This window comes from Brassica napus, chromosome A1, assembly GCF_020379485.1.
Source record: "Brassica napus cultivar Da-Ae chromosome A1, Da-Ae, whole genome shotgun sequence".
NCBI classification, from domain to species: Eukaryota; Viridiplantae; Streptophyta; class Magnoliopsida; order Brassicales; family Brassicaceae; genus Brassica; species Brassica napus.
In genome coordinates this window covers 28,536,770-28,674,586 of record NC_063434.1, presented here as the reverse complement: position 1 = coordinate 28,674,586, position 137,817 = coordinate 28,536,770, and the positions used below count along the sequence as shown (strand labels likewise).

General features: G+C 36.5%; 21 protein-coding genes, 3 long non-coding RNA genes, 1 other non-coding gene and 1 pseudogene across 32 annotated transcripts; 14 read left to right on the top strand and 12 right to left on the bottom strand.

The window, feature by feature from the left end:
- The first annotated feature begins 1,682 nt into the window (after nt 1-1,682).
- Nucleotides 1,683-2,985, top strand: LOC106434575 (methylesterase 17). Its single transcript, XM_013875442.3, has 4 exons — nt 1,683-2,048; nt 2,133-2,273; nt 2,345-2,479; nt 2,566-2,985. The coding sequence occupies exons 1-4, from the start codon at nt 1,785-1,787 to the stop codon at nt 2,854-2,856; spliced, it is 831 nt and encodes a 276-aa protein (XP_013730896.2). The 5' UTR covers nt 1,683-1,784; the 3' UTR covers nt 2,857-2,985.
- Nucleotides 2,986-3,523: 538 nt separating this feature from the next.
- Nucleotides 3,524-4,222, bottom strand: LOC106434574 (cytochrome b-c1 complex subunit 8-1, mitochondrial). The gene is made up of 2 exons (XM_013875441.3): nt 3,936-4,222; nt 3,524-3,714 (listed from the first exon to the last, which is right to left on the bottom strand). The coding sequence occupies exons 1-2, from the start codon at nt 4,103-4,105 to the stop codon at nt 3,666-3,668; spliced, it is 219 nt and encodes a 72-aa protein (XP_013730895.1). The 5' UTR covers nt 4,106-4,222; the 3' UTR covers nt 3,524-3,665.
- Nucleotides 4,223-5,579: 1,357 nt separating this feature from the next.
- Nucleotides 5,580-8,301, top strand: LOC106434584 (protein transport protein SEC31). The gene is made up of 5 exons (XM_013875450.3): nt 5,580-6,044; nt 6,500-6,612; nt 6,689-7,057; nt 7,140-7,935; nt 8,020-8,301. Exons 1-5 carry the CDS (start codon nt 5,786-5,788, stop codon nt 8,088-8,090), a joined length of 1,608 nt encoding a protein of 535 aa, XP_013730904.2. The 5' UTR covers nt 5,580-5,785; the 3' UTR covers nt 8,091-8,301.
- Nucleotides 8,291-10,499, bottom strand: LOC106434583 (bZIP transcription factor 28). The gene is made up of 2 exons (XM_013875449.3): nt 8,992-10,499; nt 8,291-8,913 (listed from the first exon to the last, which is right to left on the bottom strand). The coding sequence occupies exons 1-2, from the start codon at nt 10,436-10,438 to the stop codon at nt 8,459-8,461; spliced, it is 1,902 nt and encodes a 633-aa protein (XP_013730903.2). The 5' UTR covers nt 10,439-10,499; the 3' UTR covers nt 8,291-8,458.
- Nucleotides 10,500-11,860: 1,361 nt separating this feature from the next.
- Nucleotides 11,861-12,917, bottom strand: LOC106434580 (transmembrane emp24 domain-containing protein p24delta6-like). The gene is made up of 4 exons (XM_013875447.3): nt 12,705-12,917; nt 12,277-12,501; nt 12,107-12,183; nt 11,861-12,005 (listed from the first exon to the last, which is right to left on the bottom strand). The coding sequence occupies exons 1-4, from the start codon at nt 12,915-12,917 to the stop codon at nt 11,861-11,863; spliced, it is 660 nt and encodes a 219-aa protein (XP_013730901.1).
- A 1,242-nt stretch (nt 12,918-14,159) lies between these two features.
- On the top strand, nt 14,160-15,949 carry LOC106434592. Its single transcript, XM_013875461.3, has 4 exons — nt 14,160-14,476; nt 14,772-15,399; nt 15,482-15,697; nt 15,784-15,949. Exons 1-4 carry the CDS (start codon nt 14,386-14,388, stop codon nt 15,806-15,808), a joined length of 960 nt encoding a protein of 319 aa, XP_013730915.2. The 5' UTR covers nt 14,160-14,385; the 3' UTR covers nt 15,809-15,949.
- A 1,171-nt stretch (nt 15,950-17,120) lies between these two features.
- Nucleotides 17,121-18,716, bottom strand: LOC106434567 (transcription factor MYBC1). The gene has a single exon (XM_048757373.1). It carries the CDS (start codon nt 18,362-18,364, stop codon nt 17,387-17,389), a length of 978 nt encoding a protein of 325 aa, XP_048613330.1. The 5' UTR covers nt 18,365-18,716; the 3' UTR covers nt 17,121-17,386.
- A 4,841-nt stretch (nt 18,717-23,557) lies between these two features.
- LOC106434587 (alpha-L-arabinofuranosidase 1) lies at nt 23,558-28,264 on the top strand. The gene is made up of 16 exons (XM_013875456.3): nt 23,558-23,814; nt 24,265-24,494; nt 24,591-24,645; nt 25,296-25,498; nt 25,572-25,693; nt 25,770-25,923; nt 25,995-26,064; nt 26,147-26,292; nt 26,374-26,419; nt 26,492-26,689; nt 26,773-26,891; nt 26,971-27,042; nt 27,239-27,342; nt 27,418-27,664; nt 27,732-27,878; nt 27,978-28,264. Exons 2-16 carry the CDS (start codon nt 24,297-24,299, stop codon nt 28,119-28,121), a joined length of 2,025 nt encoding a protein of 674 aa, XP_013730910.2. The 5' UTR covers nt 23,558-23,814; nt 24,265-24,296; the 3' UTR covers nt 28,122-28,264.
- Nucleotides 28,265-29,446: 1,182 nt separating this feature from the next.
- On the top strand, nt 29,447-33,239 carry LOC106434586 (probable pectinesterase/pectinesterase inhibitor 25). Its single transcript, XM_013875454.3, has 4 exons — nt 29,447-30,434; nt 31,710-32,067; nt 32,170-32,361; nt 32,594-33,239. The coding sequence occupies exons 1-4, from the start codon at nt 29,652-29,654 to the stop codon at nt 33,100-33,102; spliced, it is 1,842 nt and encodes a 613-aa protein (XP_013730908.1). The 5' UTR covers nt 29,447-29,651; the 3' UTR covers nt 33,103-33,239.
- Nucleotides 33,240-34,091: 852 nt separating this feature from the next.
- LOC106434577 (putative pectinesterase/pectinesterase inhibitor 24) lies at nt 34,092-37,046 on the bottom strand. Its single transcript, XM_013875444.3, has 2 exons — nt 35,813-37,046; nt 34,092-35,061 (listed from the first exon to the last, which is right to left on the bottom strand). The coding sequence occupies exons 1-2, from the start codon at nt 36,813-36,815 to the stop codon at nt 34,385-34,387; spliced, it is 1,680 nt and encodes a 559-aa protein (XP_013730898.2). The 5' UTR covers nt 36,816-37,046; the 3' UTR covers nt 34,092-34,384.
- Nucleotides 37,047-47,776: 10,730 nt separating this feature from the next.
- Nucleotides 47,777-58,446, bottom strand: LOC106434576 (inactive protein RESTRICTED TEV MOVEMENT 2). The gene is made up of 3 exons (XM_048757156.1): nt 57,127-58,446; nt 56,811-57,033; nt 47,777-49,629 (listed from the first exon to the last, which is right to left on the bottom strand). The coding sequence occupies exons 1-3, from the start codon at nt 57,254-57,256 to the stop codon at nt 48,645-48,647; spliced, it is 1,338 nt and encodes a 445-aa protein (XP_048613113.1). The 5' UTR covers nt 57,257-58,446; the 3' UTR covers nt 47,777-48,644.
- Nucleotides 54,501-54,607, top strand: LOC125579462. The gene has a single exon (XR_007317520.1). It is a non-coding gene; the product is annotated as a small nucleolar RNA R71 (small nucleolar RNA).
- An 836-nt stretch (nt 58,447-59,282) lies between the features above and the next one.
- Nucleotides 59,283-63,844, top strand: LOC106434568 (nuclear pore complex protein NUP1). 2 transcript variants are annotated; one of them, XM_048757084.1, is made up of 9 exons: nt 59,283-59,829; nt 60,008-60,054; nt 60,165-60,277; nt 60,532-60,715; nt 60,820-61,110; nt 61,203-61,280; nt 61,365-61,976; nt 62,239-62,702; nt 62,810-63,844. In XM_048757084.1, the coding sequence occupies exons 1-9, from the start codon at nt 59,298-59,300 to the stop codon at nt 63,606-63,608; spliced, it is 3,120 nt and encodes a 1,039-aa protein (XP_048613041.1). In that variant the 5' UTR covers nt 59,283-59,297; the 3' UTR covers nt 63,609-63,844. The 2 variants fall into 2 exon arrangements, with proteins under 2 accessions (XP_048613041.1, XP_048613072.1); XM_048757115.1 differs by having other exon boundaries at nt 59,405-59,829; nt 60,019-60,054.
- Nucleotides 63,845-65,803: 1,959 nt separating this feature from the next.
- Nucleotides 65,804-67,481, top strand: LOC106434591. The gene has a single exon (XM_013875460.3). It carries the CDS (start codon nt 65,871-65,873, stop codon nt 67,314-67,316), a length of 1,446 nt encoding a protein of 481 aa, XP_013730914.2. The 5' UTR covers nt 65,804-65,870; the 3' UTR covers nt 67,317-67,481.
- A 5,666-nt stretch (nt 67,482-73,147) lies between these two features.
- Nucleotides 73,148-74,116, bottom strand: LOC106434569 (probable aspartic proteinase GIP1). The gene has a single exon (XM_013875436.2). It carries the CDS (start codon nt 74,114-74,116, stop codon nt 73,148-73,150), a length of 969 nt encoding a protein of 322 aa, XP_013730890.2.
- Nucleotides 74,117-81,352: 7,236 nt separating this feature from the next.
- On the top strand, nt 81,353-82,783 carry LOC111199337. Its single transcript, XR_002653329.2, has 2 exons — nt 81,353-81,406; nt 82,400-82,783. It is a non-coding gene; the product is annotated as an uncharacterized LOC111199337 (long non-coding RNA).
- Nucleotides 82,784-84,099: 1,316 nt separating this feature from the next.
- LOC106434562 lies at nt 84,100-87,946 on the bottom strand (annotated as a pseudogene).
- Nucleotides 87,947-88,292: 346 nt separating this feature from the next.
- LOC106434571 (myb-like protein H) lies at nt 88,293-91,590 on the top strand. Its single transcript, XM_013875437.2, has 2 exons — nt 88,293-90,289; nt 90,676-91,590. The coding sequence occupies exons 1-2, from the start codon at nt 90,021-90,023 to the stop codon at nt 91,007-91,009; spliced, it is 603 nt and encodes a 200-aa protein (XP_013730891.2). The 5' UTR covers nt 88,293-90,020; the 3' UTR covers nt 91,010-91,590.
- Nucleotides 91,591-94,017: 2,427 nt separating this feature from the next.
- LOC106434572 (transcription factor DIVARICATA-like) lies at nt 94,018-94,977 on the top strand. Its single transcript, XM_013875438.2, has 2 exons — nt 94,018-94,280; nt 94,620-94,977. The coding sequence occupies exons 1-2, from the start codon at nt 94,018-94,020 to the stop codon at nt 94,975-94,977; spliced, it is 621 nt and encodes a 206-aa protein (XP_013730892.2).
- Nucleotides 94,978-95,195: 218 nt separating this feature from the next.
- On the top strand, nt 95,196-98,377 carry LOC106434573 (transcription factor DIVARICATA). Its single transcript, XM_048756960.1, has 2 exons — nt 95,196-95,668; nt 96,011-98,377. Exons 1-2 carry the CDS (start codon nt 95,388-95,390, stop codon nt 96,324-96,326), a joined length of 597 nt encoding a protein of 198 aa, XP_048612917.1. The 5' UTR covers nt 95,196-95,387; the 3' UTR covers nt 96,327-98,377.
- Nucleotides 98,378-100,931: 2,554 nt separating this feature from the next.
- LOC125586958 lies at nt 100,932-102,305 on the bottom strand. 2 transcript variants are annotated; one of them, XR_007323494.1, is made up of 3 exons: nt 101,821-102,305; nt 101,659-101,725; nt 100,932-101,290 (listed from the first exon to the last, which is right to left on the bottom strand). It is a non-coding gene; the product is annotated as an uncharacterized LOC125586958 (long non-coding RNA). The 2 variants fall into 2 exon arrangements; XR_007323500.1 differs by having other exon boundaries at nt 100,932-101,280; nt 101,821-102,298.
- Nucleotides 102,306-103,333: 1,028 nt separating this feature from the next.
- Nucleotides 103,334-105,329, top strand: LOC106434582 (probable F-box protein At5g47300). The gene has a single exon (XM_013875448.3). It carries the CDS (start codon nt 103,642-103,644, stop codon nt 104,809-104,811), a length of 1,170 nt encoding a protein of 389 aa, XP_013730902.2. The 5' UTR covers nt 103,334-103,641; the 3' UTR covers nt 104,812-105,329.
- A 3,185-nt stretch (nt 105,330-108,514) lies between these two features.
- On the bottom strand, nt 108,515-111,882 carry LOC106434585 (assimilatory sulfite reductase (ferredoxin), chloroplastic). The gene is made up of 7 exons (XM_013875452.2): nt 111,583-111,882; nt 110,707-111,486; nt 109,568-110,062; nt 109,351-109,485; nt 109,150-109,266; nt 108,892-109,050; nt 108,515-108,815 (listed from the first exon to the last, which is right to left on the bottom strand). The coding sequence occupies exons 1-7, from the start codon at nt 111,757-111,759 to the stop codon at nt 108,759-108,761; spliced, it is 1,920 nt and encodes a 639-aa protein (XP_013730906.2). The 5' UTR covers nt 111,760-111,882; the 3' UTR covers nt 108,515-108,758.
- A 1,937-nt stretch (nt 111,883-113,819) lies between these two features.
- On the bottom strand, nt 113,820-115,868 carry LOC106381410. Of its 3 annotated transcripts, XR_007323452.1 has the most exons (6): nt 115,385-115,868; nt 115,238-115,286; nt 114,889-115,068; nt 114,605-114,721; nt 114,180-114,524; nt 113,820-114,105 (listed from the first exon to the last, which is right to left on the bottom strand). It is a non-coding gene; the product is annotated as an uncharacterized LOC106381410 (long non-coding RNA). The 3 variants fall into 3 exon arrangements; XR_001276540.3 differs by having other exon boundaries at nt 115,238-115,867; XR_001276542.3 differs by having other exon boundaries at nt 114,180-114,520; nt 115,238-115,866.
- A 1,772-nt stretch (nt 115,869-117,640) lies between these two features.
- On the top strand, nt 117,641-122,784 carry LOC106434589 (phosphatidylinositol-3-phosphatase myotubularin-1). 4 transcript variants are annotated; one of them, XM_048756730.1, is made up of 19 exons: nt 117,641-117,918; nt 118,072-118,146; nt 118,211-118,285; nt 118,379-118,450; nt 118,551-118,620; nt 118,777-118,826; nt 118,911-119,200; nt 119,309-119,382; nt 119,473-119,536; nt 119,649-119,714; nt 119,794-119,893; nt 119,981-120,094; nt 120,316-120,485; nt 120,630-120,714; nt 120,967-121,185; nt 121,300-121,359; nt 121,443-121,507; nt 121,591-121,870; nt 121,949-122,784. In XM_048756730.1, the coding sequence occupies exons 1-19, from the start codon at nt 117,802-117,804 to the stop codon at nt 122,441-122,443; spliced, it is 2,541 nt and encodes an 846-aa protein (XP_048612687.1). In that variant the 5' UTR covers nt 117,641-117,801; the 3' UTR covers nt 122,444-122,784. The 4 variants fall into 4 exon arrangements, with proteins under 4 accessions (XP_048612687.1, XP_013730913.1, XP_048612629.1 ...); XM_013875459.3 differs by having other exon boundaries at nt 118,069-118,146; XM_013875458.3 differs by having other exon boundaries at nt 117,642-117,918; nt 118,063-118,146.
- A 393-nt stretch (nt 122,785-123,177) lies between these two features.
- Nucleotides 123,178-125,880, bottom strand: LOC106434593 (3-phosphoinositide-dependent protein kinase 2). Its single transcript, XM_013875462.3, has 11 exons — nt 125,560-125,880; nt 125,303-125,483; nt 125,013-125,065; nt 124,829-124,930; nt 124,642-124,750; nt 124,491-124,569; nt 124,224-124,389; nt 124,024-124,158; nt 123,789-123,952; nt 123,496-123,718; nt 123,178-123,418 (listed from the first exon to the last, which is right to left on the bottom strand). Exons 1-11 carry the CDS (start codon nt 125,722-125,724, stop codon nt 123,335-123,337), a joined length of 1,461 nt encoding a protein of 486 aa, XP_013730916.1. The 5' UTR covers nt 125,725-125,880; the 3' UTR covers nt 123,178-123,334.
- Nucleotides 125,881-137,817: the final 11,937 nt, after the last annotated feature.

Here is a 137,817-nt window from a genome sequence, read left to right as displayed (position 1 = left end):
ACAATTGCACAAACGTCACAATTCTAAAGCCTTTGTCAAAAAGTCACCATTCTTTTCATGTGTAGTTTGATGGTTCTACGCAGTACCAGCTCTAGGGGAGTGCACAAAGTGCAACAGCACAGAGCCCCACATTTGTAGTCAAATTTTTTTCACTTTTTAGGGTCCTAAATTTTTTGTTATTACAGTTTTAGTCAATATTTCTTTACTCAATAAGGCTCTAATTTTTTTAGTTTTTACATGGATTTAACTTTCAACTTCAAGTTCACTTAATTATAAAAAAAATAGCACAGAGCCCCACTATTTTTTGAGCCGGCCCTGCTTCTACGTAAATATCATGACCGGTACGTTTTCCAACTTTACTGATCTTAAACATACATTCATAGAAAAAATAAGAAACAAGTAGGTTCTTCATAACCTTTTTTTTTGTTAAAATTAAACCAAATTGTTCCGGGTAAGAAGCTTAGTAGTAACGAGCATTAACTGGTCAATGAATTTTTTTTTCGTTAGAAACTAGACCTAGAAAACTATTACTATTATCCGATAATCAATTGTAGATGTTGACAAAAGAATAACTGAAGAAATTGGATGATAACGTTTCTTCAAAATACAAATAAATCTAGAACGGGGTTGTTAAAAATATGTCACACACGTGACATACCTTAATATATGTAACATTTTATAATAACGATGACTATCGATCCAGCTATCAAATACTAGATTTTTTTTTGAGCAAATACTAGATTTCTTTATTATTCGAGATTGAGAATCACATTATATAGTTTTTATATAACATTCTCACCGTCTGGTTATCGTAAATCTTGAAATCAATCTGAACATTAAGCTGGAAACCTCTCTCAAGAATTATTTATGCCATGCCATAAATTATTATTTATAACTCGATTCATAAATTGTATAGAGTATAAAAACGTAAATAGTACCCAACTATATAATAATAGATGTAAGTCAGAACAGACAATTATTACTCATTGACTATCCCAACTATAAGAAGAAAATGCAATAAACCAAGTGACCATATACCAAAGTCCCATCCACAACCAAATCGACAAATGTATATGCATGTGTATATATATAATAATTAATATGTATATATGTTTTTACTACAAGTTAAACATTTTTCTTCTCAATTAATCATTTTCACAAACGCAAATTTGAGCTGAAATTGATCACTATAACACGTAAGTTACATTTGCGAAAAGAACAGTTATAGAGAAAAACAGAAAAACGTGAAATGTAAAAAGAACCAGGGTTTAATTCATAGTAAAAGATTATTCGCTTCGATAAAAAATCTTGAAACTTTTTGTGTGGAATATCTTTTTTAATAAATGACTTTTTAATTGCTTTATTCTATTAGATATTTTACCAAATCTGTTTAATAAGCCATAAATTGATTTCGTTGACCTCTAAAATGAGCTGCCAAAGGAAAATTAACCTTAAATTCTACCTAAATATATTCTTTCTTTTTGTTGATTAACTTCTATGGAAACCTTTATTTCCCCTCCAACTGATGATATATTACCATAACTGGATTAATTTTCTGTTAAAAAGTTAATATACTCTCATTTCATAAATACTAAAATAATTACTAATCATATTAAAAAGTTATAATAAGAATAAAATCTCATGACTGAGAAAAGAAGCAAAGAAATCTCTTCCACTATATATGCGCTTGACATATGTGACAAAGACCCCCAAAGAATAAAACACACAGAGCACTCAGCGGAAGAAAACCCCATTAAACCTCCGGCAAAACTCCGGCGTAATCTATGGCGGAGGAGAATCAAGATCACACCCTCGAATTGAAACCAAGAAGAAAACAACCACACTTTGTGCTAATACACGGCATGAGCTTAGGATCATGGTGCTGGTACAAAATCAAGTGTCTCTTGGAAGTCTCTGGCTACACAGTCACTTGCATCGACCTCAAATCCTCCGGCATAGATCCTTCCTCTGCCGATACTCTAACTTCCTTCGACCAATACAACCAACCACTCGTCGACTTCCTCTCCTCCTTACCCGAACAAGAACAGGTCAGAGACACACACACATACAACCCTAACTGTATTGTTTCTTGTATCTGAAGTAAACTTTCTCTGTTCTGTTTTTGTCATCAGGTGATACTTGTGGGCCACAGTGCAGGAGGGCTCAGTGTAACGAGCTCGATCCAGAGATTCCCTAAGAAGATCTGTCTGGCTGTTTATATCGCAGCCACAATGCTCAAATTCGGTTTTCAGACAGATGAAGATCTGAAAGATGTAATAAAAAGAAAAAAAAATTATTTCAAATGAAGGTAACTTGTGTATGACGTTATGTTGTTTTGTCACAGGGAGTGCCTGACCTATCAGAACATGGGGATGTCTATGAGCTCGGTTTTGGTTTAGGACCCGAGAATCCTCCTACTAGTGCCCTTATCAAACCTGAGTTCAGACGAAAGCTCCTTTACCACATGACTCCTCAACAGGTTTCTCTAAGTTTCATTTCCTATAAAAAGCTCAAGATCCAAAAGTGTTATCCTAATGATATGTGATTGTTCTTGTGATTGTCAAGGAGTGTGTATTGGCTGCGTTAATGATGAGACCAGCTCCGCTTCTGGCGCTCACAACTGCGAAAATGGAAGAGGCAAAAGGGCAAGAAGAGGAGGAGGAGCAGGTGCCGCGCGTGTACATCAAGACATTGCACGACCGGGTGATGAAACCGGAGCAGCAGGAGGCGATGATGAAACGGTGGCCACCGAGACAAGCTTATAAAGTGGATAGTGACCATTCACCTTTCTTTTCTAACCCTTTTGTTCTCTGCGGTTTACTCATTAAAGCTGCCGTTTCTGTGGGTTCTATCTAAAGCACAAAGGATTATGCGTGTGTATTGTTGTTGTTGTCTGGTTGATTAAAAACCCGGTTTAAGTGATCGGTTTACGGGCCTAGTGGAGATGGTATTTAATAAAAAAACAAAATTGTTAAATTTATTTTAGTTTATATAACTTTATTTATTATGACAAAACGCCTGTACACGCCCTCGATCCAAAAAAAACGCCTGAACGCCTCTGTATCCTCTACTATAGCTGGTGGAACCAATCGCGTAAGCTTTTGTACACGTACACGTTAACACAGAAAGCTCTTGTATTTCTTCTCAAATCACTGAAGCGGACGAGCTGGAATGTGGAGTCAACTGTTGAGATAAGAGCCATGCACATAATGTTCAATAAACTCAACAGTTGTACAGTGGTATTCTCCACATTGATATTGGCATAGTCACACCATAACAAATTAAACTCCACACTTGTACTGTTGGTATTCTACACGTTGTTTTCTTCTTCTACTTTGGTGTGGAGTTTATTTTGTTATGGTGTTGCTATCAATGTGGAGAATACCACAGTACAAGTGTAAAAGACATAAAAACGAAGTCTCGATGCGAAGTAAACATTGTCTCTTATATGTTTGACTAGCATATTCACGAGTTGGATTTTTAACTTTAAAGGGAGCATAGCTAGCGTTTTTTTTAAGGAACATTAGAGAATACGATTTAATTCAATTCAATTCAAGAAACATGCACAGCAACAGTGATTGTCATAAAATCTAGACATTTATTTTGGCAATAAAGAGGTTTCAGAAAATCACAGACGCAGAAGATTGGCTTCCACACATGATGGTTCAGAACCTGTGCTCGAGTTTCTCCTGTTCCTGGAAGTGCTGAGCATACCTACATTCATTCATGTATTTGAAGATTAAGCATATACTTTTCTAGCTCACCTCTGTACTAAACTTAATTATATTCAGTTTCAAAATCTAATAAATACCCTTCATCAGCTACCTACACGCACCAATAACACAAAAACGTAAAAACCAGATTCGAAGAACAATCAATCAATCAATCAATCACCAGAATCATTGATAACGATTTGAGAAGAGAGAGAGAGTTACCAGTAGGTTCCGAGGACAGGAGTGACGAGGAGAGTGGCGCTGATCCAATTCTCCGAGACCTTGTGGTGGATCTTCTCCGGGAGATCCTTCCAGAGTCCCGTCATTATCTTCTGCTGAAACGGCGATAGCGCGTACACCACCGCCTTCAGCTTCACCGGCTGCTTCCCCATCCTCTTCTCTTCCCCCCAACGAGACGACGACGACGAATCTCCTCCCAAACACCTGAATTGACCTACAAATAAACAAATCCTCTCAACGAAGCAGTTACGATTTGAACCGGATGACCTGGGTCAACATTTTTATCTTTGATTCGGTTTGTGTAAACCGAATTGGATAACCATAAACCTAGTGAGTTAGTCTGTTTAAGTTAACAACAGCAACAACTTGGGCCCAAACAATATGGCCCAAATTTGAGAGATTCACGCTTATTAATATTTACTGTATTTATGTTAATTTCAAAATTTGGATGGATTTAAGTTTTTAATAAACTTTTAGATCATTTAAGATGAATTACAAAAGTTATTATGATTTTATTATAAAATATATATGCCCTAAACTATAAGATTTGAATCTCTTTTTATTTCTAAATAAGAATTTATCAAAGCACTTTGAAATCACTAAAAACTACTAAAAAAAAGATTAATCATTGGTGAATTTGAATGGATCATTCTTGTAGAAATAGATAATGAACAATAGTCACTGCCAAATAGGGGTGGGCATTTTACCCGAAATCCGAAGTGGCACCCGAACCCGATCCGAAAAACCCGAACCGAAATCCGAACCGAAGTAGCAAAATATCCGAACGGGTATTGAATTAGGAGAGATTGGATATCCGAACCCGAACGGGTAATATCCGAACCCGAATGGATATCCGAAAATAACCGAACATATGATAATTAACCTTATATTTATAGTTTACATCTTTCATTTTATATAAAATATTTATATTGATACTACACATACTTTAAATTCATATGATATACATACAATTACGTAGAAGATGATTTGCTATTCGCTTAAAATGCATGTCAAACTTTTTATTTCAGCAATTAACAAAAAGTTACATCCAAAATTTAAAAACAATAACCAAATTAATGTCTTTTTAGTTTGAAAATGTTATGTCCAAATCTATTAACTATGCAATCTATTAAAAATAAAAAATAGTTAAGTGAAAAGTTATATATTTAAATACAAGAAATTTGAGAAATGAAAATTTTCATTTTTTTTTCTTCAAAATCTAAATATCCGAACCCGATCCGAAATAACCGAAACCGAACTTAAAATACCCGAACCCGACCCGAAGTACAGAAATACCCGAACGGGTTCTACACCTCTATACCGAAATACCCGAAAATCCGAAATACCCGATCCGAACCCGAACGGGTACCCGAACGCCCACCCCTACTGCCAAAAATGTAAGATGAATCTTATAGAATATTATCCATTGGGTGAGGGTAGTTGAAACTCTTCAACACACTAATCTGTCGGTGGTCTCACCCACACGACCAAACCCTTTAAACATTTCTCTCACTTTCCCCCCCCGATAGTATTTTTATCATTAATTAATACTATAAATCTAAATTAATTAAATTTAAGAAACTATAGGCGAAACAATACACACAAATAAAAACCCTCAGGTACTCTGATAAATAAATAAATAATCGGAAAAATCGACAAAATTCACTTCACTTCTTCTCGGCTGTGTGTGGAGGAATTAGAGAAGAAACAACCTATCCGATTCGATTCCACAACCTTCGAATTCGATCTTTGGTTAGCTCTCGTTCTCAATCTGGTGAATTAGGGTTCCTGAACGATGGGTGTACCACAACCTTAAGCTGGTGGTTTCGCCCATGGGTAAACCTGAGGATGACGGCAACAGCCTCCGCGCCGGAGGAGAAGCTCACGGCGATTCCGCGGAGAGGAGGAGGAGGAGGAATGCTCCTCCTCGTTGTTGTTGTGGGTGTTTCGAATGGATCTCGGGGCTTGTTGGGTGTAAATGCCTCTTCGTGCTGCTTCTCTCCGTCTCCTTGTTTCTCTCCGCTTTGTTTTTGTTGCTTCCTTTTGGCGCCGTGGATCGTGGGGGTTCGAGTCTCGATCCCAGATTTAAAGGTTATTCCTTTTTTTTTTTCCTTCTAGCTTTGTATTGATAAAAGTTTCCTGTTTTGGCATTGAATCTACTCTTTGATTGAGTCTTATGTTTACTCTCTGTGTAGTAATGAAATTGGTAATCTTTTATTACAAACGCTATTTTTGGAACGAGGTTTGACTGTGAATGATTCTTTGCTATTGTTAACTAGTGTCAGAGATGAGTCAAAGTTGCTTTTTTTTTTTTTTTTCAAACCTTTGAGATAAGGAGTATCATTAGCTGTTGCTAATCAGAGAAGAGTTACATGTTTGTGTGCATTGTAACTAGAAGCTGTTAGTTATTGACATAGTAGTGATGTGTGTCCTTTGATTCGGTCTTGATTTTCACTCTAGATACCTGTAGATTCTACGTTACTGATGGGCAAATGAGATAATAAACCAATGCTGATTATAGTCCTCCACTTTTACTGTGGATGCAGGTCATGCTGTAGTAGCGAGTTTTAGCCTCAATAGACCAAAATCTTTTCTTAATGAACATCTCACGCAGCTTCAACAAGACATCTTCCAAGAGATGAGCTACATTTCCATCAACGTACAGTATTTCATCTCTTTCTTATCATTTTTCTCCTTTGTCTTCTGATACAACTTGGTTCAAATGACTTAAACAGGTAACTATCCTAGCCCTCGAGTCACACGAACTGAACACAACAAAGGTTGTGTTTGGAATCGACCACGATACAGCATACCGAGAGATATTTCCTCTCTCCTTGAGTACTATCAAGGGGATGTTCGAGTCGGTGCTGATAAACCAATCCACTCTTCAGCTTACCAAACCCTTGTTTGGGGACACTTTCCTTTTCGAAGTTCTAAAGTTTCCAGGAGGAATCACTGTGATTCCACCTCAAAGTGCGTTCCCGCTGCAGAAGTTCAAGCTTTCTTTCAACTTTACGCTAAACTACTCCATTCATCGGATCCAGATAAACTTCAATACCCTTGCTATTCAACTCAAGAATGGCCTGAATCTCGCACCATACGAGGTTTGTCACAATATGCATATGCTTTAGTAAGTGTTAATGTGTTGAGTTAGATTGTTCTTACAAGGATTATGTTTGAATGCAGAATTTGTATGTAACCTTATCAAACGCAGAGGGTTCCACCGTGTATCCCCCTACGACTGTTCACTCATCTGTTTTGCTGAGAGTCGGGACTTCAAATCCAAGCCCGAGATTGAAGCAGCTGACTGATACCATCACGGGCTCGCGCTCGAAGAACCTTGGCCTGAACAATACCATATTTGGTAAGGTCAAGCAAGTTCGTCTCTCATCTTTGCCAAACAACAGTGATAGCAGCACCAACTCTCCATCACCTTCACCTTCCCCTCATTCCAACCACCACCATCACCACCATCACCATCATCATCACCACAACCATCATCACCACCACCACCACCACAACCATCATCACCAGCTTAGCCCAAGTATAGCTCCTGCTATTTCACCTGTGGCCTCTCCTGTCCCTCAGAAAAGTCCTAGAAGTAGAAGAGCTCCATCTGCACCTCCGCCCTGCAACTCAGGGAATAGAAGAGGACAAAGAGTACATTTCAAGGATAAACATTTGCATTTCTCATCTACACCTACTCCCACGCCTTCCCCTTCCCCTGCATCGCATCGTCCTCCTCGCTTTTCTGCTCAGCCACCACATGCATCACATCAGTCTCCTCGCTATTCTGCTCGACCACCACATCATCAGCTGCACTCACCGGCCCCTATTCCTGCAGCCAAGCCTCATATAGTTCCAGTCTCTGCCCCTCTACCTCATGTGGTGTTTGCCAATGCAGCTCCACCACCGAAAACCAAACCAAGTGAACCGCAGCACGCAAACGATGTTGCTCATCCTCAACCGCAGACATCTTCATGTAAGTTGCTTACTTAAACAATCATCCAATTTAGCAAGAGATATTAAATCATAAGAGCCCTTTTCTTTATGTCTATGGCTGCAGCTAATTTGAACTTACCAGCTACGCCATGGATTGTCCTACTCATGCTGATAGCGGCTTGGCTTCGTGAATAATGACATTAACATGTCTAGTACATTGTATCAGAACCTCCTCCTCTCTCTCAACCGGATACTCAAAACTTAAGTGTATAAAAAATGAATTCATATGGAGACTAGAGTTGTTGTTATAGAATGTTGCTGCACAAAAGTGTGCAGCCTTCTACTTAATGCTCTAAGAGCTTTTTGTATATTATGCTTCTGAAAGAAAAAGCAAGAATTTTCACTTTGTTCTTCTCTTCAAAATTAAATACCAAACCTTAAAAACACTGAGTTTTACAACACAGAGAAAAAAAGTCGCAAAGGTGGTTTTTGTATATATAACAAGTCAATGTTCCGTCTACTTTTGGGTCAAGATGAGTAAAAAAAAACGAGCTATGTCGGATTCAGGTAGCCACAAGATGGAGACCTGACCGGGGAAGAACGCATGAGTATGTAACGTACTTGACACTGTCTAGAAGCACCACCACGAAGACCCTGGAAAGTGATTTCGGGTTTGAGGGCATGACTCTATCGGTTTCAGAGTCAACGACCTCCCTTGGATCAAGCAACACTGAAACAACCATTGATGATGATGTGGGTTTGGTATTAGCTTTCCCATGAAAGGTCTTGTTTTGGGCGTCTTTGCTCGCCTGGGCTTCCGTGATGTTAAGCTCAGATGCCAAACGTGAAACCGGAAGCCCCTCGAGAATCCTCCTGTTCTTCATTCTCTTGTCTCGGGTGGTAGTGACATTTTGGAGATGCTCCCTTGTAATGTTGGAGACTGATGATGGGACTATAGCACCTGGAGAAATATCGAACTGAAAAACCTCGGTGCACATGCTATAATCCATTAGTGTCCCTACAATAGATGCAGTAAAGGGTTAATCTAAGTTTACTCCATTTAGTAGAACTACAAGACGAAGAGCAGCAAAGTTACCTGCGCCACCTTCATGAAACCACTGGTGAAGTCTTTTCCCATCAGGCGAACCAGAAGAAGAGAGAGCCTTTGAAGAATGTGGAAGCATTGCTCCATTTCCTCTCACATCAGGAACAGGGACACCAGGAACCGTCAACTCAGCTTCTTTGCTTTTTATCGTCTCAGAAATATTCTTCTTAGCTTTCTCGCTAGCCAAAACAGAATGAATGATCAAGTTCCCATCGATCTTCACAAGCCCATTGTTCCTTGGAACGTAGAGAGAAGCAAAGAGAGGCTCACTGGAATTGCCCACTCGTCCTTCTACTCCCCCACAACTATCTCTACCAGAACAGACACTTTCTCTTCTAACATCAGACCCATCACCAACCATAAGAACCTTCCCTCTATGCTCATCATAATACCGACGACCCTCATACTTAGCCAAACCACTATCTCCTCCATTATCAACATTCATAAACGGAACCAACGTACCAAACAAGAACATAAAGAACATAATCCCAATAAAACTGATACTAGCAGCCTTCTTGAGCTTGCTTTTCCCCTCTCCCTTCTTCGGCCTACTACAACTCGGGAGAGGCAATTTAGGAATGGGAATCTGTGATCCATAAGGATACGGCGGAGGAGGATACGGCATCCACTGATAAGGTAAAGGCGGTGCAGCCATGTAAGGATTCATAGGAGGAGGAGCACCACCAGCAGCTGCAGCCATCATCTGCTGCCTTAGCGCTGCATTCTCAGCCATCACATACGATATCTTCCCGTTTAATTCAGCAATGGTGGAGTTCATAGTCTTCACTTTCCCTTGAAGCTCCTCAACGTATTGCTTCTTCCTTAATCTCGAAAGCTGAGCGCTCTCACGGTTCCTAACCAGCCTCACCTTCTTCTTCTCATCGTCCTCCTCCACAGGAGAAGCTGATTTCTCATCAGACTTTTGGTACTTGAAGCTTCTGTAATCTCCTCCAGAGTCTCCCTTCTTCCTCTTGCTCGTGCTCTTGCTCACAGAAGAGTTCTCAGGGGAGGACAACGTGTCGCAACCGCCTGACGTCTTCGAGCCTTGCGACGAAACCTGAGAATGAACAGAGTCAGATCGATCTTCTAAACCTCTATCGACGTTCTTCGTCTCCGGTGAATCGAGATTCGCATGGTTTGCGATCGCTTCTGGACTCTGATCTCCCGAGCTTCCGAGCTCCTCTGAGATCGCCACCGGGGGCTCCGCGTCGAGGTCGAAATCGACGAAATCAACGGAATCGTCGAACGAGAAATCCAAATCCGCGAAGTCTCCGTTCTCGTCGTCGAAGAAGAAGCTTAGATCGGAAATCGGATCGGAAGCAGAGAGGAAGAGAGGATCTAGCGGCGGGACTGAGATCATCTCGGGATCTGGTAGCGTATTAGGGTTCAGATCAGGCATCTCCGGTGGGTTAGCGATAGAGAATGTGGACTCCGTCATCGCCGTTTGGTTGGTTGAATTTTTTTTTTTTTTTTTGCTTCTTTCTTTCTCTTCTGGATTATTCCACACGTTTTATTTTGGGAAGGAGAAGATGCGCGTGTGGATGCGCGTGTTACCTACACGCGGTTGGATGCGCGTGTCACCGAGGACGGAGTTCACGAGTTTGGTTTTACACGTGTGCGGGATTTTTTTGGTTGGATTTCTTTATTTGAGCATGGAAACAATTTAATATATTTAATTTTCCGAATAAAAAATAAATTATTTGTAAGGTTTATTTTATTTTTGTTCTGGATCTTAAAGGAATGAAATCCACTATTTTATTGAAAATCTAGTTATATTAATTAATCATCCCATTTTTTATTCCACAGATAGATATTTATTTTGGTATATTAATTCCTTGATGCCTTTGTTGGCTTGTAGCTAGAACGTTATATTCAGCTATCAAATATTTTTGATATATAAATATTGTTACACCATCGGTGGTGTTGTATTATTATGAATGAAATTCAAAAAGTAAAATTTAATATATTAAACAAACATATAACGGAAGTTTCAAAGAAAAAAACATACATATAACGGAGCTAATAGGTGGAGTATTTTACATTTTCAGAAACCAACTAATAGTCGTTTGAAAAGTGAAATCAAGTAGAGAAAAATTTCCGAAAAACAGATCCACTCCTGCCAAAAGACTTTTTTTATTCCTTTACTTATTGTTCGTATGAAGAATTCTTTGAGATGTCATACTTCTGAACTCCTTTTGAGTGTCATACATGCACCAAAGGATTCCAAGCACAAGATTCATATGGTATCTCAACTTTCTTCAACCGATCTATAACCAGGCGAGCCACGTGAATCACTTTCTCACAAGCGGTGGTAATCCAAATAACGACAAACGTCAGCAACGTGGTTAATCCAACTAGTTATCTGATCATTTCAAAAGCTAAATAAAGACGATGAACTCTTAATATCAGTAAGTAATGTTATAATACAAAGATTTGATGTTATTAATTTACTTTTAAGCTAGCGTCAGACAATATAACTAAGTAAAAAAATAAAATAGTAACGCACATCATGACTGTTTTCATTTGTCATCAATGCCTTCATTAATCTCTTGTTAGCTTAACGTGTCCACCAGTCAAATATTATTTGAAAGTCTACATTGTGATAAATGAATTAGATGTACGTATACATGTGATTATGATCTTGTCCTATGTGATTTTCTGAAATATATATAGATATATGATGTATGCTTCTTTTCTAATAGTTTGATTATGAAGGTTCTGTGAGCGATAAATTATGGACGAAACTAAACATGTGTTGTCTTTATGGAATTGGCATGGTACGTATGCGGTATGACTATATAACCCCCATGAAAGTCACAAGATTGCAATTTTTTCTCTAAAATAATATAGAACCATTAACTTAGATAAGCTTCTTCTTGAGGAAGAAGCCTTTGAGATGCCAAACTTGAAAAAGTGAAACAACAACGGAAAGCCCTAAAGACATAAAGCTAAGCTGCACAACCCTCTTGTTAGTCTTCTCGTTTATCTCCCTCATAGATGCTTCCCTGTAATTTTTATAATTAGTAAAACAAAACAAAAAATATCTTATATCAAAAAAGAAAAAAATCATTAAGACAGATAGAGAGATAGATGATAGTTAAATAACCTGAATCTTAGAAAGAGAATGTTTGCCCTAATTTCAAATACACGTTCAGCAGATTTTCGAAGTTCAAGCTCCACACCCTACAAACAATATATATTCATCCACATGTGTTTTTGCGGCAATAATATTACTCTAGTCTATATATGAACTGGAACTAATTACTTAAAACTTGCCTCGATCTTTTCTTTCTTAGCAATAGCATCCCAGTCTTTGGTTCCGATACCCATCTTCCAGTCAAGGCTGACGATGGCAGTGCTATTATCGACTGCGTAGTGTGTCTGATCTTTATGCATAGATAAACAAGCTAAGTATGTTCCGCTCTCACTCGTTGTAAACGCAAACCGACCTTGCGTCACGTTTGTTCTCTTGTACACTTCTTTCCCGTAAGCTGATGTTACCTATAACAAACACATGCATGAATTAATATATAACCGAGTCCTCATGCTACCAATTATAGAAGTTATATATATATCATCAATTCATCATTGTATCTCCATTGTTTTGCTAAGTTAACATTTTATGGACAATAAAATAAAATACGAAGAACAATGAAGTATATATGGTTGTGCATATATGATTTAGGTATATATAATATACATACCCGAATATTAACGGTAGGACCAAGTCCCACCTCGTTATTCTGATCAATGCAAAGGAAGTCGCCAACGACTACCACATTGGCTTGGATCTCTTCGTAGACGCATCTGTCGCCAGCCCTTGGAATCGTTAACCATATAGCTTCCACCGCCGGTAAATGAGAGCCACCGCCTGCGAGGCAAACCAAAGCAATGACTAATAACGGTGATATCACCATTGTTTGAGAGAAATAGCGAGAGAGGGAGATGATGACTTAAAAGGTTATACTATTTACGTTATTCATCAAAAAGAGTTATAAAGCTTTATGTTCCAAGTTGTAACCACTGGTAGATGTTTTTCTTGTATCCAATCAGAAGAAGCCTTTGTAGGATGTAATGAACATTTTGCTAAAGCGCAAGCCGTTTGTGCTGATTTTACTTAAATGGAACTGCGTTTAGTTTTGACTTCTGACTAGACAATTTCATCTCTGTAAGAAAGTGAAAATTCAACAAAGGTTACATTTTTCAATCCCATCATCAAAGGGTAGGCAAGAGAGGCGTAAGAATGGGTCCATTATCAGTTTGTATAATTTAGTTATAAAGGGCCCAAAGCTTTTTATTTTCTACATTTCTTTACTAAAAGGCCTAACTTCATATTTGCCTATGGTATTACATTTTTTTGAAAATAGTTTGCCTGAACTAATTAACAAATCACCTTGAGAAAATTTTATAAATTTTTTGAAACAGTTTGACAATTTTCTCCATAAAGATTCACCATGAAGAATAAAATGTCACACCAACTCAACGTCTAGAAGAAGATTAATTTTTATTAGTAATATATTATATGATGGGCTTATTTGCCAAATAACCAAAAAAAAAAGAGTAATTAGATTTTTACTGAGAGGTTAGAGAAAGATAAGAAGAGAAATAAGGAGAGAGAAAGTGTTTTTGGTTAGATAGTGGGTTTGTGTTTTTTTATGGTTATAGGGTGCAATTTCCCTTATATGATTCCACCAAATTTTTTTTTTTTTGTCAACAGATTCCACCAAATTAAACTTTACAAAACCCACTTCTTCAGAATTATAACATTTTAAAAACTAAACTATCAATAGCCCACATGAAAAAACAAATATAAATTTGAACAATTCTCTTAAATAGTCATTTTTAAGTTTTGTCTTCGATAAAAAAAATGACCAAAATAACTTTTTTTTTTTTATTTTGAAAATTTTAATATTTATTTTTTATTATTTAAATTTTGAAATCTCCTACTTAAAATCCATTCCTTAAATCTAAACTCTACGTCTAGATTAATTAACTTTATGGTATAAATATATTTTTAGTTTTTAATAAAATTTATTTTGGTTATTTTTTCTTATCGGAATTATTTTTAGGACAAAAAAAAGAGACTATTTTAGAGAATTTTTTAATAAATTTCAGTTGAAAAAAAAACAAATATAAATGAATAAAAAACTCCAAGGGAGCATTTTTGTTTCTTTTAATTGTTATTCCCACTTGATTGCGATAGAGAGAGCGATAAAGCAAAACTTTTCATCTCCTTCACCTTCACCCTCATCGTTTCCCTCAGCATGCTCATCATCAGAAACAATCTCCTCCTCTATCCTTGATGCGTCTTCTCCACTAATCTCCAGCGTGGGAGAGAGAAGCCAAAAACAAAGATCCAGAAGAAGGACAGAGAGAAAGCTATCTATGGCCGCCGCCGCCGCTGTGACAGAGAAGGAAGCTATGGTGGATCCTTTTCTAGTCGAGGCTCTCCAAAATCCTCGCCACCGTCTCACCAGTAAGTCAATTCTCTCCCAAACCCACGATCCAATTTCACTTTTTGCTCAATCATTAGCTTTCTAGGGTTTGATTGAATTAGGGGAATTGGGGATTAGGGTTTATCTTTCGCGCTTCACGATTAGATCATCCACTTGTTAGCTACACAATCATATTCATAATCATCATGAACATATTGAAGCTTGAATCATCAAATGTCAACACTTTTAATTTATTTCCACAAATGTTTTTACTTTCTATATATGGAAAGATTCTGTTTAAAGTTTGCTTCTTTTGCTTATGTGTGTGTTTTATAGTATTGAGGATGGAGCTAGATATTCAAAAGTTCTTTCAAAACCCTGACCAGCTCCAGTTCGAGTTCCCGCCTTTTCCAACGTCATACCTTCGCCTCGCTGCGCATCGAGTCGCTCAGCATTACGGACTAGTCACCACGGCTCTGGACAACGGTGCCGGTGCCTTAGATGGATCCGACAACAGAATCTTGGCGACGAGAACAGCTGAGAGCAGGTTTCCTCACGTCTGCTTATCCGAAATTCCGGTTAAGCAGGCGGAGAACGGTAGACCGGAGGGGTTCAAGATCGCGATCAAGGCTAGACCCACCAAGAGAGGATCCGGCTGCGGAGGTGGCGGGTCAGGGGTGCAGCAGAATCTTCAGAGAAGCGTTGAGGAGAGGAAAGAGGAGTATGATAAGGCGAGGGCGAGGATCTTTAATAGTCCGAGCAGTTCTGACTCTGAAGACTCTTCGTCTCTACGAGCTCCGAGTCTTGAAGGGAGTAACACTTGTGTAAACCGGAATGAACCTGAGGTTACGGCGGTTAATAATAGTACTTCCCGAGTTGCTATTATTAGAGATAGAGAGAAAGATCGGTATGATCCGGATTATGATAGGAGCTATGAGAGATATGTCGTGGATCCTGCGTACAGGTTAAAACACCTTTCCATCTCTTAAACAGCCACACTCAAGAGGTGTTCGCTTTTGCAATGTGTAATGTCTTTGTTCTTGTAGGTATGTAAGGGTTATGCCGAATCCGTTGGCAATGCACATGCCGTTTCATGATGGGGGTTTTATGCAGATGCCAAGAGGTCATCAAGCTAATCTACATTACGGTCATCCAGCTATGAGTCCCTTTATTAATAGCCCGGTTGGTTATACACCGTGGCCGAACTCACCAGCTATGAACTATGCGCAGTCATTGCACGGTCCAGATACACATCTTTTCAGGTTGCTTATTGTAGACTCTGTTGTTGTTGTTTTGGCTATTTTGATTATGTCTCGTTTCTGTGGCTTACGCTTCTTTAACCCTGCAGGCATCCTTCTGCAAGCAATCCCTGACGACAACTAGTGTTCTGAGTACAATGTCTGTATGGAAAAAAAAAAGAAACAGATTCTATAGATGTTAGCCTTTAGGAGCTCTCTCTGTTGTGTTCCAAACAATTGGCTGCTTCTTTCTTATATAACAAGACATCTACTCTCTTTTCTGTTTCTTTAATTATATCATAATCGAACTTTGAATGAACCTTCGACCATACTTGAACCAATCTATGATCATTGAATTTGGTTCTTAAATGGTGTTTTTATATAAAATGAATTCTCATGTGTTAATTCTCACATCTAGTTATTTTTTTTGGACACATAAATGTGAGGTGGTGAAGACTTGGAGGGTCATTTTCAAACTTGTAACGAGAACAACAAGTTTCACAAAGTTGCCAAACGAATAATCAATCACTCGTACTCTTTTGACATATGGTCTCATATCACACGATCCGGTTTTAGACCATCAGTGATATGATTTAGTTTTAGGCTTGGATTAGACTTGGATTTCAAGTCAACAATTATTCTGGATTAATGATTTAATTAATATTGAATTTAAGACTTATGGAAGAAGAAAAAACAATCAAGAAATATAAAACTAATTTCTAGTCAGAAAAATTGGGAAAGAACGAAACATAAATACACTCTTTTATGTGAATAAATTTGATATCAACGGTAAACAATACTAGTTATAATTGTATAATCTTTATTTAGTAGTTTAAGAGCAAAAATGCAAAGGATGGGGCCTGACTTGGTGAGACAAGATCAGAACACGCCAGCTATGATCCCACCACCATTGCTTTAAAATCATCCCCCTCCTAAATTATTGCACCTTCATTATAGAAGCAACAAAAATATAAAACTATAGAAATATTTCTATTGGTTTTGGTCCCTTCAATGATTCCATGGACATATGCATATATGAAACTTTTATAATTGGTGGTGTAGTAAATAAGTTTGGGATATGATTAAGGAGGAAGTGAGAGCATCAGATCCTGGATTCTGATTCTTCCTCCCATTGTCTCTTTTTGCTGATCGGTTGCTTCATGCCATTTGTACATTGTACTATTGCATCCATAACTCATTATTATTGCCTTATTGGTTAATCACACAAATAGAATTATCTTCTCCAATTAACACTATCAGTAACTAACTTACCATATTTAGATTACATCACAGGATTCTTGATTCTTGTAATCTAAAACTTATAGATGAGGCAAAGGGTATGTATAGTTTTTAGTAGCTGCATTATATAGAAACAAAGAACATTGTGATGTACATTTTCTAAACAAAGATAGATCCTTTTCCCCACCTTGAATGTATCCATAAAAAATGTACAAGAACTCATCTTTACAAGAATCATAAAGTAGAAGCTACAAGAGATTCAGACACATAACTGGATCACATTGCATCAATGTTAAACTGATAAAGACTGCATAAAACTTGTATCAACGTTCTTGAAAGACTACACTTTGAACATACAAAGGATTCAAATGAAAATGGTCAAGTCACAAAGTGTGTGATCAACAGCTAGTACTTGGCTTACATTGATCAAGTGTTTTCAAGCAAAGCTTATTACCGGAAGATTAGATTTTGATTCTAATCATCTCGAGTTGGGAACAAAGTCAAGACTGTTCTTCCTCCATTAGCGTTTGCAGATTCCAAATCCTCAATGTAATTACCAACGGGACTGTGTAAGGACGGTGTAGACATTCTCTGAAGCGTCTGCTGCTGCTGCGTTTGCCTCGCCAAGAACGACTGGTCGAACTTCCCATTCGCCGGCGGCGAACCGAACTGCCCGGTCGCTGGCGGCGAACCGAACTGCCCGTTCGCTGTCGGAGAGCCATAATGAGCGGCCGAGATTTGACGGTGGTGAAACTGAGGCGGTTGCAGATGAGCACTAGCCGCGGCCGCCGCAGCCGCAGCGACCGCAGCCATCTGCTGCTGCTGTTGAAGCGTAGCGATTGGGACAAAAGACGGCATGAAATGGTCCGAACTCGGAACACGGTTCGGGTGAAGAAAATGAGCCGGCACGGGAGAGCTAGCAAATAGCCGATCCGTCGCCGGATCCGACCCGCCTCCTCCTCCCGAAGACAGCCCCTGCATCCTCTTGAGGTAAAGCCTATACTTCTGCAAGTGGCTCGCGACGTTCTCTCTGGTCAGCCCGTCGACGCTCATGAGCTGCATAATCGTCTTCGGAACGGCGTTCTTGATCCCGAGGTGCGCCACCGCGTCGACGAAGCGTTTGTGCAGCTGCGGCGTCCACACGAGGCGGGGCCGCTTCAGGGTCCGCGCCGGCTCGTCTCCGGCGCCGGCGGTGGCGCCGGAGCCTAGATCTGCCGAATCCGCCGCGAATTCGGCGGAGGAGTTGGCTTGTGAGGACGGAAGCTGCGGCGGAGGAGTGGATTGGTGGTGGTGGTGGTGGTGGTGAGGCTGGCCGGAGTTGTTGGGGAGTCTGATGTCGAAGGCGAGAGCGAGATCGGGAGAGATGAGGGATTGTGATAAGGGGATGAGCTCCTCTGGTGATGGAAGCTCTTCTTCCCATCTTGTGAACCAGTCTGTATCGTCTTCTCTCATTATCTCCGACAAGAAAGAACCAAACTTTTCCCGGAAAATTTACAGACTTTTCCCGGAAAATTACAAACTGGAAAAAAAATCAGACTTTTTCACCGTCCAGCTTGAAGAAAGTGTTTTCAATGAAGTTGAGATAATCAAAATCGGATCTTGAGAGAAAAAAAAAGAGGAAACTTTTTTCCCGGAAAATTACAGACCGAGAAAATGAGTAAAGGTCACAGAAGAAGAGAGAGTGGGAATCTGAGAATGAGATGATGATTGAGAGAGATGGAGAGAAGTTCGAGGTGGATCTTCTTTTTCTTTCTTTCTCAGCTTTTCATCTTTGAAGTTTTTCTTTTTTTTTATATGATGAGTACTTAACCAAATCTACATGTCTTTTTATTACATAGTTTTCTGGAGATTCTCAAACATGTTACAAAACTCAACCCGACGCTGACCTCGGCGCGTGGTGTGCAATTGCTTGTTGATTCCTGCTTTAAATAGCTTTCTACAAGTTAATTTCTTTTGAATTATCCATCCAATTATATAGTTTAGATATTTGAACTATAAATCTCAAACATGGAAAGTTTATGAATAAACTACAAAACATTTACTTTAATCCCGTCAATGAGATGATGAAAAAATAATTATGTTTGTGAGCAAGATGAAGAAATATAGACTTAGCAAATAGAAAACGTGCTAATTTGTTTGCATGTAAATTAATGGTTAACTAAAGTAATACAGTTAGCATGTCACTGTCAAAAAAATAATTATGTTTATTGAGAAATTCCAAAACTCTCAAATAAAATGCGTTCACTAATCACTTGCAAGCAAAGATAATAATCTTTTGGGTTTATTGTTTAGTGACACTAGACCTTCCGGTCATTGGATTTATGTTTTCAAAACTTTCTGATCATTGCTCGAGGATTTTGAGTATGCTTAATCTTTGGATACTTAAGGCTTGTGCCTTGTATATCACGTCTCTCTTGATAATATATCGGTTGAAACCAGACTAAAAGTGTAACTGCAAGAATCAATTAATAAAAACAACGAACCAAAACTAAATTCACAAGGACTTGTCTTATCAATCAAAGTAAACGAATGTAACCATATAACTAAGACAAATCAAAAAGACGATATTGTGCCAGTGATCTCCATTTAATTTTAGCAGGAAACAAAAGCTCAGAAGATGCTGAAACCCTATACATGGATCTTAGATCCTTCCTCAACTTCCTTTTCATTTTATCATTGCAGTCCTTGCTATATCTCATGGAGATTCCTGCTCTCTTCAAACACTTGGAGTTTGCAAGGATGTATTCCAAGAGCTTCTTCTCATCTCTTGTCCTTCCACATTTTACCCATTCAAGAATCTCGAGTTGAGACGAAGCACGCTGGAACATAACTCCAAGGAGGGAGATCCTCTGATTCACCTATCTTCCTCTGAGAAGTAACAAAAAGTATATGAATAAAAGCAGAAAAACACCAAAACCTGATTGAGGGAGTTACGAAGGTACTTGCAGTGTCAAGCATAAGAACTTAAAGTTTAGGAGCGTTGTTAGAAACAGCATAATTGATTCTACCCAATATTCTGCGCGACTTGGACATAGTATACACTCTTTCAGTTGAGAGTAGTTGACGCCACTACAAAATAATTCCTGATTTTTTCTTTTAAGATTAACCATAAGTAAATGCATTAATGTGACCACAAAACTGAGAGATGGATACCAATGTAACTTACCGTTTCATCCACCCAATGCAAATGGAGAAACATGACAGAAGAAAGATATTTCAAGAAATTTTCATTAGGGGGAGTACCAACGTCTACTTTGGCCATGGTAAGGTTAGGTATCATAGTCTCTATTAAGCAATCATCTTCAGAAAAATCAGCTACGTGGAGATATTTCAATTAAGCATGTTTAATATCTTTTCTCACGAGACAAAATCAATAAACACTCTAATTGCTAACTCTCTTGGTCTCTCTATTTCTTTTTGCTCTAAATCTCCTCTGGCTCTCTTGTTCGATGATCGGTGATTGTCAAATACGTTTTTGTAAGCCGACTTGAAGTTCCTAAATGCTTCAGTCAAAAAAAAAAGTTCATAAATCCTTTATATATATAATTAAGAATCATTTAAAAAGTTGTAACTTATATTTTGTACTAATTACAAAAGAGATTTATTGAGTATTACTTAATTAAAATGTCAATTTGGCTTACATGACATCATACAAATCAATTGAATAATTTGTAGGTCCAAAATCTAATTTCCAGGGAACGTTATATTAATCCAAAATATAGAAGCGTGTATTCTTTTCTTAAAATAAAAGTTACAGTATTACATAATATGATTAATACATATATGACAATTAATGATTATGAATAATAAATATTTGATAACATTTTTTGTATCTTTCTTTTTTTGTTTAATTTTATATTCTTAAAAGATATTAAACAATCACATTAACCATATAATAATAAAAAATTAGATTTTTCTTATATGTTATATTTGAATTTTTAAAACGACTATAAATTACAAAAAATGTTAAAAATCCCACTTTGAATTTTTTTCTCTCAATGGCTTAACTGTTTCTGTTATAATATATATATATATATATATATATATATATATATATATCTATTTTTATATCGTTTAATTAAACTATGTACCATTTAAAAATACATAAACTTGCATTGAAAAATTATTGAGATCTTATATTTTAATTTTGAAAATTGCATAGAAAAAAATATCACATCGAAAATTTTGGGATTAATGGTTTAAAATTTTTGTTACATCAAATATACAAATTTTAATAAAACCATATAAGTAGGAAGTCTCAATAATTAATATGTATATTACAATATACTATATATTTATGGCAATATCATTGAAATATAATTATATACCATATAAAATAAATAAAATGATTATTTTTATTTATTTACCATAAAAAATATTGTAAATAAACAAGAAGTATTATTTTTATTTATGTGATTACTCTAATATCCTATATATTAATTGAGAAACAATTGATTACTTTAGAAAGTGTAAGATTTTATTAATTAATATTTTTCAAATTTTTTTACAAGAGATTGATACAATGAAGATTTATTTAGAAGCTATGGAAATCACTTAGCGAGAACGCGGATTGCACAACAAATTTGTTTTCCTAACATTAGCCCCCTTTCTAGTCACAACACCGACATGGATTATATGGAAGTGTCAATTGACAATTTGAAAATGTAACTTTTTAAAAGTTCAACCCATTGTTTTTCTTAAATGGGTGTAGAACAGTTTTTAATGATTAATTAAATAGGCCATGTATATCGTAAAATGTGTGTTGGTTTAAAAATTGTTGCATATCCAAAATCAATATGAACATCAACATTTTTGTTTAAATTTTTTTACAATAAAAATATAGGGTTTGGCAAAACTTCCAAATCCAAAAAACCGAACAAAACCCGATCTAAAAAAATAGTACTGAACTTTAACCAAAATTGGTTAGATATCCGAATAGGTTCAAAGTTCTGGTATCTAGAGAACTGGAACCGAACCTGATCCGAATCAAAACATTTTGGTTATCCGAATATATTCAAACCATATTTATATACTTAAATTTATTAATTATTTTTAAATTTAATATCTAAAAGAATATACAAAATATATAAGATGTGTTTAAGTTGTCCAAAATAATCAAAAATATATACAAATAGTTGTAAGGACATGTTTAAAATAGCTAAACAATACTTAAAATACCTAAACTACCTAAACATCTATTGATTTCCTATCCAGATATTTAAGCTAAACCAATTTTTATGTTAAGTTTAAGTATTTTGGCATACATTATTCAAATTTCTATGTTATATATTATTTTATTTTTATATTTTGAAAAATTTAAAGTATATATGAACTTTTCATTTTTGAAAAAAAAATAAATAGGTTATCCCAACCAAAACTCGAACCAAACCCGCAAAAATCCGAACCGAACCAAATGGTACTCGAATGCTGACCTTTAATCAAATGTAAAAAAGGTTATTGAACAAAATGCATGATGTTTATAATATTTAAATACAACATATTTAAAAAAAAAATCACTCTACTTATGGCACGGGTTATCAACTTATCATCTAGTGCTATAGTATTATGACAAAATTTGCTATAGTATTATGACAAAATTCCTAATCGTATTTGTCTATGTATAAAATTGATCGACAGTAACTAAATCTTCTTGTGCGCAGGAGTTTGATGTGGGCCAAAGCTGGAGTCAATTGAGGCCCATAATTCTATCTTGTTTAAATATCTTCTAATCTTTTGATCATACATGAATTTATGTCTATTATAGTTTTTGGTGCTTTCATTGAGATTAGTGAATAATCTTCAATTGTGCCAAAAAAAAAAAAAGTGAATAATCTTCAAAGCTTTGAGGTGATTAGTGATTGATCTATGATGTTATATGCTTAATATATATGATCTTTAATTGATTAGTGTATTTAATACTTTTAAACAAATATAATTATCTCTACAGTGATTCACATTAACAAAGCGTTCATACTAAAATATCCATGGAACAAGAAGAATATCATTTGTTTAAGTTGTTGCCCTTCCAGGCCGAAGGCAACTTGTTATTATTATTATCTTCTTGCTAGTTCATCCTTAGTTTATATCCCATTGCTAGTTGAGAAGAAGACAAAAGCTGGGATGATGCAACGATGAGGAAGACTAATAAACAAATTTTCTTGTCAAATTATTTGAGGGACAGGTAAGAAGTTACATAGTTGATTATAACAACTTATGGTATTGGAGAATTATGAAAAGAAAAAGCACAATAGCTTCCAAAGAACACTCTTGAGTAATATGAACAATAAAGATGCAGCTTAAACATTATGAGTCGTGTGGCGCTACAACATGCAACTTGCAATTGAACACAAGCAAGCATGTGCTTTGTGGAGCCTGCAAAGACTTGGAAAAAGGTTTTGAGTTACATTGCATTTTTTATATTCCAAGGTACTTGCATATTAGAAAATTTACAAACTACAATGTTGTATCATTTTTAATAATGTGTGGGAAAAAAGTAACCTTTTTTTGTTAGTTGACATGAATATATTTATAAATTATAATCGTATGAATTAATGTACTAAAGAAACGGATCATCCCACTGAAAGCCATTTGATCTAGGGGACAGTTTAATAGGAGATCTAATCATTATCCAAAAATAAAATAAAAAAATACATCTTTATCCATAAGAATAAAAGCGATGAGAGCAGGTGGAGTTGTTTCAGTAGTCGTCGCTTCTAACCAACATCCACCTTCTTCCATGAAAACAAGCAATTCAATCAAACGTGAAAGCAAGTTTTCCTTAACTCACTCTTAAGCAATATCTATCTCTCGACCAGACATTCTTATACTTCCACTCCTCTTCTGTCTCTTCCTTCACTCATCTCTTGTCTCGACCCAACCCCCTTGTCTTTCTTGATACTCAGGTTCTGTTTCCATCTCTTGTTGATTCTCTGTTTTCTTTTTTTGTAATATCGTTCTAATTAGTTACTGCTTATCAAACCGGACAAAGGCTCTTAACTTTATGACTAATGATCTCAAATTGAGTTTTTTTTTTTTAATCTGTCTCTGAACCCAATTTGATTCATTTTCTGTAAAGCTTGAGTCTTTAAGCTGAGAGACAAAACTTTGATTTGCAAACTAGCTTTAATCAAATCTTTTAATATAAAAACTTAACCTTTATTATCAGATTCCTCTTTGTTTTTGCGATTAGCTTATGATATATCTTTATATTTGATCTTCCTTTTTGTTGAAGAGAAACTGATAAGTATAAGCAAAAGAGCCTTTTTTTTTACTTTGTTTTATTATGTCATTGTCAATCTAACAGCTTGAGCTGAATAATTTTTCTAACCTTTCTATAAATGTTCTCTTTACAGGATACACTTGATTTCATTTGCATGTGGTGATCATGGATACGGAGTCTTGGAAGTTTCTCAGAAGTGTTTGCTTACTTTCTTTCCTCATTGGCTCTTGCTTTGTCTATCAAAGCCTTCGTGTTGTTGTAGCTCAAGATGAAGGTACAGAACCAGCCGTGACTTTGCAAGTCAATGCTTCTAATGGAGCTGGAAGACTCATCCCTGAAACTCTTTTCGGAATTTTCTTCGAGGTTTGCTAACATTTACTAATGCCTCCAACAGTTCTCTGCTATACAATATTGGTTAGACTTTTTTTTTAATGCTATATGGTTCGAATCATAATGCAGGAGATAAACCATGCTGGTGCTGGTGGATTATGGGCTGAGCTTGTTAGCAACCGAGGTTAGAATCGTGAAATGTCCTGGAAACTAATCATTTGTTAAGCTTCTGTTAGGCATGCCGGTTCCCTTAGTTCGGGTTATTTGGTTCGATAGTTCTGTTTACGGTTAGTTCAACATAAATCTTACCGAATTAACCCAAAATAACGTTTGGTTAGGTATTCGGTTAGTTTGGCTTTTAAAAATCCTACCAAAAAACTTTGGTTAGAGTTTGGTTTAATTCTGTTAAAGTTTCGAATAAATTCGGTTAATTTTGGTTAAATTTGGTAGTTCGGTTTGGAATTTGGTTAGTTCGGTTCGTGGTTTTGGTATGGTTTGGGTATAAGATTTTATTTTAATTTTTAAACAAGAAAACCAAAGTAACCGAAAACCTACCGAAGTTTTTGATTTTGGTTTAATCCTGTTAAAATTTTGGATAAATTCGGTTAGTTTTGGTTAAATTTGGTTAGAAAATTTCTATAGTTCAATAAGTTCGGTTTGAGTTTTTGGTATTGTATGGGAGTAAACTTTTTTAAAGAAGATCAAAGTAACCGATTGCCGAACCAAACCGAAAACCTAAAGAACCGAACTTCTAACTGAACGGGTTGGGTTCGGTTCAAAATCCCAGGCCTAGCTTCAGTAATTTACTCTAAGCAAAAACTTTTGGTTTCTCAGGGTTTGAAGCTGGTGGGCAGAACACACCGTCTAATATTTGGCCTTGGTCCATTGTTGGTGATCAGTCATCTGTCTATGTAGCTACAGACCGTTCATCTTGCTTTGAACGTAATAAAATCGCATTGAGAATGGATGTGCTCTGTGGTAACAAAGGCTGTCCACCAGGAGGTGTTGGAGTTTATAACCCTGGTTACTGGGGCATGGTGAGTCTCTCTATTGTGATCAAGAGTATGAGTTTAAGTTGTTCACTTCATTTTTTCTTTTCATTTTCTTTAGAATATTGAAGAAGGAAAGAAGTATAAAGTGGCTCTTTATGTTCGTTCCACTGGTGATATCGATCTGTCTGTGTCCTTGGCTAGCTCTAATGGATCTCTGACTCTTGCTTCTGAGAAGATCATGTAAGAAACACTTTCAGTTTTAAGTCTGAATACGTATCTGTTATTGTTGTTTCATTGTCCATTTGTTTCAATGTAGAGCTTCTGCTTCTGATGTTTCAAACTGGACTAAGAAGGAGGTTGTATTGGAGGCAAAGGGGACAGATCATGGTGCAAGACTTCAGTTAACAACAACCAAGAAAGGGTCCATATGGATTGATCAAGTCTCAGCCATGCCAGTGGATACTTACAAGGTTTCTTTCTAATGAGATTGCTAATAGAGAAAAGAATACAAAATGTTCAATCTCTTTTGGTTTGGTTACAGGGACATGGCTTTAGAAACGATCTATACCAGATGATGTCCGATATAAAACCCCGTTTCATCCGTTTCCCAGGTAAATATATATATATAAAGACTAGTAGACACACATAAATTTTTGTTTATTCATTCAACTCTGGATCTTTGTGTACTTTTAGGTGGTTGTTTTGTGGAGGGTGAATGGTTAAGCAATGCGTTCCGCTGGAAAGAAACCGTTGGACCTTGGGAAGAGAGACCTGGACATTTTGGTGATGTTTGGAAGTATTGGACTGATGATGGCCTTGGCCACTTCGAGTTCTTTCAAGTGAGACTTCCTTTTCTTTTTTATGGATCTGTAATGATCCCTTAATCTCTAATCAAATGTTAAAATGAAACATTCTTGTAGTTGGCAGAAGACATTGGCGCAGCTCCAATATGGGTGTTTAACAACGGTATATACAAAGATTAATCTCTCTCTTTTGCATTCCTAGTTTATTGACAAGTGCTTCACCACCTTTATGCAGGGATTAGTCACAACGATGAAGTTGAAACTGCTACTATCATGCCCTTTGTTCAGGAGGCACTTGATGGTATTGAGTTTGCTAGGGGAGATGCTAACTCTACATGGGGATCAGTTCGAGCTGCAATGGGACGCAAAGAGCCTTTTGAATTGAAATATGTTGCTATTGGGAATGAGGATTGTGGAAAGACTTACTACAGAGGTTTCTTTTGTATTTTCTCTCTATGCTCTCACAATTTGATTGTTGAGTGTCTTTGATACTAACTGAGATTTATAAATGTACAGGAAACTATATTGTGTTCTATGATGCTATCAAGAAGGCTTATCCTGATATCAAAATCATCTCTAACTGTGATGGATCATCTCGTCCGCTCGACCATCCTGCTGAGTACTATGATTTTCACGTAAATTCTTGACATAAACTTTGAATATTTCTTTATGTGTGTTCCTGTCTGAAAGAAAGTGTTTTCCTTTTTTTCACAGATTTACACTTCTGCTAGCAAATTGTTTTCCATGTATCATCAGTTTGACCGCACTTCTCGCAAAGGTCCAAAGGTGCGGTAATAGATTATTCTAATGTTCAAAACAATCGCTAGACACTAATTAGGCGCTTAGACTGATTTTTTTTAACGCGTAGAGGCCGATTTTGCCAACTAGGCGCCGTCTAGACCGATTTTTAGAACACTCATTATTCAAAACGAAGACAAATTGAAGCTTCTCAGTGTCTCACTCTGTGAGACTTTTTTTGCAGGCGTTTGTGAGTGAATATGCTGTGACAGGTAAAGATGCTGGTAAAGGAAGCCTTCTGGCCGCTCTTGCAGAAGCTGCATTTCTCATTGGTCTTGAAAAGAACAGGTTTTTGATCATAACTAAAAACACCAAACGAGTTTTTAAAATAAAAAACATCTTTGATGATTTTCTTTATTGCAGTGACATTGTGGAAATGGCGAGCTATGCACCACTCTTTGTGAACACAAACGACAGAAGGTGGAACCCTGATGCAATAGTCTTTAACTCCTCTCATCTATACGGAACTCCTAGCTACTGGGTCCAACGGTTCTTCGCTGAGTCAAGCGGATCAACTCTTCTAACGTCAACACTCAAGGGAAACTCTTCTTCTCTCGTCGCATCTGCAATCACCTGGAAGAACAATGAACAAGATTACATACGCATAAAGGTTAGAGCCTTAGTTTTCTAAGATTCTTTTTAAAAAATCTGTGTTCAACTTCTCAATTTATATGCAGGCTGTGAACTTTGGAGCTACCTCAGTGAATATGAAGGTGTTGGTTACTGGATTGGACCCGAACGTGATGAAAGTTTCGGGATCAAAGAAGACAGTACTTACATCTACCAATGTGATGGATGAGAACTCCTTCACACAGCCAGAGAAGGTAAAACCAAGAACATGGAGGAATGAATCATCATCACAGATTTGAGTGTCTTTTTTTTTCATGTTCTTGACTGCTTAGAGCTAAATATGATCTTTGCAGGTTGCACCACACGAAAGTTTGCTAGAGATGGCTGAGGAGGATCTTACCGTTATTCTCCCGCCACACTCGTTCTCTTCGTTTGATTTGTTGAAGGAGTCTGCGAAGATAAGAATGACAGTTTCTGATTCTTCTTCCACTTTATGAAGAGAGAAAAACGATGACAAGGAGTGTTATAACTTCATATGTCAAAAAAAGTCTCTTGTAGTTAACATTGTAATTACATAATGCGTACTCGTGTGTAAATGATAGTAGTTTGGTGAATAAAATTAATTTTGTTTAAAGAAAAATGACTGTTGTCTACATGAAGTATTAACCATAACATAACATGGCTAACTATGCAAACTAAACAAATGCATATTTAATTACACGAAATATATATTATATATGACAACATCCCTTAATTTTTATGATGTTATGTAGTTAACATCACGAGTTTAATTTTATATCCAAAAAATTATGTGTATGTTAGAGACCGTTTAAATCTCTCGTTACATCAATTAAAATGTGACGTACCTGACGGTAATTTACCTAAATTAGATTTGATCCGTGTTCTAAAAACATAAAAATATTTTTAACAAAATCTAATTTACAAAATAAATATGTTTTATAAATTTTGATAAGTAGTGTTTTAACAATTTTATTTTAGTGTATTTGAAAACAATATAATTATATTATTTTTATTTATGTTAAATATAAAAGTTATATAAGATATTATTTAATTTAGTTTTTTAATTCTTTTAATCTATTTTGGTATGAATTTTTAATAAAATTTCTGTAATTCATTTGATTAATTGTGTGATATATACTTATTTGATAAAATTACTGTAATTTTATCAAATAAATACTTATTTAATTGTGTAAAAATATACTTATTTGATAAATACTTATTTGATAATATAGACATGTGGTACTGTTATGATATGCCATGAAGACTTGAAGAGCCAACGAGGAGGTATGTGAGTGTATTCAAATGGACCATAACTTGTAAGTGTGAATTGTGGAATAGACAAGAGTGACGACTTCTAATAGTCTTCACCGTCTTGCCTTCACGCGTTACCTTGTCCAAAAGCTCCCCAACACATCACATGCATGCATTTCTCGGTCAAAATCAAATCATATGAAACGTAACTTTTCTAACAAAAGTCAACCCACCTTGTTAATTTCTAATTGCAAATTAAACTCGAGAGATGTATAAACATGCCTGATTGCCTTTTTCTATTACCGACGACTTACAGTTTATAGCATAACAATTTGGAGAAATGTATAAACATGCCTGATTGCCTTTTTCTATTACAGACAATTACAGTTTCTAGCATAACAATTTGTACTAAACAAAAATTTTAAACACTAGAAAATACCCAATTTTACGGTTAGATCACATGAAAATTTTAAAACTCTCTCTAATCAAGTCAACCAAAGTTGGTTATCGTGACGGTGGACCACCGGCTGCATAAAACAATTAGATAACATAACACATGAAACTCTTTATTTGACCAAAACGAAATTATATACATGTATTATACAATATTAATTATTAGACCAACATGCATTACATAATATAGTTTCCCTCCAACCCATGCATTCATTAAATACCTCCTCGTATGTCCCTATATATACACACAATATAAAGCCAATTCACTAAACAAACACCATAACATAAACAGATACAACAAAATGAAAACACTCCACTTCTCTTCTTCTCTCCTGTTCCTGTCAGTTCTTTTCCTCTCATGTGCGTTTCTAATCTCACCACAGTCTCCCTCACCGTCCCCTTCTGAGCTTCCGTCACAGCCACCTTCCTTGCCTCCATCACAGTCACCTTCTTTGCCTCCGTCTCAGCCACCTTCCTTGCCTCCCTCTAAGCCACCTTCTCTGCCTCCCTCACAGTCAACTTCTGACGCTTGTAAGTCAACTCCATACCCAAAGCTCTGCCGTACGATCCTCTCCGCCGTCAAATCCTCACCGTCCGACCCCTACAGCTACGGCAAGTTCACGATCAAGCAATGTCTCAAACAAGCGAGCCGCCTCTCCAAAGTCATCAACGGTTACGTACGCCGCGTGAGAAACAAGCCAGGCTCCATGACGGCCGAGGAAATAGGCGCGGTGGCGGACTGCGGCGAGTTAGCTGAGCTGAGTGTGAGCTATCTTGAAACCGTCGCGGCTGAGCTCAAAATGGCTGATATGATGACGGCGGCGCTCGTGGAGCATGTGAACAGTCTTTTAAGTGGTGTGGTGACGAACCAGCAGACGTGTCTTGACGGACTAGTGGAGGCCAAGAGTGGTTTCGCCGCCGCGATTGGATCGCCGATGGGGAATCTCACTCGCCTTTACAGTGTGTCGTTGGGGCTTGTGAGCCACGCGCTTAACCGTAACTTGAAGAGGTTTAAAGCTTCTAAAGGGAAGATTCTTGGTGGTCGTAACTCAACCTATCGTGAGCCGCTCGAGACTTTGATTAAGGTAATCAAACTTTTATTATTATCTATCTATTCTATTAAATTAGAGTCTTACTTTTTATCTACTTAAAAATGTTGTCATTCAAGTTTTGAACCTATTCACATTTCATTAGACATAAATATAACATTCTTTAAAATTCAGTTATACAATATACAACATGTTTGTTTTCGTGTGAATATTTTGTTGCAAGGATTTAGGAAGTTAGGTTTGTTATTTTTAATAAGAGAATACTAATGGAGACATTTTTTATACTTATATACATTTTAAGGAAAGCTAATATAAATAAAAGGTTTGATATGCATGTATTAATGTAGTATATTCAGATGTATGATATCGAAATTTTCCATAACTACATATTATGCTCCTATTATTTATTTTGGTCTGTTTGTAACATTTGTGTATGGTTTTCCAAATCATATATGATGCAACTATACCAGTGCTAAATATGATATATGAAATTCATTCAATCTTTCATATAGAAAAAAATGGAATCCTTAATATATATTTTTAGAAACTCATTCGGTTCAAATTATCAATATTTAGATATATATATATTATGTATTCATGAAAAGTTTTTGAGCATTTCTAATTTATTTAAAACTAAACAAAATTTTAGTATGTTGTTACATTTTTAAATAAAAATACAAAAACAAGTGGTTAATGATTACTAAAATTTCATCAAAACAAATTTTACAAAATATAAATATAAAATAATAGTAACTGGTATAAAAATATATTTTATAATTTAAATAAAGATATATCCGCGCGGACGCGCGGGTTTAAATTCTAGTTATTATTAAATCATGGTTTATAATAATTAAACAATGTAGGAGGACAGATACGGATTAAGTTTTAATATATGGTTTGCATTTACTTGTTTAGGACGTAGGGATTTATAAAAATATTCGAACATATCTTAATGTCTAGATCGAGTCAGAATGAAATGGACGTGCTCTTGTTGTGTGTGTGTGTGATCCAGAAGCATAAGATAGTAAATGTCACATGGCCTACGCTCATTTTTAGGCCACATTTTATTGCAAGTAAACGATGATCAACTGGGTCGCTCGTCGCTCATCTTTGACTTTTAAGAAAATCAATTGGGTCCACACTCGAATCCAACTGTGTTCACGTGGATTCCCTCATCATAGGATGGTCCACCGTCATTTCGTGCGGCCACAATAAACACTGATTTAGCAAGACATGAAATCATAAACTAATTATGTAATAATTAAGAGCATATTAACATGTTTGATATACTTTTTTATTTTTTTTATACAGGTTTTACGTAAAACATGCGACAATGACAAAGATTGTCGGAAAGCTGCCCGGAAGCTGGGTGAGCTTGGGGTGACTAGCGGCGGTTCCATCCTTGTCAGTCAAGCGGTTATCGTCGGTCCATACAAATCCGACAACTTCACAACCATTACTGATGCAATAGCAGCAGCACCTAATAACGCTAGACCGGAGGATGGTTACTTTGTCATATACGCAAGGGAAGGTGTCTACGAAGAATATATCGTTGTTCCAATCAACAAAAAGAATTTATTGCTTATGGGAGATGGAATCAATAAGACGATTATTACCGGGAACCATAATGTTGTTGATGGTTGGACTACGTATAATTGCTCGAGCTTTGGTTAGTTTTTCTTTAATCTTCTTCTAATTTGTTCACTTTTCCCTTTTGGAATTGCGCCTAGCAAATTGCTCAGTGTATGATAGTGTTAATTTGATTTTGTAGCGGTGACTGGAGAACGGTTCATGGCAGTTGATGTTACATTCAGAAACACAGCTGGACCTGAGAAGCATCAGGCCGTGGCCTTGAGGAACAATGCTGAAGGATCCACTTTTTACCGATGTAGTTTTGAAGGCTATCAAGATACTCTCTACGTCCATTCTCTTAGACAGTTCTATCGCGAATGCGATATATATGGTATGATTGGTTTTGCTACTGACTTTTCATTTTTGTATACTTTTGTATTGTGTTATTGGAATATGATTTGCATAAACCAGGTTCAATCTTATAACTCAAAATTTTCATTGTGGTACTTGATTTAAAAGTAAAAACTCATTAATTAATTATACATATATATGAATTTACATGAATGGCGTTTCACTGATACATTTTTAATATGTCCCTTTTTCTTCCTTTGCTTTTGTTATAGGTACCATTGATTTTATATTCGGAAATGCAGCTGCAATCTTTCAAAACTGCAATATATATGCTAGAAAACCAATGGCGAAGCAGAAGAATGCAATTACAGCCCATGGAAGAACCGAACCAAACCAAAACACTGGAATCTCTATTATCAACTGTACCATCAAAGCCGCACCAGATCTAGCAGCTGATCCTACCTCGACCATGACGTTCCTAGGGCGTCCATGGAAGCCTTACTCAAGAACGGTTTTCATGCAATCATATATTAGTGACATTGTTCAACCAGTGGGATGGCTCGAATGGAATGGTACTACTGGATTAGACACGATTTACTATGGCGAGTATGATAACTTCGGACCGGGGGCAAAGACAGACCGGAGAGTGCAGTGGTTAGGGTACAATTTATTGGACATGGCACAAGCGATGAACTTCACGGTTTACAACTTTACATTGGGAGATACTTGGTTGCCTCAAACCGATATTCCATTCTACGGTGGTTTGGTTCGCAAAGATTGATAATCACATCATATAAGATAATATTTATATATGTACTTCCTCCATTTAATTATAAAGCAATAAATATTCATTTCTTCTAAGTATTGGAGTCTTGATTTTTGGTGTTTAGTTATACAATTAATAAAATCATTTTATCAGTCGAACCATAATTGGTTTTGCATAATATATATGAAAACATTACCTCTTTTGAGTGTAACCAACTAACCATATTAAAGTATTTAACCAGTTTATTTTTTCATTTTATATAATTATGTATCTAAGATAACACATGCATAAAGAATTCGAACTATTAAATTTTGAATCATCAACCATATATGCTATATATGCAAAAGGCATACACAGGAGAAATAACGAACAATATCTAATGACTACGAAAAAATACAACTTATTACATTGTGTGTATTGAGTGTCAAGGATAAGTCTCGTTGAGTGGAGTTATGACACTGAACATCTTCACGAGACTGTTGCCGACTAATAAAGCGTTTCCTAGTATTTCAAGTTTCTTTTCTAATACGAAACCCTGGATTATTTCTCTCCTTCAGTTATTCCCTGATTTGGAAACGTTGCAAACTATATCGTTTGATGGCTACATTGGCTAGTTGTTGTGTTGCATTACTTCTTCATAGGTTGGTGCGGAAGGATAAAGTGATACTGCTCCAAAATACATTTTCCTTTTTTTTATAAATACATTATTTTTTGCATATATACATATGAATATATGATATTTTGTATATTATCTTATTTCGTTTTCTATGCACATAAATATCATCGGTTCAAATGACGTCTCCAACGCGGTGCATGCGTGCTATCCACTCCTTAAGATGGACTTTTATTGAAAGGAGCCAATAGGAATGCAGCGAATGTTTCTCATGATTCATGATTATTTATAAGTGCTTATAATAAGTGTTTTATTCTTCAGAACAATTAAATTTTTGAACGAAATTAATCTAGAACAACTAATCTCTAGTACTTTTCAAAGAAATATAGAGTGCTTTTGAAGTTTTGACATTTAGAACATGTATAATGGCCAACATATACATATGCAATTGATGAGATATTTGATCTATATAAGATATATCTTCAAAATGAAATAAAGAAAAAACAAACAAATTCTCAACTAATATAACAACACAAATTCACAATATGCTCACCTTTGTTTATTTTTAGATAGTGTGATTTGAAATTAATCAATCGAATGATGCAATAGAATAACAATAAACACTTTATTCACATCCAAAAATAAAAGAGATTAAATTGGAAATCTCGTTATAGGAAAACAAACTCAGAGACCGGACCTGAACGGCACTTTAGTCGTCGGAAGCCATCTTTCTCCGTCGATGAAAGGCTTAACCGTAAACCTATTAGCTTCCTTCGTACTTAAAAACCTTAACCCCTTCCACTTAACTCTATTCTTCGTCGACGCACCAGCACCGGTATTCTTATACTCACCGTAGAATATAGTATCCGGTGCAGAGTCTCCGACCCACGGTAGCCAACCTTTCGGATCGATAAACCCATTCAACGAAGATTCCATTATGACCGTCGTTGAGAAATCCTTCCATGGCCGACCTAAAAACGTCTGAACACCAGTTAGGTTACCAAGTGGAGATATGTTGCAACGGTGAATCGAGATTCCTGTGTTCTGGTTTGGATCTTTCCGTCCTTGAGCTGTGATTGTGTTCTGCTGTCCCTTCATTGGTCGGCGAGGGAGAATCTTGCAGTTTTGTAGAACGGAGGCTGCGTTACCGAAGATGAAATCGACTGTTCCTATTATGGTGCACTCACGGTAAAACTGACGTTGTGCATGCACGTAAAGCGTGTCTTGGTATGCGTTCATTGTGCATCGGTAGAAGGCGGCGAGATCCGCGCTGACCATTAGAGCTACGGCTTGGTGTTTCGATGGACCGGCTGTGTTGATGAAACCCATGTCTCTTGCCATAAACCCTTTCCCGAACACAGCTGTGGAGAACAAATGTAGCAAAGTCAAAACTTGTTTCTTGAAACATATCAAAGTATAAAAACTAGTTTTTTGAAACATATAGCAAAGCATAAAAACTAGTTTCTTGAAACATAGCAAATCAATCATATAACTGGTTTCTTGGGTGACAAACAAGGATTATATCTCTCTCCTGTAGAGATTATTTCACATGAGAGTTATTTCGGTTGTTTTATTAGGTAGCCACATGACAAGCATTCAAGTTAGCGTTTATTTCAGTTCCCCTGTAGCATGCACATATATAGTTGAAACCTAGTATGTTCTAAAAATCGGATAAATCAGTCATAACTCATAAGTCACAACTTTTATAAAATTGGCCTATACGGTTAGACACCTAATCTTCTACATATCGCCTAATTGACATTCAGCAATTTTAAAGAAATTGGCTTAAACAAAGCATTCAAATCCTTTCTTGGATGACAATATAATTTTCTAGTGGATAATATTTTTTATATAAATGTAAATATCAATAGAATCTAATGAGGAAGAGGTACAATCAAACATTGAGATGATGAACAAAGAACCTGAACAATCTTGGCAAAAGATTCTAAACTACCCAAAAATTTAGAGAGGAATATTAGATTAGTTGATAATATATTAACAAAACAAATCTTAATTCTCAATATTCATCCTCGAGGTTATTAGATTAGTTAGTGCATCATACGTTATGTTTTTTGAGCATTATATAAACGGTAGAAATTTAGAGAGATTTACCGAACGTGGCGCTCTGGAAAGTGGGAGTTCCATCGATGACATTGAGTTTACCAGAGACAATACTCTTGTCCCCTCCATCTCCAACCACAACAACATTCCACATGGTCTTCTCCACTTTCACATTCTCAAAATAAACTCCTTTCTTCACATATATAACCGTCCTCTTGTCACTCTTCTCAGGCACATCCTTTAAAGCCCTACTTATCGTCTTATACTTCCCCGAACCATCCTTCGCCACCACAATATTCGCCACTCTCCTCAAATCAGTGCTCTGCAACAACCTCCTACCCACGTTGAAGTTCACCGCCACGTCAGCACTAAGCAAACGCCTCCTGAGTTTGAAGGAGTCAGCTATCTTACCGAGCCATGTGATGATAGCCAAGGCGTTACTCGTTAGCTCCGTTGCGTTCTTGAGCTGACCTTCTCCGAACGTCTTAGAATCTGGATGGTTAGACTCAGCCAACGTCTCTATACAAGTATCTTGGTACGTCTCTGCTGAGCTCAGCCATGTACGTAGGTCACTGACTAGCTCAGGTAACGTGACGTCACCGTTTTGTGATGATGTCAACGTGTTTTCGAGGTTATCTATCGTTAGGTCAAGAAGCTCGACGCAAGCATGCATGGTGGTGTTGTCTCCGGAAGAGGAGAAAGCGTTGAGAGCTTTCGTGGCTTCTGCGATTGTGATCTTGACGGCGTATATAAAGAGCTGTTCTGGATTGAGGCTGCTTGCGTTTGGAGCTGATCCGACCGTTTCGAAACACTTGTCTTTATGTAGTGTAACGTCGCAAACGGCTTTAACGGAAACGGAGATTGAGTCTCCGTTATCGCTGGTTTCCACCGTCGTTGACTTCTTGTTAGCCATGGTTCCGAAGACGGCTCCGATCACGATACCGACGAGAACGAGTAGCGATACGACGATGATTGCGATTCTCTTCCTCGTGTTGCGACGAGCTTCGAGCGTTACATGTTCACGCTCGTCGACTTTGCCGTAGGAGGAAGACATTTTCTTAGCTTCCTCCTCTGCCCTTTTGATGTTTTCTTCGTTTGAAGTTTCTCTTTAGTTATGTTTGGTTTGGAGATAGTACTAGCTATATATAAATACAAAAGAAGAAAAAAAACTATAGTTAATACTTTGAATAAAATTAACAACTTACGTGCGATGCACAAAGCAGGCTAGAAAATTTTGTTTAGGTTATTAACAATGTAAATTCATAAGTGCTTCTCATGTTTTTGTTCTTCTTTTATGTAAAACAACGATAAGCATGCATCTCGGTGGTATGTGTTTTTTTTTTTCATAAGTCGCAACTAATGTTGATTAATTATAAGATTAGCTTTCCTATGAACACATATAACTTTAATTTACAAAAAATAAGTTTGTGTAATTCTTTACATTCCTGGTTCAGTTCATTTGCTGATTACTCTTTTTATCATCAATAGTGTGCTTTTTTTTCTTTTTCTTATTCGCCAATTTTGATTTCAAATGTTGTAAGTTCACATAGTCAAATTTAAATTACTAGGCTTCACCATCACAAGTAGTTGACAAATTATTATTATTTTATTTATTAATAAATTCTACCAAATCCTACAATACACATTACAATATTTACTGGGATTATATGGTCAAATTTGGATATTTAAATATGCTTGATCGAAAGCTGTCAAGGAATAATTTATGATAAAAAGAACTTACTCGATTAATATGTTTTTCATTGACATTGTCCGCAGATGTATCTCAAGCGCCTTTATAATAGACTAGTTAAACCCTTTTTTCTTAGGAAAGACATATTACAAATATAACCAAAATAAACTGTTGTTATATAATGAAAAACTATAACCAATATAATGACATATAAACTAGACTAATATATTGATAGATAGTAACCTCTCTCCTCTCTCTGTTCTCTCTCTAAATCTTTCACAGAGAGAGAGTGAGACGGTGATTCTTAATCGCCGGTTGTTTCTGGCGAGCAAGAGTCTGTTCCAGCAGTCGATGGTTTCTTCAATATCGATTGGCTGGCTTATGTCTCTGACGGCGGACTCTTGTTTTGGTGACGCCGTTGGCTTTTGGCTCTGACGACACACCAGCGGCTCCGATGTACTCGTTGGCTTTTGGCTTCCCCTCTAGCATTCTCTTATGGCGTAGATGGCGTTTATCTCCAGGGTTTTCCTGGGTTTGGTGATCTCTACTTCTTCGCGTCTTTCCTGTTTTAATCAGTTTCATCTCGGCTGATTTGAGATTGATCGTTTTGATTGGAACTCTATTACTGAAGCAAGATCGTTTGGCTTTGGATTTTCGTTGCTCAAGTGGTTTTCGGGGGAGGATTGATGGTTGATTTGTTCAATCTAAAAACTTCAGTTTTCTAAATTCTCTGGTTTAAGTCTAAAGCAGTGTAAATGGTGGCGCTTTCATCTCCTTCTATCGTTTCCGCTGAGTCTCTTCGAATGGGATCCTGTTCCGGTTTGTTTCTGGTGGATTGCTGATTAGAGCTTCGTTGGAGTCGATCTTGTTGCTGAAGTCGGTGGTGACTCGCATGGTAGGCACGTGTCCCTGCCATGCTATCAGTTAACGCGTGGAGTCGGCCGAGTCGCTTATTTTCTTTCTAGGACTTCTTTTTGATTTGGGTTTGTGGGCCTTGCGTGGCTTTTTCCTTTTGCCTTTGAGCTTGTTGTCTTTGACTTTAGCCTTTGTAATTTTGGTTTTTAATATTAATACAGATGAGAAAAAAAAAGTTTCGTGACAAAAAAAATTAGACTAATATACATGGTCAACTGTTGACCTTACTATTTTAATCTTTATTGGAAGCCAAAATAAATATAATCAAATCCTCTTTCATGACGTCCAGTGATTCAAGGTGTGAAAAGACTCAAATAAATCATGTTTCATGTTATCATCTTTCATTCATTCCTCACAAACTCATTCACAAAAAAGAAAATCAAGAATCTGTTGGAGAGCAATTATAGGCGACAAGAGCAAATATTCATTGATCAAGTCAAGAGAGTACGGCGGTTTTTAAAGACGAATAAGGCTGCGAACACAAAATCAAAAGAATTGTCAGCAGAATTAAGGGGTTAACTCAGTCGTCATTTGATAGCGCCAGCGCCAAGAACTTGGTGATAGTGAAAGAGATCATTGACGTAAAACAACTCATTTCTTATCTCAAGCTTAAACGCACCGTCGAAGTTGTTCCGGCCAAAACAGAGGAGGCAGTGGCCGAGGTACAAAATCCTTTCTTAACTAGTCTACTTGTAGTAACAACAAACTCAACTTTTAAAAGGAAGACACGTTCTCTCAGACACGAGTCCCAATGCCTGTCCACCTAACCCCGGAACAGTGACTCCTCACCGCATTCTCCCTCTTCTTCCGACGCAAAAACAACAGATTCCCACCGTAAAGATAACTCCGATGACCTAAAATCATCAGTTTAAAAAATCCTTCGGTCAATCTGTAGATCCCGACATGGCTTGTCTTCCCCTGTGGCCAAATACAGAGGCAACCCCTCCCGCCTCCACACAAGGAAATCTCCCTCTCCAAACAAGCTGTGGTTCGTGGTCCGCAACGAAGTAAGAGAGTAAAGAAAGCAACGAGTCACACTTACTGCAGCAGTGCAGAGTTACTTACTTACCTCAGAGTGAGGATAGATCTACGCTCCAGGAAAGATCCAAGTGAAGCTACAAAGGTTTACTCCAAACACAAGACCTCCAGAGATTATCATGACTCACCGATACTCTAGAGCGGAGAAAGGCAAATGGACATCAAACGAGACGCGACCAGAAAGAAGGAGGCCTGTACAAATCCCTAACAGAGATAACTCGGCACTCATAGAAGAAAACAAGCTCACCCTGATAGGAAGAGTCACCAACCCAGCAGTGCAGAAGACTCAATGGGTAGTAGAATGGTTTCTACAATTCTGGAACGTGGAAGGACTAACCGGAAGGGAGCTGGGACCTGACCTCTTTCAAATCAGATTTCCCTCCGAAGAAACGCTCCAATCAGTGCTCAAGAAGGGGCCTTACCACTACAAACGCTGGATGGTCCTGCTCCAAAGATGGGATCCTGTGGTCTCAAACTCATTCCCAAGTAAGATATCCTTTTGGATCAGAATCCATGGTATTCCCCTCCACTACTGGCATGAGGATACAGTTATGGCCATTGGTAAAGAGTTAGGTCCGATCTTGGATAAAGATGTCGACCGTGGAAGAATCAGAGTGCTCATAGATGGCCTTGAGAAACTGGAAATGAGACTACCTATTGAATTGCCCTCGGGGGATATTATAAAGGTTAATCTGGAATATGAAAAGCTTGAGAAGCACTGCTTCCTCTGCTACTCTCTCAGGCACGAAAAGGATTCATGCCCTCTAAACAGGGATAATACCTCCATCGATCTGAGGAACCAGGGCATCAGCCAACAGAACACTCTGAGAAAGTTGGATGAAAGTAGGCGCAGACACGATTCTCGAAGATCAGGTACCAGGAGTTCAAAAGACAGAGAGGCTGACTCCAGAGACCAACAGAGGTTTAGCCAAAGATCGATACAATCTCGCCTGCAGGAACCTGAGAGAAGACACTATGCTTCTCAGGATAAATCAAGATCCTTCTACTCTAGAGAAGAAGAACGTCGGTACAGTGGAGAACATCGCAATGGGAGAGAAGGAGTCCAAGTACGTGATCACTCTTCCCATCACAGCTTCCCAGCGCAACGAAACCACTCCCCGGTTAGAAGAGTATCTCCAAGTCATAGAAGCCAAGGGGAGAGGAGAGCCCAAAACTCAATTCAGAGGACTCAGAGCTCAAGAACCCCACCACCGAGACCTGCTAGAGAAGCGATGGACGTACCGGCAATTCCGGATCATAATGAAGTTAATAGCAGAACAAGAGAACGAATTCCTGCGTTGGCAAGAATTGAAGAAGACATTAACCAAGAGGAAGCGAGAATCCCAGCTCTTGAGAGGATTGAGATTCCAGAAGAAATACCCCCAAGAGCTACAGGCCTCTCTAGCTCACTCCTAGCAAGACTCCAAGATGTTGAGGTCCACTATGCAGAGAATGAACATCTCAGTCCTTTGATGGAGGCGGAGGCTGGTCGAGGCACTCTGATCTCCCCAGGATCAGGAACCTTGCAAAATTCTCGAGTCCCGGCCACGCTACGACTGGGATCGGGTTCGGGAACTAAGAGGAAACTCAATCCCTCGAACCCAGGCCCCAAGAAGACCTCACAGACAAAGCCACCAAAAAGGAAAGCCCCAGCTAGTGTTAAAGGGACTACAAGAACTCGTGGAAACAGAAGCCCCCTTCAAGGTACCAAGTTCACCAGACAGATGGCGACGAGAGCGAGAACCTCGACCCGCAAAAGATTATGTGTTGATCGTAGTGAACCTATCCAAGAATTACCTTTTAATAAGGATGATGCAGGACCGTCAAGAGTGAATACAAAGAGATCGACTAGAGGTAAGGTGGATTTTCAAAATCCACCAAACCCGATTCCTTAGCTTTCTTAAGCTGGAACTGTCAAGGTTTGGGAGGTGACTTGACAGTTCCAAGAATCCGGGAGCTGAAACGTGTTCATGCCCCGGACATTTTGTACTTTATGGAGACAAAAAACCAAGATGATTTTGTAATACAGAATCTAAAATCTTCTGAGTACTCCCAGCATTTCACTATACCACCCACGGGCCTTAGCGGAGGCCTCGCTCTAGTGTGGAAGGCTGATGTGAATCTAACAGTCCTTAAGGCATCACCTAACTACATCGATACACAGATCGACCATAAAGGAAACTCCTTCTACATAACATTCATCTATGGAGCGCCACAACAAGAGAATAGAGAAAACGTTTGGGAAGAGATCTCGGCACTAGGTCTGAACAGAGTCTCAGCCTGGGCCATCTCAGGAGATTTCAACGATATTCTTGATAATTCAGAAAAGGTGGGCGGACCACTTAGATGCGAGGGATCTTTCATCCCATTTCGAAGCTTTGTTTCAGTGCACGGGTTATGGGACATCAAGCATACGGGAGATCACCTTTCCTGGAGAGGCACAAGACACACGCACTACATCAGGTCTAGGCTTGACCGTACTCTAGCTAATGTTGCGTGGGGAGACTTGTTCCCGGCTAGCAGTTGCAATTACCTCCGCTTTGAGGGATCTGACCATAGACCACTCCTAACTTACTTGGATACCACAAAGACTAAGGAAAGAAGACCTTTTAGATATGACAGAAGACTGAATGACAACATAGAAGCAAGACAGGTCATAGAAGAAGCATGGGCAAAGGAATCCTTAGAAGAGATTGAAATCAAAATCAGTCGCTGTAGGCATGAGATTATCAAGTGGTCCAAGGAGAAAAAGGAAGCCTGCGCCCGAGAGATTATCGGGAATCAAGAAGAGTTAGAGAAAGAACTCTCCTCTTCAGTCCCCAATTTAGAGAAGATCGAGTTGTTGAAGGAAGCCCTCACTAAAGCCTATAAGGAGGAAGAATTATTTTGGAGGCAGAGGAGTAGGGTCTTGTGGCTTCATGGAGGAGATAGGAACAGCGCTTTCTTCCACGCAGTAACAAAGGGAAGGAGAGCAGTCAACCGGATCACAACAATTGAAGATGAAGATGGAATCCCAGTGCATGAAGAGGAGGAGATAGGAGCTGTGTTTGCAAAGTTTTATCAGAATCTATTCTCTTCATCTGGAAGCGACGACTACAAAACGGTGGAGGAGACAATCGCAGCTTGCGTTTCAACTGAGATGAATGAAGAATTATGCTGCATTCCGAATGAAGAGGAAGTAAGAAAAGCAATATTTGCAGTTCATGCTGACAAAGCACCAGGTGTGGATGGCTTCTCAGCAGGATTTTACCAGTCATTCTGGAGTACACTTGGTCCTGATGTTTACCGTGAAATACGGAATTTCTTCACTTCAGGACAGATGAGCCCACGGCTTAATGAGACACACGTCTGTCTGATCCCGAAGACAACAGCTCCAAAGTCTGCAGCGGAGTATAGACCGATAGCCCTTTGCAACGTTCGCTACAAAATTATTGCAAAGATACTGACGTCCAGGCTCCAAGGGCTTCTGCCGGACCTGATCACGCAGCACCAAACTGCCTTTGTCCCGGGTCGAGCTATAGGAGACAATGTGATGTTAACCCATGAAACCCTACACTATCTCAAGAAATCAGAGGCGAAGAAGAGATGTTCCATGGTTATCAAAACTGACATGAGCAAGGCCTACGACCGTATTGAGTGGGGGTTTTTGAAGGAGGTGATGAAGAGAATGGGGTTTGGGCACATTTGGATAAACTGGGTCATGGAGTGTGTCACAACTGTCTCCTACTCTTTTCTGATCAACGGCGCTCCTCAGGGAAGAGTTATACCAGCGAGAGGTCTACGGCAAGGCGATCCACTCTCTCCCTTTCTCTTTATTCTTTGCACGGAAGTGCTGTCAGGTCTGTGCAAAAATAGCCAGGAGAGTGGTAGGCTCCAAGGTCTTCAAGTGTCAAAGAAAAGCCCTTTCATCAACCACCTTCTCTTCGCTGATGACACCATGTTCTTCTGCAAGACTAACGCGCGAAACTGCGAGACACTGACTGGAATTCTCCGCAGATACGAGAAGAGCTCAGGGCAGTGCATCAACTTGAGCAAATCGACAGTAACTTTCTCCTCTAGAACCCCGGGGGACATCAAGGACAGAGTCAAGCGAGCTCTAGGTATAGAGCAGGAAGGTGGAATGGGCAAGTATCTAGGCTTACCAGAAACCTTTGGTAGAAGAAAGCGTGATGTGTTTACAGGCCTAGTGGATAAAATCAGACAGAGGTCTCAGTCCTGGACTACACGCTTCCTCTCTGGAGCAGGGAAGCACGTTATGCTGCAGTCGGTTCTCACCTCCCTACCTACTCACTCCATGTCTAGCTTCAAGATCCCGATCTCCCTCTGTAATAGGATCCAGTCTATCCTCACTCGCTTTTGGTGGGATAGTGCGCCTGATAAGAGAAAAATAGCGTGGGTTGCGTGGAGCACAATGGCGCGACCAAAGTTCTTGGGGGGTTTGGGGTTTAAAAACCTTGAGGACTACAATGATTCTCTACTGGCAAAACTCAGTTGGAGAATTCACTCCAAGCCAAATTCTTTATTGGCTCAGGTGTTGAAAGGCAAGTACTTCCCTGATTGTTCTTTTCTTGAGAGTAAAGAAATCTCTGGGTCTTCCCATGGCTGGACAAGCATATTGGCCGGGCTGAAAGTTTTACATAAGGGAGTAGGTTTTGTAGTAGGGAATGGGCACGATATCAGCGTCTGGTCAGACAACTGGCTCTCAACCTCCAAACCAATGGCGCCAATAGGTCCTCCAACCTTTTCCAACCAGCATCTGATGGTCCAAGACCTTCTGGAGCCAGGCACCAACGAATGGGACCTTCAGAAAATCCGTCAACACTTACCTCATTATGAGGAGAGCATCAGACTACTCATCACAAGCGTTTCAGCCCCAAGCGATCGAGTAGTCTGGTTACCTGAGTCCTCAGGAGAATATACCACAAAGTCAGGGTACAAGAGAATCTTTGAGGAAAATAACGATCTAAACCCTGATTTTGATTGGATGAAACTTGTTTGGAAGCTCCACATACCACCAAAAATCCAACACTTCCTTTGGAGATTACTTAACGATGCGTTACCAGTGGGAGAGTTACTAGCGATCAGGGGCATTAATACAGATCTTCATTGCAAGCGTTGTGGAGAGGCTGAATCCCTTCACCACCTCTTCTTGCAATGCCCTTTTGCAGTGGAACTCTGGCACCAAGCCCCTGTTTCACCGCAAATTCCAGATAGCTTGAGTATAGAGAATCTAAAGGTTTGGTTGAAAAGAACTGTGTTTTCTCAGGTGTTACCTCCTGTAGGTTTAAGCTCTTCACCTGTGATACCATGGTTACTTTGGAATGTGTGGACTGCAAGAAATAAAGTGGTGTTTGAAGGCAAAGTTTTTCAGGTTACTGAGGTCATCTCCAAGTCCATCGCAGATGCAAGAGAATGGGAAGCGGCTAATCTCCACCAAGAACTGAAGCAAACGAAGAAATCTGGCCCGCTGCTGCGGCTCCACTCTGTTCCAATGTGCTGGACTGATGGGGCTTGGCAGGAAATCTCAAAATCAGGTGGAATGGGATGGATTATCAAGAATGCGGAGGGTGAAGTACTCATGAGAGGATCAAGCAATCGGGAGTTTGTTTGCTCAGCCCTTATGGCGGAAGCTCTGGCAATTCGAGACGCCCTCATCAAAGCTAAAGAACTCAACCTTCATAGTATCCAACTTTTCTCGGACTCTCAGGTCCTAGTGTCGGCCCTGCGTTCAGGGTTGGACGTGATTGAGATTGCAGGTGTCCTTCTTGACATCAGGAACCTTGCCACTCTCTTCTGTCCTCTTTCTTTTATTTTTATTCCACGCCTAGAGAATCGTCAAGCTGACTCTTTAGCTCGTGCAGCTCTTGAACGTTTAATTGCTGTGTAAACTCTTTTATTTAGTAAGGAAGTAATTGGTTGACAAAAAAAAAAAAAAAAAAAAAAATCATGTTTCATGTTTTCATGGTGAAGCGGTCAAGGTGTGATGATTTTAATGAAGTAGCGTTCCAAAAAAAAAAAAAAATCATGTTTCATGACGTTTAGTGATCTAGGCCATAGTGTGAGTAGTTGCGATGTGTGCAAAGTGAACCAAACAGAAAAAAACAGACCAATTGGTTGAAGCAATTTGAATCAATAAGTAAAATGTTTTAAATAATTACATAAAATTGATGAATAACGTTAACTTCTAATGCAATGAACATATCATTTACTCTTACGTATTTGTTCCTTGCTCTTAGTTGAAGGGTATGAATGGTGACCAGGGAACAGCGAGAAATAATGCATTTCCTAATGTTCCTGAAAAAAATCACCATTCACAAGGAATAATAATTCTCTCTCATTCCCTTTCATTCTTTTTTTTTGTAGAGAATTAAAGAACAAAAGTATTCCTTGTTAAAAGTGATAAGGAACGACCATTCCTTTTCATTTCTGCTATTTTATTTCCGAACATTCCTTTTTAATCTGTTCCTCTTATTTTCCGAATGGTCACCAGTCAGACCCGAAGTATTTCGAGCTCCGTGATGTAGATATGCAACATCATTATGTAGAGTACATTTCATGCTTAATACAAATAAACTAGAGAATATCATTTCTAATTGTTTATTTTTCTTCATTTTTTGTAGCCCAATTTCACTCGACATTGTGCTGCGAAGTTGGGCTGTACATTGCGCGCTGCTGGAGCGGTTAGTCTTCAATTTGAACGATACTCGGTAAATTCTTTTTTGCTGAAGACACCTTGTTGCATTTTGTGAACAAGTGCATGTTATAATAGATATATGTATAGCAAATATAAATCGATTTAGAAGACTAACAAGCCTAGATCTGAGTTGAGTGGATTTATGTGAAACTATTAAGTGTTAGTTTTTGTGATATTTATAAAGTCAAATTTAGACTTTGAGAAGAAAATTATTTTTGTTTTTATGTTGTTGTTGTTTATATCTATATCTAAGTGGCTAAAAAAGATGAGATATGACTTGAAGATTTTGAAACATGCTAACAAATCACATAGTTAAATAACTTTAGTTTCTTATATAACAAATTTATGAAAATTTCAATCTTTTATCTGAATTTTTTTTGCATGAGCAAGTTCAACTTTTCTTTCATGCAGCTAAGTGAAAGACTTTATCTCCACATGGATAAGCTAGCAAGTTATTCTCACTGTGAGTTATATTGCAATTGCAATAAAATGATTGGAGATTTTTTTTTGTGCACAATGCATAGGTGTTGGAGCTTAATTAAAAGACATTTAATCACTTGTTCAATTCAGCCCAAATTTTTGAGGAAGAAGAAGGTGATGTTGATGATGTTGATTAAGAAGAAGAGCCACCCAACCATGTATACATGGAAGATATTCATTCATTAGCTAGTGACTTTATTTCTTTATTATTTTTATAATAATTGTTAGTTTATGTTATTTTTTGATGCATCTCCACATTATTTTAAATTGAACGCACTCAATGTAATTTGTCATACCTATGTAAATTTTTTGATAGTTTGGAAATTGAAGTTTATTAAATTATCCAAAAACAAAGTTTTTGAGTAAGGATATGTATGCCAGTTAAACTGGAGTCAATATTTATAAAAAACGATATAGTTTGTAAAAACAAAGAACTCACTGAATTGTCAATTCATATCATTCTGACAACTTTACATATATTATTGCAGATAATGTCAATGACATGTAGCAATTTCGACGTTGCCCGAGCAGAGTTAATCTACAGATTGTTCTACATGGCTAGTCACTATCATACTGCGTAGATGAACATGAACCTCAAAAACCATGTGACATCACAAGAACTCATGGCGCTTATATGAGGTTTGCTGCTAGTCAAACAATAGTAAAAGTTCAGCGACCAATAAGTTGTTCTTATGTTGATTTCTTATTAATAATAGGCGTTGTGCCGGAAATAGAAAGATAATGAATGAGCTTTATAGTAACTCATCACTGTGGACTACATGATGTGTTGTGACACAAAAGAAAAGAAGGTAAAATAAAACTTTGAGGCCTCAAGATCAAACTCAACTAGATTATCTTTCATTTGATACCCTCCAATCTCGATTGGAAATAAACTTGAATACTCGTCAACTTCCTGAAATGATACAATCTCCACATTCACATGCATAAACTAGTAAGTTATTCTCACTAAGAGTTATACTGTAATTACAATAAACTAATTGGACATTGTTTGTGCACAATGCAATCGTATTGAGACTTAATTAAGAGTCACTGAATCATACTTTCAGTTCAGCCCAAATTATTGAGGATGAAAAATATGATATTCATGATGAAGGGCCACCAAACTATGTATACGTGGAAGATATTCAATCATTGGTGAGTTTACTTCTTTATTATTTTGGGAAAAAAAGTTGGTAACCCATATTATTTTATGATGCATCTCCACATTTCTAAAAATTGAATGCACTCAATGTATTTTTCATACCTATGTAGTTCTTTTGGCAGTTTGAAAATGAAAGTTGATTATCATAATCCATAACTAAATTATCCAAAATAAATTTCAAGTAAAGTATAAATATGACAATTAAACTAAAGTCAGTGTTTACAATGAAGATAGAGTTTGTAATCAATGAAGATAAAAATGAAATAATGGTCAAAACACTTTCAATTACAGATTTCGAAGCAATAAAAGCTTTTAAGTACTCATTGAAAACTATATAAAAAGATGTACAAATATCCAGAGTTATTTCTGATAATTGATGATATTAAAGTTGATTTATATGATATGTTTACTTGGGTGTGATTACACAAAAAGGGTGATATTCATCTTGAATGAGACTTGAAAATTATGGAAATGCAATTGCAAACAAGAAAACATGACTTAGAAATTAAGGCCATGCCACAAACATTCTAGGTAGAGTATATCATCTATATCAGTAAGATTCAAGTTCTGTCACATGAAAAGTCGTGCGACATAAATGAAGTTTTTTGTTTGTATGAAAATAATTGAATATTACTAGCATATTTATAGAGATCTAAGTAACATAGTGTTACTCATTACATAACACTCTTTATGATGGCGTTACATATACTTGTATGAATGTTTGTGATACTTTAAAAAAAATCAGGATTAGAAGCTTGGGCTTCATGCAATCTTGAAGAGTTTGCAAAGCTAATTTCAGCGTCCGGCTTGAGTTCCATAGAGAATTATGAATGTGGTACACTAATGACTAATGTCCTGGTATATTTTCCTTAAGTGGCATCTGCTTTTGTTTTTTTTAACAGAATCAGTAGAACATTTTTACAAGTGGTACGAAGACGTATGCACCAAACCCCATAATGACAAGAGAAGCTACTCCAACATTGACCAAAGATGTGTCATATTTATGACTCCCTTTTTCCTCTTGTATTCTTCCTTCTGTTGCAGGAGTATCCATGCTGGCCTTCCTCTGTTCTTCAACTAGTAATGTATCCTTTTCTGATTCTGAACTCTTTTCAAGCATCTTTTCTCTGTCTTCACCTCCTTTGGTTAAGTCTTCCTTCACATCTGAATCTACCCTTCTTGGTTCCATGACTTCAGGTTTACCTTTCAGATCTCTTGTTTCTTTGACTAGACCAGCGTCTTCTACCTTCTTTTCTTCCACTCTCTCTTGAATCCCTCCTTCACTAACCTTGTATCCAACCATCTTATCATGTTTCTGCTCTTTCTTCTCTCCCAAGCCAATCTTTCCTTCCCCATTCAGCTTCTGACCTATTTCACCATCTCCCTTTCTCTCAACTACCTTTTCTGCTTTAGCATGTACCTTAGGTTCCAAGCTACCATCAATGGTTGGCCTTCTAGTACTTCCTTCCTCCTTCACCTCTTGTACAGTCTTTTTCTGACCAATATCACCAACTTTCTTCCTCTCAATCTCTTCTTTTGCAAATACCTTGGCTTCCAAGCTACCACCAATGATCGGTGTACTTCTAGCCTCTTCCTCCTTTACCTTATGTAAAGCCTTTTGTTGGCCTATTTGAGAAGAGCTGGCTTCTCCTTCTTTCACTTTCTCTTCCTTCTTCACTTTAGCCGCTGGCACTGCTCTCTTACCCTCAACCACTGATTTAGACGTAATGGGTTCTTCTTTATTCGCCATTGTTACAGCTTTCTCTTGACTTGTTCCCACTTGTTTCTCCTTATCCGAAGGTTTCTTCCGTCCCAAGCTACTCCCACTGAGACCAGCCCCTCTATTCTCCTCATTATCAAGACTCTCTACAGTCTTCCCCTGATCATTCCTGATGTTAGGAGTTTTCAAGGCTCCTAAGACAAATGTTGTAGTATAAAAGATTGTCGAACCAGTTCTGAGGGATATCAAACCACTGAGAATGCAAGTACTCACTTAATCTAAGTGCAACCAATGATTTAGATGGGTTTTAAACTACTACTAAACTAGAAAGCAATAACAGAATGATACTTTCTTGACTAAGGGAAAAGAGAATTCATGGGTATAGGGATTAGACCTTGGGTGATCAAGTATCGAACTAAGGATGGCAGATGATCAATCAAACTATCAACCTTAAGCCTAGACACAATTCTAAGCAAGCTCTATGTCTAGATGAATGCTCATTTGCTAACATATCTCAAACATCAAATGTCTTTGGTTGAATAATATGAAAGCAATCATTACTAACAAGTCTATTAGCTATCTTAGTACCTTTAACAACAAATGTCTTTGGCAAAGTATACTAAAAGCCTAGGAGAGTTGTCTCGGGCATTTCATCGAACACCTTTCGGGTGAGAAATGCCTAAGGATCAACAACTGAGTGGCCAACTCAGAAGATGCATTATGATTACTCTACTAGCAAGGAAATATGAATGATCTACACTAAAACATCCTAGCTCTAACCTAATCACCCTTAATCTCCCTAACCCATGAATTCAAAAGGTGATTACTCACTAATCTCCATGATTCCTCTTAAACCCATATTGGATTTCAGATTAATCATGTAGAGAAATAGATAAGAAATCAACAAGAACACAAGAACATAACAATCAAAATCCAAGAGATGAACTTCTCAAGAGAGTTCTTGTGTCTTTCTCAATAGATCAAAAGATAAAAGATAATCTGCCACTGGTGGCTACAAAAGATGTTTAAAACATAGGTTTTTCCAAGTGCAAAACGTCCAAAATAAATTGCAAAAAGGTCCTTAAGAAATCATGATTTTCGGCAGCAAAATAACGCGGAGCGACTTGCAGGTGTCGCTCCGGGAAGTCGCTCCAGGGCCGATTTTTGGTGTGTCCGGGCGAGAGGTCGCGAGCGACTTTGGTGTGTCGCTCCAACGGGTCGCTCTGGATCGGGAGCGACCTTGGTAGGTCGCTCTGAGAGGTCGCTCCAGGCTTCGCTTCGTGTCGTCTCGCCATAGAGACGCGAGCGACCTCGGGGTGTCGCTTTGGGAGGTCGCTCCGAGAAGGGTGTGAGATGCGAGCGACCTCGGTGCGTCGCTCTGGGCAAGTCGCTCTAGCTTCCTACGGGATGAATATGGCGAGCGACTTCACGGGGTCGCTCTAGCTAGGTCGCTCTGAGAGGTGCTTTGGAGCGACCTCATGACGTCGCTGCGGAACCTCGCTCCCATGCTCTGCTCGTCCAATGATCACCTGTTTCACGTCCTTTAAGCTCCAAATGCATCCAAATGTCCCCAAGAACTCCATGTGGCACTCCAACACCTAATGAGGACAATGAATGCAAAATGCAACCTAGACATGGCTAAATCCTAATCTATATGATGAAAATGCTAATGGATGAATGGATAAAACAATGCAAATATGCAAGATATCAACTCCCCCAAACTTGTTCTTTTACTTGTCCACAAGTGAACTTTCTAGAACTCATAGGGAGAGAGGTTGAAGGTGGGAGCACATAGCCAAAAGAAACACAACTAGCACACTCTCTTATTACACTCTAGCTTCTCTAGGCCTATCTTAACTCTTTTTGTTCTTACACTCATCATCAAGCATCCACACATTCAAATCAACCAACTCTCACATTCATTAAGCACAAAACATCAGGTGAATTCTTGCAAATGGTCAGTTGGTCCAAGTCATTTGGTTGGGTAAGGGAAGGCTTTTATTCAAGTGATTCAAGAGGTTCAAAACATATGATCTTTAAGGTGGTTTACTCTCAAAACAAGTAGCCTTGACATTGCACATAATATATCTAAGAAAGGGACCAACTCATGCATACAATGCTCAATCTCCATTGTTCTACCCTTTTCCCAAACATACAAATCACACAATCATTTCCCAATGTCAAACCCTACTCACATCTCTCACCAAAAGATCCTAAGAACTTTAACTCCTTCTCTTTGAAATCTACAAGGGATTTTTCACAACCTCAAAACATTTCTTAGCTCCTAACAACTTTGCTAGCCCCCTTTTTCTTTTCTTTTTCTTTTTTTTTTTTTTTTTTTTTTCGATTTCTTTTTTTTTTTTTTTTTTTTTTTTTTTTTTTTTTTTAGGTTGGGGGCCAAGACTTTTCAAAACTAGAGCTAGAGGTTCTCTACTTATCCCAGAAAATCGATTCACTTAAGCACAAAGAGTCTATCCTTTTTATTTTTCATTTCTCCCAAATCATGATCACAACACTCACCCTCCCACCTATAGCTAGACAAAAGAGTGTCCAATCTAGCAAAAATGAAGATCAAGCATTGTCGTTCCCGATACTCTCAACATTATGCGCATGTAAGACTTTCCGAAGAAGGCCTCACTCATCAAACAATGAAAGCTTAAAAGGAAGGAAAGGTTTTGGGAGTGGTCTACCACTAGAGTTTGTCAAAAAGATTGGCATAAAAGATGTGACAACTCCAGTGTGTATAGCCATGACTCAGTACACAAGGGACCCTAAGCAAGAAGCATTAAGTTCATTCATTTCTAATAAGGTTGTAGTTGGCTTCAAAGACTGAGTTTCAGCAATCAACAAGTTTCAGGAAGAGTTTTCAAGGCTCGAAACATACAAGTCTTTTTGAGAGGTGCAAAAGCTAGTCAAGTGCAACGTAGTGTTCTTTACAAGGCATTCAAATCATTGCTCCCAATGCAAGTGAATGCAACCTATATGCTCTAGACTCTCCTAAAAATGCAAATGATGCAAACTAAATGATTGATTTTTTTTTTTTTATCTATGCAAATAGGTATGCCATGCATGACTCAATGAAACAACATCAAAGCAAACATGATCAAATACTTGGTACCTCCCCCAAACTTGAGTGACACAGTCTCTGTGTCGTCAAGTAGAGAGAGAGATACCGAAAAGAAGACTAATATGCAAAAATGAAATGGTATATACAAGGGAGTGTGGTGGGTTACCTTCTATAGGGAATGAGTAGAGGGAGATGCTCCCTCCTCGTCGTCCTCAGGTGGTAACTCTTCAAGGTGCTCATCAGCAGGGGTGTCCATCTCTTCAATGTAGAAGGCTTGCCCGAACACAGTTGGTTTCCTCATTTTCCTCTTGATGTCAAAGTGGAGGATGTTCTCTTTACCCAAATGGAGATCAATCGTGCCTTCCTTCACATTAACAATAGCTCCTGCTGTAGCTAAGAATGGCCTTCCTAGAATCAATGGATCTTGAGCCTCCTCACCCATCTCAAGCACCACAAAATCTGTAGGTATCTCATACCTTCCAATCTTCACAGGGAGGTCCTCTAAGATGCCCACAGGGTACTTCACTGAACGATCAGCTAACACCAGAGAGAGTCTACACTTCTTGTACTGAGTGAATCCAAGCTTCTTTGCAACAGACAAAGGCATCAAGCTGACACTAGCTCCCAAATCGCAGAGACTTTTCTCAAATACCATAGGTCCAAGAGCACAAGGTAGTGTGAAGCTTCCTGGATCCTCTAATTTCTCTGGAACATCAAGCCTCTGGATGATGGCATTGCACTCATGGGTAAGATTCATCATGCTTTCCATCTCCTTCTTCTTTGCAGCTACAACATCTTTCAGGAAATTGTTGTATTGAGGAATCAACATGAAAGCATCGATGATGGGCATTGCAACCTGAGCTTCACTCATTTGCTTCTCAAACAGAGCTTTGTATTTCTCTAGCAGCTGCTTCTTGAATCTACCAGGGAATGGAAGTTTGGGTTCATAGGGAGGAGGAACAAAAGAACTTTCACTTGCTGGAGTAACAACTTCACCATCCTTTACTGTCTTCTTCTCCTCTCCAACCTTTCCTTTACCTTTGGCTTCCACTATCTTCTCCAAGATCTCGTCATTGATCTTCTCATCAACAATCACCACTTCATCATCTATGTTGATGGCAACCCCCTCACCTAATTTCTCAGCATCCTTGGTGAGGGTTCTAGGAGGTAACTGCTTACCACTCCTAAGGGTGATAGCTTTGGCCTCCTTGGGATTTTGGTCAGACTTTCCAGGTAGAGATCCTTGCTGGCGATTCTGGTGAGTGTTCATGGAAGCAAATTGATTCTCTAAATTCCTGACTGTAGAAGCAAGGTGTGAGAATTTGTTGTTGAGCTCATTGTAGCTCCCATCAATCTTGGAATGAAGGTTCTTCAACTCATAACCAACTTGCTTCTCACTTCTAGTCTGAGACTCCAAGATTTGCTTCAGTAAGGTATCAGTGCTGCTCTCTTGAGGAGCAGAGGAACCAGACGAGGGGTTTTGCTGAGGCTGATAGCTGCCTTGCTGGTTGTTTCTTGGCGGATAGCCACTCTGCTGGTTGTTGGAATAGGACTTCTGTTGGTAGTTGTTGTACTGAAAGTTGGGTTCTTTCTTGTACCAGCTACCATTGTTGTTGATGAAACACAGCTCTTCCTGACCTTCCAAACCCTCAACTTCATGGACAATAGCTGGTGTCTCTTGGCTTGGGTTGCCGACAAAGTGCAGCTGCTCTTGGGTAGCTTTATCAGCAAGGAGGATGTCTATCTTATCCTGTAGAGCTTTCAACTCCTTCCTCGTTTGCTTATCCTCAGTTCTACTGCTTCTGTCGTGGTCTCCACTGTAGACTGCATCACTCTTTACCATGTTGTCAACCAGTTCTTCTGCATCCTCCTCAGTTCTCCCCAAGAAGAACCCATTGCTAGCTGTATCCAGTCTGGCTCTGTACTTAGGAAGAGCACCACGGTAGAATGTGCTCAGCAAGCTCTCCTTAGAAAAGCCATGGTGTGGGCATTGAGCTTGGTAGCCCTTGAATCTCTCCCAGGCTTCACTGAAGCCTTCCAAGTTCTTCTGTTGAAAGCTGGAAATCTCGTTTCTCAGCTTAGCAGTTCTTGAAGTAGAGAAGAACTTCTCCAAGAATGCTTTCTTGCAGTCATCCCAAGTAGTGATGGAGTCACTGGGTAGAGACTTCTCCCACTGACGTGCCTTATCCCCCAAAGAGAAAGGGAATAGCTTGAGCTTTAAGGCATCTTCGGACACACCATTGGTTTTTGACAACCCACAGTAGCTGTCGAACCTGTCCAAGTGATCAAATGGATCCTCTAGAGCCAAGCCATGATACTTGTTGTTCTCGATCACGTTGAGGAGTCCTGATTTGATCTCAAAGTTGTTGGCTGCCACAGCGGGTGCTCGGATTCCCAATCTATGACCATGAATGTTGGGGCGGTCGTAAGTGCCAATGGGTCGAGCTGCTCGCTGTTGGTTTTGAGGTATGTCTCCCATATCAGTACTCAATCTCTGCAAGTGAGCCTGTTGCTCTTCTTCTCTTCTATTTCTAGCACACTCTCTCTCTAAAGCTCTGATGTCTGCAGCTATTGGAACTAGGTTTGATGGACCCCTGCTCCTCAAGTTCATACACCTGTAGATTAAAGGGAGGTGAAGAAAGAGAATCAGTAACAAAAGAAAATAAAAATGACTTAGTCTCAAGCAAGTGACTAAATCTCAATGTTCAAATCTACTCAGAATTTGGCAACGGCGCCAATTTGATGTTAGGAGTTTTCAAGGCTCCTAAGACAAATGTTGTAGTATAAAAGATTGTCGAACCAGTTCTGAGGGATATCAAAGCACTGAGAATGCAAGTACTCACTTAATCTAAGTGCAACCAATGATTTAGATGGGTTTTAAACTATACTAAACTAGAAAGCAATAACAGAATGATACTTTCTTGACTAAGGGAAAAGAGAACTCATGGGTATAGGGATTAGACCTTGGGTGATCAAGTATCGAACTAAGGATGGCAAATGATCAATCAAACTATCAACCTTAAGCCTAGACACAATTCTAAGCAAGCTCTATGTCTAGATGAATGCTCATTTGCTAACATATCTCAAACATCAAATGTCTTTGGTTGAATAATATGAAAGCAATCATTACTAACAAGTCTATTAGCTATCTTAGCACCTTTAACAACAAATGTCTTTGGCAAAGTATACTAAAAGCCTAGGAGAGTTGTCTCGGGCATTTCATCGAACACCTTTCGGGTGAGAAATGCCTAAGGATCAACAACTGAGTGGCCAACTCAGAAGATGCATTATGATTACTCTACTAGCAAGGAAATATGAATGATCTACACTAAAACATCCTAGCTCTAACCTAATCACCCTTAATCTCCCTAACCCATGAATTCAAAAGGTGATTACTCACTAATCTCCATGATTCCTCTTAAACCCATATTGGATTTCAGATTAATCATGTAAAGAAATAGATAAGAAATCAACAAGAACACAAGAACATAACAATCAAAATCCAAGAGATGAACTTCTCAAGAGAGTTCTTGTGTCTTTCTCAATAGATCAAAAGATAAAAGATAATCTGCCACTGGTGGCTACAAAAGATGTTTAAAACATAGGTTTTTCCAAGTGCAAAACGTCCAAAATAAATTGCAAAAAGGTCCTTAAGAAATCATGATTTTCGGCAGCAAAATAACGCGGAGCGACTTGCAGGTGTCGCTCCGGGAAGTCGCTCCAGGGCCGATTTTTGGTGTGTCCGGGCGAGAGGTCGCGAGCGACTTTGGTGTGTCGCTCCAACGGGTCGCTCTGGATCGGGAGCGACCTTGGTAGGTCGCTCTGAGAGGTCGCTCCAGGCTTCGCTTCGTGTCGTCTCGCCATAGAGACGCGAGCGACCTCGGGGTGTCGCTTTGGGAGGTCGCTCCGAGAAGGGTGTGAGATGCGAGCGACCTCGGTGCGTCGCTCTGGGCAAGTCGCTCTAGCTTCCTACGGGATGAATATGGCGAGCGACTTCACGGGGTCGCTCTAGCTAGGTCGCTCTGAGAGGTGCTTTGGAGCGACCTCATGACGTCGCTGCGGAACCTTGCTCCCATGCTCTGCTCGTCCAATGATCACCTGTTTCACGTCCTTTAAGCTCCAAATGCATCCAAATGTCCCCAAGAACTCCATGTGGCACTCCAACACCTAATGAGGACAATGAATGCAAAATGCAACCTAGACATGGCTAAATCCTAATCTATATGATGAAAATGCTAATGGATGAATGGATAAAACAATGCAAATATGCAAGATATCAATTCCCTGCCTTTTCCGTTTTCTCACCTTCCACAACCGCCGGGAACTCGATCGTCAATAGTCCATGTGAGAAGGAAGTGTTCAGTTTCGTCATATCGCACGACTCGGGAACACGGTAAACTTCATTGAAACGAGCCTTAGTATGAGTAGAGAGTGGTCGCTGGCCTTGAATGTAGATAGCTCGCGTCTTATCATCCTTCTTGATTTCTACTTGGTCTCTATAAAACCCTGTCGGTTACAAGAAACTTACATAATTATTATCAACTAAATATTTTGGTCTTATCAAGAACAAATAAAAAAAGAGAGAAGAGATCAATGGACCAGGAAGATTGACATAGAGGATTATGGATGATCCGGAGTTGTTCCATTGAGCTCTTGGCTTGAAGTTGCTCACCGTTGGAGTCAATGGTGGCGGGTGACGGCCACCGCCAGGCCTTTGCCTCCTCAACATTGACAAGTCTTTATATGTATCGGAGCAAATTTCTTTTGGAATAATAAATCAAACTGTGTAACAGAAAATTTCTAATGTGTTTGAATGATATAAGATATGTGTATATATGAGATACTTATGTGTAATAGGAGGTTTTAAGGTTTGGGTTTAGGATTGCTTTAGGGTATTGACTTTGTCTCTTTCTTGGTCCAAAGGTCTCATATCATTTTTATACGGTTTCTTGTACTACAAGGAAAGCATAGAAGCGTTAGGTTATCTCTTCAAGAGTGTGACGAAGAAGACGCGCATCAACATGAAGTGACGTCATTTTAGACCTTTTTTCTTGTAAAATTTAATCTCCTACGTGGTGGCATTGAACAAGTGTGTAAAAAGACGCACATCAACATGCATAAAGAAAGTATCATGGGAGGGACCTATGAAGATGGGTTTAGAGAAGATCATTAGCATATCTTTGTAGTATTCAGACACAAACCCAAAGATCACGAATTATATTAATGATGTTGATGATTGTGTTATTTTTTTCTCAATATTGTTGCGATGAGATTTTGTTAATTATTGTTAGATTGGTTTAGGCAAATCTTTATTTGTACTTCTGTACACATAGTTGTTTTTGTCCGTAACTTGTGGCTACTGTGAGAAGAGGGGAGATCGCTATAAATATAATAATCAATGTGCAAGACCCCTCTTAAATTCAGCCACATGGTGTTGATCGTCGCTAGTCTCCGAGTTCTTGGATGAGTTTCTCTGGCTCCAACCAACATTTGGAGCTCTGGTTCATATTTGGAAGTCGCAAGGTTAAATCATTTCTCTCCTCGTCTTCCTGGGTTAATTTTCAAGTTTTTGATCTCTTTGGCTTCTTAATTCTTTGAAGCAATATAAAGAGTCAAACTTGTATTTCTAATCCTAGCACAATTCAGTTCTGAATGGGAATAGCTGCAATGCTAACATCTTCGTAATTCTCAATTCAGTTGTGTTTCACCTCACGAAGAACTCCTACATTAGGAAAGATTGAGGTCTATTTGAATGGTACCTACTGGTATCCATTGTTAATGTTTTTCTCTCTTTTGTGCTGGTGTATTTCTGCAGTACTTGTTTTCTACAACTATGTATAACCTGTTTGGTCTTGTATCTTATATAATGATTCAGTGTTAAAAAAAAAATTCAGCCACATTGTCTATTATACACTCAAGACAAAAAAAAAATTCATGATACAGTAACTGACCTGGTGACCAGGTTTTTGATAAAAAATGATGAAATGAAAGTTTTCAGGTTTTACAAAAAAAAAAATGATGTTAAACAACATTTCCAGTTGTTAAAATGAAAGTTTCTAAAATTCATAAAACACCTTATTTATTCATAACATCAGTCTAGACAATCAGCCACTAAGATGAGGCTGTGATCATCAAACCTAGCAACTGCTTGAAGAGCACATCTGTTAAGTCATCTCTCTAGAACCATCAGTTCAGGAGCTTCCTAAACCGAGTCTAGCATTATCTCAAACCCAAGCTTCTCCTTTCTCTGATATGCCTACCAAGCTGGTGACTCCAATTCTAAACCTATGATGAGACAATCCTCCTTGCGTTGGAATCTGACTAGATGTTGCAGATACCTAGAGGATGACTTAAGACCAGCTGCTATAAAAATGTTATATGAACAGGTGTGACATTCCTACCCAACTGACCCATACACATTGTTCCATAGCTCAAAAAGGGTGCCATCATGGCAAGATATGTTTACAAATTGTTTTTTTTTTTGTGTTTGTAAAAAGATCATGTAATGAATGTGCGAGTTTATTCGCTAGAAAATCTATAAAATCTCCTAACCATGCACCATTGTAGTCCTTTCCTCAAGGCATTAGCCGTTAAAAACAACATTATCAACTTCGCAGTTGTAGGGCCCATTACGTGCTCTAAAAGCCCAGCCCGCTAAGTATTACTGTGACGGTGGTATTACCCAAAGCTGAATCATAAACCGTTGGGAGGGATTTTCATCTTACGGCTGTAAATAATCTGTCTTGGTATTTTACCGTGACGACGGACTCATGTTTACCAGAAAAGACGATTATACCCTCACTAATCTGCGTCGCTTTTACGCTCCTCTCCTTTTATTTTGGTCTCGGTACGCTCCTCCCTCTCGATATCGGGCGCCACAAATTAAAAAAAAAATAAAAAACCCTAATCCCCAAATTTTTCGATTTTTCCTTTCGCGGAAAAAGTTCGTTGAAAACCCTAGATTGAATCTCACGTTTTCGTTTCCGCTGATGGCGAGCGCGGCACGGGGAGAGAGCAGCAACCACCCCTACTACGGCGGCGGGTTAGGAGCCGGCGGAAAGTTCCGGAAACCGCCGGCGAGAAGGTCTCAGAAAACTCCGTATGATCGACCATCGACCTCTGTGAAGAACCCTAGAAATGGGATCGGAGAAGACAGAGGCTGGTTGTCGAAATTGGTGGATCCGGCTCAGAGGGTTATTACGTATAGCGCTCATAGGCTCTTCGCGTCTGTGTTTCGGAAACGCCTCGTCTCAGGTGAGACGCCTTTACAGTCTCCGGAGCAGAAGCAGTTTCCAGAAAGAGGTAAAGGGCTTGTTTATTTCTTTTGTCTCATCAGGAAGTTCAGATTTTTAGCTTTTACTTAGATGTTAATGGAATCTTCTTCAAGTATCTAGCTTGTTTGCATATAAATTGAATTAACCTGCTAGGATCATTATTTCTTGTTATTAATATATGTATTGTTTCTATTTTTATTAATCAGATGTGATGCAGGAGGCTAAGGTTGGACACAGGGAGAATACTTCTGCTGTAAGTACATGAGCTTTAATAAAAATTTATCTTCTTTGTCATGTGGATTACCTCGTTCTTTCATCCTTTGTATTGTTACTCATTGTTTATGTATTGATGTGGTCGTGAAGTTGTCCATGAAAAATGATGTGATTCGGGTACACGAAGCCAATGGATTAGGCAATCCAAGCAAGGATGGATTTACAGATCTTGAGAAAGTTTTGAAGGACAAAACTTTTACAAGGTACATTGTTTTACAAGCTTTACCTTGTACATTTAACCCAGTAAAGTAACTTCTCAGGTTATCGAACTTTCTTTTTATTTTCATTCAGTTAACATTCATGATATAGAAGAGTGGAATATCTAGTCTCTTTTATTTTTTTCCCTCTTCTTCTCTTTTGTGCGTTTCATTTCAATATGTGTAAACATCTCTGATTTCCTGAATAACTGAAACGTCTTGTTTTGAAATTTCGTTGATCACGTTCGATGGTTTTACAGATCTGAAGTTGACCGATTAACTACCCTGATACGTTCGAAAGCTGCTGATTCATCCATTGTATACGGGGATCACAGAAATGAAGCGAGTGTTGCGAGATATCCACCACCACATGGGAGGGATATGGTGCATCCAGATAGTGGATTTATGAACACCCTTGTTTCAACACCTCTTGGAAGTTCGAGGGTAAGAAAGTTGTTAGACGTGTGAGATATACTAGTCTGTTTTATGTCGACCTTCATGCAAGATGACATTCTTAATCCTTTGATTGTTTATTTTATCCTTACCAGGCTCTCGATGAGTGCATTGCTTCGCCGGCGCAGCTTGCAAAAGCTTACATGTGTAGCAGACCTTCAGAAGTTACTCCTATGCTGGGGCCACGTGGTCAAACGGGTAGGGAAGATTCTGTTTACCTGAACAGAACCCCATTTCCGTCAAAGTCACGTACAATGTCACTGGTACCAAAGCTTTCTGGACCAAGACCTCTGGAAAATGGTTTCCTCACCCCTAGATCTCTGGGAAGATCTGCTGTTTATAGCATGGCCAGAACACCATACTCTAGGCATCAGTCCACTGTTAAGGTTTCAATGTTGAACCATTACCTTTTTATTGTAGAGTTCGCAACCGGTTCCCAATCTTATTGTGTTTACTTTTCTCTTTTTTTTCTTTTCAGAATGGTTCTCTTTTCCAGGCATCTCCAACCACATGGGAAGAAAGCTTAGCTTCTGGTTCTAGAAAAGGATTTCAATCGGTGAATTTTTTGACTATGCACCAAACAATTTACAGATTGGTCTCTTAAACAAAGTATTGACATGGCTTTTACATGATTTTGTAGGGTCTCAAACGGAGGAGCTCAGTGTTGGATACTGATATAGGATCTGCTGGCGCTGTTAGGAGGATTCGCCAGAAATCCAACCTTTCATTTAGAAGCTTGGCTCTGCCTGTCTCGGAAAGCCCACTTTCCGTTCGTGCCAGTGGTGGACAAAACATGACGCAAACATCGAAAGATGTAGGGGATATTCCTGGTTCAAATTTTAACCTTGTCCCTTCCACGTCGAGGGAGCTGGCTTCAAAAATATTGCAGCAAGTTAATAAAATGGTTTCACCGAAGAAGAAATCACCAAGTAGGTTATCACCATCTATGCTACGAGGCCCCGCTCTCAAGAGTCTTCAGAATCCGGAGGCGCCAAAGTTCTTGGATAATCTTCCTGAGAAGAAGGCAAATTTGCCAGGTTCTAGTCATCAAAAGCAGGAAAAAATTAGAGAGACTGGTGCCAGAGGGTTTTCGGGTCTGAAAGAGAAGACTGGTGATGCTGCTGGGGACACAAGCAAAGCAGGTTCCAGTAAAGATCACGAGACTTGTGTTAATGGTGCTTATTTGCCTCTCACAAGTTCTGTGGAAGAGCATCCTCCAAAAAAACGAGCATTTCGGATGGTAGCGGATGAGGTAAATTGTTTCTTTCTCATATTTATATTTCCAGAGTATGCATTATGCAAATAAGAGTGTCAAAGCGGGCAAGTGTAGAAACCCCAATCTTAAGACCTCTAGCTGCAATTATGATTTTACCTATTTATATTTCCAATTAGTCTTAGTTGCTTTTTCTGTAAAAAAGTTCTGCTGTTTTTCATAGTTGATCATCATGTATGTATAACCTTTGACCATATTCTCACTGCACATCTTTGACCATCTACTGTGATCTACAATGCAGGATTTTGATGGTCATGGGGAGCCATCTACTCCATTTCAAGAGGCAGAAAAACAGAATACCTTGAAAGTGGAGAAAGATGTTGATATCAGCATGCGTAGAGGGAAGAAACCACTTATTTCGTCTGAGGTCATGGCCTCTACTTCATATATTCCTAATGGTGACGCCTCTCAGAGTACTTGTAATGGATCTCTGGAAACTGGAAGAAGCCAATTTTCTGCTTTACCCATTGAAGCTGTTCAGCAAAGTAATATGCCCTCTGAGCCAACTTCTAAGTTCATCCAAGGGACTGAGAAGTCGAGTATTTCTCCCGCCAAGCTAGCCTCAGAAGTGGAAGATATCTCTTGGGAAGAGCATACAAAAGCTGCTGCTGTGTTTCCCAGCACCTCCTCGTCACCGGCGGCTACTGACTTACTAAATCAAAACACGGGTCAATCTGCAGATATCAAGTTAGAAAAGCCGAGCAGGTTGGTGGCACAATGATTTTCCCTCTCAATTTATAGACATTAATTTCATTACTCGAGTCAATCCATTATGGGGCCTCCTCATCTGACCCTCTTTTTTGCTGTTGCAGCTTTGCTTTTGGAAAGCCAACTGAATTAGAGAAAACTGTTAGCAACAGTGCTTCGAGAATCGAGTCAACTACCTCAGCTGAATCAACCCTCAATGGTAGTATGTTCTCAGGCGGAGCAAACGCTATCAGTGAACTGAGTTCGACAAACTCCTTTGCAAGCTCTAGTGGTACATCAAGCACTTCCCCATTTGGTACAAACTGGCAAGGTCCCAACTCTTCTCCAGCCTTTGGTTCCTCATTCACCACTTCCTCATCTCAAACCTTTTCATTTGGAGGATCTTCTGCTGCTACCGGTTCAAGCACTTCTACTCCCATCTTTCTCAGCTCAACCGCTCCTGCCATTCCTCAACAGTCAGTGTTTGGTAACCCTGCTCCCTCAACGACTCCGTCACAGTCTCCGTTTGGAAACTCAACACCCGGGTTTTTCCCACCACCAAATACAAATGGTTTCAAAAATAACCAACACATGATCATGGAAAACAGTATGGCAGAAGACACAGAGCAAGCTAATAAATCATCCATGATACAACAGCCAGTGTTTGGACAACAACCTGTGTCAATGCCTCAGCTAAACTTTTCCTTTGGCGGAGCGTCAGCAACGCCGCCTCCATCAATGCCTAACCCGTTTCAGTTTGGAGTCCAACCTGTTGCAAGCACACAACAGAACTCATCACTTTTCCAGGCATCCCCCGGTCTAGACTTCCAAGGAGGTCGGAGCTTCTCACTGGGAAGCACTGGTGGCGGTGACAAGTCAGGCCGCAGAATCTTCAAAGCGAAGAAAACCAACAGGAAGAGATAAACACTGTGGATCATCGTTATACAACATATTGCTCAGCCTTTTGGTCTTTTTTTTACTACCCCGTCAAATTGGGTTCAAAGGAATATCGTGTCTGTCATTTTCGTGTCAAGAGTCAGGATTTGCCGATTTGGGGTTATAATGTTCAGATTTATAAAGTTGTAGGAAAGTTTTGTAATTTTCAGAAAATACTCGAGTCTGTAGCTATGTTGTCTATAAATAACGGTTTTGAGTTCTAATGGGCCAAAAATTCTTAATGGGCCTCTCACTGCTTTGTATCTCCGTCTCTGTTTCTTTCGTCTCTCTCTTTGACTAAAATAGTGTAATAAGAAGCTGATGTCTTTAGATCATTTCCAATGCTTAGTTTCATTTTTTTTCAAAATATGAAGTTCTTCAAAAAATATATTCTATCATCACTCTATAATTAATTATTAATAACACCTTATACTTTTAAAATTTACTAATATAACCCAATTATTTTGTTTTAATAATAATAATTATTTTATAAGTTAAACATTATTATATGATACAATTATTACAAATAACATAAAATATTAGATTTATAAAGAAACGTTAAATACATACATCTCTTAAGCGATTAACCCAAACATTTCAAAACAAAAAAATGAGCTTATTTTATTTCAAATTCTTCCAAATCAAATACAGAATACTCGAAAATTAATATTTTAATGCTTTCCATTATTAGCATCAAATTAGACAAAAAATAATAATATAAAATTTAACTAATTAGGTGACATCGACACTTATAGTTTATTTAAATATAAATTAACAATAAGTTAAAGTTAAGGATTAATTCATAAATAAAAAAAGTTCATATTCAAAAAATGAAGAACTGAACAGAATTTCTTCAAATTTGAAGAAATACCGTTTAATTCTTCAAAATTTGAATAAATGAAAAAATGAAGTGCCTTTGAAGCTAAAATTAAACAAAAATTGGGCAAAAAGTGAAAATTGAAGAACCATTGGAGATGGTCTGATGACCATATCTATATCTATTGAACCGTATAGTAGAATATGCGCTATGCCCTAAAGTGAACTTTTCATTAAATATCATTGGAAGAAGGAAGTCAAGCTGCGGCCGAGTCAGAGTGTTCAAGTGGCCAATAAGAAACTCTATCCGGGTGTTGTTGATTCCTAAGTACACTTCACACTCTGGAGCTTGAAGATCATCATATAGCAGATCGTTATCTTGACGGTGCTCGTCGTTGGTGATGTAGAGTATGTTCTTTTCACCGGGATCTACATTACACTGATGCGTCGACCAGCATGGACCAAGTTATAAGAATTTGTATTGGTTGACAATGATTGATTTTTTTTTTCTTTACCACTTGTATTGGTTGCCAATAATTGATTTGTTCTTCATTGCTTCTTTCTCGTTTTGCTTATCTCCACGATATTTTTTCCTTATTACTTGTACTGTCCTTCTTTCCTACACTCTTATCTACACATTTTTTCATCTCTCCACTACCTAAACCACTATCCTTCTCACTTTGTTCCATGTCTCCACCATTAGAGGTTAGATAGTTTCAGTTTTGTTCTTAGGAAGCATCACTTCATACAAAAACGTAACTATCAAATTAAGTCATCATCACAAAATTCACAAAGTATTACTAAGTTATACAATCTAAACTATTTAAAATTTTACTAAGTTGTACAAAGTTTTATAGTTATATCAAGTTTTACTAAGTTATACTATTTTGGGTTCGATTTTTCTTCTCTTTCGATGAATAATTCGTGATTTGTTATTTCGTTAATTTTTTTTTATAGAAAAGTTTGATTCGTCTTTTATTTGAAGATTATCCTTTCCCATATGATAAAAAGATGAAAAAATAAGATTGATTTGTTTCAGTGAAGAAATAGAAAGAATGAGTAAAACTTAAAAATACTTAGTTGATATGTAGATTTTTATGTCTGGATCTGAGTTTAATGGATGGGTATAGTTTGAGTTTGGATAGTCCGCTGGTAAATTTGTAAATAACTAGATTTTGTCAGGTTCGTAGATTTTTAATATTTTTTTTATGATTTAAATAAATATTAAATAAAAAAGGAAGAAGGAGGAGGAGCATTGGAGAAATTTTTTTTTCACCCGAGAGTATTAGAGCAATTGATTCGTCTGTAAGAGCAGTAGTAGCTATGTTGTCTATAAATAACGGCCTAAAATTCTTAATGGGCCTAAAATTATTAATGGGCCTCTCACTGCGTTGAATCTCCGTCTCTGTTTCTTTCGTCTCTCTCTCTGCATCGATGGAGCAACCACCAGATCGAACGAAGCGACCATGGAGATTCACCACGTTCGTCTACACTTCTTCGATCTTATTCCTTCTCCTTTCTATACTCATACTCTCCTTCACCACGACCGATCTCTACAAATCCCAAACTCTTAGACTCATCTTCACCACGAATCGCATCTCCACCTATCTTCAATCTCTCTCCTCCAATTCCAAATCCGATACTCTTAAAACTCCGTCTCATTGCGTGTTATGGATGGCTCCTTTCCTCTCGAGCGGCGGCTACAGCTCAGAAGCATGGTCCTACATCCTATCACTCCACCACAATCTCAAACCCCCTAAGTTCCGAATCACAATCGAGCACCACGGCGATCTCCAATCAATCGAGTTCTGGAACGGTTTAGCCACAGAGACGAAAGAGCTCGCCATCGAAATGCACAGAACAGAGTGTAGACCCAACGAGACGATCGTCGTTTGCCACAGCGAGCCTGGCGCGTGGTATCCGCCATTGTTCGAGACTCTTCCTTGTCCTCCTTACGGTTACTACGGAGACTTTGCGGCTGTGATTGGTAGAACAATGTTTGAGACTGATAGAGTCAATGACGAGCACGTGGAGCGGTGTAACGGAATGGATCGTGTTTGGGTTCCTACTGAGTTTCATGTAGAGTCGTTTGTGCAAAGTGGTGTTGATTCGTCTAAGGTTGTTAAGATTGTGCAGCCTGTTGATGTTGAGGTGTTTGATCCTTTAAAGTATGAGCCTTTGGATTTGGTGGAGATTGGGGATTTGGTTTTAGGTGGCTCTGGAACGAGGAGTTTAGGGTTTGTGTTCTTGAGTGTGTTTAAGTGGGAGAAGAGGAAAGGTTGGGATGTGTTGTTAAAAGCTTACTTGAGAGAGTTCTCTGGTGAAGACAATGTTGCTCTGTTTCTGTTGACAAACGCTTATCATTCAGATAGAGATTTTGGGAACAAGATTGTTGATTTTGTGAAAGAGTTGAGTCTTGAAGAGGGGAAAGATGGTTTCCCTTTTGTTTATGTGATTGATAAACACATAGCTCAGGTTGATTTGCCTCGGTTGTACAAAGCGGCTGATGCGTTTGTGTTGCCTACGAGAGGGGAAGGATGGGGACGGCCGATAGTGGAAGCTATGGCGATGTCTTTGCCTGTGATTGCTACGAACTGGTCTGGGCCCACGGAGTATCTGACTGAAGAGAATGGTTATCCGTTGGTGGTTGAGGAGATGAGTGAAGTGAAGGAAGGTCCTTTTGAAGGGCATCAATGGGCAGAGCCTTCTGTTGATAAGCTTAGGGTGCTGATGAGGCGTGTGATGAGTGAACCTGATGAAGCGAAGGTTAAAGGGAAGCGTGGAAGAGAGGATATGGTCAAGAAGTTTGCTCCTGAGGTGGTGGCTAAGGTTGTTGCGGATCAAATCGAGAGAATCTTTGATGAGAAAATAAGAAGATGACAGGATCTCACACTTTGGTTTAGATCAAATAAGGAAAGTGAACAGTGATTGTATTTTCTCATTCAAGGATTATTCACCAAACATAGTGTATATCAAGGACAGCTTATTCTCTGAGTTTGTGTTTCTTTTTCACTGGAGATGAGAGCGAAACAGGACTTGTTTGTATACTGGCTTCTTGAAGTTCACTGCCTGAAATAACTAGAATAGAAGATGAATGAGGTAGAATCTACTAAACTAAAGGCAAACTGTTTTGAGTTTAATTTGGAGCAATGCAACAACCACTTTATTCAAGAAATATAGACATAAGTGGTGAGTCTTTGCCACACTATTTTGAGACATTAGTTTGTCTAAAACTTGACAGCAGTATATGTTAGTTTAAGATTGTCTTTTGTGAAGAGAGAAGTGATTTATCAACAAGCACCAGTGGTCTAGTGGTAGATTAGTACCCTGCCACGGTACAGACCCGGGTTCGATTCCCGGCTGGTGCATTTTTGTTTTGTGATTTTTAAGTTAAATTGTTTTAATTTTAACTTCACACAAATAGTTGAGTCAGCTTCCAAGCATTAAACGGCTCTAGATCATGTCTTGAGAGATGTGAAACAGAGATTTTCCTCCAAAATTTTTAAGCTAAAACAGTCAGTGAATGGATACATGGCTTTTTGCTTTTGAGCTTTTCCAACGAAGGCTTTAACAAGAGCTTTGTAGATGGAAGTCTCCAAGAGAGTGTAAGGGATCTTTGTACCGCCCCAATGACTCGTCTTGTTAAAAGTCAATAAATCATATGATTAAAAGAGAGTTTTTTTCCGTTGACTTGGATAGATTTCACATCTATGTAATATATTATCCTCCCCTCGTTCTCTTTTCTCCGGGATTGAGCAAGAGAAGTGGAAACCAATAACCTTCTGACATCTTTACGGTTCGGCGGGCCGATGTAAACAGGCCCGAAATCATTTCCGGGCTTAGAAGGCAAACAAAGAGCTACTTTAAAGGGAATCTTGTAAGAAGAGACCATGACCTATTTTACCAAAAAAAAGAGACCATGACCTTAACGGAAGACGTTGAGCTATTACCGAGTCCGAGAATGCCCTGAGTACCATACGGAAGCCCGGCCACGACCTCTGAGGCAGACATGCAAGCGAGAGGCAGCCTCGCCGCGAGTTTAGTTGACGGTGACGTGTAGCTTAGGACAACATCGTCTTTAACTAGAGAAGCGAGGACAGTGTTGTAGGTCATTTGGGTTTGGAGGTAAGCGTGACAAGTGTCATTTCTGCAAGGTGGTCCGTAGGTGCCCATGCAATGAAGTGAGGCACTGATTTTTAGTTTGTTTGCAGCAGTTGGACCCACAGAGAATAGGGGTGTAGTTGGTTGAGTTATAGCCAAGCTTGTCGCACTGGAACCATAAGGCTGAGCCTCTAACGTCCACAGCTAGGTTAACCACAAGCGATGGTTTGCCGACGGTCACGTTGGTGTAGTAGATACCGGTTTTGGTGTCTTTAAAGACCGGAAGTACAAAAGCATGAGAGTTTTGCTTTGGTCTTGGCTTAGGCTTTTCGGGTTGTGTTCAGTCAGAGATGTGGTGGTTGCTACTAAAACGAAGAAGACGTTTAGAATGAAGAGACGAGCCATAACTGCTGATAAAAGAAAGGTTGTGATGTTTATCTTTAGAACTCATTAGACATTTATATTAGAGTACATGTTGTAGTATTATTGACCTATTGTATTAGTATTAAACTATTTATAAATTAGGGTTAATCTCACTGGTGATGGATTTGTGAAGAAAGGGGAAGAGATAAATTCATCCGTTTTGTAAAAAGTTAAAAGTTATCGATTTTGTAAAAAGATAAAAATAAAATTTCGGTTTTGGTTAGTTGGGTTGGGTAACAAACCAATAATATAAATGGTTAAGGGCAATAATATAACCCCCAGAAAGTTAGATATATACAGAAGTTCAACTTCTGTTTCTTTTTTAGTTTAGAAAATTGTTTCTATGAGCTTTAGTTAGAGTCTGTGATCGTCTTTGTATTTACGGAGTTGAACTGGAGGCGCTGTTGGACAGGCCAAATTCTTTTTTAAGAAATTATATTTACTGTATTTAACTAAAATAGTGTAATAATAAGCTGTTTCAAAAAAAAGAAAAAGTGTAATAAGAAGCAGATGTCTTTAGATCATCTCCAATGCTTAGTAGTTTCATTTAACTAAAATAGTGTAATAAGAAGCAGATGTCTTTAGATCATCTCCAATGCTTAATTTCATTTTTTTTCCAAAGTATGAAGTTCTTCAAAAATTACATTCTAAGTATATTCTACCATCACTCTATAATTAATTATTAATAACACCTTATACTTTTTAAATTTACTAATTTAACCCAATTATTTTATTTTAATAATAATAATTAAATTATAATTTAAACATTATTATATGATACAATTACTACAAATAACATAAATAATAAACATAAAATATTAGATTTATAAAGAAACATTAAATACATAAATCTCTTAAGTGATTAATTCTTCAAAATTTGAAGAAATGAAAAAAAATAAAGTGTCTTTAAAACAAATATTGTGCAGAAAGTGGAAATTGAAGAACCATTGGAGATGGTCTGATGACCATATCTATATCCAGTGAACCAGATAGTAGAATATGTGCTATGCTTTAAAGTGAATTTTTCACTAAATATCATTCGAAGAAGGAAGTCGAGCTGCGGCCAAGTCAGAGTGTTCAAGTAGCCAATAAGAAACTCTCTCCGGATGCTGTTGATTCCTAAGTACACCGGCATTTTTTGCTTCTTCGACTTCTCAGCATCGGCATTTTTTATCATGAATATTGGTCGCCATGCCAAAATTAACTATAAATATTAATCCATATTGAGGTTTAAGCTTCCACATATGATTTTTACAAAACACAATAGTATTTAAATGAGAAATATTGCCTAAGTATTTTTCTTTTAATCTCTTAATACAACTCAAATTCTTATTATCGTTATTACATCTTATGATGCTAACATAACTTTTAATTTTAATGTTGTTGTCGTACATGAGTATGTATGAATATGATGGATATGTGTTTGTATGTATAAGACAAAATAAATAAATAATTAAACAGAATTTTTTTCTATTAAAAATAAAATAATTGTATAAAACGAAAAGAAAATTAATTATAAAATATTTAATTTCCTTTTTAAAAGTATAAATAAAATAAAAATATAAAAGTAATCTTATTTTTTCTTATAATTAACTAACTTACTTTTTAATAATTTTGTGTAAGAAAATATAAACCAAAATTAACTTCAAACAATTCACATCATATGATTGTGACATCTGTCAATTAAAAAAATTAGATCGTGAATGTGTCAATAAAAACTGTCATTATCTGAAAATAACTTCTTCTTTTCCTAAAATCCTAAATAAAAGAGATTTCTAAAAAAAAAAGTATTTTCTAATCGTAACCAAGTAAGATTTTTTTTTCTTTTTTTTCTAAATCCTGACGAGAGAGAATGTAAATTTTTATTTAATAATATTTTTTACTTAAAAAATTAATGATAAACCTGATAGTACAATTATTTAATTAACAAGAAAAATTGTAAAAATATTAGTGATATTGAAAACAACAAATTTTGAAAATGCAACTTTTAAAAATAGTTAATATTAAGTGGTAATAATTATTTGATAAAACTTTTATTTTTCTAAAACCTAGAAAAAAAAATTGTAAAAGATTATGTAGTATTTACTTCCTTTTCTAAAATCCTAAAAACTGTAAAAGAATATTTGATAGTTTTTTTCCTTAAAAAAAAAACCAAAACAATAGAAATTTGTATCATATTTTTTTGGTCTTAACCAGAAGAGAGTTGTAAAAATTTATTTGATAATATTTTTTAAGAGAGTATTTGATGATGAACATGATACTAAAAGTTATTTAATTAACAATAGAAGTGTAAAATTTGTATTCATACGAATTGTAGAAATAATACTTTTAAAATTATTAATTAATAACTAAAAATAATTATTTGATAGCGATTTTTTTTTCTAAAATTCTAAAGAGAATATAATTGTAATAGGTTATATGAGAGTAATTTTCCTTTTCTAAAATCCTAAACAAAATTGTAAAAGAGTATTTAATATTATCTTTTTTAATTGTAAATAAAAATGATATTTATAAAATAGAGTGTTTTCATTTTTTTTTTAAATCCTAGCAAAATAAATTTTAAAGGCTTATATAATAAAACATTAAATTAGTACATAAGAAGATGTATAATGTTGTCATTGACTCGATTGGTGTATTTGACTTTCATTTCTTTTCTTTTTTCATTCAATTTCTTATTTCGGGTTGTGTTCAGTTTAAACGTTTATGTATAATATTTTCTTTAATTTTAAGTACAAAGTTTATAACAATTAATCTATACACCATGATTATAAAATACAAATATTAACTTAAATTTATGTGTGAAAAAGGTGATTGTCTTGTTACTTGCTCCTTCTCCAAGAACAAATAATACATGTAAATAATAATAATACTAATGATTACTTCTTCTTCTTTTTTAAGAAAGTAAAATATTCCATCCCTCCGTTTCATATTTAGTGTCATTGTAGAGAAAATATTTCGTTACAAAATAAGTGTGTTGTCAATGTAAACTTTATTAATTTTATTCGGCAATTTATTTTTCTTTTTTTTTTCATTCAATTTCTTATTTCGGGTTGTGTTCAGTTTAAACGTTTATGTATAATATTTTCTTTAATTCCAAGTACAAAGTTTATAACAATTCATCTATGCACCATAATTATAAAATACAAATATTAACTTAAATTTATGTGTGAAAAAAGGTGATTGTCTTGTTACTTGCTCCTTCTCCAAGAACAAATAATACATGTAAATAATAATAATACTAATGATTACTTCTTCTTCTTTTTTAAGAAAGTTAAATATTCTATCCCTCCGTTTCATATTTAATGTCATTGTAGTGAAAATGTTTCGTTACAAAATAAGTGTGCTGTCAATGTAAAGTTTATTAATTTTATTCGGCAAATTATTTTTCTATTAGTTGAAATATAGTTAGGTGTATAGGTAATTGTGTTTTTACGTAAAAAATATACAAAATTAATTGTTTTCTTAATCTGTATGCACAGACCCAAAACTATACTTAAAATGAAATTAGTTTTCTACGCTGCATTTGTTCTAACTCTAGATCGCATCCACACTTTTACTTGATCAAAATCCGATTTTACAGAGCCACGCACAGAGGGTGTGAGAGATATAAAAAGGACAGAGAGACACATCACACTACACTCATATTTTAAAATAGAAACAATTAAACAAATCTAATTTGCATTGGTAAGAAAAAAGGAAATCTAATTTGTTGTTTTTTTTTACTGAGGAAAGCCAAAGCATAATAGCCTTGACTTAGGCAAATGTACGTAACTGTTTTAAAAAAAAAAACATGTTTTTTTTGTTTTCTTAGGCAATGTACGTGACTTTTTATTGAAAAAGAGATTGCTGATAAAATTGCAAGTTAAAAAAAAAAGCCAGAGTACCTGCCGGAAGCATTTTGTTAAAGCTTTTTTTGACTGTAGCCAATAAATTTTCAATACCTCCAAATTGCTTTTGTAAACCAATATTACGCAATAGTAAGTTATTATTATAGCGTCTTGTTTGTGATTTTGCAACGTCAAACATTTTCTGAAAATGTGAGGTTATAAGAAAATCACATTATGAAACTAAAATGAACAAACAAAAGTAAAAGTTCAGCGACCAATAGGCTCCCTTAGATGAGAGTCTTTTGTCGATTTATTAATAATATGGCGTTTGAAAGATATTGAGCTTTATAGTAGAACTCATTATTGTGGACTACATGATGTGTTGTGACGCAAAAGAGAAGAAGTGAAAGAAAACTTTGAAGCCTCAAGATCAAACTCAACTAGATTATCTTCCATTTGATACCCTCCGATCTCGATTGGAAACAGTGACTCAAACTCGTCAGCTTCCTGAAACGCTAGACACACAACATTTTTGTTTACCTTTACAAGCGAGTTTGGTCCGTATATATCCCACTTTGCTCCTTCTCCCAACACCAAACTAATCACCGGAGTTTCCTTGCCCAACAGAGACTTTTCTCCAAAACTTTTATAGCTAAAGCAGTCAGTGAAAGGATACACAGCTTTTCGCTTCTTGGTTTTCTCCGAGAAGGCTCTGACAAGAGCTTTGTAAATGTACGCCTCCAAGAGAGTGTAAGGAATCACGTTCTTGATCTTCGTGCGTCCCCAATGACCCCTCTTGTTTTTCAACAAATCATGGTCGAAAGAGAGCCTCTTACCGTTGACTTCGATAGATTTGACATCTATGAAATAGTTGTAGTCCTCCCCGTGCTCTTTTGTTTCCCGGTTCGAGATAAGAGGAGTGGAAACCAATAACCCCGTTAGGTCTTTACGTTTCGGGCTGCCGCCGATGTAAACGGACCCGGGGTTGTTTCCAGGTTTGGAAGGCAAACAAAGAGAGACTTTAAAGGGAATCTTGTAAGAAGAGACGAGGCTACTAACGAAAGATGTGGAGCTATTACCGAGACCGAGAATGCCCAGAGTACCAGCCGGAAGCATATTCATCATGCCCTCGAAGTAACCTCTACAAGCTATACGCGCCCTCACTGGAAGTTTGGGTGCAACGTAAGCTGATGATGGAGACATGTACCTTAGCATGACATCGTCGTTAATAAGTGGAGCGATCTGGGTGTTAAAGGTTAACTCGGATTTGAGGTAAGTAAAGGGATAACTACGAAGAAGTTTCCTATTCCTATTATAACTTAGATTCATCCTTATCAGGATCTTGTACTAGTTAACTTAGGATATTGTACTTTGTATATATACTCATCATATGGAATGAATAAACTCAAGCTTTCACATAATATTTCATGGTATCAGAGCTATAAGATTCTTTGACCTAAATTTCTCAAACACATATACGTTCTACTTCTACAATGGCTGATGATAATTCATCTTCATCGATCAATACTGATACAACTTCGGTGACTCCACAAGCTATCAATGCTTCGTCACCTTACTATCTTCACCCCTCGGATAATCCAGGGGCTCTTATTACTTCTGTTACGCTTAATAGCGAGAATTATTCGGAGTGGTCAACAGAACTTCGTAACTCGCTTCAAGCCAAACGAAAAACTGGTTTCATTGACGGAACTATACCAAAACCCGACTCTGAACCAGATCTCTCTCGCTGGCTGACTACTAATGCTATGATTGTTGGATGGATTCGAACGTCAATTGATGCGAAAGTTCGTTCAACTGTTACCTTTGTCCCGGATGCTCACAAGCTTTGGGAAACACTGTGTTTACGTTTTTCAGTCAAGAACGGAACCCGGGTTCATCAACTTCAAGATGCAATCACAAACTGCAAGCAAGATGGACAACCTGTTCTTGAGTACTATGGTCGACTAACGAAGCTATGGGAGGAGTTACAAAATCTTAAAACAACTCGCCCGTGTACCTGCGATGCAGCATCTGAGATAGAAAAGGAACGAGAAGATTCACGTGTCCATAAATTTCTCTTTGGCTTGGATGATGCACGTTTTGCTTCAATTCGTTCTCGCATTACTGATGAAGAACCTTTGCCAGATATCAACACTGTCTATTCTCGTGTGATACGAGAAGAACAGAATATGATCTCCACCAAAGCAAAGGAACAACGATCTGATGTTCTAGGATTTTCTGCAAAAACAGAACCAACAAAAGATTCTTCTTCTTCTACTACTGATACTTCATCTTATCGTTCTCGTGATCCTAACCGCTCGTGCACTCATTGTGGACGTACAGGACACGAAAAATCAGAGTGTTTTCTACTACACGGCTTTCCGGATTGGTATCAAGAACAATATCACCGCTCAAACAGCAACTTGTCTGGTCAATCTTCGCAAAACTCCCGCGGAGGAAGAGGAGGTCGTTCTGGTGGGAACAGGGGACGTGGTCGTGGTCGAGCTTCACATGCCACGACTTCCATCAACAATGAACAGATCGCCTCATTAATCACACTTCTTCAGAACCAGCAATCCAATCTTTCTTCGGAACGTCTGTCGGGTAAAACATATATTACTGATGCTATTATTGATACAGGAGCGTCTCACCATATGACGGGAGACATATCACTTCTTCATGACGTATCTGATATACACCCCTCATCAGTAACATTCCCGAACGGAAAAGCTTCGCAAGCAACAAAACAGGGTACCTTGCGGTTAAGCAAGGACTACTCTTTACACAACGTTCTATACGTGCCAGAATTCTACTGCACTTTGATATCAGTTTCTAAATTATTAAAGCAAACTGGATGCATAGCAATCTTTACTGATACATTGTGTGTTTTACAGGACCGTTTTTCGAGGACTCTGATTGGAGCAGGTGAAGAACGTGAGGGGGTTTACTACTTTACGGGGGTCAAAGTCGCACGGGTTCAAGCAGCATCAACGTCGAAATCATCTTCAACGGTTCTGTGGCATCGTCGTCTTGGACACCCTTCCTACAAAGTTCTATCTACTCTACCGGTTTTTGATAGTTTTAAAATAGATCCTAGTGATTTTAGTCAGTGTGACATTTGTTTTCGTGCTAAACAAACACGAAAGGTTTTTCCTGATAGTTCTAATAAAGCAGAGGCACCGTTTTCTCTTATACATTGTGATGTCTGGGGTCCCTATCGAACACCCTCTTCTTCTAGTGCAAATTATTTTCTAACCATTGTTGATGATCACTCGAGAGCAGTTTGGACTTATTTAATGTTGGAAAAGTCGGAGGTTTCTAATCTACTTCAGAACTTCTGTGCTATGGCCGCAAAACAATTTGGTCATGATGTCAAGATAGTACGCACGGACAACGGTTCTGAGTTTATGGTTCTTAAGTCATTCTTCCAGAAGAATGGGATTCAGCATCAGACGTCTTGCGTTGATACGCCACAGCAGAATGGCCGTGTTGAACGTAAGCATCGACATATTCTTAATATTGCACGTGCTTGTCTCTTTCAAGGTCGTCTTCCCGTTGAGTTTTGGGGTGAAAGTATTATGACTGCGGCTCACATTATTAATCGAACACCATCACCTCTCTTGGATGGCAAGACACCGTATGAAGTACTCCATGGCAAGCCGCCGGCGTATGATCTACTACGAGTCTTTGGATGTCTTTGTTTTGCTCACCGTCGCGGTCGAGATAAAGATAAGTTTGGTGATCGCAGTCGCAAGTGTCTCTTTGTGGGCTACCCTTTTGGCACTAAGGGATGGAGACTGTTTGATATAGATCGGAATGAATTCTTTGTTAGCAGAGATGTGATCTTCTTTGAAGATAAATTCCCTGGTATTGACGATACACCTCATGTTTCTCCACCAGTTTTGCAAGTGAATGAACCTGGAGATGAGTGGCTCGACCCGATTCTTGACTCCAGGGGGAGTACTCAGTCTCCACCTTCGGATCCTGTCCCACATACCGATTCTGTTCCGCCTACTGCAAATACTGAAACTTCTACAAATCCACTGCCACCTCCAGATATGGTTTCTCCGGCTGAAACATCACTACCGTCGGTATCTCTGCCTCCGACTCCAATAAATGTTTCACCAGTGGCCCCTACTTCTTCAGATACTGAACAACAAGATGTTCCTTCTCCAGGGTTACTGGAAGTTCTTGGTCGAGGACAGAGAACTAAGAAGCCTTCTATTCTACTCAAGAATTATATTACTCATGCAGCTACGACTACGACCCCCCCTCACGATCTCTCACTCTCTGATTCTAGTTCTCCGATAGCGGTTCCAGGTAAGACACTGTATCCTATTGCTAACTACTTATCTGTCTCTGCATTTACTAAACAGCACCAGGCTTTTCTGGTTACTATCACAACCGAGGCTGTTCCTCGTAATTACTCTGAGGCAGTAAGAGACCCACGGTTTAATGGAGCGATGAAGTCTGAGATTGCGGCTTTGGAATCACAACATACGTGGGATGTCACTACACTTCCGCCAGGCAAGAAAACAATCGGGTGTCAATGGATATACTCCAACAAATACAACTCTGATGGCACAGTCGAACGTCCTAAGGCACGCCTTGTGGCCCGAGGAAATCGACAAAAGGCTGGTATTGATTACAAAGATACATTCGCACCGGTTGCAAAGATGAATACAGTTCGTTTTCTACTTGCTGTCTCGGCAGCTCAACGCTGGGAAATCCATCAGATGGATGTTCACAACGCTTTCTTACATGGAGACCTTGAAGAGGAAATATATATGCAGCTACCTCAAGGTTTTAAAACCGACAAGCCTAATCAGGTGTGCCGCCTCAGGAAATCTCTCTATGGTTTAAAACAAGCTCCTCGGTGTTGGTTTGCAAAATTGAGTAAATCTCTACTTCACTTTGGATTCACACAAAGTCGTGAAGACTACTCTCTGTTCTCCTATGTCAATCACGACAGGAATGTGTGTCTCCATATCTTGGTGTATGTTGACGACTTTATTATAGCTGGGAATGATATCTCCGTCATACAGAGGTTTAAGAATTATCTACATAAGTGCTTCAAGATGAAGGACTTAGGAAAACTTAAATACTTTATTGGCTTGGAAGTCGCACGAGGGCCAGAGGGGATCTTTGTTTCTCAACGGAAGTACACTCTGGATATAGTCACAGAATGTGGTCTTCTTGGCGCCAAGCCTTCTCCTACACCTACAGAACTTAATACTAAACTGGTCCCGGCCGATAAAACCAACTCACACACGCTTCTGACGGACCCAAAGCCCTATCGTCGCTTGGTTGGACGTCTCATATATCTTACTTTTACTCGCCCAGATTTGAGCTACATTATACATATCTTATCTCAGTTTATGCAGAAGCCCTTAGAGGCACATTGGTCTGCAGCACTTCGGGTAGTACGCTATCTTAAAGGAACTCCAGATCAAGGGATTATGCTCAAAGCTACGTGCAATATGCATATCTCGGCCTACTGTGATGCGGACTGGTCTTCTTGTCCAACTACTCGCCGCTCCTTGAGCGCTTACGTCGTTTTTCTCGGTGATTCCCTTATCTCGTGGCGTACTAAGAAGCAGCCCACGGTCTCGCGTTCCTCGGCGGAGTCAGAATACCGAGCTATGGCAGATACTACTTGTGAGTTAAAATGGTTGAAGAAACTAACTCTTATGCTCGGCTTCACTCATGATCAACCGATTACTCTTCACTGTGACAGTAAATCCGCTATACATATTGCTACTAATCCAGTGTTTCATGAGCGCACCAAGCATGTAGAAAATGATTGTCACACAACCCGGGATGCTGTCAAAGCCAAGTTTCTGCGTCTTGAGCATATTTCTACTAAAGAACAGCCAGCTGATCTTCTCACTAAAGCTCTCCCTACACCTACATTTCAATATCTGTTGTTCAAGTTAGGCATTCGTGATACCTCATTGCCAACTTGAGGGGGAGTAAAGGGATAACTACGAAGAAGTTTCCTATTCCTATTATAACTTAGATTCATCCTTATCAGGATCTTGTACTAGTTAACTTAGGATATTGTACTTTGTATATATACTCATCATATGGAATGAATAAACTCAAGCTTTCACATAATATTTCAGTAAGCTTGACAAGTGGTGCATTTATCTTTAGTTTGTTCGCAGCCGGGGGACCCGCAGGGGACAGGGGTTGACGTGGTTGAGTTATAGCCCACCGTATCGCATTCAAACCATAAGGCTGAGCCTCTAACGTCTACGACTAGGTTAGCAACAACTGGTGGCTTGCCAACCGTCACGTTGGTATAGTAGAGACCACTTCTGGTGTCCTTGAAGACAGGAATTACAAAAGTATTAGGCTTTGGCTTTGGCTTTAGGTTGTGTTCGGTTAAAGAAGTCGTGTTTGCGATTAAAACGAAGATAATGTTTAAGAAAATGAAAAGACGAGACATTTTTTGATGGTGGGGAAATGGTAGAGATGTGCGAGTTATGTTGTTGCTCTGATATCACTAGACACTAGGTATTTGCATATATAAAGTTTCAATGTTGTATGGGATATTTTGATATGGTATATAAGAGATAAATAAATGAAATTATAAACGTGACAAAAAGTTTTTTAACTGAATTAAAGTAAACTAAGCAAACGAGGAAGACTGAAGCTAAAGATTCGTCGGTCTGCTTTGGATCCATAAAAATTGGAAAACAAGATTTTCTAACGTTTTATACATATTATATGTTTTTAGTAATTTCTTTAGAATTTTGTTTTAACTTTTGATTGCCAAGAAATAATCTTCAACACCTGCCGTACAATAAGTATATATAAACTATTAAAAACCTTCTTCATGAAAAACACTTATAAAATCATTTTAATCAAAGGAAAACTATTTTTTAGGCTAATAGTATAGTGTTATTATAATAGCAACGTCAAGAGGCCAAACAAACTCATGTATATGTGCAGATCACTAAAGAGTAACGGACACCGTACATAAAGTGCATAATTGATATGGTCGGTGATGTAGGAGACGTAACAAAAATAGAGTCGATGATTTAATTTTTTTTATTTAAGGCAGCAAGTGATTAAGCTTGAAATCAAAGACTCGTTGGCATATGCGATGGATCCATAGCGCACCTCAACCCTTCTGCCAAGTGTCAGTTGCAACAAAATATGTAGTTAATTTTCCTTGCGTTTCATACTAAGTATTTTTAAATACATTTACGCATATTAAAAATATTAGTATATGTATAGTAATTTAAGCTATTTCTGATTTTCGTCTGTAAAGTAATTTTCAATGAATCGAATATATATATATATATATATATATATTAAAGCAGAATAAAATTAGTATTTATGTGTAGAATATATTAATCACAATTATTTTTAAAACAAAAATGAACTCCATTTTCATGAAAAGGATGAAATATTAGTTTTAGTATCAGTAATTATATAACAATGAAGAGTTTATTATAATGAAAATGCTAGGAGGCCCAAAAAATTCTTGAACTACCAGAAATTTATGAAATCTTTGATATAAATACATAATTCATTTTCATCACAAAATAAGAGCAAACACATTCTAATTGCACCAGCAGGTTAGATATATACAGTAGTTCTACTTCTGTTCGTTTGTATAGGTCAGTTTTATTTTATGAGCTTTGGTTTGGGTCAGTGATCGACTTTGTATCCACGGAGTTGAATTGGATGCGCTGTTCGACAGGTCAAATTCTGTTTTAAGAAATTGTATTTACTGTATTAACCTGAAATAGTGTAATAAGAAGCACCGATGGTCTAGTGGCAGTAAATACGGACCGCCACCAATGTAAGCATTCCCGGAATAGTCCTTTCCGGACTTGGAAGGTAAACAAAGAGCGACTTTGTAAGGGATCTTGTAAGAAGAGACGAGGTCACTAACGAAAGACGTGGAGCTATTAGCGAGTCCGAGAACGCCGTTAGCACCATCAGGAAGCTCTGTCAAGGCATCAAAGAAAGATATGCAAACGAGACGAGTGAGACATCAGCAGATGTACACGTCTCGTTTCTGCATGTAGGTCTGAAGGGGCCGTAGCAAGTGTTATGGAAGCATTCGTCTTTAGGTGTTGGGCAGCAACGGGACCCACAGAGGATAGGGTCATAGGAGGTTGACTTATAGCCGGGTTTGCCGCATTGGAAGAATAAGGCTGAGCCACTAACGTCTAGGACTAGGTTAACGGAAAGTGGTGGCTGCCCGACGGTCATGTTGGTGTAGTAGAGACCGGTTTTGGTGTCTTTGAAGATTGGAATCGCAAAAGTAGGAGGCCTTTGCTTTGGTATTGGATTTGGCTTTTGCTTTGATATTGGATCTGGCTTTGCGTAGTGTTCAGTCAAACCTGTGGTGTTTGCGATTAATATGAATATGATGTTTAGAAAAATGAAAAGACGAGACATTTTTGCTGGTGGGAATAGTAGAGATGTTTATAATTAAGGTGTGTGTTATGTGCACCTTTGGTACTCATTAGGCATTCATATAGACTTACAAAGTTGAATGGGATGTATATTATTTATCTGATTAAGAGATAAATAAATGAAATTATAAACGTGACAGAACGTAAAATATGCAAAGCATGTGAGGAAGACTTAATTGAGGTATGCATCCAGGTACAGAATTATTAGATCGCATATGCAGATAACTAACGTGTAGCACTAGCATCCACCATATATAAAATGCATAAAATATATGGATATCTCTCGATTTGGACAGTGTGTTTGAATAAATAATTGATTATATATGGCATTGTAAGAGATTAATAAATGAAATTATAAGATTTTCTTAACGTTTTTATACATATTATGTTTTTAATAATTTCTTTAGAATTTTATTTTAAATTTTGATTGCCAGGAAAAAACTTCAACATCTGCCCTAAAATGAGTATATATATATAAAATTATATACCATATGTTTCATATTAATTGTTATTTTGACTTTGTGCACACAGATTAAGGAAACAATTAATTTTGTATATTTCATATATAAAAACACGATTACCTATACACCTAATCATATTTCAACCAATAAAAAAATAAATAACTGAATAAAATTAATAAATTTTGCATTGAAAATCGAAAACCACATTTATTTTGTAACGAAAAAATTTATACAACGACACTTAATATAAAACGGAAGGAGTATAAAATTTCAAACTTATTTTTGCATTATCATATGCCCTGATAATTTTCTGAGACCGTTAATCCCTAAAGTGTTATATTTTCAATACTCTCAGTTGACTTTAAAATTGAAAAATTGGCTTCAGTCGAGAATCTGCGGAGAATTTCGACGAAAGTCAATTCTTCTATCAGGAATCCGTCGAAATAAGTCATTTTTTAGTTTCCGTCGGGAATTTTGGAAGCCAAACTTTTTTTTTTCCGATGGAAATCCATGAAAAAATAATTATCTACGAATTTGTTTTCCGTCTGCCGTAGCGAATCAACTTGTTTGTTTTCTTGTAGTGAATATTTGAAATTTTCTTTTGTTGTCAGTGCACTCCATAACATAGGTAATAAAAACAAAACTTTTTTGTCTCCTAACTACTCCTTGTGATTCAGAATGATAAACTCAAAAGCCTTAGAATCTTCTTCCAGGGCGGCCAAACACATTGCCTGGTGCCAAAGCTTGTGGCTCCACTTGAGAAAACCCGGGGATATCAGACATTCCAAAAGAAGCAAGCATCTATGGAGTCTCTTTGTCGACATTAACCTCAGTAGGTTCTAATGGCTGATTCGTCGCGTCGGGACAAAGTCCATTCGCCATTCACGCTCTTTCTCTTGTAGCTATACGGAGATTCCACGCACTGGACTTTTTTGGATATGTTTGTTCAAGTGGGTGGAGAATCAGCAATCTTGTTGCGTCGTGAAGATTTCTTCACAGTTTTGGTACGAACAACCCATCTTTCACCACTTTTTTACTTAACTACCCAATATTAAGATAACAACACGAACAGCAATAAAAGGGTCAACTATCTACAAGTTCCTTAGCAATGACGTACATTACAACTTAAGCAGAACGTACCTGCACGGCCTGGGCGGAAACTTTATGTATTAAATATACGAATCTTATTAGGGTTTCTTGCAAGGTTATTAACACGTCAAAACGCATTTAGCAAACCCATTTAACCAACAAGATTTAATAAATAGGCCTTAATGTTAGGCCCATTATTTCTGCTTTAGTTCTATAAGACAATTGTATATTTGGAGTTTTATCCTTAACTAAGCCCACAATAGTTAGACATTGTACGTATATAGGTTTTCATGTGATGTGACTAACAAGTTGATTACATTGGGGCCATGGGGAGTAATTCTCTAATGCAAGTTGATGACTCTTGGAAGAGGCCAAGTTCTACTTCGAGAGGTATACATAACAAAACTAACAACACTGAATTTACAGTATTTGTAATGATGTTTCTTTCTTTTAAGTCCCAATTGAGTTATTAAAAGCCTGTATTAAGAGGCTTTTCGTGGATGTTAAAACACATTATACCATATGATATATATAGTTGCACGACTTGACTTATAACTAGGACAGCTGCTTTTCGACGTAACGAATGGAATAACTTTCTTTTACTTTTATTGGTGGAGTATAATTTCATATCAGATCTTGCAAGTGCCAACACTTGTTGCTATTTTAAGCATTTAATCAAAGAATCCTGAATTCTTAAAAATATTGTGGAGGAAAACAAAATTCATTTTTGTACAAATTCTATTGCGATCTTTTCTGCAATTTTACATAGAAGAAAACTTACGCATGTACATAAAAATATAGGAGTACTGATTGAGATTTTTTTTTTATTATTATACTTGGGATTGTTATACTAGTCCCTTTCGAATAATTTTTGTTTTAGTAGGAAACAGAATATTCTACTTCTGTAAAGCGAATGTCAAAAATACAATCTCTGAGAAAGTAAAAAAGGAGGTCAATGGAAATCAAGAGACACACACTGTCAAAGTGTCGACATCTTGAAAGTCATGACAAGTGGAGGCAAGCCTGTGAGTCTGTGACTATGACTCTGACAATTGACATTCACTAGTTTCTTTTTGCACAGCTTGCCTTGATTGCTACAAAAGTCGTTGATCTTTATTTTTGTCAGCGGCTTTGACTTCAATTTATATTTTACATAGTATTATTTTTTCTTTTTCTTTTCTTTGGCTAAAAGCCTAAAACACATACTTCATGGGGATACAGTTGTGAGATTATCACTGATCACATATTTTCTTGCGTTCTCTTGAGATAACATCAGATTCACCTACATACGAGTTACTGTACATATTTAAATTTAACATGATGCCAAGTAACAGCAATATATATACTTCAAACTTCCCAATGTAAAATGTCTTATATCTTATGTACCAACACGCCCTCGCGTCCTTCCTCTACTTGCCAACAAAATAACATATTGGCTGTTTTATTCATAAAAATAAACTTGTTAAACAACCCTAGAAGTTTTTTAGACCATAAGCTTTCACCAAGTTTTGTCTACTAAAGCATTTTTCAACTCAAAATTCTGTTAATTCCTTCAAAACTTTCCACGTCTTTGAAATCAAGAGACCCATCTCCTTCAGCATCATAGCTCGCATGAACACTATAAAACACATACACGAGCACTGCCAACCCCGAGAAGAACCCGAATCTTATATACGAAGGAGCATCCAGCGATCCGAGCAAAAATATGTTCAAAAATATCGAAACGCAAGGAGTCCACGGCATCAACGGTACTCCCCAAAACTCAGGAGTTCTAGCTTGAGGCACAACACAATGGAATATCTGCACGATGGCTATAGCCGCCACACCACTGGCTCCAAGCATAAACCATTTTGGTGAACCGGACGGTGCGAGTTTCCAGACTAAGGTGAAGACAATTGAGGTTATAGAGAATAGACAAAGGAAAGAGAGTGTAGGCCAGGGTCTGGTGTATCCAACCGCTACGTAACGCCGGAATATAACAGCGTTTGCAACCATGTAAAAGACGAAGAGGGTTCCGATTGAAACGAGGTTTAAGAGAACGTTCAGGTCTGTAAAGAGTGCGAGCGCCGCCGTGAAGATTCCTGAAGAAACAATACAAAATTAGTACTTGTGAAGAAGGATATGCTAATTAAATCCATATTCTTTAGTTAGCTCAATCATTCATATTAGTATTTTGATATAACGCAGATATATTCTAAGATGTATAGAGCTGATTATGTAACAAAAACAATTTGAAGATACTGGAGGAATTTGTTCCATTAGCTTGGTGGATAAGAGTATTTTCTTTTTCTTTTTGTAAAGATTAGAGTTCAAGATCTATCCTTATGTGTTATGTCCTAAAAGACTAGATCAACGTCTCAAGATTTATAAAATTTAAAACAAAACACTTTCTCTTAAAAGACGGCTTATAGTCTTTTAGAAAGTCTAAAACATAAGTATATTTGGTTTCTTAATAATTTTCGGTTTATATAATATAGTATCCAAACTCGTTAGATCAGTAAACAATGCTTACACGAACGAATATGCAAACAAAAGTAACTTGTGGGTCTAAATTCGCTACCACGACACGACTTGACCATTTCGGGAAACTTATAATTTAAATAATGATTCATCAAAGATCTTACACAACAATAATTAGCCAATTTTTATATTAGTGGCCAGACCAATGACCTGACCTAAAGATGTCATGCACATAAGTTTGTGTAAAGTTACGAAACAGAGAGCTTCAAAAGGTAACGTTAAAGGACAAAAAGAGACCAAAGAGACCCAACAATATGTCACGATCAAAACCGTTGAAAAGACTGAACTTTTTGAACCCAGTTGATGATAACACGAGCACGACATTTTGTCGGATTCTATGTTCTAAATCAAGAACCAACACCAAAACAATCACATAAGAACATAAGACATGGCCTACATTAATATAGTCACACAGTCAGAGCTAGATGACTACAGCCACAATCACAATCAAAAATTAGTTGGGAAATATTTTTTTAAAAATTTGATTTTTTGGTTTTGTTTTCTTCTTGTGTACACGTATATGTATGTAATCACGTGGAAAGTGTTGATCTACACATTACACTCAAATCCAAAAAAAAGATCATAGAAACAAAAAAAACAATTGTTTTAAATTGGGTCCCCACTCATTGTCTGTTTATCACTTGATGAAAATAAAACAGAGAGGAAACATAAACCCGATCTTGACGAAAGGAAAAATCCAACGTAACGTTATATTAAATTTCACGGGATTTACGTTGTTTTTTAACCTTTTCTTAAGATTTTATTAGATTTTTTAAATATTTAATTTAATTAAATAAAAGGTTGAAAGAGTTTTAAGACAAAACCTGTTTAACTTACCAAGAAAAGCGGAAGCGTTAACTGGTGTTGATGTCTTGGGATGGACCTTAGCGAACCAAGTGGGGACCACTCTTGACCGTCCGATGACGCACATGTACCGAGCCTGGCCCAACATCGCCACCAACAACGACGTCAGTATCCCAAAACTTGCTCCAATCCCAACCACCTTCGTCACCCATTCCCAACCTTCCGATTTGCTAAACGCCGCCGCGTACGGTGCTTCAGGATCTATCTGCTTACACACACACACTTGATCATTACCGTCAAATCAATTTTAAAAAATAAAATTATTTATTTTTCAACGGACCAGATCGTAAGGGAGGAGCATGGACATGGAGATAGCCATTAAGCAGTAAAGTACAATAACGATAGCGACCGAGCCGGATATTCCCATGGGGATGTCTTTGACCGGGTCTCTCACTTCTTCAGCCATCGTCGAAACGGCGTCGTATCCTATATAACTCAAGTAAACCATCGCCGCTCCGTTAAACACACCCGAAGCTCCGAAAGGGAAGAACCCGGACGGATTCTCCGGGTTAGCGGGTCGGGTTAAATTCTTCTTGTCGCCTTTCCAAAACCCCATCACGATCACGAACACGATGAATGCAATGTGTAACGCCGTCAACACCATATTCACCTTCGAACTCTCCCTCGTGCTGTAGCAGATGATGAACGTGACGGCGAGGACGACGAGAACGGCGACGGGATCAATTTCGTTGAATCCGTTAGGGAGACCGGAGACGACGAATCTCCACTCGGAGGTGGATAGTCCGAATGCGGATCCGAGATAAGCCGTGAATCCTCTCGAAACGGCGGCGTTTGACATGACGTAGTCCATTATAAGATTCGCTCCGGTTATAAACGCCGGGAACTCGCCTGTAACGGAAAAAAACGGTTACGGATTTTGAATTTTAACGGTGACGGAGGTTTTTGAGAGTGTACACTGACCGAATGTGATACGGATGTAGCTGAAGGCGCCGCCGGCGACGGGGAGGTGAACGGCGAACTCGGTGTAACAGAAGGCGGAGAGGAGAGCGCAGAGGCCGGCGATGGCGTAGGAGACGACGATCGAGGGACCGGCGAGGAGTCGGCTAGCGCGGCCGGTGGTGACGAAGACGCCGGCGCCGATCATGCCTCCGATTCCGAGTCCGACGAGGTCGTACCAGCGGAGAGTGCGGCGCATCTGCTCGCCGGAGACGGCGCGGACGCGGCTCATCTCGTCGTATGAGGTGGAGACGGAGATAGCGCGGCGGGAAAAGCGGGAGGGAGTGTGGGAGAGAGAGTTGAGGTAGACGCGGAGGCTGGAGAAGGAGGTGTCTCCGCCGTGGTTGCGGTAATGGGCCTCCATTGCGGGTTCGAATCGGGTCGGGTCGAGATGAATCGGATTTACAGAGAGGTTGAGAGTAGTTTGAAAGAGGTGGTTTTATAATGGAGATGATAGAGTTCAGTGGCTTTTTTGTGTAAATACGACAAACTTTAGGGACACTGATTAGTCAATAGTATATTAAAATTATATTCACAAATGATCACATAAGCATAGATTAAAATAAACAAATCAGGTAAGCATATAGTCTACAAAGATACTAACCCAAAAAAGATTTGTAATCTGTTAGGTTTAGCAACTTTTATTTATATTATTAAAACATGATCACTATTTAGCCTTAGTTTTGATTTGTTGGATGATGTTACTAAATTCAAAACCTTATATTAATTATGTATGTTAAAATGTTGCCTAACAATTTAATTATATTTAACTAAATATTTAAATATTTCAAAAATAAAATAAAATATATAAATTCACACTGATTTTTAGATGTAATCTAATAATATCCTGCTATATATTTTTATAAAGACATTATAAATATCCAAATAATTAGATTTTGTAATTATTATTAATTATTATTATGAATTTATATTAATTTAAATTCTACTTATATACACAATATAAATTTTATAATATTATATGTATATATATTATACAATTAAATATTAAATTAAATAATATATATATATACACATAATAACATTATTGTGTATATATATAATGTTATAACAATATAATTTAATATATAATGTTATAACAATATAATTTAATTTATAAAAGTAAATATTAAATAAAAGATAATTTATCATAATTTATAAAATAAAACCGTAGATATTATTACTTTATAAAATAAATATCTACACTTAATTAATAATATTGTGTATTATAATCGAACATGTTACAGTTGATTTCTTTTACGATTATAGATTTTTATAGGTCGTCAATTATGCAATATGTTAATTACATATGATAAAGTTTTAACAATATATTAAATTTTTAATAAATTTGACCAGTGCAACTATTTTAAGAAATGTACTAGTCCGTTTAAAATAAATAAATTATTATATAGTTTTTAAAATGATTATTATGTAGTTGTAGTTATTTTAACTTTAATTTGATTATAGAATACTAAAACACACAAACAAAATATTTTATGAATAATGTTATTCTGTAAAATAAAAATATTTTAAATCAATGCAGTACATATTAAATTTACAATGAATTTTTCTTACAAGTGAGATATCTCTTAAATTTTTATGATATTGTATTACAATACATGTTACTAGACTTTGAAAGCGCGGGTTTATTTACGAAATTAAATAAATTATTTTTATATAATTTTTATATAATATAATGTATAAGTTTGAATACATTTACCTGGATGCACTAAACCGTACCCCACTGGAAAAAAAACTAAAATTAAGCTGAATTTTATAAAACCAAGCATATCATATATATTTGGAACCGAAAAATAGAAACCGAATTGAAAACCAAATGAATACTTAAAATTTTAAAATACAAATTATCTACCTACAAATATTAATTATATTTAATTTCTAAATAATCAAATATCCTAAAAATACTATTTATAAACCAAATTATGCAAAAAAATTAATGACTTGAATATTTTTTATTCAAATAATTAATAGTTAAGTATTTATCTTTTTTTTTCAAACAACCTAAACTACCCGATTTAAAATGCAAGATATTTTACATTTGTGAAAATTCAATAAAACGTATCATATGCATTGTTAGAATTTGTAAAATAAATAAATATGTTCTATTTAAACCAGTTGTCTATTACTAATTCCATTTAAATCTCCTGCCTATAAATTCTTGCAATATATTTCTTTTGTAAGTATTCAATATTAAATTTAAGTGACTACCATATTTCAAAATACAACTAATTTATACAAGTGTTGCAATTTAATTGACTAAAAGAGTTATTAATTCTATGAAATAAATACATTGAACTTTCAATAGTATTATATAGTAACATGGTAAGTAACTAAATGAGTGAAAAAAAAATACAAGAGAAAGAAATTACAATAAAGAATTGTACACAATAAATCAATATTTGTTAACAGTTAGGCATCGTCCAGACCCCCGAATAATCCGCCTAATCGTTAGTCGTCTATTTAGGTAAAAACTTTAATGGTATAAATTTTTTCCTTGCTGTAAATTCTTGAAATATATTAATTTTGTATGTATTCAATATTAAATTTTATTGACTACCACAATTCAAAATACAACTAATTAATACATGTGTCACAATTTAATTGATTAAAAGCATCATTAATGCTATGAAATAAATACATTGAACTTTCAATGGTATTATATAATAATATGGTAGGTTATTTAACGAGAGGAAAGAAATTCAAGAGAAGAAATTATAATAAAGAGACTGTACACAACATAGCAAAGTAAAGAACTCACCAAATTAGAGAGAAGATAAGCCTTATATATATTTTATTTGAGCTGGTTATTCATGACATGCATAATATAATTCTCCAAAACTCACAATACCTCTCGACTTCGTGATTTCTTATTCTGTTTTGGCAATTATGGCTGCGAATTCATGGACACAAGAAGAGAACGAGCAGTTCAAGGATGCAGTGCAGAGGTTCTCTGCGTTTTTTCCCGATCGGTTCGAGTGTATAGCCCAGCGTCTACAGAAATCGGTGGTCGATGTTAAGGAGCATTACCAGGAAATGGTCGATGATCTTCTAGAGATCAGATCGAGTCAATTAGCTTTATCTAATGGGATGTTCGATGCAGTTGAGCCGAGTTGGTGCCGGATCGAGAAACCTATATGGGACATAGAGGAACATGAGTAAGTATACAATATAATGAGTAAAGGTTTTCCATAGCTGATGAAATCTACATTTTCATGCACGTATGAGTTTATATATTATATCATAATGTCGATAGAGTATATAATGGTGTTATTTCGTGGATCTATGTCTGGAATCAATAAGACTAACACATTCTCTTATTAGCTGCTACGAAATTCGCGTAGTGATAAAATGTTTTTTTTTTCTTTTTTTCACAGCGTAGTGATAAGATGGTAATAGATGTTTTGTGGCCATAAGTATTTTTTTCTTTTAATATCATTTGAATCAGTTATGTCATTAAATAATCGCATGGTGGTGAAACATGGTTGAAAGTGGATTGATCTCATACTCATAATTTGAATCTGTAAAAAATAACACAATGCAGATGGTTCCTGATCGGGTTAGAGCGGTTTGGGAGAAACTGTGACAAAATAGCGGTCTTATTGGTTACCAAAACCCCGATGCAAGTGGCTATCTATGCACGTAACTTCTTCTATTGGCACAACTCAAAGAACAATGTCTTAAAGCGGCGGAGAACCATGGACATAACTATGGGGGACATCAGAGTGGACTCATCTGGCCAACACAACAGAATGAGGGGCATCAATAGGGACTCAACTGGCCAAGAAGAGAGACCTATGGGGGGCGTCAATGTGGGACTCAACTGGTCAACAAGAGAGCCTAGTTCCTTCGCAGCCGCACGACAACAATTGGGCTAGTCGCGCTGGAAACCGGTCAGGATGCTAGCATTTCTGATTCTGAATCAACAAGAACATACAATTTCGTTGTGAAACTATTTAAAGCTCAAGGACTTTTAATGCATTTTGAATTTTGTTTTGCAATTTTTTTCTTTTATATAAGCCTCCATGGTCATATATTTCTGATTGTTGAATCCGAATTCCGTTTATCTACTAAATATAATTCGAGGTTAAAAAACAACGACGAAAGGGAGTATAATAGGTGGGTTAGATACTAAATAAAATATAATTGGGGTCTATTTACTAAATTAAAGAAAACACGAGGGTGAATCTTGTTATTTCCCCTATTAAAATCACAATAAATCCTAGAGAGAAAAAAAAGAGAAAACCCTCGAGAGATATCAGGTTCCCTTTGTTTTTTTTTGAGATCAGAGTTTTCCCAACAACTTTCTTGTTGCTTCTATCGCAGTCCTTCTTGAGAAACCGCTTGCAAATATTAACCTTATCGAATCGGGTCGATGTCCTATTACAAATTATGCGGATGGGAGCCCATCTCAGACCAAATATATGGAGAAAGAAAAAAAGAGAGGGGAAAGTCTTGGACAGAAGAGGAACACAGGTTAGTCTTGACACTGATGATTTAGGGTTTATATTTATTGGGGGGGGGGGGGGGGGGGGGGGAGTATGAATTAACAATTTTAAAATTTTGATTGTGGTGAAAATTTAGTTTGTTTTGGTTAGGTTAGGAGAAAGTTGATAAACGGATGATGAACTGTTAGGGTTTTATTGGTTAAGCACATCAGCATGGATAGAATACAACATATTTTGCTACTCATTTAGTTTAGATTACGATCTTCTATATATATTATATAGTTCCTGGTTTTGTGTACCCTTTATGGCTATAAATAAGTCATAGTTGAATGTTAAGAGAGAAACTTCAATAACTTTTATACATTGATATCAAACTTGGTTATGGGCTTCGGTTGATTGTTTCGATGATATTTCAGGCTTTTTCTGGAGGGACTAGCGAAATATGGGAGAGGAGATTGGAAGAACATATCGAGAAAGAGTGTGAAGACAAGGACCCCAACCCAAGTCGCAAGCCATGCACAAAAGTATTTCCTGAGGCAAGAGGCCCAGAAGAAGGCAAAGAAGCGCTCCAGTATCCATGACATAAATTCGATAGATCATGCTGCTAACAATGTATCCGCACCTCCATCCGACTTGGACTCTACGATGGGCCAGCCACCTTCTGATCAGCAGGTGCCTCAAGACCATCATCATTCCGACGAGGACTATTGGACTTCGGTGAGGAATATGTAAATTCCAAACTACGCTAACTTTTTTATTAATTGGCTTTTGGTTCTTAGTTTGTTTTCTTCTTCTTTTTGTACATCTAAGTTATTAAACAATCCTAATTTGTTTATAGCCTTTGTTACTTTTGTCTAACCAGAATTTTGGAAGCCACACTAGTCATATTCATTCTTGAGTGTGCTTAGAAAATCTTGATGTTGAAATATAGGATCAAGAACACTTTCGAACGGATGTAATCTCTACTCTGTAAATATCACATAAACTACCCTCAAGCGATGATAGAGGAAACTTATTTCTTGTTTGATAACTACTCAAGGATTTTGATACAGGCATGCAGCCCGTGATAATCCAAGAAATAAGTTTCCTCTTTCATCAAAGTCTTCCATTTACTAGTTTATTTCAACAGTCTTCCATTTTACTAGTTTGATAGGATCGTACGTATAGTAACAAATTTCTTGGATATTATCACCGGCTGTATGTATGTATCAAAATCCTTGAGTAGTTATCGAACGATAAAGGATCAAACTAGTAATTTTTCTTATATCTTTTCCAACACAACGACACATATACATAAATATGTTAGTACTTAAGTAATTCCATATTAATAATTAACGAGATAACTAGCCGAACTAGAGTTTTCATATGTCATTTTGGCTTTTGAATCGAAGAGTACGTGATAGGAGAGGCTAAATAGAATCTGTATATTGTTTGGAGTTTTATTCAAAAACAGGAATGTCATTTTGACTTATAAAATTTGACTTAAATGAAAACCATTTTGTATGATATGGTTAGATCCGGTTCTGTAAAAATCTAATCTATGTTGGCTTGTTTTTCAGTATACACTTAAACCAATGTAAACCAAAATAACATTTCAGTATAAACTGAATTTGTACTAAATTGAATGTGACAACATGTTCAAAAATGTAAGCGGTATCTAGGCGCTTCTTTACGCAGTAAAACAGTTATAGCCGCAACGTTTTTTTAAATCTAATTATGCTATTCAAATCGGTTTAAGTTATTTAAAATCAGTTCAATTTGTTTAAATCCATCTAATTGATTGTACATTTGTTTAGTCAAACAACAATGCTAGTGCAAATCCATAAATTTGTTTAATCTTTTTATTTGTATATGTTATTTTAATAGTTCATCAAAATAATTTTATAATAAAATAAAAAAAACTAAGATATCTAATTAAATTATAAAATATATCAATATTTGTTAATGCCTACTTACCTAGGCCTAATCTTGAATAATCCGTTTAATCTCTAGTCTTCTTTCATTTAAGTAAAAAATCTTAATGGTATATATTTTTTTCCCTGCTATATATTTTGCAATATATTTAATTTGCAAGTATTCAATACCAAAATTTAAGTGACTACCATATCTCAAAATACAATTAATTTATCCATGTGTTGCAATTTAATTGATTAAAAGTATCATTAATGCTATTAAATAAATACATTGAACTTTGAATAGTATTATATAGTAACATGGTAGGTTACATGAGTGGAAAAAAATTCAAGAGAAAGAAATTATAATAAAGAGATTGTACACAACATAGCAAAGTAAAGAACTTACCAAAATTAGAGAGAAGACCCATAAGCCTAATATAAATGTTAGTTGAGTTGGTTATTCATGACATGCATAATATAATTTCTTCAAAACTCACAATATTTCCTCTCGACTTCGTGATTTCTTAATCTGTTTTGGCAATTATGGCTGCGAATTCATGGACAAATGAAGAGAACGAGCAGTTCAAGAACGCAGTGCAAGTGTTCTCTGCGTTTTCACCCAATCGGTTTGAGCTTATAGCCCAATTTCTAGGGAAATCGGTGGTCGATGTTAAGGAGAATTACCAGGAAATGGTCGATGATCTTCTAGAGATCAGATCGAGTCAATTAGCTTTATCTAATGGGATGTTTGATGCAGTTGAGCTGTGCCAGATCGAGAAACCTATATGGGACAAAGAAGAACATGAGTAAGTATACAACATAATAAATAAAGGTTTTCCATATTTGATAAAGTCTACATTTTCATGCTGATTATATTATAACATCGATAAAGAGTATATAGTGGTGTTATTTCGTGGATCTATGTTTGGAATAAATACGAATAACACATTCTCTTCTTAGTTACTACGAAATTCGCATAGTGATAACATATTAATCATAGATGGTTTGTGGCTATAAGTTTTTTTTTAATCTCATTTGTATCAATTATGTCATTAAATAATTGCATGGTGGTGAAACATGATTGAAAACGGATTGATCTCACACTCATAACGAAATTGAATCTGTAAAAAAATAACACAATGCAGATGGTTCCTGATTGGGTTAGGGCGGTTTGGGAGAAATTGTAACAAAATAGCGGTCTTAGTGGTTACCAAAACCCCGATGCAAGTGGCGATCTATGCACAGAACTTCTTCAATTGGCACAACTCACAGAACAATGTAGTGAAGCGGCGGAGAACCGTGGACATAACTATGGGGGACATCAGAGTGGACTCAACTGGCCAACAAGGGAGAACTATGGGGGGCATCAATGTGGGACTCAACTGGCCAACAATACAAGAGAACCTAGTTCCTTTGCAGCCGCAACGACAACAAGGGCCAGTTCCGCTGGAAACCGGTCAGGATGCTAACATTTCTGATTCTGAATCGAATAATCTTCCATGAGCGTAAACCAGAACATAAAATTTCATTGTGGAACTATTTAAAACTAAAGGACTTTTAAAGCATATTGGATTTTATTTTGCGATTTTTTTCCTTTTATATAAACCTATGGTTATATATTTCTGATTGTTGAATTTGAATTCTGTTTATCATAATATAATTTGAGGTTAAAAAACAAAGACCGAAGGGAGTATAATTAATTGGGGGGGGGGGGGGTTAGATACTAATATAATATATTTGGGGTCTATTCACTAAATTAAAGAAAAACGAGGGTGAATCTTGTGATTTCCCCTATTATTTTCTCTATAAATCCTAGAGAAAAGTGTGAAAACCCTCGAGAGATATCAGGTTCCTTTTGTTTTGTGAGATAAGAGCTTTCCTAAACAACTTGGTCGTTGCTTCTAACATATCTTATGGGTTCGAAGCAGTGGACGAGGTATGAGGACAAACTGTTTGAGAGTCTTCTGTTGAAGTTCCCAGAAAATACTCCCAATAGGTTTGAGGCTATCGCCGGACATCTTAATGTACCGCTTGAAGAGGTGAAGCACTACTACAAAGCTTTGGTCCACGATATTAACCTTATCGAATCGGATCAATATCCTACTACTAATTATCCAGATGGGATCCCATCCCAGACCAAACATATGGAGAAAGAAAAAAAGAGGGGAAAACCTTGGACAGAAGAGGAACACAGGTTAGTCTAGACACTAGCTGATGAATTAGGGTTTATGTTGATTGGGTGAAAGTATGAATTAACTATTTAAACTTTTTATTGGGGTGATGATTTAGGGTTTTTTTTGTTAAAAATTTATAAACGGATGATGAACTGTTATAGGGTTTTATTGGTTAGGTAATCACATCAGAATATACCATAATATGTTACTCATTTAGTTTAAATTATGATCTTGTATTAGATTATATGGTTCCTGATTTTGTCCAACCTTTATAGCTACATACATAAATCATAGTTGAATGTTAGGAGAAAACTTCAATAACTTTTATACATTGTTGGTTTATTGTTTTGATGATATTTCAGGCTTTTTCTGGAGGGGCTAGATAAATATGGGAAAGGAGATTGGAAGAACATATCGAGAAAGATTGTGATGACAAAGACCCCAATGCAAGTCGCAAGCCATGCACAAAAGTATATCCTGAGGCAAGAGGCCAAGGAGAAGGCAAAGAAACGCTCCAGTATCCATGACATAACTTTGATAGATCTTGCTGCTAACAATGTAACCGCACCTCGATCCGACTTGGACTCTACGATGGGCCAGCCACCTTCTGATCAGCAGGTGCCTCAAGACCATCATCATTCCGACGAAGACTATTTGATTGAGAAGATGTATACGTAAATTCCAAACTATAAAATCTTTTTTATTAGTTGGCTTTTGCTTCTTAGTTTTTTTCTTCTTTTTGTACATCTAGTTATTAAACAATCCAAATTTGTTTATAGCCTTTTTTACTTTTGTCTAACCAGAATTTTCGAAGGCACACTAGTCTTGTTCATTCTTGAGTGTGTGCTTAGAAAATCTTGATTAAGCGTAGTACTAGTAACACTAACTAAATGATCAATGGTTATATTTAGACAATGTGAAAGGCTCTTAGAGCAGCATTAACGCAAAGGGGAAGAGGGTGGGTTCTAATTTTTTTTTATTATTATTATTTTTGTTTTTTCCAATTTTTTTTTAAAAAAAATAAATGGACCAATCGCGGGTCACCATTGACGATTCGCGAACAATTAAAAAGCTTCACCAAACTAGCCTCTTGCAGAAGAGAAAGAAGAAGTGGGTTTTCTGATTTTTGTGGGCTCTCCACCTCTTACAAAAAGAGTCAGCGATAATGCTGCTCTTATTGTTGTTGGGGACTAGGAACAAATTGCCCATTCACCTTTAGTCAACCATTTGACTTGCCAATGAATTTTTGACCGTGCTTGTTGCTACCTTTTCCTTTCTTATAACCTTTCAAATCTTCAGTTTTCTCGTTTTCTGTACATAGAGCTCTTGAGTAACAGAATCTCATCGTTATTCCCTTCTATCGGTCCTTCAACTATCTCAACTCTGATGTGATCACGATCAATCTTTCTTTCTGTAAGGTTTTCAAAATTTTCGGATGGATCCAAAACAATGATGGCTAGGTCCTTCCACGTATTCAATCCAGTGATCAAAATAATCTTTTTGAAGCATTATCAGAAGGATTTTTAGCTGATCGGTCTACCTGACCGCTTGTTCTAGGATTAACTTCTTCACGCTGAGATTTCTTACTGTTTATTGCTAGATCATTCGAGGTGGTCAACACAGGCACGGACACCGTTGTTAATAAAAAGTCCCATGTGACTAATCATGACTATTGATATTATGTTCTATCTCAGAATGCTTTAAACCTATTGTCTTTACATCCATTTGTCGTACCATTACATATAGACTCCAAATGCTTCAAACTTCCGTTCTTACAAACACGTTTCTAAAAAATCTTCCAAAGTCAAGAGCATGAATGTCATATAACTCAGTTTTTTGCCACCGTCGGAGCCATTTGATGTGGATATAATAAAGGAGCAAAAAGTGACAGTGAAAGGCAACGTGCAGCGCAGCCAGACGCAGTTGTGCAAACGGAAAAAACAGGAAATAAATAGTCTTTCTGGGACAAAGGCTGAAACAGCCAAGGCCTAAAGGAGAAACAGAGCATTTCATGTGACTATTTTTTAATAAAATATGCATGGAATCCTTTTTATTTCTTCTATTTCTGTGACTTGTAGCTGAGCATTTCTCTGTGGAGCTAAATTATTTTAGTCATTGAAGTGCTATGGACATTTTTTTCTTTTGGTAAAATGCTATGGACATTTTTTAACGAGGCTTATGGTAATTTCCCCCCTGGACATGCTAAATCGGGCATTACCAAGCCTAAGGATTAGAGGATGGGATGACCAAAGACCGTCGTTCATGTTGTTTAGAGAGTTTAAGGACAGGATCAATCTCATTGTTCTTTTCATTATCCAAAGATTTGGTGTTATTTCCCTATAGCGTAAGAAGAAATTTTCTTAGCCTCTCGAACGTTTATTGATTTGAGGAAATGCAATCTCCTCAAAATCCTATGATACAGAGATTTGAGTGTAGCATCTTAGTTCGAACTGATTCACAAGTTCATACACAACTCATGAACGATTCCATAGTACTTGTGGTCTTTCCTCAGGCAATTGCAGCTTCCTCAACCCATGCAATGCCTAGAGAGCCACGTTGTTTGTATCTTTCCAAACAACTCTAAATGTATACAAGCTCTACAGACTACAGCTTCCATGTACTCATAAATGCTTGTGCCCCACACATGCATGAATCTGAAATACACGTGCTGGGTCCATGCAAGGATTGGACTAAAACGATGCCAGCAGTCATGAAGTTGATGATCAGTAAGAACTTCGTCAGATGAAACATCAACGTTTGCCATTGCCAAATATTCTTTTCAGTATGGAGAAAGATACTGGCTCTGCTTCTTCATACGAAGAGCAGACAAGGTAATTTTCTCATGGAAAGAAAAACAGAGGATCCCTCTGGACTAAAGTTCCACTCAACTAGGTCCCAGGACATGGGATGCAATCAGAAATAGAGGAGGAAAACAGGAGTGGACGTCTAACATTTGGCTTAAAGGGTCTGTCCCGAGACACTCTTTTAATTTCTAGATTGATTCTCCTCGATAGATTACCAACAAGGCAAAGGCTTGCTAGCTGAGGTATCTTGATTTATGATTCTTGCTGCCTATGTGACATGGTCCAGGAGTCAAGAGACCACTTAAGTTACTTCTTCGCTGTGAGATCAGTGAAAGCATCTGGAAAATGGCCCTTCATAGGCTAGGTGACACAGGTCCTTTTTTCCATACTTGGACTTCTTTTATGCATTGGCTCTCCCACAGAGATTCATCTTTGCCCACTCCTGGTTAAAAGGCTTGTGGGACAAGCTGTTGTGTATGCGTTGTGGACAGAACGCAACCGAAGACTCCATGACGGTATATATTGCTACCACTCCAACGGCAATATTCAAGCAAATCGACAGATTTATATAAGGGACGCTATCCTAGGCAATAGAAGACGGAAACATTTCCATCCTCTTATGCAACACTGGCTTCTTTATGAGTAGCTGATCTAAGCTTCCTATTAGCTTCTTTTTGGAGTTTCAACCTTGTTTTTAATGATTTTTGCCTTGGTTCGTTCTAACATTTTTGTAAATTTACAAACTCTGTCTCATATTATTTATGGAATTCACATATTTGGCAAAAAAGAAAGACAAAACAAAAGGTTTTGTGTTGTTTGACTAGCATGCATGCATTGTACGAATTTATTGATATGTTTGACAATAAATGTAAATTTTATACTAGAAGCCATAACTTCTTTTTCACAAAATAATTTTTTCGTCATCCATTTTGAGGTTACGTTCGCCTTGCATGTCTCCAAAGTACTGTAAGAGAATTAATAGTATTATATCTTGTTAATTACTTGCTAATTACGGAATATTTGTTAAATTTTCCCTAGTCTCTTTAATTTCTCGGCGGTTTCAGCAGAGGGGACCTCTGATTGTAAGAGCATCTCTATTGGTTAGAGCCTTTAATGGGTTCTTAAAATTAATTTAATAATTAATTGTGTATTTTATGAAGTTTAGAACCTCTATTAATGTAATTAGTTGTGTGAAAGTCCAATGGGAGAACCCCTATGAAGTTCTTAATTTTTTTTTTTTAGAAATTGAATTATTAAAAGAGAGTTTCAACACTAATGAAGAGACCATTAAAGCAAAGAGGTTTAGGAACAAACTTGGGATAGATGCATAGAACGCGTCATCGTAATGATCCTTGTTGTTCACGAGATACGCAGCTTGTCCGCAGTACGATAGAAGAAGACAAGGAAACACAAATAAGGTGAAGGCGAGCTGTATCGCTAGTAACGTGAAGTAAGAAATGTCTGCGTATAGAGCCTCAGTGCCTGTTATGCTGAGAAGAATGCCGCCGAGGGAGATCCAACCATCTCGCCCTCGTCTTTTGAAGTAACCACAACAATGTCTGCAACAACAACAACAAGTAGTAAAGTTAGAAAGAACTAACTAGCATAAAGGTGCAGTTAATGGAGTGATCGAGAATGGAGGGGGAAGAGAAACTGATTTCTTTCGCACAAACGCCGGCGAAAGAGAGAGAGAGAGACATTAAGGGGGTCCAATAGAAAACCGCCACGTAAGGGCTTCTTACCAATTCTAGTATGCCCAAATTAGACAGCGGTTCTCTGTTATTTTTGAATTTTTCATTTTTTTTTACTTTTGCTTAAAACTCCTATTAGAAGACTCCCGATAGAGTTGGTCTAAAGGAGATGCTCTCATGTGTCCCCAATTCTACTTACATTAAGAGGACTTGGGGGATTCCCAACTCACTAAAAACCTCACAAGAACATCATTATCCAGAGTTTTTAGGGTAAGGTTCTTAGGAGAATATGAGAAACTATTTCTTAATTTTTAACTAAAAAATTAAGAAACAGTTTCTTATATTCCCCTGAAAACCATGCCATAAGAAACCTTGGATAATGAATAGCAAAAGAGAGAGAGTGTACATCTCTCTTTATCGCTCAGACAAACTCTTCGGGACATGGCAAAGGGTGGTAAAATTTGCCATATGTACGAAAGGGTGGTAAAATTTTACGCATTTCCTGCGAGCCTTGACTCAGCCAGGTTAATTCATATTAATTATCTAGCTAGTTACTCAAAACTTTGCATATCACCTATTAATGTTAATATTGTTCTTTCTTTTTGGTCTAAATATTGTTCTTTCTTTCTTTTTCAGACTGATACAATCACTCTTCCCCAAGGTTACTCATTCTAGAACCAATTCATGTCCTAGTAACCTTAGAGCATCATTATCCCAAAGCTCTTATTAAGGTGTCTTAATTATTTTTTAATAGTTTTTAAGTAGTAAAATGACCTAAGAGACATAGCTAAGAGATTTTAATATTTATCATCTCCAATGTAAGTCTCTTAGTTAAAAGTTCTTAAAAAAATTAAACATTTTATGAAAAACATGTCTACAAGATGATCTTGGTTGGTTGAGAATGAGAGAATATGTGTGTAATCAAAAGTGACTGAAAACTACAAGACTTACTCCACGACAGAAAACTACAAGCTTACTCCCAATGCTACAAGACAACAAGACAGAAAACTACAAGACTTACTCCACGACAGAAAACTACAAGCTTACTCCCAATGCTACAAGACAACAAGACAGAAAAATACAAGACTTCCTCCACTCCGTGGCACAAGAAAACTCCCAATGCTCCATTCTTTGACTCTGTCTTGACCTGAAAGACGAAGATGAATCAATAACCAGATGCAATAACATGAAACATAAGAACAAGAACATGAAACATAAGATCAGAACAACAAACAACAAACACAGCAACAGAACTAGAATGAAACAGACAAGAAACAACTCGTCAAACCTTATACAAAAACACTTAAACACCCGTGATTTCACTACTAATGAAAGATCCTTACAAGAAACATTATAACATTGAAGTTTAGTGCTAAAGCCATTGCCCCTAAAACTAATCTTTTGAAACTCTTTCCGACAAAATTCTTAAAAAGTTTTGAACTTTGCTGAAAAGCTAACTACTTTGATTGAAACCCACTTCAATTACCAAGTAGAAAGGGTAAGCAAGCAACTTACAGGATGCCAAGATTAGTCGTTCTCAACATGTTCATGGTTCTGGTGGTGAGTTCTGTGGCTAATTCTCCTGCAGATCAATCAAAGGCCATAGACTTAAACATGTAGAAGACAAAAATAATCAGCAAGTTGCTTCCCAGAGATAGGTTTGAATGCAAAACAAACCAGCCATGGTAAGGGACAAGAATAGAGGCCAAGAACGAAGAGAGCCCAGAACATGGTTCCTTGAGCAAACCAATAGAGAGGCCAAACAAGCCAATTGTTGAGGTAAGCAGCTCCAGCAGCCAACGCAAACACGATCGCGACATCTCTCACGACGTAACGGAGGAATGGCGCCTGGGTCGAATCTCTGTGTTTTGGGTTCTTCCTCCTCGATTGGAGGAGAGGAGTCAACTGTTAGAGCTCTGTTAAGCCCAAGTTCGCCATTATCAGAGCTCTGTTCCTCTCTCTCTCTCTCGCAAAAGAAAGAGAAAAGACTATTTTTTTTCTCTTTTATTAATCTATCGATTCACATCCAATTTCATAGTTTTGTTCATCGAACCACTTTTGATTGATGATTGATTTTGCAGAAAATGGAGGAACGTAGAAGAGAGGGAGATGGAAGCGGAGGAGATGACACGTGGGTTACAAGAGGCGTCCCTTGTGTACCCTAATTAAGAGGTGTCTCTTATGTTTATTGTTATTTTTCTTTTTTTTTTTTAATTTATAATTAAACTAAGAGACTTACTAAGAGGCCCCGATAATTATGGTCTTAGAGCATGATTATTGGGAGGGGTTCTTAAAGTAGAGTTTTTAGCGGAATATAAGAACTCGTCTCTTAACTTTTAACTAAAAAAACTAAGAATCGGTTCTTAAAATTCTTATTTAAGAGCCGGTTCTTAGCTTTTTTAGTTAAAAGTTAAGAGACGGGTTTTTATATTCCGCTAAGAACTCCACCTTAAGAACCTCCGATAATCATGCTCTTAGAGCATCATTATCGCACAAACCCTTAATGGATTTCTTATTTATTTATTTTTTTCGTTTTTGTCTGATTAAAAAAAAATAAAAAAAAATCAATTGTGGGCCGCCACGTGTCAGTGGATCCCGCGAACAGTTGAAAAAACCCACCAAAAACGTCTTTTATTTGGCGACTTGGGCATACGGTTTTTGTTATTTTGTGCCCCTCTTGTACTTTTTGCTTAAGAGACCTTTTTTTTTACACGAATAAAGATGCTCTAAGATGATTTTATTTTTTACCAACATAATTCGTAACCTACCATTTTCTTGTCTTAAAATTGTTCTTTTTGTTCACTTATATATATATTCACTCTTGTTTTTCAGGCTCCACTCTGAGAAAGCATCCCTTGCATGAGAAAGGCCAAAGATCACCAGAAAGGTTGGATACTCTGTCATGTATCTTTTTTCTGATCCTTATCTTTGTGTTGGATATGTATTTACTATTTAGCTGTCTTGTTCTTTTTTGTGTTGGATATGCCGTCGCAGTGAAAGACTTAATATCCAAAAAATAGGGTGGGGCACATGCCACACCCTCTAATACACTAACACTGGGACTGCCCCTGGTTTTGATCTTCTTTTTTTTTTTTCATATTTCCCGTGAGAACAATGACAAGACAGATTTGTTGGCTAAAGACTTATGGGAATAGTGCTTATGAGAAACTTTTAAAACATATATGGGATTTCCCGAATGTATTTGATACATATTCCAGATTAGAACTCGTCTTTGATGTTTTATAATTTACAACCAAATTTTATAATACGACTGTTAAATATTATTGACTCTAATTTACCGAAATTGTTCGCTCAAAACAAATAAATAAAATAATAGTGATTTTATAAAATCGATACTGAATTAATTTATATTGATAAAAAAAAAATATAAACCATATAGGAAAAGGAATGAGGAAAAAAGTCGTATATATTAATCTTGTAAGAGTGAGCAAACGAAAACCCTAAATAACAATTCAAGCCACCATCTTAAGACTCACGATGATGAGAAAAAACACATTAAAGATGTCGGACCTTCCATGTGATTTGATAGAGGAGATACTTTGTCGCGTTCCGGCTACATCTCTGAGGCATTTACGATCTACTTGCAAACAATGGAACTTATTGTTCAACAACCGGAGATTCACAAGAAAGCACTTCGATAAATCCCCAAAGCAGCTTATGACTCTCATGTTGAACGAGTCTATGGTTTGTTCGACGAGAGTTAATCTCAATGGAGTTCCAGAGGTCACAAGCGAACTTAGCCTAGTTGACCCTCTTTATAGTAGTTTAATAGATCATGAGTTCGATAGTTATGGAGTCTTTCACAGCGACGGCTTATTATTATGCATCAACGAAGACAACACTAGACTCGTGGTCTGGAACCCGTGTACTAGTCAAGCTAGGTGGATCCAACCCAAAACACGTGTCAGCAGCCATGCTCTTGGATCCTACCATGGTAATAGCTATAAAGTATTGAGCTACCACCCTGACTTCGCAATCTTTGAGAATAACTCTAATTCATGGAGGAGTCTTGATATCACCCCCGACTGCAACATAGCAGATTTTGAACAGTTCATGTCTTTGAAAGGAAAAACTTACTGGTTTGCTTATGATAAAAAAGATGAGCGTCCCATCAGCATATTCTTACTCAGTTTTGATTATACAAGTGAAACGTTTGAACGTCTACGTCTTCCGTGCCAGAGTTTTCTCTATGAAACTATGTCTATGTCCGTTGTTAGAGAAGAGAAGCTTTCTGTGTTGTTACAGCGAGATTATACGTCAAGGACAGAGATATGGGTGACAAATAAGATTGGTGAGACCAAAGAAGTCTCGTGGAGCATGTTCCTAGCACTGGATTACTCGCCAGCTGGACTTCATCTTCGGGATACCGTAAGTTTTTTGGTCGAAGAGGAGAAGAAAGTCATCGTGTGTTGTGATAGATACTTGGAAGATGAATTCCACGGCAAAAAGTTGATTCACATTGTTGGAGAGCAAAATCAAGTCAGAGAATTTGATTTTGGAGAAGCCAAACGGTGCCCGATTTTGTTTAATTATGTTCCAAGTTTGACACAAATCCACCAAGGTGTAGGTGTGGGAGGGAAAAGAAAAAGAGATACAATTAACGGACAATATGCTGGAAGATGGTCCAAGCTTTTTTACAGAGTTTAGTGGTTTTGTTTTTGATGGGCACAAGTTCTGTTGATTTTAGTTTAGTGGTATTTTTTTATACTACGAAATGTTTCAAGTGAGTTATACATACTTGTTGCTATTGCATTACTTTTCATCATTTTTTTGTAACGTTATATGATCAGGATTCAGGAAAGATCTCTCAGGTTCCAGATCTTTCTTTGACATAATTTACATGCAGGTTTGCATGCTTCTTTAGCGTAATAAATTCAAAGATATAGAACACGACTGACCTAACTGAATTATGTACAAGAATTAATGAGACCCAAAATAAAAAAAAGACACAAAGAACTTTTACAAATAAGTTTGTGGGGTTTCTCTCATAACAGAAAAGTCTACCAAGTGGCAAAAAATAACGTGTGCAAGAATCCAATTAAGAATAACAACAAGTCTAAAAAGAATGATTCTGTCATGAAACTCCGTAAACAACATGAACCATCGTCACTTTGATCATCTCGTCCTCTGCATTAGTCATTAGTAATTTTTTTAAACATGATTACCAAAAAAACATGAGCGAACAGTTTAAACGTATAGATGTGGAGAACTCGCATGTTAAACCAAGACCAGCCCATTTAATTTATGTCCAGCTTTTTTTTTTTCTTCCGTTCCATACAAATACGTTGGAAATATGCAGTTTACACGAGATTGGCAATATTTTTGTTCGTGGAATCTATATATATATATATATATATATATATATATATTAAATGGATGAGAAGACAATGGGTTTTGAAGCATTCTAAGACATAACGTGAACGTAACATCAATTATCAGTGGACGTGACTGCTGACATACCAATTGTTGATATTGATCTCATCTTGCAGCAACAAAATGATGAAACAGTCACTGCAGGAAGTCTCCCTACAACTTCTGTTAGTGTGCCTCATGTTAACTCTCAACCAGAGTTGAACATGAACATTCAGGATGTTCCACGCTTGCAGTCGGACTTGATAGCGGATTCTCAGGAACCATATGTTTCTACACATGCCCCTATGGAATGCCAAGATATTCAAGTCTCAAAGATCACCACTAGTTCCTCTACCCCACAGGTTCAAGAGGATAACCAAATAGCATCGCCAACTTTAGCCAAGATTTTATCGCCATTAGTAGATATTGAATCTACTCCCATTTCAGCATCTATTATGGAGACTTCTCCATCCAACATTATCAACAAGGAGGTCCAAAAAACTTTGATTGTTGATCCTTTACACACATTGGCTCAAGCAAGTGGATTTGAGAGTCCTTCTCGGTTCACTGCGTTAGGTGATGTGGAAGAGGCCCCAGATGAACCAATGAGCTCGCTCGGTTTGACAAAGGGTTTGAGGGAGATTAGACCTCCTAAAAAGTTCCAAGATTTGGAATGGAAAACTGCACGAGGGAGAGGTAAGCGCTGCTGTCGCGGCCGTGGTAACACTCGCTAGTAGCTCTTTTTCATTTCTTTTTTGGTTTTGACTCTCTCATGCCTTGAATGTTTCATAGGTTTGAGATGTTATTCGTCATGAATTGTATTCATGCAAATTTTTTCTCACTATAAGGTCTACAACCTTATTATGTAAACGTTTTTATTTTAATTGAAAGCCCTTTGTCAAAAAAAAAACATCAATTATCAATAGTTTATGATTAGTCACAGAAGAGGTAACGTTCCATTTATCGGATGAATCTTTTCACAGCTCCAATACATCCCTCGCATGACCTAGCCACTCACAGAACAAAGGAATACAACAGAAAACAGAAAAACTAAGTTAGCGCAACCGTACAACAAAGTTTTTACAAGAACATTTATTAATAAGCATATCACATTGCTTTCGATCTAAAAGAGTTGTGTTCTGTATATTTTTCTCATGTTGTAATTGCTTCTTCTTTATATTAAATACAAAATATTTGAAAAAAAAAATTGCTTGCTTTAATTCATCCTTGATTAAAAAAAACTTTGAAAGTGATATCAGTATGTATATGTTTTACCGCCGTCGCATTAGAAACAGACATCACCACGTGCATCACGTGACGACCTTTATCCGGAATTTTACCGTAGCATCAGGTGACACCCACGTGTCGTCACAGCTTACTAACCGAGTAGCAAACATCGAATCGTACACGTGTCATAGCGGCCACGAAACGGGAAGGTCCTTCTAGTTCCAACAACAGTAACGACGCAGCAAGCAGAGGTAATTATTGCTTCGTGTTTAATTGGAGCTATTTTCGATTCGAAACGTTAATGATAGCATTTGTTGTGAGTTGATTTTGTCATGTGAGAAGAAAACAACTAGCTCTAAACACCTGACACCACAAAAATATAACAAAATGATGTGTTTATATAAGAAATTGTCAAATATTCAGTAGCTGTGTTGGTAAAGTATGGTGACTGAACCCTCAAAACCCAGATTTGAAACTCACCAGTGTCACCTTTAATATTTTTTGACCCCACACATATTTAATCCTCGTCCCTGGCCGGGAAAAGTGCCAATTTCGACCCAAACTATTTCAGTCGTGCCAAATACGACCCGAACAATTGATCAGTGCCAAATACGACCTCAACTCAATTATAATTCAAAAAAATTATCCGAACTTCTTAAAACGTGCCTAAATCTACATTGACTCTAACAGAAGTTAGTCAACCGTTAACAAGATAAAACGACGTCGTTTGATATACGAGGAAAAGTGCCAATTTCGACCCCAACACTCTCAATCGTGCCAAATAAGACCCGAACAAATGGTCAGTGCCAAAAACGACCTCAACTCAATTATAATTTAAAAAAAAATTATCCAATTTTTTCTAAAACGTGTCTAAATCTACATTAACTCTAACAGAAGTTAATCAACTTTTAACAAAGATAAGACGATGTTGTTTTGATATATGTATTTTTTTTTAAAAATATGTTCATTTCGGGATTCAAATCCGTGCTGGGATATCCTTTTAAAGGGGCACACTAACAACTAGACTAAAATCGTTACTGTATTTATATAAATCAGAAAAAATTGTCACCAAAATTTTAAATTGGATAAGATGAAGAATAATAATAGTTTATATAATTTCAAATTTGTAATAATATTTCAAAAAATTATTTTAGTCTAGTTGTTAGTGTGCCCCTTTAAAAGGATATCTCAGCACGGATTTGAATCCCGAAATGAACATATTTTCTAAAAAAATACATATATCAAAACAACATCGTCTTATCTTTGTTAAAAATTGATTAACTTCTGTTAGAGTTAATGTAGATTTAGACACGTTTTAGAAAAAATTGGATAATTTTTTTTAAAATTATAATTGAGTTGAGGTCGTTTTTGGCACTGACCATTTGTTCGGGTCTTATTTGGCACGATTGAGAGTGTTGGGGTCGAAATTGGCACTTTTCCTCGTATATCAAACGACGTCGTTTTATCTTGTTAACGGTTGACTAACTTCTGTTAGAGTCAATGTAGATTTAGGCACGTTTTAAGAAGTTCGGGTAGTTTTTTTGAATTATAATTGAGTTGAGGTCGTATTTGGCACTGATCAATTGTTTGGGTCGTATTTGGCACGACTGAAATAGTTTGGGTCGAAATTGGCACTTTTCCCCCCCTGGCCACCACGAAGTTTTAGTGAGCCCTAGCTAGGACGAAATTTTGAAATAAGATTATGTCCTATCCGTGTACTGCAAACATAGCATATAACATTCTTCCAAGAACATGGTTCCTGAACTTGTGGTGATAGCAAATACATTACCATTCCCAAAACAGAAAGTAATCATTTTGTCCATACAGCAATCAAACATACCAAAAAAAAAATGAAAAGGGTAAATGTTTATTGGTGGTCTCAACTCAAGTAGAAAGTACAAATGGACGATCTAATACATAATCTTTATGCATGTTACCAAAGAGTAACAAATAAGATATGAGACTAGATTCTTTGTTTTTGTGTAATTCCAAAAGAAAAGCTTTATTCCCCCGTTTTAGTTGTTGGGAGATCCTTCGTATGAATCGATCAGCTCCTTGAGTTTCTCAAATCCCTGAAATATTTGTTATTTAAAGAAAGTTACTCTCTAAGCAATCCTAAGAATTCAATAATCCTCTGAAAAGTCTTACCGTGCGGGTTGTAAATTCTCCAAATGATTCCTTTGCTTGTCTCCCAAGTTTCCAGTTGTAGAACAATGGTTCAAAGACCTTCTCCAAGTCATGAATCTTCACCTTGTCCATGAAAGCCCTCGCTATCTGCGTCTGGTTCGGTGTTCCCCCTAACCAAACCTGCATGAAACAGCAGCAACACAAAGAACCTCCAATGAGCTTTTTCTTCTTCTGTTGGAACTCATTGAAAGAAGCTAGCCAGAGAAGCAATTAATTTACCTGGTAGCTGTTTGGACCATCCCCTACTAGACCGACCTCAGCCATGTACGGTCTAGCACATCCATTAGGACAACCAGTTACTCTCACCACAACGGATTCGTCATAATCAAGACCAACCTGATACAAGAAAGAGTTTACACATCAACAACCATCGTTATGGCATAAAAAACTGAGTGGATTAATCTTTTTTAGCTATCATACCTTCTCAAACATTGCTCTCACTCTCTTTAGAATGCTGGGTATCCCACGCTCTGCCTCGGTTATAGCTAGAGGGCACAAAGGAAAAGCTGGACAAGCCATTGCGGTCTGGTTGAGAGGGTCTACAAACTCTGGTTGCTGCTCAAATTAATAGACTCTTGTCAAACTTAATAATGCCAAAATATGATTTGGTCTACCATGATGAAAATAAACTGCTTACCAGTAGGCCAGCCTGAGCAAGCACTGTGGTGATAGGACGCTTCCATTCACTCTTGATATCACACAACACAATGTTTTGATTAGGTGTAATACGCACATCAAGTTTGTACTTCTCGATGACTTCTCTCAGTGTCTTTTTCATGTTACCGCCAACACGTCCACTGTCTACATGAAGCCCACAAAACCATGCACCATCTCCCTGCTCATGCCATCCCAAATAACTCTTGAACTCCCACTCTGGCAAATCACGGGAAGCCTCAAACTTTTTACCATAATATTGCTCAACCACATCTCTAAACTTTTCAATTCCCCAGGAACTGAGCAGATACTTCATTCTGCTGTATTTGCGATCATCTCTTCTCCCGTGCTCTCTCTGTGTGACAACTATGGCCTTCACAGCATACAAGATATCCTCCTTAGGTACGTAGCCTAATGGCTCCGCAATGCGGGCAAAAGTAGACTCCATTCTGTGTGTTCTTCCCATACCTCCACCAACCTAAAAGAGGACAAAAGAGTTATTACCATTAGGCATAGCACAATTATCCGGAATGAAGAACCGAACCAAACAAAAAAACTCGGTTCGTTGGATCCTATCAATTAACCGAACGAATCATATATCTCTAGAACCAAAATACTGAAATCAAGCTGGAAAGGAGAACCAAATAGATACTCAAATTTCTATAATATAGTCTATTATCTATATACTTATAAATATAAGCTATAGTTTCAAAATAATCAAATAATTTAAAATATTATTTATAAATTGAAATACCCAAAAAAATGAATCAGAATATTTTTTATCCGAATTATCCAAATTTCATCCGAAAATCCAAAAAATTCTGATACTTAATCCAAAACGAATTTTCTGACTTTTTAACCCGAAAAAACGAAACTGAACCGGAATGAGATCCAAAGTTACCTCGGATATTAGCCGGTTCCTAACTTTGTTACATGAACAAGACCAAACCAAACCAAAAACCAAAATAATCAAACCAAAACTTCTATAAATGTCCGAACAGGTCCTAACCTCTATAACCGAAGAACCGAACCAGAACCAGGATAGAGAATTAAATGCTCAGTGCTAGCACTATGAAAGAAACTAATATAATTTGAGATGATGAAGCTAGTGTAGACACTTACATATATGTTGAAGCCCTGAGGCTCCCCATTCTCATCAGAAACAACAACAAGACCAATGTCATTGGTCAAAAGATCAACAGAGTTATCCGTAGGCACAGTCACAGCGATCTTAAACTTCCTCGGCAAGAACTGAGTGCCATAAATAGGCTCAGGAGAGTCGACGAAGTTAGTCCCATGAGAGTTATCATTCCTCGCCTCGACAACCTCCGGCGGCTCGGCCGTCATAAACCGCTCACCATCCACCCACATGTCATAGTAAAACCCCGACTGAGGACTGAGAAGCGCCGCGACGTTATCAGCCGTCTCCTGCGCGAATAGATAGTCTTTCCTCGCGTAAGGCGCGGCCGGAGCAAGAACGTTCCTGTTCAGATCACCGCAAGCTCCAAGAGTGCTCCCCATGTTTCTGATGATCGAGCTCATCACGGTCTTGAGATTGTGTTTTAAAACGCCGTGGAGCTGGAACGTTTGCCTGGTGGTTAAACGGAGCGTGCCGATGCCGAACTCGTCTGCTAAGTCGTCCATGGTGAGGTAGAGCTGGTTGGGGACTTTGCCGCTCGGGTTCTTGGTGCGGAGCATGAAGGAGTAGGATCTTCCGCCGCGTTCCTCACGGTTGTACTGTTGGTAGCTTCCGTGGAACTTGATGAGCTGAACGGCGGATTCGTTGACGTTGGGGGCTTCTGTTAGAAGCTCCTCGTTGAGAGGGTACCTGATGAAGTTGCTCTTCTCCTTGATGATCTCGACCTTACTCCTCTTGGTGGTGGCTTTCGCTGCTGCCTCAGGCTGGAGAATAACAACAACTTTAGAGAAAGTCTCTACGACGTCGTTTTTAGATTAGAACAAATCTCAAAGAAACTAACCAAGGGATTAGATTCTTACAGTGGATACGGCTTGGATTGATGATGAAGATGACGACGATGGAGGTAGAGAATGAACACCACCACGAACGTTTCTTCCGAGGAAAACAGAACGAGAGGATCTCAGAGCGTTGAGAATCTTCTGATCGGAGGAAAACACAGTGGCGGCGCCCGCCGGAGATCGAAACGACGTCGTCATGGGTTCAGATAGAGAGAGAGACTGAGAAAGGTTCGGCTTTTCAGTGGTTCGTATAAGAAAGCAGAGCAAAAATTGGCGTGCGTAGATAAAATATTTTAATACGAAAAAAAACAAAAATTTGAGACCATGGTCAAAACTCAAAACTAATGTGCGCAGTCATGTGCTTGACACGAGACATTAAATCAGAGATGGCTAACCAAGAGAGCGCGTGAATGACACAAACAGTCGAAAGATGAGGAGACTGATGCGCGTGTCGGACGATTGCTGCTAAATGGCGCGTGAGAGTATTTTTTGATTATATACTGAAGAACCTAACCGGTTTTTGTTACAGGATACAAAGTTGATGGTGAACTCGGTTATTCCTACAGAACAAAAGCTGTAATATTATGGGAGTTTTATATAACCTTACGTGGCCTGTGTGGATTGGTTAGTTGTTGAATCCTATACACACACGTGCGAGAAAAGCTGTGTACAGCGACTCTCACCTACTTGGCTGCTCGCTAGCACGAAGGGCTAATAGGTTCCGTGGTGGGCACAGGCAATAATTTGTAGTTAGTTTGCTCAAATATTAATTTTTACTATTCAGTTATGATTATAAATACTCTATAATATTTATCACAAACCCCATTCGTTATATACTTATATACTGTTAATGACATTATAGATAAACAGAAAACAGTATGACTTTGAAAATAAACATCATTGTCTAGTAGACTCACCCCACCATTAGCACTAGAGTGGATTTTAGCCCCGCAAAAATGGTGGCCTGAGTTGATGGAATATTTCATTTGTTAAAAAATGAAGGAAAATATAAATTTGCGTAGGAAGGCATTTTAAATATATGGAGAAGAAATCTGAGTAATTTCAGAAAGAAGAAGAGGCAGCATTTTAACAAGCTCAGTCATCAGTGCAAGATCCCCTGAGAAGTAAAATAGACTATATACTATATATCAAGTATCAAGCAAGGATGTTTGTTAATAACTGTTCATATCTATGGTTTGATCGATATTGATGTTTCACAAGCTCTGGAGAAACACAATAAATTATATAACTACTAGGGCCGGCCCGCCCTACGGGCGGGATTGTCAATAAAAAATAATTAGAATAGTTAGATAAATTTCTATTATAAAACTTGATATATAAGTGACAATTAGTCAAATGCTTTGTTGGGTTAAAAATATATATTATTTATTTGTGTTTATATTATACTGTAAATTTTTTATTTATGTTTATTCTTGCTTATATTTTACTACTCCAAAAACTGTTAAATTCCATTGAAATTGTGTGATTTCTGATTAAATCTTTTTTAAAAAATACAAATGATCACAAAAACGTACGAAAAAAATTTACAGTAAAATATATTACATATAAACTAATTTGTAATGTAAATTTTGATTTTAATAGTTGCATTATATTTTTAATAGCAATTATTAGGTAACAAAAAGATAACACTATTTGATTTGTTCTTAATACATATAATACTCATAGATGACATGAAATATTATATGTCAGTTATGTGTATTAAATTTTATCAATTGATTAAGCTATCAGTTATATGTCAGTTATGTGTATTAAACATTCATATGAGGGTTTTCATTTTTATTTTTTAAAACATAAAATAATATGTTTTATATTAAGTTTATGTATACTGGTAAGCTGAATCATATTTGTAGACTATATGTTTTTTGATGTTGAGATTAGACTTTTGTTTTATGGGGGGGGGGGGGGGGGGGGGGGAGAGGGGGGTGGTGGATCTATGTACGTAAAACATGTTATTTATAAAAGACTTTTGTTTCGTGTATTTTCATAGTTTAAAAATGTATGGTCACATTATTTCTATAACTGCACTGAAAATAGGAGAGATTTAAAGCTTTTGGCATATTAATGTACTTAACCCGTGTTGTAACCATGCGTCGAAGGCAGACCTGTGATTGTACCGCTTAACCGTTACACTTCTTCATGGGTGTTCGAAGCTATACTGGCAATGTATTAGCTTTTTGGTAGATTTTCACTTATCAGAAGAGTTAATAAGGAGATCGAAACTGTATAGGACGAAGCTATACTGGCAATGTATTATTATTAACATATTTAGATGTGAAAGTTTTTATTTGTAATAAAAACCCAAATAATTATATAGGACGAAGATTTAAAAGGCCTTACAATTAATAAACTGGAAGCAGAATCTATTAAAAGATAGTAGATGACAATTGAGCTGCTTGAGATTAGAGGGCACATTATTATGAGTTTTACTCAAAATCGTAAATGCTCTTTGGCTTCATAGGCGTAGGATCTGGTAACGCCCGTATGGGTTCTGCGACACTGCTCCCACCCTCATCCACCTTGTCCCTGCATAACAATGCAATATGTGTTTAAGAAAATGTATGCATTGTTGTAGGAGACAATAGTTTTGTGCAACCTACCATTTCAGTGTCAACTCTGTGGCACAAACATTTGTTAGATGTCATTGTTGAGTCGAAAGCAATACAGCTGTTTCTGTCTTATCTGAGACAACCATCGCAAGTTAGATGCTGAGTCGAAAACAACAAACACAGCTATTCTAAACCCAAGCTCCATGAGTAGTCTTTCAAAGAGGCGGAGTATCACGTGGCGGCACCGATTGCAGCTATGGCAATACATATCGTGCGGCTGAAGGATGATAGTCCACACTGCAGTTTTTTTTGAACATTTGGGAACACGAAACATAGCAGCATCCGTTGCAAGTTTCGATGGCCTCAACTTTCCTAGAGTAAAGAAACTCCGCCTGACTATATGACAATGAGTTAATGTATGTTTCCAACTTGTGCCGCATGAGAGTCTATGAAAAGTGTATAGATTTTATTTTCACCTGCAGAGGATTGTTGAGAATGTATACGTTTAGATCGTAAGTGTTACGCTCTTAAGTTACTGGACACCACCATACTTGGAGCCACTTCCGGGACGATTTTGGTTGACTCCACCTAAGCTGCGGTGTTTGATGTATTGATTTAATTTACAATCATTTAAGGAGATATTTTTTGGAAAATTGTATTGAGAGACACTTACTCAACGGTACGTTGATAACGAACCCAAAATCATGTCAAGAGACTAACTAACTTATCTCAACTGTTTAGCTATAGAAGAGACACATACCTGAAACTGTTCAAAGTAGTTTGGCACTACATTGTGCTCTCCAAGAACAACTGCACCTTTCATTGCTTTCTCTAAACTAATAATTAGCTTCAGTAATATACTCTTCCTGCACCTGTTGGAACTTATAATAGCGATTTTCTCTTCTCTTTATATTGCTAGATTAGCCTTCTTAAATAGCATCTGGATTGCAAAAAAAAAAAACACACGGGGTCAAACATAAAGCAATAAACGATTTATGTTAATATCAAGCAAGGCTTTGATTCCACTAACTCATCTTATCCTTGAAACAAAAAATCAATGTTTTTAATCAAGAAAGCGACTTTATAGCCTTTGGCCTTGATAATGTTACCTGAATAGGATTCTTTTTGCCCCGTGATGATCCTGAGCTAGCTTCACACCTGAGGAAACCGCAGAAGCGCCGCTGTTTGAGTTCTTTCCGGTTCGTTTCCTATCGGAGTCTTGTTGGAAAGATGGTTTTGAGATGAGTGAAGCATACCTTTTTATACCCGTAGATACACCGCCTTGCATGAGCGAATCTCGCATTCAAAGTAGATCATGGATGATGGATCTAATAAGAACTTTAAGATGATGAATCTGTAACTGGTAGATTTCTGAATCCGTAGGAAGAAGATGAAACATCTCGATCGAAACCCTAGAGTGGGGTATGGTATCGCAGCGGCTGAGAAAAAAGACAGGATAAAACCATAGAATCAAAAACGTAGCGTTTTGAGTAGATGACTTACTCTTTATAAATGGGCTCTATGAAGCTAAATAATAACAACGAATATAAATGAAAGCCCAAACGGAAACAATAATAATTATAGATTCGTATGTTAATTATGTACGTGACGAAGCCAACGTGAAGCCCGTTCCGACAGAGCTTTAAGTGATACGGAGCGTATCTGACGTGTCAACGCAGGAGGCTTCCTATTTCTGACGTGTCATCCTTGTTGGCATCACCAGGAGGGATTGAAACCCTCCTTTATATATAAAGATATGTATTAATGTATAGATATAGTTTGAATTGTGCATCATGCATATCGTTTTCACGTACCACTACTCCAAAAGACATTTTGATATTGCGGTGTATACATAAATAAAAAAAAAAGAATCCTCACCAACTACAACTTTGGATCGGTCCCTCGTAGTTTATGGAAATCAAGAAATACACCAGCTTTTAGAGTACACAAAATATGATATATACGACAAGATCTCTTACATACGGTATGGAATAAGTAGATGATATTTGTACAACCAGGAAAGCATATTACATGAATATAAATTTGAGACACAATAAGTTGCATAGTATAAGTCAACCGATCGAAACCTAACTAAACTGCAACTTTCGATGCATCATGCATGTGAGGTTAAATACAAACAATTTTTTTACTAATGCACTTTAGAGTGGATAATACATGTATTTACAAGATTTACATAGCATTTTAAATCGGTTTCAAGCGGTTTTTCCTTGTAGTCATATGAAGTATATATATGAAAGCATTAAGCAACCACGGCTTGTTTTTATTAGGAGTTTAGAGCGGTGCTCGTTGGCCTGGTGAATCTGGAGATTATAAACTAGTCAACCAGACGCATTACATTTAGTTTTAACGTCTCTTTACTTTCACCAAACAACAGATTCTGGATGTCTTAGTCTCATTTTCCTTTTTTTTGTAGTATATATGTCGCTGTTGTCTTGTTCTAAAAATTCAACAAATGAAGAATGGTTTTGGACTTTTAATCCGACTTTGGATTATCCAAGTGAACCTTTTATATATTTAATACAACTCAAATTGTTGATAAAACACCTGTACGTAGATAGTTTCATAGTTTGTTGTTAAGACCGTGGCAACTAGAGATAAGTTCAACCGTCCAAAATTTAAATTTATATAATAAAATGTTTATACAGTAAGAGCATCTCCAAGGGCACTCTATTTTTTCCTCTATAATTTACACTAAAATAGAGTAACTATATTATAGAGTTAAATTTGCTCCAATGGTTCACTTTATAATAGAGTTACTCTATAATAGAGTGAAATATAGAGTAATCCTATTTTTTACTCTAAATATAGAGTGAAAAAATAAAAATATTTTATATTTAACTATATTATAGAGTAACTCTATTATAGAGTGAACCATTGGAGCAAATCCAACTCTATAATAGAGTTACTCTATTTTAGAGTGAAATATAGAGAAAATTATAGAGTACCATTGGAGATGGTCTAACAGAAAGAGACTCAAATCAGTAATTTTTAACATTTATAATTGGACAATTTTCTCAAATAACTATTTTTAGTTTTTTTTCACAAAAATAATTCTCGAAAAAGAAAATGACCATAATAATCTCTTTTTATTTTGAAAATTTAAAATTTTATAATTTGAAACTCTATCTCAAAACTTCACCCATTAACTCTAAACCCTAAGTCTAGATTAATTAACCTTGGATAAAAATACATTTTTACCTTTTAATAAAAATTATTTTGGTATTTTTTTATTGAGAGCTATTTTATGACAAAAACTTTAAAAATTCATTCTAATAAATTTCTCTTCGTTAATTTCATATACTTATTATTTATTGATTTTCATCAGAATCTAAATTTATATACAAAGAATTTCCTTTAACATTAAATAAATAAATCTTTTTTTTTGTGACAAAATAAAGAAATCTTAACTAAATTAATTTTGTGAATTGACCTCAGTTTTTTTTTTGCCTTTGGACTTTTGTTTTTCTATAATACCACAAATTGAATTATTAATAGATAACAGAACCAAAAAAAACAAAAAAAAAACGACAACGCAGTACCAAACTGTGTCGTATTATCGTTGTGGGGGAAGAATCGAATCCAGCGTGACAACAATTGATCGGAAGGTGAAGAAGCTCCGTCACCGTCTCTTCTCCTTCATCTCTCGTTCTCAATGACGCCGCCGAGACCACCGTCAGGGAGACAAAGACCGCTGCGTTATTATTCAGATTCAGAGAGGACCGAAGGAGGTAGCGGTAGTTGGGACACCCTCGAATGGAACAAACTCGATGTAAGCTTTCTCCTTTCACCTACAATTACACAAAACATCACGTGAATTGCGTGTTTCTATCGATTTTTTTTGAAAAAAGTTCATATTTTGTGGAATTAATTGCTCAAAATTTTTAAAAAAGTTCTCTTTTTGGATTTGATTAAGTCGCAGCAGACAGCTTCAGGTTCAAGTTCAACATCCTTCGCGAATTTGAGTTGCTTGCTCGAATCTGAGAGGGTCATCGTTGAGGTATGTCTATTGAAATCCAACATTGGTTTTGTTTTTGTCTGAGTTTGGACCGCTTGTTGTACAGGGTTATGGAGTTGTACTTATCAACACCGATGAGGCAGGGACCTTGTTGGTGACAAACTTTCGTATTCTCTTTTTGGTATGAACATTGTGTCCTTTCCCTCTGTTGCTTACATGTGTTTCTCAAGCCACTTGTGATGGATATATATTCTTTGGTTTTATTTTTGTGAAGAGTGAAGGTACTAGGAAGGTCATCCCACTAGGAACAATCCCGTTGGCGACTATTGAGAAGTTTAACAAAACGGTCAGTTGCTATATCCCCTGTGGCCTGGACTGAGATGTGTCATTAATACTTAACTAAGCTCCGCTCTGAGGTTTAGTGCTACTTTTTGTATGTACTTTAGGCGCTGAAAGTTCAATCAAACAACCGTCAGTCCGACAAGAATCCACCAAGACGTCTTTTACAGGTCACTGGTATGTTTCCAAATCTAATTAAGGTTGACTAAGGGTTTGTTTTGTCTGGTTTTTTACGTCATGTCTCAAAATTCTATAGGAAGTTTTATTATTCTGGTCAACATACATCTAACAATGATGCTTACGTTATATGGTGTGATCACTTGGATTTTGCAGGCAAAGACATGAGGATCATTGTTTATGGCTTTCGTCCTAAAACCAAACAGGTGAATCTCTTACTTCTTCTTATTTTAACACATTCCTTTCTCCTTGGAATAATCTGTATAACCTTTATGATCATACTGTTGCAGAGGCGTTCTGTGTTTGATGCGTTACTGAGGTGTACCAAGCCGGAGAGAGTATGGGATCTTTACACTTTTGCTTGTGGGCCTTCCAAGTTTGGTAACGCAAACCCAAAGGAAAGATTGCTTAATGAATATTTCCGGCTTCTTGGAAAAAGTTCGTTACGAGCATCGATGGATATGATTGAAGATGGATCATTTACACTGGAGAATGAGCTGTGGCGGATAAGTGACCTCAACTCCAATTATAACCTGTGTCAGACTTACCCTTTCGCCTTTATGGTTCCGAAATCTATAAGGTAGGACAGGGGAGTCTTTTACGAACTTACCAAATTAAAAAAAATCATTTTCACCATCTTTCTAGTGAGTATTGATTAAAAGATCTAACAAATCTGTGTTGTTGATAGTGATGAAGAGCTGCTCCAGGCGTGTTCTTTCCGGGCAAAATGTCGCTTACCTGTGATCACGTGGTGTCAGCCAGGTGAAAATGCAGATGTTCTGTCTGCTGCCATTTTAATTTTTGTGGTATTGGTTCCACACTGACATGCTGCTTTTTGGACTCTTTTTGCAGGCAGTGGTGCTGTAATTGCACGCTCATCACAACCTTTAGTGGGTCTTATGATGAATATGAGGAGGTATATCAGACTTCCAACTTTTTGAGGATACATTTGGATAATAATTTAGTGGATTTTGAAGTTCTTGAAGCGATTGATTCTGAAGTTTCATTTGTTTCACTTGTCTCAACAGTAATTTTGATGAAAAACTTGTTGCTGCATTCTGCACTCAGCTTGGTGCTAATAAGGGAGAACGAAGGTGAGCTTCTGGCGTCCCTGTGATCTGATTGGCTCTTACACATCATGCACTTATCTCATCCTGTTATATCACTTTGCAGGAAGCTTTATATTGCCGATGCGCGACCTAGGAAAAATGCATTAGCAAATGGAGCAATGGGAGGCGGCTCAGAATCATCTTCAAATTATTTTCAGTCTCCAGTTAGTAAATGATCTTCTTGGTTTGATGTTCAACATCTTGATCTTCTTGAATTGCTTGATTTTTATTGACGGTGTTCTTTTCTTCAGATTGTTTTCTTTGGCATTGACAACATACATGCGATGAGGGAGAGCTATTCCCGACTCAGAGATTATTTAGATATGCACGGTGCAACATCTTCTGATGGGAGATCATCGTTCTTGGTGAGTACTGAATGTACAGAAACTTTCTGTAATTAAAGTTAGTATATATATATTAAAATTTTCCTCCAGCACATCCATGAACTTAATTCAGAAGAACTTAATTTTATAATGTATTAGCTTCTTTTTGATAGGGCTCCTTTAAGAGGATGCAGTATGATTTATTATACTTTTGTTTCTTACTCATGTTGCTAACCATTAAGATATGTGTGTGGAATCTGCAGAGACATACTGGTTGGACTTGGGGAGGAGGTAACCTTAGTAGCATGTCTGCTTCCGTGTCTTTACTTGGAGACAGTGGTTGGTTGATACACATCCAGAACGTCTTAGCTGGTGCCGCATGGATTGCTGCACGTGTCGCAGTGGAGTCGGCTTCGGTTCTTGTGCACTGCAGGTTAGCTATAAGTTACATCACCACCCAACTATTCTATCTTTGTGGCAATATTAAGATGCATCTGTTTGAATCGGAAGATTCTATTTACTGTTATTAGCATTTGTTTGTTATTTCATGACTCTTAAAGTCTATGTCATTGCGCAGTGATGGATGGGACAGAACAACTCAGCTCGTTTCTCTTGCATGCTTGATGCTTGATCCATACTACAGAACCTTTGCTGGGTTTCAGGTATTGTATTTTCGTGTTTACTGGTTCCATTCTTGTATGTGGCTAATTATGTGAAAGCCTTTATCTAGTTCAGGTTTTAGTTGAAGCTTCCTTTGATTTCTCACAAAATATAGCTATGTAACTAGACGTGTTTGTTAATGGTTACATCTGTAGCTAGGAGTAACTTCTAATTGTGCACAAAAATTCTATATATGATTCTTGTTTGCTACACCCTCGTCTTATGTAATTTTTTTTTCATTTCCCTCATATCAGGCTCTTGTGGAAAAAGATTGGCTTGCTTTTGGTCACCCGTTTTCAGATCGTGTAGGAATGCCTAACATATCAGGATCTGGTAACTTTGACTTTCCAAGGCAGTCTTCTTCTGCTGGAAGCTACCCTTCATCTCCAGTGCGTCAGTCCACGCAATCAGGAGCCTCACAATCTCCAAGCTCTTCCCATGCACAGAACAATTATTCTCCTATATTTACGCAGGTGAGCGAGCAGCTATTCTTTGCAACTATAGCAATCCTTTTGGTCTGTTTAGATCTCTGTTTCAGTACGTTGGCAGACAAAGAGTTAATACAATGTTCACAACTGTGTTTGCAGTGGGTTGATAGTGTTTCACAGCTAATGCGGATGTATCCTTGTGCTTTTGAATTTTCTCCGGTATGTATAAAGACTAACAACTTCATGTTTAACTTCTTCTAGTAACTAATAGTACTCACTGGAATTTAAATTTGGTATTGCAGACTTTCCTTGTAGATTTCATGGATTGCTTGCTTTCATGTCGTTTTGGGAACTTCTTATGCAACAGGTACATCCAAACAAAAATGATTGTGAAACCACTTAATTGGTATTATATGTTTGACTAAAATGTGAGATTATGTAAATTTTCAGTGAAAAAGAGAGGCAGCAATGTGCGATTGCTGAAGCATGTGGATGCATATGGGCCTACTTGACTGATCTTCGTTCTCTCGCTACAACTTCTCATGTCCATTGTAACCCATTCTACGACCCTTTGAAATACGATGGCCCGTTGCTACCTCCCGCAGCATCTCTAGCGCCAACACTTTGGCCTCAGTTCCATCTCCGGTGGGCATGTCCCGAGGAAGCTACAGCTGCAGATATCGAGGTCCAGTGTAGAGCCATGAGGGCGAAGTACTCCGAGATGCAGAAGGTCAGTTAATTAAACTCATCTGCTTCATTTATCGTGGTTTTTAAATTCTAACACATTCAAATGTGCTTTTGAAAACAGGAGAAAGAGGCAACAGAGAGAAGAGTGGATGAGATCTCTTTTGCAATGGAGTCATTAAGCGCAGAGCTGCTAAGAGAGAGGCGTATGAGTTGGTCCGCTAGAGAATCAGCAAAACGAGCCACTAAGGAGTACAGAGCTTTAACCAGAGCAGTGCAATCACTCGGCTGCAAGGTTAACTTCACCACATCTGATGTGGAAGACGCCCCTCTGGAGACTAATAACAATAATAATAATAATAATTCTAGGAGGCGAGACAGACAGGGAAACAACTCGGATGTTTCTGTATCTATCTCGCTAATGTCGGAAGAAAACAGAAGTGAAAACCAGGTGGGGAGAGTTTGTGAAGCGTTGTGTCCACTGCGGACAAGGGAAGGAGTGTGCAGATGGCCTGAAGCTGGATGTGCTCATCTCGGAAGTCAGTTTGTTGGTTTAAAAACTAACTTTGATGCGTTTGATAGGCTTTCTATCCATGAAAGCTATTTCAAATCTGAATGAAGGGATCAAGATCTCGATGAAGATGTAACTTTTAACAGAATAAAAGGGGATGGAGGATCATAAGTATCATCAAACCGTCAAAAGGCGGGAGCATAACGGTATAAACTGACACAGAGTTTTTGGAACAAGGGAGAGTCTCTGATCTTTACTCTTGAGTATAGCTAAAAGCAGGAGGATGTGTACATCTCTCTCGGTGTTTTATGTTTTTACTTAAACCACTATTTGCTTTAGATTTATTATTCTTTTTGGTTAAAATGAATAAGGTTGAAAAGTGATGTACATACAGTTCAGTATAAACGATTATTCATAACAAAAAAAAAATAAACTAGTATTCCTCTTTATCTGTTGTTCAAATAAAAGAAAAAAAAAGTATTCCTCTGTAGTTATACTCTTTATTCTAAAAAGATGTTTAAAGAACTTTTGATGTTAAGATTCTTTCTAGATAAAATTTAGCCAGTCATGTTGGGTTCTAATGATATTTTTTATATAAAAAATAGTTCTTTTGATATGTGTGTTTTATCTAAAAAATTATTATATTTAGGAATGGGGAGTATATTTGACTATGTTCATGCAATTTCTGGCAATTCCGCAGTCTGACTGACAATATAAGAGAAGATGTCTTATAACCAAAGTAACGGATTCATAAACTAGATCATGTCAATATAGACCTGATAAAAGAAACTGAGTGAGAAAGAAGAGAAACTAATTCAAAACTTAATTTGAACACAAACTTATGGCTCAAGAAACTTCCTTGAATGCAGAGAAGACTCTTCTCTAAGCATACAACGAGATATAGTGATCGTTATCAATTAAGTTAACAAAAAAAACACAAAGAAAAAAATAGAAAAATGGGAATCAATTGACACCATATCATGCATCAGCCTATGAGTCTCAACGGTTTTGAAGAGTTTCAATTGCCTTTTTCCACTGCAAAGCTCGTTGTTTCGAGTCTTCAAACGATAAAACCTTCTTAGGCTGCCAACAAACAATCAAACAGTCAAGTCTCATCGCCTAGAAATAACAAAAGAAAAAGAAAAAGATTGTGTTGTTACTGTGCAAATCTTGAAATGCGAAGGACTCGAGACTTGAACATTGAGGTCGTTGGAGTTATCAGACCAGATGATATTCCCTTTCACAATAAGCTTCGACGGATCCACGTAGATCAGTCTCGGTTTGTTGGTGAGTATTAGCTGCACCTTCTTGCTCGTGATCTTCTGTAGCTTCTTCACTGCTGATATCATTAGAACTGATTCTCCCGGTTCAAGAAACTGTTGCCTGATTTACAAAAGACAACGTTAGGATTTTGAATACTGATTCAGTGAAAGCCTAGTAGTAGTTGTCTCACCATCTCGAATCAAAAGAGTCTATAGAGGCAAGCCTTGTTATGGAGCCTGAAGATTCAGAAGCTGCAGAGACGCCACCGTGTCCATCGTTCTGCGTGACTGAAGCATCTCCAACATGTGTTGGGTTCCATGGAGAACCATCCCTCTCTGGAGATGCTGATTGAGACTGCACAAGACATAAAAGGATCAAGAGAAGGACGAGACGGTTGGGAGTATAGTGTAAGGAGGGGTATATACCGAAGGATCTGGAGCTAGTTTTGGTGGAGTTTGCGATCTAACGTTCTTCCAGTCAACACCTTTGAAGAAAGGATGTCTCTTGAGGGAAGCATAACCATCTGATCCAGCTCCTGGTCTTCTACTAGGATCTGTATCCTGAGAGAGAGAGAGTACCAGAGGTCAACACTTGTGTTTTAGTGTTAAAGTGGAGCATATCTTACAAGTAATCGGTCGATGAGGTCTCTTGCTTCTTCTGAGAAATGATTTGGGAACTTTATATCTCTCGCTATAATCCTTTGGAAAATCAGCCATTCACTTGCATCCTTGAATGGAGAAGTTCCTGAAAGCATTTGGTATAGAGTGCAGCCGAGTGCCCAGAGATCGTTTCTGTTTGAATACGTTCCAAAAAAATACCAATAAAAATGTTTTTAAGTAATCCACATAATCAAAAAGCTCTCAAAAGTTTGTTCTAACACAAACAATCTTACCCGAAAGTTGCTGGAGAGGAGTTGAGAACTTCAGGAGGAACGTATGCCGCCGTACCAACAAAAGTGCAAGCCTTATCATCTGCATAAGTCACCAGTTTACATACATGCTTACAATAGCTACCAAAGTGGACATGAAACTTCATATTTTTACCGGAAGCTGCATTGGGAAGAAGAGTGATCTGGCTGTCTTGCATAGGCTTTACACTACCAAAATCAGCAATCTTAATGTGTCCATCTGAAGTCAGCAACAGATTCTCCGGCTAACTCATTCAAAAACTCAAGTTAGCAAATAATGTACTTGTTTGAGTCAAATGCTATTAACAAAAGAAGAAGCTTACCTTTATATCTCTATGTATGAGTCCCATAGTATGTATATACTCAAGAGCATCCACAACTTGTGCACTATAAAACCGAGCTTCATCCTCTGATAAGCGACCTTTCTGCCAAAAAACACAAAACACACAACATTTCAACAACATAAACCAACCTCACAGATTCTGAATATAGTAGTAGTAATCTTACTCTTGTGATCTGGTCGAAAAGCTCCCCACCTTCACAAGACTCAAGCGCCATATCTACAAAAGTAAAAGGACTAAAGATCACTTCATGTTCAATCACAGAGAGCCTACGTGCGGAAGACCATTAGTTTCTCATTATTATCTTGATTACACCGGCCTTCCAAACTGATTTGCCATAAGTAGATTGGCGCTAACCCTTTATATATTAGTTAATTAATTCTCCAACTACCACCAATGTGAGTACTTTTCAATCATTTTCATTAAACAGTCTAATACTCTATAGAAGAAGCATACACAGTGAGAACGAATCTTGAAACGTGAAGAAGAGTTTAACAATCCCAGGATGATCGAGCTGATCAAGAACAATCCTCTCAAGCTTAACATAAGCTGTTTTATTCTCCTTGGTGATAAACTTCTTGTCCATGATCTTCAACGCGTACACAGCTCCATTCTCCTTCTTCTTCGCCCTAACAACCTGTGTATATTCGATTAACACACCCATAAGCACAAACTCTATGTAAAGTATCGATTTTTAGGGGGAAAGATGAGACCTTTGAGTAAGAGCCAACGCCATAGATCTTGTCGAGCTCGAAATCCTGGATGGTGAAATTCTCCTGTGGAGCTTTGAACGCGAAGCTTTTGCTTCTGGATATGCTCGCGCCACCGTTGTTGCCTTGGAGGGTGAGCTTTGAATCGAATTCTTTCTCCATTGTCATCGACTTTGTTCTTCTTCTCTACATGTCGATGATGAGACCCATCAGAAATTCGATGAAGGAGAGGACGTGAAGAAGAAGAAGACGAAGAAAGAATCGGATCGGAGAGGAGAGGAATGTGACACTTTCAAAAAAAAACAAAAAAAAAATTGAGGAAATTAATTATTTCTATTTTTATTACATTAGAGGTAACATGTTCTGTAGGGCCTGGACCAATGGAACCGAACCATTGGGCTAACGAAACAGCTGAAAGAACATAGAGGAATGTGACACTTCCAAATTTTTTTTACTTTTTAAAAAATTATTTCTGTTTTTATTTTGTTAGAGCATCTCCGAAAGAAACTCTATAACTTCAAATATAAAATTTTTTTGTTTTCCAAAAAGGAATTTCAAAATTTCAAATTTGAAGTTTTGAAGAGTGAAACTCTATATTTGAAATTTCACAGCTCAAAACTTCAAATTTGAAGTTTCATATTTTTATTTGCATTTTGGTCTCTACAATCACACATCATTTTTATGATTCATAAATATTTTCATGTTTATTGTTTTAATCCTTAAAAAAATTATATCTCATATATATTTTAATTTTTGTTTACAAAATTTAAACAAAAAATTTTTGATTCATAAATATTCTCACATAAAATTACATATAACTTTAAAATAAGATTTAAAATATTTTAAATTAGATTTAGACAACAATAATATTCCAAAGAAACTCAACAAAGAAGATTTTTTAAAATTACATGAAGACATAACTATTACACAAAATTAAACATTACAACACTGATAGTCATGTAAGTTTGATCCGGAACCTTCAAAAATTTCAAATATTTTCCAATTTTTTTTGTTATACTGAAGATGGTTGTTGTTGTTGTTTTTGACATTTTTTTCGTACAATTCTTTATTGTTCATATAGAATATATTCACGACTATTAATATCATCAAAAAGAAATTAGTCTTTTAGCAATATTTTATGTTTATCTTTTACTTTCTTTTTCTGATCTTATGTATTTACAAGTATCAATATCACCCGATTTCAACAAATTTTAGCTCGTAATCTACAAAGTAAAAATGAGGAGAGCCATTTTTACTTCGAAATGCACTAATAGATCATATATGCATTACGAAAATCATTTTATGGAATTATATGGTATTTTGTTTGAAGTTTAATATTAATTAAGTTATTTTATTTAAATTTTTATAGAATATTATATTTATTAATATTATTGTAATATGTTTATATATGTGTTAGTTATTTACAAAATTTTTATGAATTCAAATTAGTTATGAAAAATATAAGGTCCATATTATAAAATACAAATAGTTTTGAAGTTAAATTTGAAGTTTTGCTTTTGGAGAAAAACACCTTTAAACTTCAAATATAGAGTTTTAGAAACTTCGAAATAAAGTTCCTTTTTGGAGATGATTTTAGAACAAGTAACATGTTCTATATCGCTTGGAACCAATGTACAGGGCTAAGGAAACATTGACTTGTATGTTGTTCATAGGTTTGGGCATATAAACCGAGAACCGAAAACTAATTGGAACTGAACTGAACAGAAAAGAAAGTGAATCCAAAAACGAACCAATGTTTACAATCCCCAATAGTAGAACAGGACCTGAACCCATTGGTTTGAAACATTTGAATGAGCCCCACCATATATAGGATCCCCAATTTTTTTTAAAAAATGTTTAATTCCATGTACTAATCTATGTTAGGGGGTGTTATTGGATTGGAAATTAACAAAAAGTTATATAGATTTAGTTGTTTTGATGATTCTAAGGTTATTCATTTACAACTTTTCAAAGTATATTAAAGTCTAGTGTTATGGGTTTATAAATTTGTAATGAGTAGTTAAAAGCTTATAGAAATCTAGAGTTATTGGATTCAATATTTTACAAAGTCAATAAAAGTTTTGTGTTATTCAAAAGAAATGAAACATGTATGGGGCTCTACTTCTGATTGCCGTAAGTGAAACCTGTCAACAAACCACAAGCAGCTGAAAGATCTTGCTTCCGGCTCTTCATATGATGCTCCTTAGATTTTTTTTCTTATCTCTGTTGTTTGCATTATCATCACTTGCTCATATTGCTTTTAGTTTTAGCCCCTGATGCATACATAATTTTTACTAGGTGGTTGCCCGCGGCAGATATAAATATTGTATGAAAATATATATTATGCATACAATGTCATATAGTTTGAAACATTAAAAATATAATTTTTAACTTCGAATAGTTTGAAAATCAGTCATAAAATTTCCATAAATTTGATGTAAAAATAACTGATGAATATTTAGTAATAAAAATACTTGTGAAATTATATATGTAATTATCACAATAACTTCTCCAACACATATTATGCATATTATTCGGTATCTTCTTATTTTTTCATTATCATTTCGTTCTTTTTATTAAATTATTGCTAATGTTTTCCTACATTTTTACATATTTTTTGCCAAGTATTTATTTCTCTCTCTAAATAATAATACAAAACATACAATCAATAAACAAAAAATCCATCTTATAATTCTAATCAATCACAACATTATTATTTTCAATCATAATATTATCTTATTTACTATATTATATGACTTAAATGAAAAATATTTTTAAATCAAAATTCTCGCATGTTCCGTTAAATATAATATGTCCAACCTTCAAAGCCTAATTATTTATAAAGCATATAAGGACATTATAAGAGATTAGTTAGTATTATAGATATGACTATATTTTTATATGAATATGAAATCATTATATCGATTTCTATAAAAAAAAATTATATTCATTATTTTATTTAGTATATAAATATAAAAAGAATTGATCAAACATTATTACACTTTCTATAACTTTGAAAATTAGCTACTATTAATTTTTATTTGTAATATCATTTAGGTTATTGTGCAAGTGATAATAATTACTTTTAGACTTATCTTTTATTTTAGATCTAATAAAAATAATTAAAATTATAAAAAAATTAGTTCATTATATTATTTAGTTTATAAATATAGAAAAAGTTATCAAACGTTTTCAACAATTAGTTCCATAAATCATTATTTGTAATATAATTTAGATTATTTAGCAAGTGATATTAATTGGTTCCAGATTTTTTTAATTTTAATCTAAACGAAAATAAATAAAATTAAAAATTATCGACCAAGCAAATCATAACAATTTTCTTAAGACTTCACAAATGATCGACATGTAAGCAAAAATTATTTAAGTGACTTCTCGTTTAATAGTAGAATTTTTATTTTTAGAAATGTTTTATTAACTCATACAAATAATTTAAAATTAAGATTAAATAATTTTGTAAGCCATGATAGATAGTTTTATAAATGTTTTATTTTTTAAGAAATGACTTATAAGACATATATGGACATTATAAGACATTAATAATTATTATAATTTTTATATACGAATATAATGTTTTATATAAGAATATGAAATCATTATATCGATTTCTATAAATTGTGTTCTAATAATTATTTTGAGTAGTATAAAAATATAAACAAATTAATCAAATATTATTACATTTTCTATAGTTTTGACAATTAGTTACCATAAATTATTATTTTTAATATCATTTAACATATTTGGTAAGTGATATTAATTAGTTTTAGACTTACTATTTATTTTAGATCTAACTAAAATAAATAAAAATTGAATATCTTTCGACCAAATACATTCTTTCTTAAATTAATATTATGATTTTTTCATTTAATATATAGGAGGATTATTATGATTATGTGCGTGCTATAAAAAAGAATAACTTTATTGTGATTATTCCATCGATTTAGGGAGTATTTTGAAGTTTTATTAATTTATTTGATAAAAACTATTGAAAGATGCTCATTTACCATGAAAAAGAGCTTAGCATACATTAATACAAATGTAGAATATGGTAGAAATTTCAAAACAACACTAAAGATTATAGGCTTCAGTATATAAAGTATTTACCAAAAACTCAATATTTTTGTAAGGGTTAGCCCATAGATTTTGAGAAAATTTCAAAAAATATGACAATATTGTTTTAATGCCTAGTTGCATCCTGCACTAACATATGATGATGTTCAAAGAGGTTTAGAGCCTTTGTCGTCTCCGTTTATCAAGAAAATAATAATTTTATAGTGGTTATTCCATCGATTTTGGGGGGTATTATGAAGTTTTACTAAATTATTTGATAAAAACTATTGAAAGATGCTCATTTACCATGAAAAAGAGTTTAGCATACATTAATACAAATGTAGAATATGGTATAAATTTTAAAACAACACTAAAGATTATAGGCTTCAGTATATAAAGTATTTACCAACACTAAAGATTATAGGCTTCAGTATATAAAATATTTTTAGCCCATAAATTTTGAGAAAATTTCAAAAAATATGACAATATTGTTTTAATGCCTAGTTGCATCATGCACTAACATATGATGATGTTCAAAGAGGTTTGGAGCCTTTGTCGTCTCCGTTTATCAAGAAAATAATAACTTTATAGTGGTTATTCCATCGATTTTGGGGGTATTATGAAGTTTTAGTAAATTATTTGATAAAAACTATTGAACGATGCTCATTTACCATGAAAAAGAGTTTAGCAAACATTAATACAAATGTAGAATATGGTATAAATTTTAAAACAACACTAAAGATTATAGGCTTGAGTATATAAAGTATTTACCAAAAACTCAATATTTTTGTAGGGGTTAGCCCATAGATTTTGAGAAAATTTCAAAAAATATGACAATATTGTTTTAATGCCTAGTTGCATCCTGCACTAACATATGATGATTTTCAAAGAGGTTTGAAGCCTTTGTCGTCTCCGTTTATCAATAAAAGAATAACTTTATTGTGGTTATTCCATCGATTTAGGGAGTATTTTGAAGTTTTATTAAATTATTTGATAAAAACTATTGAAAGATGCTCATTTACCATGAAAAAGAGCTTAGCATACATTAATACAAATGTAGAATATGGTAGAAATTTCAAAACAACACTAAAGATTATAGGCTTCAGTATATAAAGTATTTACCAAAAACTCAATATTTTGTAGGGGTTAGCCCATAGATTTTGAGAAAATTTCAAAAAATATGACAATATTGTTTTAAGGCCTAGTTGCATCCTGCACTAACATATGATGATGTTCAAAGAGGTTTAGAGCCTTTGTCTTCTCCGTTTATCAAGAAAATAATAACTTTATAGTGGTTATTACATCGATTTTGGGGGGTATTATGAAGTTTTACTAAATTATTTGATAAACACTATTGAAAGATGCTCATTTACCATGAAAAAGAGTTTAGCATACATTAATACAAATGTAGAATATGGTATAAATTTTAAAACAACACCAAAGATTATAGGCTTCAGTATATAAAGTATTTACCAACACTAAAGATTATAGGCTTCAGTATATAAAATATTTTTAGCCCATGGATTTTGAGAAAATTTCAAAAAACATGACAATATTGTTTTAATGCCTAGTTGCATCATGCACTAACATATGATGATGTTCAAAGAGGTTTGGAGCCTTTGTCTTCTCCATTTATCAAGAAAATAATAACTTTATAGTGGTTATTCCATCGATTTTGGGGGTATTATGAAGTTTTACTAAATTATTTGATAAAAACTATTGAACGATGCTCATTTACCATGAAAAAGAGTTTAGCAAACATTAATACAAATGTAGAATATGGTATAAGTTTTAAAACAACACTAAAGATTATAGGCTTGAGTATATAAAGTATTTACCAAAAACTCAATATTTTTGTAGGGGTTAGCCCATAGATTTTGAGAAAATTTCAAAAAATATGACAATATTGTTTTAATGCCTAGTTGCATCATGCACTAACATATGATGATGTTCAAAGAGGTTTGGAGCCTTTGTCGTCTCCGTTTATCAAGAAAATAATAACTTTATAGTGGTTATTCCATCGATTTTGGGTGTATTATGAAGTTTTACTAAATTATTTGATAAAAACTATTGAAAGATGCTCATTTACCATAGCATACATTAATACAAATGTAGAATATGGTATAAATTTTAAAACAACACTAAATATTATAGGCTTTTGTATATAAAGTATTTACCAAAAACTCAATATTTTTGTAGGGGTTAGCCCATGGATTTTGAGAAAATTTCAAAAAATATGACAATATTGTTTTAATGACTAGTTGCATCCTGCACTAACATATGATGATGTTCAAAGAGGTTTGGAGCCTTTGTCGTCTCCGTTTATCAAGAAAATAATAACTTTATAGTGGTTATTCCATCGATTTTGGGGGTATTATGAAGTTTTACTAAATTATTTGATAAAAACTATTGAAAGATGCTCATTTACCATGAAAAAGAGCTTAGCATACATTAATACAAATGTAGAATATGGTAGAAATTTCAAAACAACACTAAAGATTATAGGCTTCAGTATATAAAGTATTTACCAAAAACTCATTATTTTTGTAGGGGTTAGCCCATAGATTGTGAGAAAATTTCAAAAAATATGAAAATATTGTTTTAATGCCTAGTTGCATCCTGCACTAACATATGATGATGTTCAAAGAGGTTTAGAGCCTTTGTCGTCTCCGTTTATCAAGAAAATAATAACTTTATAGGGGTTATTCCATCGATTTTGGGGGGTATTATGAAGTTTTACTAAATTATTTGATAAAAACTATTGAAAGATGCTCATTTACCATGAAAAAGAGTTTAGCATACATTAATACAAATGTAGAATATGGTATAAATTTTAAAACAACACTAAAGATTATAGGCTTGAGTATATAAGGTATTTACCAAAAACTCAATATTTTTGTAGGGATAGATTTTGAGAAAATTTCAAAAAATATGACAATATTGTTTTAATGCCTAGTTGCATCCTGCACTAACATATGATGATGTTCAAAGAGGTTTGGAGCCTTTGTCGTCTCCGTTTATCAAGAAAATAATAACTTTATAGTGGTTATTCCATCGATTTTAGGGGTATTATGAAGTTTTACTAAATTATTTGAAAAAAACTATTGAACGATGCTCATTTACCATGAAAAAGAGTTTAGCAAACATTAATACATATGTAGAATATGGTATAAATTTTAAAACAACACTAAAGATTATAGGCTTGAGTATATAAGGTATTTACCAAAAACTCAATATTTTTGTAGGGGTTAGCCCATAGATTTTGAGAAAATTTCAAAAAATATGACAATATTGTTTTAATGCCTAGTTGCATCCTGCACTAACATATGATGATGTTCAAAGAGGTTTGGAGCCTTTGTCGTCTCCGTTTATCAAGAAAATAATAACTTTATAGTGGTTATTCCATCGATTTTGGGGGTATTATGAAGTTTTACTAAATTATTTGATAAAAAACTATTGAAAGATGCTCATTTACCATGAAAAAGAGTTTAGCATACATTAATACAAATGTAGAATATGGTATAAATTTTAAAACAACACTAAAGATTATAGGCTTGAGTATATAAGGTATTTACCAAAAACTCAATATTTTTGTAGGGATAGATTTTGAGAAAATTTCAAAAAATATGACAATATTGTTTTAATGCCTAGTTGCATCCTGCACTAACATATGATGATGTTCAAAGAGGTTTGGAGCCTTTGTCGTCTCCGTTTATCAAGAAAATAATAATTTATAGTGGTTATTCCATCGATTTAGGGGTATTATGAAGTTTTACTAAATTATTTGATAAAAACTATTGAACGATGCTCATTTACCATGAAAAAGAGTTTAGCATACATTAATACAAATGTAGAATATGGTATAAATTTTAAAACAACACTAAAGATTATAGGCTTCAGTATAAAGTATTTACCAAAAACTCAATATTTTTGTAGGGGTTAGCCCATAGATTTTGAGAAAATTTCAAAAAATATGACAATATTGTTTTAATGCCTAGTTGCATCCTGCACTAACATATGATGATGTTCAAAGAGGTTTGGAGCCTTTGTGCTCTCCGTTTATCAAGAAAATAATAATTTTATATTGGTTATTCCATCGATTTAGGGGGTATTATGAAGTTTTACTAAATTATTTGATAAAAACTATTGAAAGATGCTCATTTACCATGAAAAAGAGTTTAGCATACATTAATACAAATGTAGAATATGGTAGAAATTTTAAAACAACACTAAAGATTATAGGCTTCAGTATATAAAGTATTTACCAAAAACTCAATATTTTTGTAGGGGTTAGCCCATAGATTTTGAGAAAATTTCAAAAAATATGACAATATTGTTTTAATGCCTAGTTGCATCCTGCACTAACATATGATGATGTTCAAAGAGGTTTGGAGCCTTTGTGCTCTCCGTTTATCAAGAAACTAATAATTTTATAGTGGTCATTCCATCGATTTAGGGAGTATTATGAAGTTTTACTAAATTAATTGATAAAAACTATTGAAAGATGCTCATTTACCATGAAAAAGAATTTAGCATACATTAATACAAATATAGAATATGGTATAAATTTTAAAACAACACTAAAGATTATAGGCTTCAGTATATAAAGTATTTACCAAAAACTCAATATTTTTGTAGGGGTTAGCCCATAGATTTTGAGAAAATTTCAAAAATATGACAATATTGTTTTAATGCCTAGTTGCATCCTGCACTAACATATGATGATGTTCAAAGAGGTTTGGAGCCTTTGTCGTCTCCGTTTATCAAGAAAATAATAACTTTATAGTGGTTATTCCATCGATTTTGGGGGTATTATGAAGTTTTACTAAATTATTTGATAAAAACTATTGAACGATGCTCATTTACCATGAAAAAGAGTTTAGCATACATTAATACAAATGTAGAATATGGTATAAATTTTAAAACAACACTAAAGATTATAGGCTTCAGTATATAAAGTATTTACCAAAAACTCAATATTTTTGTAGGGGTTAGCCCATAGATTTTGAGAAAATTTCAAAAAATATGACAATATTGTTTTAATGCCTAGTTGCATCCTGCACTAACATATGATGATGTTCAAAGAGGTTTGGAGCCTTTGTCGTCTCCGTTTATCAAGAAAATAATAACTTTATAGTGGTTATTCCATCGATTTAGGGGGTATTATGAAGTTTTACTAAATTATTTGATAAAAACAATTGAACGATGCTCATTTACCATGAAAAAGAGTTTAGCATACATTAATACAAATGTAGAATATGGTAGAAATTTTAAAACAACACTAAAGATTATAGGCTTCAGTATATAAAGTATTTACCAAAAACTCAATATTTTTGTAGGGGTTAGCCCATAGATTTTGAGAAAATTTCAAAAAATATGACAATATTGTTTTAATGCCTAGTTGCATCCTGCACTAACATATGATGATGTTCAAAGAGGTTTGGAGCCTTTGTCGTCTCCGTTTATCAAGAAAATAATAACTTTATAGTGGTTATTCCATCGATTTAGGGGGTATTATGAAGTTTTACTAAATTATTTGATAAAAACAATTGAAAGATGCTCATTTACCATGAAAAAGAGTTTAGCATACATTAATACAAATGTAGAATATGGTATAAATTTTAAACAACACTAAAGATTATAGGCTTCAGTATAAAGTATTTACCAAAAACTCAATATTTTTGTAGGGATAGATTTTGAGAAAATTTCAAAAAATATGACAATATTGTTTTAATGCCTAGTTGCATCCTGCACTAACATATGATGATGTTCAAAGAGGTTTGGAGCCTTTGTCGTCTCCGTTTATCAAGAAAATAATAACTTTATAGTGGTTATTCCATCGATTTAGGGGTATTATGAAGTTTTACTAAATTATTTGATAAAAACAATTGAACGATGCTCATTTACCATGAAAAAGAGTTTAGCATACATTAATACAAATGTAGAATATGGTATAAATTTTAAAACAACACTAAAGATTATAGGCTTCAGTATATAAAGTATTTACCAAAAACTCAATATTTTGTAGGGGTTAGCCCATAGATTTTGAGAAAATTTCAAAAAATATGACAATATTGTTTTAATGCCTAGTTGCATCCTGCACTAACATATGATGATGTTCAAAGAGGTTTGGAGCCTTTGTGCTCTCCGTTTATCAAGAAAATAATAATTTTATAGTGGTTATTCCATCGATTTAGGGGGTATTATGAAGTTTTACTAAATTATTTGATAAAAACAATTGAAAGATGCTCATTTACCATGAAAAAGAGTTTAGCATACATTAATACAAATGTAGAATATGGTATAAATTTTAAAACAACACTAAAGATTATAGGCTTCAGTATATAAAGTATTTACCAAAAACTCAATATTTTTGTAGGGGTTAGCCCATAGATTTTGAGAAAATTTCAAAAAATATGACAATATTGTTTTAATGCCTAGTTGCATCCTGCACTAACATATGATGATGTTCAAAGAGGTTTGGAGCCTTTGTCGTCTCCGTTTATCAAGAAAATAATAACTTTATAGTGGTTATTCCATCGATTTAGGGTATTATGAAGTTTTACTAAATTATTTGATAAAAACAATTGAACGATGCTCATTTACCATGAAAAAGAGTTTAGCATACATTAATACAAATGTAGAATATGGTATAAATTTTAAAACAACACTAAAGATTATAGGCTTCAGTATATAAAGTATTTACCAAAAACTCAATATTTTTGTAGGGGTTAGCCCATAGATTTTGAGAAAATTTCAAAAATATGACAATATTGTTTTAATGCCTAGTTGCATCCTGCACTAACATATGATGATGTTCAAAGAGGTTTGGAGCCTTTGTCGTCTCCGTTTATCAAGAAAATAATAACTTTATAGTGGTTATTCCATCGATTTTGGGGGTATTATGAAGTTTTACTAAATTATTTGATAAAACAATTGAACGATGCTCATTTACCATGAAAAAGAGTTTAGCATACATTAATACAAATGTAGAATATGGTATAAATTTTAAAACAACACTAAAGATTATAGGCTTCAGTATATAAAGTATTTACCAAAAACTCAATATTTTTGTAGGGGTTAGCCCATAGATTTTGAGAAAATTTCAAAAAATATGACAATATTGTTTTAATGCCTAGTTGCATCCTGCACTAACATATGATGATGTTCAAAGAGGTTTGGAGCCTTTGTCGTCTCCGTTTATCAAGAAAATAATACTTTATAGTGGTTATTCCATCGATTTGGGGGTATTATGAAGTTTTACTAAATTATTTGATAAAAACTATTGAAGATGCTCATTTACCATGAAAAAGAGTTTAGCATACATTAATACAAATGTAGAATATGGTATAAATTTTAAAACAACACTAAAGATTATAGGCTTCAGTATATAAAGTATTTACCAAAAACTCAATATTTTGTAGGGGTTAGCCCATAGATTTTGAGAAAATTTCAAAAAATATGACAATATTGTTTTAATGCCTAGTTGCATCCTGCACTAACATATGATGATGTTCAAAGAGGTTTGGAGCCTTTGTCGTCTCCGTTTATCAAGAAAATAATAACTTTATAGTGGTTATTCCATCGATTTGGGGGTATTATGAAGTTTTACTAAATTATTTGATTAAAACATTGAAAGATGCTCATTTACCATGAAAAAGAGTTTAGCATACATTAATACAAATGTAGAATATGGTATAAATTTTAAAACAACACTAAAGATTATAGGCTTCAGTATATAAAGTATTTACCAAAAACTCAATATTTTTGTAGGGGTTAGCCCATAGATTTTGAGAAAATTTCAAAAAATATGACAATATTGTTTTAATGCCTAGTTGCATCCTGCACTAACATATGATGATGTTCAAAGAGGTTTGGAGCCTTTGTCGTCTCCGTTTATCAAGAAAATAATAACTTTATAGTGGTTATTCCATCGATTTTGGGGGTATTATGAAGTTTTACTAAATTATTTGATAAAAACTATTGAAAGATGCTCATTTACCATGAAAAAGAGTTTAGCATACATTAATACAAATGTAGAATATGGTAGAAATTTTAAAACAACACTAAAGATTATAGGCTTCAGTATATAAAGTATTTACCAAAAACTCAATATTTTTGTAGGGGTTAGCCCATAGATTTTGAGAAAATTTCAAAAAATATGACAATATTGTTTTAATGCCTAGTTGCATC

Excerpts from the sequence above, each read along its gene's own strand:
- LOC106434572 (XM_013875438.2), top strand. The coding sequence starts at position 94,018 with ATGGCTGCGAATTCATGGACAAATGAAGAGAACGAGCAGTTCAAGAAC. Across the intron at positions 94,281-94,619 it reads TGGGACAAAGAAGAACATGA|ATGGTTCCTGATTGGGTTAG; the intron begins GTAAGTATACAA and ends AACACAATGCAG.
- LOC106434576 (XM_048757156.1), bottom strand. The coding sequence starts at position 57,256 with ATGTTGAGGAGGCAAAGGCCTGGCGGTGGCCGTCACCCGCCACCATTG. Across the intron at positions 57,034-57,126 it reads CCTCTATGTCAATCTTCCTG|GGTTTTATAGAGACCAAGTA; the intron begins GTCCATTGATCT and ends TGTAACCGACAG. Across the intron at positions 49,630-56,810 it reads GAGAAAACGGAAAAGGCAGG|GAATGATCAGGGGAAGACTG; the intron begins GAATTGATATCT and ends TCCTAACATCAG.
- LOC106434575 (XM_013875442.3), top strand. The coding sequence starts at position 1,785 with ATGGCGGAGGAGAATCAAGATCACACCCTCGAATTGAAACCAAGAAGA. Across the intron at positions 2,049-2,132 it reads CCTTACCCGAACAAGAACAG|GTGATACTTGTGGGCCACAG; the intron begins GTCAGAGACACA and ends TTTTGTCATCAG. Across the intron at positions 2,480-2,565 it reads ACCACATGACTCCTCAACAG|GAGTGTGTATTGGCTGCGTT; the intron begins GTTTCTCTAAGT and ends GTGATTGTCAAG.
- LOC106434592 (XM_013875461.3), top strand. The coding sequence starts at position 14,386 with ATGGCCGCCGCCGCCGCTGTGACAGAGAAGGAAGCTATGGTGGATCCT. Across the intron at positions 14,477-14,771 it reads TCCTCGCCACCGTCTCACCA|TATTGAGGATGGAGCTAGAT; the intron begins GTAAGTCAATTC and ends TGTGTTTTATAG. Across the intron at positions 15,400-15,481 it reads GTCGTGGATCCTGCGTACAG|GTATGTAAGGGTTATGCCGA; the intron begins GTTAAAACACCT and ends TTGTTCTTGTAG.
- LOC106434577 (XM_013875444.3), bottom strand. The coding sequence starts at position 36,815 with ATGTCTTCCTCCTACGGCAAAGTCGACGAGCGTGAACATGTAACGCTC. Across the intron at positions 35,062-35,812 it reads TTTCCAGAGCGCCACGTTCG|CTGTGTTCGGGAAAGGGTTT; the intron begins GTAAATCTCTCT and ends TGTTCTCCACAG.
- LOC106434568 (XM_048757084.1), top strand. The coding sequence starts at position 59,298 with ATGTTTACCAGAAAAGACGATTATACCCTCACTAATCTGCGTCGCTTT. Across the intron at positions 60,055-60,164 it reads ACAGGGAGAATACTTCTGCT|TTGTCCATGAAAAATGATGT; the intron begins GTAAGTACATGA and ends GTGGTCGTGAAG. Across the intron at positions 60,716-60,819 it reads CACCTCTTGGAAGTTCGAGG|GCTCTCGATGAGTGCATTGC; the intron begins GTAAGAAAGTTG and ends TATCCTTACCAG.
- LOC106434589 (XM_048756672.1), top strand. The coding sequence starts at position 117,802 with ATGACGCCGCCGAGACCACCGTCAGGGAGACAAAGACCGCTGCGTTAT. Across the intron at positions 120,486-120,629 it reads TCGGTTCTTGTGCACTGCAG|TGATGGATGGGACAGAACAA; the intron begins GTTAGCTATAAG and ends GTCATTGCGCAG. Across the intron at positions 121,360-121,442 it reads GTGCTTTTGAATTTTCTCCG|ACTTTCCTTGTAGATTTCAT; the intron begins GTATGTATAAAG and ends TTGGTATTGCAG.
- LOC106434583 (XM_013875449.3), bottom strand. The coding sequence starts at position 10,438 with ATGACGGAGTCCACATTCTCTATCGCTAACCCACCGGAGATGCCTGAT. Across the intron at positions 8,914-8,991 it reads GTTTCATGAAGGTGGCGCAG|GGACACTAATGGATTATAGC; the intron begins GTAACTTTGCTG and ends CATCTATTGTAG.
- LOC106434584 (XM_013875450.3), top strand. The coding sequence starts at position 5,786 with ATGGGTAAACCTGAGGATGACGGCAACAGCCTCCGCGCCGGAGGAGAA. Across the intron at positions 6,613-6,688 it reads TGAGCTACATTTCCATCAAC|GTAACTATCCTAGCCCTCGA; the intron begins GTACAGTATTTC and ends TGACTTAAACAG. Across the intron at positions 7,058-7,139 it reads TGAATCTCGCACCATACGAG|AATTTGTATGTAACCTTATC; the intron begins GTTTGTCACAAT and ends GTTTGAATGCAG.
- LOC106434574 (XM_013875441.3), bottom strand. The coding sequence starts at position 4,105 with ATGGGGAAGCAGCCGGTGAAGCTGAAGGCGGTGGTGTACGCGCTATCG. Across the intron at positions 3,715-3,935 it reads CCTGTCCTCGGAACCTACTG|GTATGCTCAGCACTTCCAGG; the intron begins GTAACTCTCTCT and ends GAATGAATGTAG.
- LOC106434593 (XM_013875462.3), bottom strand. The coding sequence starts at position 125,724 with ATGACAATGGAGAAAGAATTCGATTCAAAGCTCACCCTCCAAGGCAAC. Across the intron at positions 124,751-124,828 it reads TCATACATAGAGATATAAAG|CCGGAGAATCTGTTGCTGAC; the intron begins GTAAGCTTCTTC and ends TGAATGAGTTAG. Across the intron at positions 123,419-123,495 it reads CGCATTTCAAGATTTGCACA|CCTAAGAAGGTTTTATCGTT; the intron begins GTAACAACACAA and ends GTTTGTTGGCAG.
- LOC106434571 (XM_013875437.2), top strand. The coding sequence starts at position 90,021 with ATGGCTGCGAATTCATGGACACAAGAAGAGAACGAGCAGTTCAAGGAT. Across the intron at positions 90,290-90,675 it reads TGGGACATAGAGGAACATGA|ATGGTTCCTGATCGGGTTAG; the intron begins GTAAGTATACAA and ends AACACAATGCAG.
- LOC106434580 (XM_013875447.3), bottom strand. The coding sequence starts at position 12,917 with ATGGTGATATCACCGTTATTAGTCATTGCTTTGGTTTGCCTCGCAGGC. Across the intron at positions 12,502-12,704 it reads GTCCTACCGTTAATATTCGG|GTAACATCAGCTTACGGGAA; the intron begins GTATGTATATTA and ends TGTTTGTTATAG. Across the intron at positions 12,184-12,276 it reads CTAAGAAAGAAAAGATCGAG|GGTGTGGAGCTTGAACTTCG; the intron begins GCAAGTTTTAAG and ends TATTGTTTGTAG.
- LOC106434586 (XM_013875454.3), top strand. The coding sequence starts at position 29,652 with ATGAAAACACTCCACTTCTCTTCTTCTCTCCTGTTCCTGTCAGTTCTT. Across the intron at positions 30,435-31,709 it reads CGCTCGAGACTTTGATTAAG|GTTTTACGTAAAACATGCGA; the intron begins GTAATCAAACTT and ends TTTTTTATACAG. Across the intron at positions 32,362-32,593 it reads TCGCGAATGCGATATATATG|GTACCATTGATTTTATATTC; the intron begins GTATGATTGGTT and ends CTTTTGTTATAG.
- LOC106434582 (XM_013875448.3), top strand. The coding sequence starts at position 103,642 with ATGATGAGAAAAAACACATTAAAGATGTCGGACCTTCCATGTGATTTG.
- LOC106434591 (XM_013875460.3), top strand. The coding sequence starts at position 65,871 with ATGGAGCAACCACCAGATCGAACGAAGCGACCATGGAGATTCACCACG.
- LOC106434569 (XM_013875436.2), bottom strand. The coding sequence starts at position 74,116 with ATGAATCTAAGTTATAATAGGAATAGGAAACTTCTTCGTAGTTATCCC.
- LOC106434585 (XM_013875452.2), bottom strand. The coding sequence starts at position 111,759 with ATGACGACGTCGTTTCGATCTCCGGCGGGCGCCGCCACTGTGTTTTCC. Across the intron at positions 109,267-109,350 it reads TGAGAGCAATGTTTGAGAAG|GTTGGTCTTGATTATGACGA; the intron begins GTATGATAGCTA and ends TTCTTGTATCAG. Across the intron at positions 108,816-108,891 it reads GAGAATTTACAACCCGCACG|GGATTTGAGAAACTCAAGGA; the intron begins GTAAGACTTTTC and ends CAAATATTTCAG.
- LOC106434573 (XM_048756960.1), top strand. The coding sequence starts at position 95,388 with ATGGGTTCGAAGCAGTGGACGAGGTATGAGGACAAACTGTTTGAGAGT. Across the intron at positions 95,669-96,010 it reads TGGACAGAAGAGGAACACAG|GCTTTTTCTGGAGGGGCTAG; the intron begins GTTAGTCTAGAC and ends ATGATATTTCAG.
- LOC106434567 (XM_048757373.1), bottom strand. The coding sequence starts at position 18,364 with ATGAGAGAAGACGATACAGACTGGTTCACAAGATGGGAAGAAGAGCTT.
- LOC106434587 (XM_013875456.3), top strand. The coding sequence starts at position 24,297 with ATGGATACGGAGTCTTGGAAGTTTCTCAGAAGTGTTTGCTTACTTTCT. Across the intron at positions 24,495-24,590 it reads TTTTCGGAATTTTCTTCGAG|GAGATAAACCATGCTGGTGC; the intron begins GTTTGCTAACAT and ends ATCATAATGCAG. Across the intron at positions 27,665-27,731 it reads AAGATTACATACGCATAAAG|GCTGTGAACTTTGGAGCTAC; the intron begins GTTAGAGCCTTA and ends ATTTATATGCAG.